The 125,284-nt window shown below is 41.8% G+C and overlaps 2 protein-coding genes and 1 pseudogene across 8 annotated transcripts; all 3 read left to right on the top strand.

Annotated features, from left to right (window-relative positions):
- Positions 1-10,967: 10,967 nt before the first annotated feature.
- On the top strand, positions 10,968-54,353 carry C2CD2 (C2 calcium dependent domain containing 2). Of its 3 annotated transcripts, none has more exons than XR_011740104.1 (15): positions 10,968-11,576; positions 13,573-13,671; positions 23,637-23,756; positions 24,115-24,216; positions 28,263-28,385; positions 28,677-28,797; positions 31,874-31,982; positions 35,347-35,408; positions 37,805-37,944; positions 38,233-38,404; positions 39,173-39,286; positions 41,649-41,776; positions 42,923-43,232; positions 49,392-50,119; positions 51,541-54,353. XR_011740104.1 is itself a non-coding variant. In XM_071811466.1 (15 exons), exons 1-14 carry the CDS (start codon positions 10,983-10,985, stop codon positions 45,962-45,964), a joined length of 2,220 nt encoding a protein of 739 aa, XP_071667567.1. In that variant the 5' UTR covers positions 10,968-10,982; the 3' UTR covers positions 45,965-45,975; positions 49,392-49,433. The 3 variants fall into 3 exon arrangements, 2 of the variants coding, with proteins under 2 accessions (XP_071667567.1, XP_065717495.2); XM_071811466.1 differs by lacking the exon at positions 51,541-54,353 and adding an exon at positions 45,939-45,975 and having other exon boundaries at positions 49,392-49,433; XM_065861423.2 differs by having other exon boundaries at positions 49,392-54,353.
- A 2,547-nt stretch (positions 54,354-56,900) lies between these two features.
- Positions 56,901-97,173, top strand: PRDM15 (PR/SET domain 15). Of its 5 annotated transcripts, none has more exons than XM_071811433.1 (25): positions 56,901-56,973; positions 62,492-62,537; positions 66,509-66,602; positions 70,348-70,501; positions 71,366-71,618; positions 72,693-72,815; positions 75,333-75,431; positions 76,211-76,435; positions 77,118-77,253; positions 78,322-78,497; positions 79,139-79,233; positions 80,165-80,252; positions 81,658-81,825; positions 83,077-83,171; positions 84,210-84,341; positions 85,234-85,368; positions 87,325-87,488; positions 87,950-88,029; positions 88,623-88,742; positions 89,444-89,575; positions 90,077-90,160; positions 90,361-90,533; positions 91,698-91,778; positions 92,150-92,362; positions 92,869-97,173. In XM_071811433.1, the coding sequence occupies exons 2-25, from the start codon at positions 62,501-62,503 to the stop codon at positions 93,343-93,345; spliced, it is 3,534 nt and encodes a 1,177-aa protein (XP_071667534.1). In that variant the 5' UTR covers positions 56,901-56,973; positions 62,492-62,500; the 3' UTR covers positions 93,346-97,173. The 5 variants fall into 5 exon arrangements, with proteins under 5 accessions (XP_071667534.1, XP_065717523.1, XP_071667527.1 ...); XM_065861451.2 differs by having other exon boundaries at positions 90,358-90,533; XM_071811426.1 differs by having other exon boundaries at positions 56,902-56,969; positions 90,358-90,533.
- A 6,626-nt stretch (positions 97,174-103,799) lies between these two features.
- On the top strand, positions 103,800-120,476 carry LOC136110731 (histone H4 transcription factor-like; annotated as a pseudogene).
- The last annotated feature ends 4,808 nt before the right edge of the window (positions 120,477-125,284 follow it).

The raw sequence follows: 125,284 nt of genomic DNA, 5'->3' as shown, positions 1-125,284 counted from the left end.
CAAAACAAAATGGTAAAAAGTTAGTGATAATGCTGTTAACATCATGCCTGTTGTCATGTCTGTTATTTTTATTCTAATTCCAGCTATCCACTTCTAAGACAGTTGCTTAGCAAACAAATCCAGTAACTGTTCCTTACTTTTCCACTCAAATGTTGTTTCAAGTTATCACTCTTCTTTTAAATACGTGAACACTAACAGGGTAATTTTTACATGAGAGCTACATGGATAATATTTCTGTTTCCAGTCCTGAAACCTGGCAATAGAAATTTTCAAGGTGTTGGCTGCAATGAAGCAACACACACAACTTTTATTTCCCCTTAATTTTACGTGAGTTGAAAGAAAACATCATATGCAAAGCCAGTTTATGTTAACAAAGAATTTGTTTTAAATTTTCTCTGCACTTTTGATACAATCTTTAACAATTTCTTCATGTCTTGTCAGTCCAGGACCCAGGGTGGATACCGTTCTTTGATGTCATGATGTCACAGAGCCCTGGTTGTAATCATTAGCTTAAGCTGATATTTTAGGGCACAGGCTCTCATCCAGCAACTCCAATGAAGTGCACTGGTGTTAAAAATTAGGTGGTGATGAAGCAGCATGACCTGCTGGGATTAAGAGCATCCAGGGATGCTTCTGCTGGAAGGAAGAGACCATACTGAGATTAGCAGGCTTGGCAGGCAGGAACAAAGGACAACGAGCCAGAAGAAGAGGTGGGAGTAGGATGACAACAGTAGAAGAACAGAAGATATAGAGGAGAGCACACTGTGGCTCTGCCAAAAAAAAAAAAAAAAAAGAAAAGAAAAAAAAGAAATCAGCCTCTGTTTTAAGGTGTCATTTGTGAAGAATACAGCTCTTTGGTTCCCACTTTCACCTTTCTTCCCTAATGAACAGCTAGGAGTCCCTGGGGTTTGAAACCTTCTAGCCCTTTTTGACTGACAAAGAACTGTATCCGTTCCTCTATGCTATAAAGGCTATACAAGAGTTTAAGGGAACAAAAACTTCCCAAAAGATTGTTTAATAATATTTCCCCTACATTATTGCACTGGAAGAAGTTTGGGTTCGTGTGGAACAGGCTTTGAAAACTGCACATCCTGAGGGGTTTGCCAGGTGTGGAAACTATACCTGTGGAGATATATTTGCAGTTTCTCCACCTCACCACCTGCACCTCTCGGTCCTATAAAGAGGGGGCTATAAAACCAGAGGAAAACCTACAGAATAGTAAAGATAGATCTGTTGACCACCATCCTACTTATTCCTTCCTCAGCTGGTTAGTCCTTGGCTTCATGCACATCTGTTGCTCTGCAGGGCACCCTGTGTGGAGCCCAGTTAATGTCACAAAAGACACAGCTGTTGCCCCCCATAGGAGGAAAGGTAAAGACTTCCTCACTGCATGATAGCCCAGGGCTGTGATTAACAAGGCTGCTGCCTCTTCTTCACTCATCAATCAGGTGAGCAGCCAAATGCCACAAGGAGGAAATTCAGCTTTGTTAGCTTGCATTCAGATTACTTGTTTCAGGAGAAATTTGACTGAGGCATGTAAATGCATTATTTAAGAGCATGAGAAAAAAACCTGTAAAAATATCAAACTGTCACTCTGAATAAGTCTGGAGGAGAATCACTGATATTTAAAATAAGATTTGAAATTGGGTAGTTCTTTAGCAAGTTCTTTAGCAAGTTCTTTAGCAAATACTACAAAGCTCAAGAGGGGAAGAACCACGTAGAACCTTCATTTTATGGAGATGATCCTACTATCTATTATGTGCCTCTAGCACTGTGTACAGGCACTAGGAGAAGCCAGAAATAAAAGACTGCAACATCGCATCTGTCTGAAGAGCCACACTGGAAAGCACCACACAGAAGGTGAACACCTATATATACATATATATGTATGTGTATAAAAATGTATGTGAGTGTGTTTAAATATGGCTCTGTTACACAGCAATTGCTGAGTTTGGAGAAAATTCCCTGTTAGGTCAAAGGCATGTTATAATACACTTTTGTCTAAAAGCTGTCTCTCCAGTATTTCTTTAAGCGGCATGGTTTCTGCCTAACTGATAGCTGGGAGTGGAGAGATCTCCAGACTCTTCAGTCCTTGGCTCCCTCTTGAGACTGCCAAGGAGGAGGCCAGTCCATCTCAATTGTTTCTGCACCACAGAGAATTGTTTAAGGAAATGCAAGAGGATCCGTTGTAGCTTAACACCTATTACGGTTACATATAGTCAGCACACTTGAACATAACGTGAACTCGTGACTGAGCAGTCAAAAGCTTTTTACCTTCTGCCCGTGCCATAACACGTTGCATTTTTCTTCAAGTATCTGGCAGGATTTGCATAACCATGAGTGAGCCTGTACCCACACGCTCCAGATTCTTAAGTGTTTTAGCATTAGCACAGTACCCATGGGGGTGTGCTCTGAGATGACATGCAACACAAAACTGGGACATGCCCTTGGATCTTAGCCGTCTAGCTGAGTTGGAGCATTTTCACTGTACTTCTAGAGGAAAGCGTGAGTTCTAAGATTTTTCACAAGCCTTTTGGTTTTTTTTCATACTCTTACCATTAATTTCCTGCAACATTGCTTGAAATGCTTTTGCTCTCACTCTAAAACTTGAAGATCTCTTTTACTAGTTATTAAGTCCTTTCTTTCTGATGCCCGACAGTCCCAAAGCCAGTTGATCTAAGTGTCCTCACGCATGTGTCTGGGGAGCATATGAGTGTACTGTATGGGAGAAGCACATGTCCCTGGGAAGTCAGCATATCCTGGGCTAGAGCCCAGGATTCGGAAGGAGAGGAATGTCTCCAGTGGTTCCTTGTCAGGAAATTCTTCAGCTCTGTCTTGGACATGGGAAGCCTTAACCATCTAAAAGTCTAAAAGGCATTTAGACGAGGTTCTTAAGGATATGGTTTAGTGCTAGAGTTAGGTTATGGTTGGACTCGATGATCCTGAGGGTCTCTTCCAACCTAAATGATTCTATGATTTGGGCACAGCTCTGAGCCTAAATTAACCCAGAGGCATTAACCTTCATGTAGCTGAAATCTCCGATCTGAAATCTCACGTCTGGAGTGCCATACTTGAGGAAGACAGCTCACAATACTGCTTAGAGTACAGCAGTCGCTCCATCCCAGCATCATGACCTCTGGTGACACTTGCGCTCTCTGGTGGAGAGAACATAACGGGCTCCAGCAGGTGAAAATAAAGAAGAAAATAAAAGCAGCTTGTTTGGCATGTTTTAGTCTCTAATAACTCCTGGTATTTTACTGTAGTAAATATATTTTTGAAGATTCAACATAATAGAAAAAATGATACTCTCAAAAATATTTTTCCTTCTTCCATTGCAATGCCAGCTACAAGTAGTAAAAGAAACCATCAGCAATTCCAGACAAAATCTCTGGTTTAAGCCTTTGTTCCTTTTGCAAAGTTGGAACCACTTAGAAACAGGTTATTTATGCAGATATTGGAGAGTTGGAAAAGTGTAATCCTACAGAGAAAAGCAAAGTAGTTATAATATGACAAAATTATAAGACACTTCTAAAATTAATGGGTGAAATATTGATGGGCTATGATGAATACAAACGCCATAGTGATGTTATTTGTGTGCTTTCTCATGATGGTTTTTTGTTTATTTTTGGGGGGGGTTATGTGGTTTTGTTTTTTTCTCTGCTAGGCTGTATTTTTGGTGCATGAATGGCTACAAAAGAAACTACAAATATCCATGGTGTACCAAGTTGTGTCCATGGTTGTTCTAATGGGATTGAAGCATGGCTATGCAATTTTGTTTTATATCTGAATACATAATTTGAAATGAAGTTGGGTCAAAATAAAACATTGTGATCCATTTGCTTTGAAACTTGGCCAATTTGTGAACACATATTTATGGGGAACAGTTGTTTTTTCAAGATTTTTTTTAGGACCATGCCTACAGATTAATAACATATCTAATAACAAAGCCACAAGAGAGGTTTTCTGATCTAATGAAAAACTCAGCTTCTGGCAGAATGCCTCCTTAAGCACTTAGGAGATGTAGGCATTCAGGCAAAGAAGAACTAAGTGACATAAATGAATTTAAGATACTCTACTGTGAGGTCATGGTGGACACATTTTTTTCAATAGAGATTTGTGCTTGGATAGATCAGATATCTCCTGATTTTGCACAAGTACCAAAAATAAGAGTAATTAGTCAAAGTGAAGGTCTGCTGGTATTGTCATCTCAGAGCCTTTTTTTGTATGGAGTAAGACTCCACTAAGAAGAGGATGGTGTCTGGAAGATATGAGGCAGGGTCAGTTATTCCAGATCAAGAGCCAGCCCAGTGCTAGCCTCCTTGTCCTCACATTAGCTCCGAGTTTCGAAAGCTTGCTTAATGGCACCTCCTTAATGCCAGACTGCCGACCATCTTCCAAGGAGGCTTCTTGGGCCATCCTACCTGGCCCTCGTTCTAGGTCGTTGCACAGTCATTGCTGTCTCTGACGGCTGTTGCAAAGTGGAGAACATAATCTCTGGTATGTTGTGTCATGGGTCACACATACTGAATCTCACCTAGAAAGCGTCTGCAGAAAACAGACTGGAGAGTACACTTAAGGGCAGGAACAAGTGGAGGAGCTCACCTTCTGGCTTTAGCATTGTGCCCCTCCTTGCCTCACAACCCCTGAGCAGACTTGCCAGGGTCAGCAGGTAGGACAAGGCTGTTACCTACCCCTGGCACAGCAGGTAAAAGAGAGGGAGAGAGGCTGAAGTGCTACCATGTGACAGGAGAAACGCTCCCCTTTTCCACAGGAAGTAAGATGCCAAAGGGTCACCTTTCAGCTGTGAAGACTGACAGGTCTGCTTCTGACAGCAGAGCTGTCAATGAAGAGTATACAGTGATAACATCTCAGTCTGACTGTTACGCCAGCAAAATCTGATAATGAAGACATGGTAATGGCCGTCTCACAGTTAAAGGTGGCATCACACAGAGTCCTGGGACACTGGTAAAAGCTCTCCCAGCCAAAGTGCAATTTGGCCAAAATAAGCACCTCTTACACTTTTGTAGTCTCCTGACAAAGCCCTTGTTTCAGACTTCATGTTAGACTGTATGTATGGTCTCTTACAAACCTTCTATTTCTTTCATGTGTGTAGAAAAAAATATGCTGGTGCTTAGAGGCAGAGAATTAGTGAGAAAGGTTTGGATTGATTTTATCTCTGTGCATTGTAATTGTGTAAGTGATCATTAAATTGCAGTGATTGAACCTACTGCTTTGTTGCTGTTGTTGTTCTGCCTTCAGCTTTAAAAACGAAATTGATTAAATAATTATGATCTCATCCTCCTCCCTTTGCCTATCTATACCATGAGACTCGGGGTAGTCTCAGATCTAGCACTTTCCAGGTGCTAGGTCTGAGTGCATACCCTGATGGGTGCCACCCTAAGGCAAGACAGGACCTTGGCATACACTGTTCCCACATTTGCCTGCGCCAAGTCCAAGCCACCATTCCACCAGCCTCCAACAAATCTAGAAATTTAAGAAATAGTTAAGGTTCTCAAATTCTGCCCACATTCTGTCTGGGAAGTGGAAAAGAGCATCTCTGGAAACTCAGATGTATGATGAACCCGGCAGTGCTAATTAACAGGTGAGATATTGTTGTTCGTGTGCCTTGGGTAGCTCTACCAGCAAAACATTCTACTGTACACTGTATCAGAGTAAGCTACAGGTTCACAGTTTTCTTCTTGCCTTTCCAATACAGAGAGTGAAATAGTTAACAGAATTCATACTTCAGAGGACCAAAACAGGACACGTGAGGTAACCATGATGAGTAATATATTTATAATTTTCTTGTTCCAGGACCCTTGTAAAATCAACTCTGTATCAATCTCACTCACTTTACATTTTTTAAACTTGCTTTGCAACCATCACTGACAGAGATATATAATTGCTGATTAAAAGAAAAGCTGGGATCTGGGAAATACAGAAGTTACTTAATAGAGGTACAGCACATATCAGAACCTAGGTGCAAGTCAGAGTCACAGTTCCCAGCTTCAAAGTACATGGAATTATGAAAAACTAATTACTTTACTAATCACATCCCCAGAGCTATTCTTTGATGGGTAAGATCCTGAATGATCAGAGAGGGCTATTCCAAATTGACAGGTGCACAAAAAAGGAAAATAATTGAATATTAGCTGACACATATTTTTGCTATACTTCAAAAATAAAAATGTAAAATATTTCTAGTAACAAGACAGGTGATAAAGTTCTGCAAAGGAAAACTATTCTTAATATCTCAGTATAAACTTTTACTCTTTCTTGTCATTTTGTGTTCACTGATTAGATTCACAAAATTCCTTCCAGTTAAAGACAATTGTCTGCATGGCATATGTGGGGACCTGGAACCTGAGACAAACTAAGGGCGGGTTTGTCTGCCACAGTGCAGTGCTGTATTAGAAATCCCTGAACCATCTGCAGACAACCTGGTACAGCACCATGCAACACTGAGCAAAGATACTGGTTCAGATCTTAAAATGAAAGGGCCTGACTAATAAATCTGGTCTCTCAGCAGGGTCAATTAACCTATGTACGGTGCTGTGCTAACCAAGCAATATGGCTCTGGCTGTGGATCTCTGGAGATCTCAGCAGCTTGCTCCATGGTACCATGTAGGTGTACCCTAAATCACTCTAAATCACCTGCCTGCAGCCAGGCAGGGATTTCCCTGTGGCCCTGGCAAGTACTTTGAGCTCTGAGTAGCCCTTTCTTCATATGCCCACACAGTAAACCAACTATAGCAGATAAAACCATGTTCTGCCCCTTTCAAGTTTGCAGCTTATAGGTGCAAATGTGGACAATTTATTTCCAAAACAAAATGATCAAATAGCTTCTCAGGCAACAGCCTGTTTCTTCTCCCAGAGGCCTAGCCCCTGTATTCATAAATACTGTATTAAATGTTGATGTAACAGCCCTTCGGGAATCCCAGGACCCAGAGATGAAGGTGAAAGTCCACAATAAAGAAGATATACCCTTTGTGGAAGAGAATCAGATCACGGAATACTTATACAAGCTGGACATATATATGTCCATGAGCCCTGATCAGATGCCCCCACAAGTGCTGAGGAATCTGAGGGATGTCATTACAAGGCCACTCTCAATCATCTTCGAATGATCATGGTGATTGGTAGAAGTGCCTGAGGATTGAAGGAAAGCAAACACCACTCCTAACTTCAGGAAAGACAGGATGGAGGACCATGGGACCTACAGGCCAGTCAGATTCACCTGAATCCCCAGGAAGGTTATGGAGCAAGTAATCCTGGACACCACTTCTAGACACATGAAGAACAAGAAAGTTATCAGGAATAGCCAGCATGGATTCACCAAGAGAAAGTCATGTTTGACCAACCTGATAAACTCCTACAATGAAACTACTGGCTTGGTAGATGAGGGGAGAGCTGTGGACATTGTCTACCCAGACTTTTGACACAGTCTCCCACAAGATCCTTGTAGAGAAGCTGAAGGAGTATGGGCTGGATGAGCAGACAATGAGGTGGACTGAAATCTGGCTGAACAATTGCACCCAGAGTAGTGATCAGGGGCACAAAGTCTAGTTGGAGGCCAGTAACTAGTGGTGTACCCCAGGGGTCAACACTGGGTCTGGTCCTGTTCAACACCTTCATCGATGATCTGGATGGTGGAGCTAAGCATACTCTCTGCAAGTCTACAGATGACACAAACCTGGGAGGGGTGGCTGATACATCAGAGGGTTGTGCTGCCATCCAGAGGGACCTTGACAGGCTGGAGAAATGGGCTGACAGGAACCTCGAGAAGTTCAGCAAGGCTAAGTGTAAAGTCCTGCACATGGGAGGAACAACCAGTACATGTTAGAAGGCAACCAGCTGGAAAGCAGCTTTGCAGAAAGTACCCGGGGGTCCTGGTGGACAGCAAATCGAACATGAGCCAAAACCATCCCCTTATAGCAAAGGCCACTAATGGTATCCTGGGCTGAGTTACGAGGAATGTTGCCAGTGGGCTGAGGGAAGTGATCCTTCCCCTCAGCACTGGTGAGGCGATACCTGGAATGCTGGGTCTCTACCAGAGAGAGTCCAGTGAAAGGCCACTGAGATGATTAAGGCACTGGAGAATCTCTCATATGAGGAAAGGCTGAGAGAAGTGTGGGGGAGGAAGGCTAGAGAAGGCTCAGGAGGATCTTACCAGTGTATATAAATGTCTGAAGGAAGGGTGCAAAGAGGATGGAGCCAGGCTCTTTTCACTGGTTCTCAGTGACAGGACCAGCAGCAATGTGCACAGACCAGAACACAGAAGGTTCCCTCTGAACATAAGGAAACCCACTTTTCCACTGTGAGGGTGACCAAGCGCTGGAACAGGTTGTCCAGGGAAGTTGTAGAGTCCTTGGAGATATTCAAAAGCTGTCTGCCTGGGCATGGTCCTAGGCAACTGGCTCTGGGCAGCCGTGATTCAGCAGAGTGTTGGACCAGATGACCTCTAGAGGTCACTTCCATCCTTGACTCTCTCACACACTCACTTCCTCTTCCTTTTTACCTCTGCTTCTAGCTGTGAATTTGCTTGAAATGCCCAGCAAACAAGCTTTTGCCATCTGGTCTGTGAGCCCGCATGACTTCTGCACCCTGGCACCTGCCGTGTGCACAGCTCCCTTGGGAGGCACACTGCAGCCAGGCACCAGGGGATCCCTGGTAACTCCCCTCTCTGATCCATGGCATGCACTCCAATGGTCTGGAATTCCAGTTCCCAGCAAGGAAAAGATGTTTTTGCCCTTTAAGGCTACAGTGGCAATAGTCTAAACCTGACTGGAGCAAGAATTTACAGTGACATTTCACTACCAACCTCAATGACTTAATTGCTGGTTGTTTTAGCGTGTGGACTGGGCAAAAAATACAAGTGAGATTCATCAGCTGGGAGCTGCCATGTCTGACGAAAGTCACTATGAAAGAAACTGAGCAAAGACGAGTAGAAGAAAAATGAGGGCACAAATAGAGATGAGCTGATAAAGTAGCACTCTGAAAACCAAACAGCAACTTCCTAAACATGAATGTGACAGAAATAAATAATTATGAAACTTTTATTTTCCTATCAAACAACAATTTCCTCCCCCTTATCACAAACCTCCTACTGATAAAAACAGTCATCCAGCATGGTCTGCAGAAAGTACTTAGTTCTGAACTTATACTCCAGGTCGCAGATCACAGAATTGTTTTTCCTCCTTCCAGTGAGTTTGACATCCTCAGCAAAGGAGATGCTGAGGCACCAGGAAAAATGGGAAGCTTGCGTTCACCTTTTGATAGGAAGCAGAGGGAAAAATACAATGTCTCATAGTCTCTTTAGCTGTGCCCACAGTGCTGTGAAGGGGTGAGCAGGAAGGCTGAACACAGACAGACCTGTAAGTGTAACCTTGTTACATGAAGGTGTCCTTCCATTAAATGCTCAGTTTCTACTGAGGAGCAGCATGGAAATTTTGTCATAGAATCACAGAACAGTTTGGGTCAGAAGGGACCTTCAAAGGTCACCTAGTCCAAACCCCTGCCATGAGCAGGGACATCTTCAACTAGATGAGATTGCTCAGAGCCCCGTCCAGCCTGACCTGGAATGTCTCCAGGGATGGGGCATCTGCCACCTCTCTGGGCAACCTGGGACTGTGTTTCACCATCCTCGGTGTAAAAAATTTCTTCCTCATGTCTGGCCTGAATCTCCCATCCTTTAGTTTAAAACCATTACCCCTTGCCTTCTCATAACAGGCCCTGCTAAAAAGTCTGTCCACATCTCTTGTAGGCCCCTTTAAATAATGAAAGGCCACAATAAGGTCTCCCCGGAGCCTTCTCTTCTCCAGGCTGAACAACCCCAACTCTCTCAGCCTGTCCTCACAGCAGAGCTGTTCCAGCCCTCTGATCATTTTTGTGGCCTCCTCTGGCCCCTCTCCAACAGGTCCGTGTCTTTCCTGTACCTGGGGCTCCAGAGCTGGAGACAGGACTCCAGTTGGGGTCTCACCAGAGTGGAGCAAAGGGGCAGAATCACCTCCCTCGACCTGCTGGCCACATTCCCTTTGATGCAGCCCAGGATACAATTTGCTTTCTGGGCTGCAAATGCGCACTGCTGGCTCATGTCAAATCTTTCATCCACCAGTACCCCCAAATCCTTCTCTGCAGGCTTGCTGTCAATCCCTTCATCCGTCAGCCTGTACTGATACCGGGGCTGCCCCAAAACAGGTGCAGGACCTTGCACTTGGCCTTATTGCCCCTCACGAGGCTCACTTCTCCAGCTTGTCCAGGTCACTCTGGATGGCATCCTGTCCTTCAGGCATGTCAACTGCAGCACTCAGCTCGGTGTCATCCTTAAACTTGCACTCGATTCCATACATTGTGCCATTATTCACTGGGCTTTGTAATTCTGACATAAACCAGGAGAGTATGCCTCAGCCCCTTGAACACAAAGATGATATGATCTTTCTTTTTTGGGGGAAAAAGTCGTAACTGACTCCCACTCTACCCACAGGCTGGCATTAACACATTTATCTATTGTGTGCAAAGATGAGAGGGTCTGTTCACATCATTTTTCATTTGCAGTTGTTTCTTAGTGTGCAAACGACATCATTAAATAACACTGATGTAAAGGGAAACCTGTTTGGTATATGAAAAACAACGAAGAACTAGTTTGACACCTGTGTCCCTCCTGGCCCTCTGAATGCCTCTTCTGCCTCGCTGTCTGTGTTGAAACTCCCTGGTTTTGCCCAACCTTGAATGCGCTCTTCTCGCCCCTATCTGCCCGCAGCACCGCCCGAAACAGCAAATGGTTTCTTCGAGAAGCGGCGGCCCCGGGCGCACACGATCCCGCCCGGCAGCAGCTGTCCCGGCCGCAGCCTGTGCCCCAGCCGCCCCTCCCGAACCCCACTGCCTCCGCTCCAGCTGCTCCCCGAAGCACCGGGCGCCTTCTCACGCGCTTTGCTGCTGGACCCCGTGGGAGCCGCGGGCGGAGCGCCCCCCGCCGCCGGGCGATGTGCGGCCCGGCCACGCCACGCTGTGTGCCGCCTCGCCACCGCCCACTGCAGCAACGCTGGGCAGAGGCCGGGGCTGGGGCCGCGGTTGGGGCCGGGGCCGGGCCTCCCCTCGCGGCCCCGCCGGCAGGGGCGGGCCGGGCGGTGACTGCGCCGTGGGCGGGCGGTTTGGGGCGTTCTCGGGCGGGCGGCCGGACAGCGTGCCGCCGTTCCCGGCTCGGACCCTGCGCGGGCTGCCGCCGCCCGGCTCCGCCGCCGAGCGCGTCTTGGTGGGGGCCGGTAGCGCGGCTCCCATTATGGTCAGCCATGGCGTGGCCGGCGGGCGGGCTGGCCGAGCTGCGCTGGTGCGCGCTGGTCGTCCTCTTCGTGGCGGCGCTGGCCACTCTGGCCGTCTACCTGGTGCAGTACGCGCTGCTGGCCCTGCGGCGCCGCCGGCCGCCGTCTCCGCCGCCGCTACTGCCGCCGCCGCGGCGGGACGAGCTATTGGAGGAGGGCAGCTCGGTGCTGGCCTGGGCGCTGTCGCTGGGTAGTTGGCGGCGGCAGTGGCGGCGGGCCTGGCTGGCGGCGCTCAACGCCGAGGCGGCGGCTCGGGCGGTGAGTGCCGGGGACGCAGGTGAGGGGCGGCGGGCGGGCGGGATGGGAGACGGGAGCCACCCCGCTTGAGAAGCCCCAGGCGGCGCCGCTGGCCGCTCTCCCGCGTCCGCCGGGCTGGGGCCGGGGCTTCCCGGGCCATGGCGGGGCGGGCGAGGGCGGCATGTGCTCCTGTGCCAGCGGGGGCACTCCCCACCCGGGGCGAGGAGCGGCTGTAGGGGTAGCGGGACTTGCTCCAAAGATACACGGGAGTTCCATCAGCAGGCTGCTGACAGCGCCTACCGCCGTGTTGCTGCCCGTGCACGTGTGTGTGTATATACGTGTGTCTGTATATACACGTTAGGTTGCCGCTCGGCAGGAATTTGCAGGAAGGAGCCGGCCAAAGGTGCAGTGTGGGCGCACACACGGGAGCAGGGTAGAACCCCCGCGTCCGATAGCATTGTTCGGGCGCCGGGAGGAGGAAACAATGGAAACTTCCTGGCCTGGTTGCAGGCACGGGGCCTGCGGCCGGTCCTTTGGCAAATAACTCCCCGGGGCTGGGCTTACTTCGCGTTGTCTTTGGCCATGCAGTGCGTGTCAGAGTAGCGCTGAGGGCTGGTGTCCTCCGGACGGCCATGGGTTGGTGGGATTCACAGGTTTTGGTCAGTTTGCTTTTAACCCAGGTCAGGTAAGATGCATAAAATGTAGCACCCCTTCCCATCCTACTCTTACGCCAAGGGCACAGCATGACATCTTGCTGGGTGGTTTGTAATGGTATACCCAGGTCTAAGAGGCAAGGAGGTTAGGTGAGGCTGTAGCAACCTAATTCTCTGGTCCTGAGGACTGAACCTTTGCAGTGTCAGTGGAAAATGCTGAGGCATGTACCCGAGGCTCCAAATTTGTGCGCAGCCTTCTCCTCAGGTTTAGGAGGTTCATTTCCTGGCAGCCCCAGCGTGCTTGCTTCTTGCATGTTGGGGGGGAGAAGGAAGAGCAGGGCAATGTGTGTGTGGAAGATAAGCAAAGCAGTTTAACACTTTCCGGGCATCACTATATGTTAGGGCAGCTTAAAAAACCAAATGCTGAATCTACCCTCTCAAATTGCACGGTGCGGTTCAGAAAAGTGTGAGTTGTGCCAAGAACTGAAGGTTTGCCCCGCACTTGTGGAAGAGGAGAGCCCAGACAGCTTGGGCAGAGGTGCTGGGAACTGAACTAACTAGAACCAAGCAGCTTCCCATCCCCGGCCAGAGACCAAAACCGCTTGGACAGGGACACACGCACCCTCCCTCCCCGGGAAACCATCTGAGGCCGTCCCTTGCCATGAGTTCACTGCCTGGCACTGCAGCATGGCATAGCTCCTGCTGTCAGCATCCCAAAAAAATGTCAACAGTGCACTGCTAATGAAATTCCTGCATACAAAACAACCTTGGGTGATGAGGAAAGCAGCGCTGACTGCTCAGTGTGGGCAGCAGGTGGAGAATGCAAGTACTGATGTCTCTGAAAGTATGACCTCATTGCCAAAACTGGTATACGCTGTCTTTTCCTTGCTGTCTACGTGAAGATTGAGTAGCTGTCATCACTGCTTGCCGTCACACAAGGGAAGACTGGGGAGGAAAAAGCTTCTTTCCTCACCTCTGTAGGATGATATTTGGGTTTTCTTAGTTTCAACATATCCTAGTGCAGCCGTATTATTAGGCCAAACCAAACCCACCTTTTAAAACTATAGCACTGACTAATCCTTTTTCAAGTAGAGTGGTTTCACTGAACTCTGTCCCCGCTCGTGGACTTCACTTTGTGCTGTGCCGTGTACCTTGATATTCTGCTACAGAGAAAGATAAGTTATGATTAGGCCCATAGTTATATCCTAAGTATAGGTTTTCAGGCTCTACCCTGTATTATGTAGTGAGGTGTCATGCAATTAATACATACAAGTTTTGACATACATTTGCAATTCCGTCTCCAGTTCCTCCAGGAACTTCACTGGCAGTGCACTAATGATGTTTCCTTTTTTCTTCTTTCTTAGGATTCCCAGTTGCTTACGTTTGAGGAAGATGACCCTTCAGAGCCGCTTGAGTTAGCAGTTAAACAAGTTGTTAGTGTTGTAAAGTCAGCTGAAGAGAAGGTAAATTTCAGTTTTGTTTTGTCTCAGTGCACTTTAGGGCTGGAAATGTTAACTTTTCTTATTAGCATCAGTGAGAATTTTATCTGTTATTACTTCTGTACACTTGACCTAAGTTTGTTGAGGCTGGTAGGAGGCTGCCTTTGTAATGAACCTATGCAAACTCTTGACATTGATTCACTTCTTCTATAACTCAGGAGCAGAATGTGCCCTAGGGCTTCTACCAAATGAACAACAACCAAGTTTATAGGTATGCCTTAAGTGAACAGCCCTCTCCCGCACCATCGGTACAATGGTTCCCCATCCTATTGTTGAATTGTGGGGTGGGGACTTCATGAAGAAGGAAAGGGACACTTCTCCTCTGGGACAGGAAAACATCTTTGTCTGCCACTTGCTGTTTGTGTGGCTGATCACAGGTTTGCTTCCTAAGTCAAAGCCAGGTAGTGACCAGTGGAACAGCCGCAAAGTCCTGAGGATGAAGTCTTTACTGAATCTTGTATTCAGTGAGGAGTGAATGGTCTCTCTCTTACACTCCCACCCCCACTTCACATACTGGGAAGTGGTTTTCTCTGTGCTTAGTGCATATACAATTATAATAAGGCAGAATGTGGCTCTTAGAAGAAGGTAAGAATGTATATATGCTTATTAGCAGTGCTAGCTTCTGCATTTTCATCCTAGTGACTGGAACTACTAGTCACATCTGAACTGGTGCTCAGCTTTAGGCACCTGCATCAAATTATCCTGATGCTTTTCTTCTTATTTTGCTTTGTTATTTTGGTTTGTTTGTCTGATTTAGCTCTACTATGATTCCTTTGAAAACTATGCATGCTTATCTGCCTCATATACAACTTATAGGCACGCCCAGATAAGTGGGAGCTGGTGGTTGCCAACATGTAAAGTTTGTGTACTTGTCCTCTCTCTTTTTTTTCCCTCCCTTTTTTCATTTTTTTTTTGTCTTCCCCTCCAACCAGTGGTCCCTGCCCCAGCAGTGGGGCTGGAGAAACTGGAGTTGTAGGACTTGTAGAGTTGGCACCAGTGTTACTCTGTGTTGCTGGAAGACACCACAATGGGAAATTGTATAGCAGAGGGGACTGTGAAGTCTTATGTGCTGTATAGTGTGTGAAGCCAGCAGCCGAGGGAGATGTACTGCAAATAAAAACTAGAGACTAACAGCGCAAAAAACACATGTGTTGCAGCATCTAAAATATTGCTGGAAGGTGGGCAGAGCTGCAAATATGTTTGCATGAAAGATGGCTAGGAGGTTTGAGTCTGCTGGTTGCTCTTGGCTAGCATCAAAGTTGAGCAGGGGTGCACGAGGCCAGCTCTGTACTCAGAGTACTTGTGCCTGTGGCTGGACCACAATGAGAGTGGCATCTCAGGCCTAAAATCCACTGCTTTTGGTCTTGCCTGTGTGCCAGAATCAAAACATGCTGCTGCAGTCCTGGAGTTCCCTGAAGTCGCATTGTACCACTGGGAACATCTCTGCTGCAGTCTTCAGTTAACTTCTGTGTTGTTTAAATGTAGATGCTGACTGCTATAGCAGCTAGGTAAGGCAACACCCAGGGTGCCCCATGGCCACCTTAATCTGTTGTGGTTAAGCTTGGACAGGAGGAGGCAGTGAGGGGAACTTCTTCCTGCTGTAGGGCTGTTTGCTTGCTTTCCTCTACCTGTGGCTTTGCAATCCTGCACCCTCCCTTGTGCAGCCTCTGGTCTTTGTCTGACCTTGGGTTGAGCCACTTCAGTATGTTAATCGAGCTGTTATACTGCAGCTAGCAATCTGATGTGTTTAGCAGCAGCTTAAACCAATATAAACACATTTTAAAAGATATTGGATTAAAACAGGTTTGCTTACGTAAACTGGGTTGTTCTGAATTGTCCCAAAACCCAATGCCATAATCTTCTGCACAGCTGCTGGAAAAATTTCTCTGAATTAATCTTACTCCTTCAGTTAAGCTACAACCTGAAAATTTGGATTTCAGTGTATAACCTTGGAGTGGCACTCTAGTAGGTAGTTGTCTCTTTTCGTACTCATTAGGTAATACGTGTCCAAGTGTCCAAAGGACTTTTTTTGTGGTGTTTTCTTCCCCTCCTCCCTTGGTCTTCAGACTTTTAGTCTTTGCATATGAAATCTTTCTCTGCAGCTTGCCCAAACTCAAACTTCTGATATGTGTTTGTAACTCACTACCGGCATGACTGGCTCTGAGTGTAGTTTGTGAGCATATGCTGCATGTTTGTCAGTGTTGTATCATCCCACTGAGCTCTGCACTTGCCTGAGGCATCAGCTGGCACAAGACTGTTTTCCTGCAACTGGTTCAACATGCTGCTTTACTCGTGAACTGTATGGCGAGAGCATACAGGTGTCTTGGTTCAGCAGCCAGGGCTTGATTCATTGCATGTCATTTCAAATATGTATTTGACCTTGCAACAAAGAGGTTGTGGTCATCAGAGGAAGTGGAGGATTGAGGCTGAGAGATGAAAATAGCAGTAAACATGGGGTGTGTAATGTTTTAATGAAGCTGTACGCTCATAGAGCCCTGTGGTATGTCTTTTCTGGTGAGTGGTCCTCTGTCCTCTTGAATGCTGCACCTTGGCGCACACCCAGGTGATGGGCCTGCCTGGTGCTGGCAGCAAGTCCCCTGCCTGGGAAGGCTCTCATGCAGGCTTCCTCTGAAACAATACAGGATTGTCAATTGTCAGCCAGCCTGTAATTATTATATTACTACTGACAGCTCTATTTATGTCCAGGACACATGCTGACACCTGCAGTCTGTAGATATACACGTACTGTCCTTGTCTTGAAGATGTAAAACTGGTGTAAGTTCCACAGTGCAGAGTTGCAGACATGATTGGGGAAGCTGCTGGTTATGAGCTTGGCCAAAGCCATTGTGATGGGGACAGAGCTGCTCTTGTGGCTGAAGGTTACACCACACTGCTTCTTGACAAAGCCTCTATTTACACTTTGCCTTCACTCCAGTTTTGGGCCAGAGCCTAAATATATAGAATGAAGTGGCCTGTTTTTGTTGTGTGGTATTGGTTGTTTTGTTTTAACAAAGTAAACATTAGCATTATTCTTAGCTAATTCCACCAACCTTTCCATTGCTGCGTTCTGTTTCCAGAGCCTTTGAACTTCACAACCACAACAACAAAAAAGGCAACAAAAAAGGTGATTTTGTTGTTGGGAAATTGTTCCATCCAAAGCCTCTGTGCCAGGCTACAGCAGAAGTCTGCCTTATCTTCCTGCTTCAAGCTTAAATAGAAAGGGGTAAAACACCCTTAGAGTGCCATTCCTTGAATGAGTGATAATAACTCGCTATTCAAGGAATTACTGTCTCGGCTCGCAACAGGCAATGGCAAATGTGGACGCTTCATGTTAATTTTTATGTGATGAATCTTGCTGGGTGAAATAGTGGACAGAAGAGAGAACTGTTTTCCCATGAGCTGTGCAACATGCCTGGAAAGGTCTTATTCACCCACAATGCTGTTGTAGCTTCGTTTTGGTATCATTTTGTTTGCAGCCACCCTGCTGCATGCTGGTAGCCTGTGTTCATGCCCCACTGGGATGTTGGGGCTTCTGGTTCCGCTTACTTCTAAAGCAGATAGAAACATCGTGTAGCAAAGGCTGTTTTCTGCTCCAGGAAAGACTGGTTTCTCATTGTCACTACTACAGTACTAGCTGGGACTCCTTCCTAGTTACATATGTGTGTTTATTTCTGATTATTTTTGGTGGAGTGAACTGCTCTGACCATCACATGCAGTTCCTATTGTCCTTTAACTCCCTGTTTTGCTTGAAAAGCTTTCCTGGAGCTTTGCTGCTTTCATGACTGCGTTTTTTTTACAAGCCTAAGAGGAATCATGGCCCATGCAGCTTTTAATTCTTTTTTTCTTAGTTTATGTATAAAGATAGCCTTTATCCTTTATGCATTTGTTTTTCCTCCATGCTGCTTGCTGTCAGTAAATACATTATGAAGGAATTATATTTTCTTTCATCCTTTGTTTACCTTGGTTAAATAAGCTGTTACTTAAGTCTCCTTTTACAATCTTGTCCTGCCTCATAAGTCACTCCTGTGCACTCATTCTCTGCAGAAGCTCCACTTAAATTAATTTTCTTGAACTTGGAGGCTGAAGAGACACACAACACTTACAGGTGAGGTCTCACCATGCAAGGAGATTACTGCTTGTGTCTCTGAAAGTACTTTCTTGATGCATTTTGGGCTTCCAATCTGCCGCTCCTGTAGCTGCTGACTTGATGTGTCCGGGTCTCTCTTCCTTTGGTGTTCTCCCAGTGTTAAACTGCCCTTTGTAGGAGTAATATTTGTTAATTCTCATACACACATGCTCCGTGTTCTGAATTGTATTTTCCTTCTAGTCTTCAAGATTTTTCAGCTTTCATGTGTGATGTCATGATCTTCCTTTATATTGCTGCTACCCAGCTTGCCTTCCTCAGCATCACACTTCCTTTCAGACTTCTCCTGAGGAATTTTGGATGTTAAATGTGCAATAGGGTCGGTGCTTGACAGGCTCGTTTGTAACTTGCTTCCAGTTTTCACCTCCTTGCTCACTGTACTGTCCTCTCCCTTTCAGGTATATCACCCTTCACCTTAACACAGGAATGATGGAGTACAAGCTTAATTGTCCGTGGGGTGACCCTACTAAAATAGATAACATAATTGATCTAACCTGTGCAAGAACTGAGTACCTTGTCAAAGGAGGACATCAGGGTTGGGATTTGTTTGTGTCAGTGGAGATAATACTGGTTTTGGCACTGTTTGGTAGCCTGCCTGTCTTCCAGCTGCTACTGCAGATGTGTGTGGGCCTCCTCTAGTCTTGTGCCCCACCTTCTAGCCTGGCACAGGGGTCAGGGATGCCTTAGCACCTTGATGGCACAATGTGCCTCCATCTCTGCAACTGGATCTCTCTTCAAGGTGCTCTAGCATGAAGTGGCAAACCCCTCCTGAATTTTGTTGCTTTCTGTTTATGTCTTCAGCTGTGCTGTCTTCCAAATGGTTTGTAAGGTTTGCGTGTTAGTGAGGCCAAACTATCAAGTCTATTTCTGGTATTTATTTTCCCCCTTCTTAAATAGAAGTACTGCTTCCTGTCCTTGCACGGTTTGGTATTTACTTGGTGACCAGTTGAAAAATTATTCCTGCTCTGTCTCCTTGTATTCCCTGCTTGTTTGTTTTATTCCTGTCTCCCCTTTTTTTCTACTTTTTTGCATTTGTATGCTGGTCTCAAAGGAATAGATAAATTCATGTGTTCCATCAGTTTCTTCTTTGTTTCTGTTGCTGATGTGATAACTCTCTCTTGTGTACTCATTCCATCACTCACCCTGTCTTTCCCCTGTTTTTTATCATAATTTTGGAAAACTGGTCCAGGGTTGTCTCAGTATATTTGCAGGCAAACTTACTTTGATACTGGCTTCTAAAAACTGACCTCTAGCTGTGCCTGGATCAGACATTGAATTTGTCGTCTCTCCTTCAGTTTGTCTGTGTCATTCAGTAAACCTCTTGGGTAAAGAGGGAATGGTAAAGAGCTACAGAAACTTGCTCCAGAAGTTAATGCATAGGCTCTGGTAACCAAGGAAAATGATGTAATTCTTGTGAACAGCTGAGTGTTGTGACTGTGAAAAGGCAGAAGTTTCTGACTGGAAATTTTCTTACTGTGAGGTTTTAAGCTGAGTACACAAACTGCCTGTTTGGCCATGGACAAGATTTCCATGCCAAAGAGCCTTCTCCTCAGTGTAGTACTCCAAAACAAATGTGGGAAGTGGGAGAGGATCCTAAATCTAATAGCACACTGGTACCTACAGCTGAGGTCAAGGCAGTTTTTGCTTTGTGGCTACCTCATGGTATATACTCATTTTCTTGTGAAAATGCTAAAGACCTGCTCTTTCTGGAAATAAATACCAAACACAGTAAAACCAATTCATTTCCAGGAAAAAAAAAAAAAAAAAAAGAGAAGAGGCCTGTAATGCTGAGGGCTTTACACGCACAGATGATGCGGTTGGGGCCTGAGGAAGGTGAAGACTTCTGCAGAGCTGTCAGAACTTCCCCATGAAGTCATGGCCCTTCACCCTCCCTGGGCCATGGGAAGGAACCTGCTGCTACACATGGAGAGGGGAGGGAGGAGGAACAAAGAGGCCCCGTGCAAAGCACAAATCAGTGGGGTGCCAGTGCCAAAACTGAAACCTCTCAAGGTGAGAAGACACCATGTGTGAGGAGCACAAACACTCTGGTGCTCCCTGAGATGATGCAGCTGCTTCTGCTACTTCAGGAAGGAAAGAAACTGAAATTTTGCAGCTCTTCTCAGAGGAACCACAAAAATAAAAAGTCAGTATATAGAAGGGGAGAGCAAAGCAAGGGGAAGGACTTTAATAGCTGTGAGTACACAAGTTTGGGCACTTTAGTTTCTCGGAAAAATACCTGTTTTACTCCAACTGTAGTGCTTGTTCAGCCTTCTTTATTCCTGCAGTTGTTTATCTAAAAGATGATTTTTTTTTTTAAGGATAATTTTGCTAACCGTTTTAGATACATATAAGCAAGGTGTGTTACAGCATCCACAGCTCATTTGTAGCTGGGTGCCAGCATCAGGCAGATGGGGAACAGAACCCAGCCAGGTCAAGGGGTTTTGCCACAGCAGCTCACCCACATCGTGGGCAAGTGTGGTGAGGGATGGAGGCAGGTGAGAGGGGAGGCTGGAGGATGTTGAGGAGATGGCAAGAATAGCCCTTGCATGGGGGTGATCCAGTGCCAGGAGTCAGCTGAGCATCAGAAGGGATGGCAGAGGGCTGAGGAGGAGCGGGGAAGCCTTGCCTGTGAAGGCACCTGAGAAGGGGCTGGGAAGCCCTTCCATGGCAGATCCCCGAAGTGCAGAGAGAGACCTTGGCTGGTGATGGGGTGTTTGTGCTGGGGGAGGCTAGAGCTATGGAGGTGATGAAGAGAGAAAATACCTTGGTTCTGCTGGTAGCAGAGTCCTGGTTTCTTTGTGCTGCTACTTCACCTCGCCCTGTTTCTACTAATTTAGGAGGTCTTGCTTGTCCAGATGTAAGACAACAAAAGTGAGCTGGGATGTGACCCCTCCAGGCATCCACAGCTGCTGTGCAGTGGTGCAAGGGCTTAATTTTTAAGGAGCGGTTTGTTATAAAAATGACAGGATTTCCAGCCTCTAAAACGCAAAGTCTAAAACACAAAATGTCCCTGGTAAGGAGGGGTGGGCAAGAGAGATGAGGAAGATAAATGGAAGTTGAAGAGCAACTCCCTTCATATTGGTCCAGGTGCTACTGTTTTCTTGTGGACATCTGTCCTACCTCTTTCTCTACCCTTTTGACCAGAAAGGGGTGCTTTGCCTGACCCTCCCTTCTCCTTCTTCATTGGTGCAGAGAAAATCACTTTGAAGAACAGGTTGGATGGGAGAATGGCTGAAGAGGAGCATAGCACAGGAAGCTTCAGTATTTTTCTTCATGTGACTGTTCTGGGGAAAATGTCCTACATATTTCTGCTCTGGTCTGCCAAAATAATCTGCTACACTTCTTTAGAAGTGTCACTTAAAAAGGGAAGCAGCAGTTGCAGTCTCTTTAATCAACTTTTTACCACTTGTAGCAGCATCTTGGATGAAAACAGAATAGCTTTCTCTTCAAATTCTAGCCCAGAATTCTGCTCCTCTCAGTATTCTGACTCCATAATCCATCCTGCTCCCAGAACAAAGGGATTCATTAATATTCATGAAACCACTCCTTTTTCTGATTGGATTAAATATTAACAGACTTCTGGACCTGAGGACCAGTTATTTTATTAAAAGTGAGGGGAGAAGAGGAATAGGACTTGGTAGATGTTTTTGGCAGAAAATAAATTAATCAAGGAGACTAAAAGCCCACTTAGGAGACTAAACCCTACTGGTTTGGGCTTTTAGTCTCCTTGATTAATTTATTTACCTCCTAAAATAAAGGTATAAATATTTTCAAAAATTGCTTTAACATCTCTTGACAAGGTGTAGAAAGAAGAGTGAAAGTTCCACCACCTGCAGTGCCTGTTTCCATCATTTATTTTAAAGTAAACATGAGTAAGAAAAAACTGGCACGTGAGCTTATCTACCAACTCTCCTACCACTCTTTTTTTTTTTTTTTTTTAAAGCAGTAATCAACCACGTACCTGGCAACCTTGGCTCCTAGGCATCCAGAAATTCCAGACAAATGGCTTCACATCTCATGTGCAGCAAGTCCAACTTGTTCTCAATGCACTGAACTTCCTATGCATATCTCATGAAATGTTCGCAGATGATAAACCACTGCATTTAGGACATGCAAGTGTCAGCAGCTTTTGCATCAGACTTGTCATTTTCTCTCCTCCACTCTCAAAAAAAAAGGGAAGAACATACTCATTTTTGAAGTCTTTAAAGAGCCATCATGCCAATCTATCCTCACAAATCAAAGGATTTGGTCTTGTTAGCTATTAAAAATTCTTAAAAATCTTTTATGTTATAACATAGTAATGGGTGTTCATGTTGATTATGTGGGATTAAGGATCAGAAATCACTTTTGAAGGAATTTAGACTTTAGAGAGAGGTGAAGGAAACTGATTTGTCCACTTCTAAACTATAATTCATAGAAGACGAACCTGAAAAGGCAAATCTTGTTGCTTGTGGGTGTGGTTGGGATTGTTGTCATGTCCACCCCTTCCTCCCACTCCTTTGTAATTAAGTCTCTGCCTTAATGGATGTGCTCTGGAGCCCCAGATAATGCTCTAGTCCTTCTTAAAATGTATGCTATAGAGCCCAGGGAGATGAAATGTATTTAAGGAGAGACTGATAAAGATCTTCCAGAAGGTACATTATTCATTTTTAAGCCTTCATCTTCAATTCCAGTGCCCATAAGTGAAGCAGTAAGTGCACAAATATAACTTAATAGCACACATGCAGAGTTTCCATCAAACAAATCTTGCAGTGAATTATTTGTCTGCACATTGCGTTAACACGGTTAACTTTGCCTGAGTCAGTTGAAGGAGGGCTCAGGTGTCCTTTCCAAGGTGGAGCTCTGGGGACAGTGACCAGCAGCTGTCTTCAACCAGCAGAGCTGTTTGCAAAGGGAGCTTCTCTCTGGTGTAATAAGTGATTTCTGACTTGTGTCCCTGGGGCATTCCTGTGCCACCAGGTGCCTTCTGCACACTCTGGGAATTTTGCATAGCAGCTCTGGCACCTCAGTCTGTTTGCAGAGGAGAAGGACGAAAAATCATTTTGGTGTTTGTAAACTCAGTGTGATAACAAGTTAAATTACTGCTCATGAAAGTGAGGGAGTGTATTCAATGAAGTCTGTTGCCTTCAAGTGACATACGAACTTTTCCCAGACATAGGAGTTCGTCACCAAATTTCAGGGCCTTTCTTAGTTTAGTCAGAGACTTGAATAAACTTTTAAAGCCTCCTGCCCCTCCCCACCCCACTCGGAACTGGAATTACTCAGGCAAAATCCTCTTCTGCAGCAGCAGAGATATACCAAAGTTTCACATTTGTAGGATACCTCTAAACCAAATACTGTTTGGTGAAACCAGCTGTCCTAAGGTAGACTACTTAGTTCAGAGCAGAGGAGGAAGAAGAGCAAACTTCTTTGTCTCCCTTATGCAAAATTGTGATCTTTGAGCTTTTAGTATATAGAAACGTGAAACACAAAGGAGTCCTTGTCAGGTATTAGTTTTGTATTGGATAACAATACAAAATAAGCTTTGAAAAATACGAGAATTTCTAGTTATTAAATTCCATGTCCAGAAGCAAACACTTGAACTACAGTTTTTAGAAGTGAATGTACAGAAGGAGGTAGGGATGTTCAAGAAACTGCTTAGAAATCTCTTTCCTGCAGAATTTAGCATAATTCTGGTAGCTTAAAGTCCTTTCTTAGTTCATTTCTTACCTTCACCCAACCTTCTTCTGAAGACTAATTTTTTTTTCCTTTCTTTTGTCTCCCCCCACTCCTTTGATTTCTTTAGGTGGTTTCTTGCAATGTTGTGGGAGATTCTGTCAAATTTGTTGTCACTGTCTCAGATACTTCACCTGTGGCTGCGAAAGATCAGTCGTACAGCATTAAACTGTCTCCACTTCACCTGCAGGTAAACAGCTGTTCTCTCTCTTCTTCCTTTAGTTAATGTCTCATCGGAAATGTTTAATAATATTACAGTTTCCCTCTGGGGCAAGTGATAAATTCATAAATTAAGCTGCCTCTTTAGAAGACTGTGAATAAATAACATGTTGGGTAAACTACCTGTATGTATAGAACAACAATACCCTTTTTTTGACTGGCGTGCACTCAAAGCTTAAGTAACTTCTGCCTTCTTAGACTGTCACTTTGAATTTACTTACTTAGAAACTGGTATCATTCTTCCTTTGGTGAGCCTTAGTATGGAGCTTGAACTACAGTTCTTTATAGGACACAAGAACACTCTCCAATAACTGCTTTCCTATCCACAGCTTCAGCTCTACGTGAAAGACAAAGGAGAAGATGTCAAAGTTGAGTGGTTCCTCATTAACGCCAATGAAACCAACTTTGAAATCCAACCAACAGTGCAGGAGGTCAGTCGGTAACTTTTATCGTAGAGAAGAAAGGTCTCCACCCCTTCAGTGCAAAACCAGTGTAATGCTTTAGGTCAGCAGTAGCAGTGTCTAGAGCTAAAGTGTCCGGTGAGGCTGGAAGAGCTGAAACAAAAATACCCGTTCTGTTCTACTGGCTGCTTTTGGTAGAAGCATGGGACTGTCACAAGTGGCTTCGCAAAAAATTTTCATCCAAATTCGAAGATGTGAAAAATATCTGTTCCTAAAAACGTTCTCTCAGAGCACTTCTAAACTAATAATCAAAAGAAAACAGTTGCAGTGGTATTTCCATCAAAGGAATTACAAAGTTGCCCCATCCTTAACTTAGATAAATTTTGAAATCTGGCAGTAGTTCAGAAACAGCTCTAAAAAAATACAATTATTTCAGGAAATGGTGGATGATCTAAAAATATCTTGATGCTTTTGGAATTGCACCTTATCTTACTATTAACACTGATTCATTGGAGGACTTTATTTGGGACATCCCCTGAAATGATTTCATGACAGAGATTCTTTTCTGCCTTTGACCCTTCACAATTTTGTTTGGCACAAACTTGGTGACTTAAGCCTTTCTTACAACAGTGAGCAAAGACTTGCTTTTGTTTTGTGAAGTTGATTTTCTGACTGAAGGCCTCATTAAAAAATAGGTTTATTGTATAGTAGAGCTCCTTCTAAAGACCTGTGGTGAGTGACCCAGAATCTTAATAATTTATTACCACAATTTTTGTACATAAAAATATGAAATTCATAACTAAAGACAGACGAGTCTTTTGAAGTGGGTTTTTATATAGATTTTACTGTGTATGCGTAGCAGTGTAAATGAGCTTCACATGTTGGGGGTGGCATGCTGATCATCCACATATTGAACAGTGATTAAGTACTTACTAACAAATGCAGGTGACTCTGTTACAGTCACTGGACTTCACAACCTGCTTTTTGAGAGATGCCCACATCCAGGGTTGCAAAGGAGTTGCAACTTCTTGTGCTTAGTCTGTGGTTTTAAAATGAGCCTGTTAAGTTCTTAATAGCTAAGGGCTTTGTTTTCACTTTGAAGTTTCTATTAGCGTTTAGGGAACAGGGAAGGCAATAAACAAAGAGCTAAAATTGGTGAGCAACCTACACCTTGGAAATTGCTTCAGCTCTTAAATGTCAGCTTTTGCGTCTTGTTTTTACCTCTTTTGGAAGCAATATTGTGTCTACAAATAAATACCTTTAATTGCTTGTGATTATCTACACAGTGCTTTTGTCATCAGTCAGACAAGGTGGGTATAATAACCTGCTTTCTCTTGATAATAACTGGGTGAACCTGAGTTGCATTTGGCAATCTGGATGACTAGCAGGGCTTGGGTTGGCATGCAGTGACTTCATGTGCCCCAAGGGGCTGTGGTCTCTGGCTGCACGCCCCTAACCCATGTCAAACCCAGAGTAAAACGCATTGTCTTAAACCTTTTTAGTTGACAGTTAAACCATTATAGGTTTCTTTGTAGAGGGCGTTGAGATGCAGCAGTACTTTGCAAATAAGGATGGCTAGAAATGAGGTTGGGCTGACAGGAGGGTCTTGAACCAAACTGCTTTTCAAATATTAATAACTATGGAAACACTGGAAAATACCTACGAGTGGAAGTCCAGTGGCGATTGTTGCCATTCTTACTGTTAAATAACAAATGTTAGATTAGGTTGACAGCAAAGTGAAAGGCAGGTAGGATTTTGCAATTTGACAGTGTTCTTCATCAAGCAGTGTTTAGGTAAGGACAGGGGAGGGGAATTACCTCTAAAACAGTGAAAACTAACCACAATTTATCTGCTTATTTAAATAACATGGGTAATGAAATTACTGAAACTGAAGCTTGTGGCAGCTTAATTTACTTTAATATTTTTTTAAAGTAAAAGAGCATTATCTGCAAGTTGCAGAGATGTGCTGCTGCCTCTTGTTTTGGCGGATTTTTGAGGGATCACAGTGTGAACAAAGCAGAGATTCTCTGGGACTGGTCAATGCTGTTGTGTGTTTTGAACCATAGCGACCTGTCTTGAAGGGGCGGTTAGGTAAGCAGGCTGTGAAACAGGATTTCTGTACACAACATTCCTGGGATTTTTATGAAACACCCTAAATGTTTCTGTAACACTTGGGTAGTTGGGAAAGGGATGTTACTCCAAATCTATTTGACCTGTTGAGCAAGCTGCAAGCAAATGTTTAGGAGTGCGGAAGTCATTGCACCATCTTCTCCTGCACCTAAGAAAGGACCAAGTCTTTTGAAATTACAGATTGCTTTTAATGCTGAGAGCTGTCTGTAATGGAGGAGTGTGGTGCCGGATGTCCAGGGTGGCAGAGCAAAGTCCGTGTTCTGCCACGTTCACAGAGATGCGGCTGTGGGAGACTCTGTTCCTGCCTCGTGCCTTCCTTGTGCTGCATGGCTGCAGCAGCCTGGGGCAGAGAAAGGCTCCAGGGACACCTTATTGTGACCTTTTGGTATGTAAAAGGGGCCTATAAGAAGGATGGGCCAGACTTTCTAGAAGGGCCTGTTATGACAGGACAAGGGGCAATGGTCTAAAACTAGAAGAGGGGAGTTTCAGGCCAAACGTGAGGAAGAAACTTTTTATGATGAGGGTGGTGAAACACTGGCCCAGGTTGCCCAGAGAGGTGTTGGATGCCCCATCCCTGGAGACATTCCAGGCCAGGCTGGACGGGGGTCTGAGCAACCTGATCTATGGCAGGGGGGTTGGACTAGATGACCTTTAAAAGTCCCTTCCAGCCCAAACCACTCTATAATTCTATGATGGGTAGTGCTGACTGCTGGTGATGCATGGCTGCAATGTTACCAAGGGAATCTACCAGGATTAGGCTTGATCTCTCTGCTGGTGCAAATTGGGTGTCCTTGTCACGAGTCTGCCTTCTCTTTGCAGCAAGGCCGTGTTTGTTGGCCATGGTACACTGATTTTAGGCATTCTCCTGTCAGACAGCAGCATGCAGAATGGTACCTTTCTCTGCTTTCTGTGATTATTGGATTCTCCAGTTGTTCTGTATCTGCATCTGTAAATCAGTTCCCTTTCCTTTAAAACCTAGTTCTGTAATAGCAAAGTCTCTCAGGTGCAGTATCAGATCAGAAAAGGTGGATGAGCCCTCTGTTATTTAGGTTTGATCTTTGTCTCTTACTTCAGTCCTTTCTTTAGAAAAGAAACCTGTCAGATTTCTCCTGTCCCACCTTTAGAGCAATTGATTATCAGACTGCACTTTCTGAGATAGTTTAATTTAAAAATCCACTCCCTGTAGATAACTGAGCGTAAGAGACTATCTGAAGAGCGTGACACAGGAAGCAGGCTTCTCCAGAAGCGCAGGAAGGTCAGAGGCGGTTCGCAGTCTTCATACACCTTGCAATTAATCATGTGAAGCTACATATATAAGCAAAATCTGTGTTCTGTTCTCATCTGTCAGAGACATTGGTGCTAAGCACAGATTGCCATGAGATTTTTGAATGGACAAACGTACAAGTCAGTCCCACAGAGCAGCATGACTGTCTGTCCATACAGGGCGCTTTACAGCAAGGTTGAAGGCCTCCAGGAGATACTGTAATATTTTTTTCAGTGCAGCACAGGATTAGCTCCTTCTCAGCTGTTGCAAGATGGCATAACTCCCATTAAATCACTGGAACAGTGCCGATCTGCTTATCTGATGACCTGATCTGCTCTCTCGGTGGAGTGCAAAGCAGTACAAAAACTTTAAAAACACCATCATAAGATGTAAACTGTTAATGAAACTTCTGTTTTTGTGGCTAATAGCTGTGGCTTTGTAACTCTCAGAATAGCATGTGGCATTTTCAGTGTAAATTTCTAGTTTTCCTTTAGTGCACAACATAGAAATTCGAGTAATTATTTGCATGATCTCTTGTTATATTTTGTTGTTGGCAACAGAAACCATGTCTGTCTCTGACAAAGTTAATGTTCAATGGCTTTGCTAGTTTAGATATACCAAATTAAATTTTACCTTCTTTCTTCGGAGTTTTGAGAAGCATTGATTGTTTCTTTCCTCTTAGGGACAGACAGCAGGGGCACGTGCAATAACTGAAACACTCAGAGATGTTTTGAAGAACCTCTTTAGCTCAGTTTCTCCATCTGTAGTGTTGAGTACAAGGCCTACAGATATAAAGGAGGTTCAGGTAAGTCTTATTCCTACCTAAATCTTTTGAGAAATGTCCTTCTGCTTAGTGTTTTTCTTATATGTTCATGACCCACAAATATAAGTTTAACACCGTTCAGTGATCAGAAACAACTAGAACACATTATTGAAAACAACATAGCCTTTGGCTTTGTGAATGTAACTCTCGTGTGGCTGTCTGTTGATGTTACACCCCATCACACGTCTTCTTCCCTATATCAATGTGACAGAAGTTAAAAGTGTTTGGTATTTGTGTATGTGTGATCCCTCTTGTTCTGCTTGCTTTTCACAGAATGTACAGAACACAAGCCTTCTCCCTCAGGGCACTAGTCCCCCTAAACCTCCAAGGGCTCATGAACTCAAGCTGCTGGTGAAGAACATCGCGGTGAACCTAACTGATCACAGTGCTGCAGGTAATGTAGCCCATGCGATGCTGCTCCTTTTCAAGCAAGATTGTGGTTTTTATTCCTTTCAGATGAAATAAATTGAAAGTTCTGGGTTACAGCTTTCTCTCAAAAGAAGATGTAAGAAATTGATGTACTCTGAAAAAGAGACTTAGTCATTCTTTTACAAAACTGTGTGTGTTTTGGTTTGAGTATTTGAACGTCTTGATCTTCTTGTAAACAAATACATCATTGTTGAAAACAAATTGAAGTGAGTGTGTTTATAAAGTTGGCTGATTATTTTTTGGATTTTAGTTTCAATTTCTAAAACTTACCACTTTGGGTATACCTAAGATGAGACACTCAAATCCAACTCTCCATTAACTGTTAGCAGTGGCATTGGTTTGGTTCAGTATTACCTTGTTTTTACAGCTGCTTTTCTTTACTTTTGAATGATTTGCTGATTTATGTAATATCTAATTATCAATGTAAATTCTTCTCAAAGGTGGTGATTTGTTGTCAGGGATTTCTTCCCCCTCATAAAGTACCTCTGTAGGTAGGCGAGGGAGTGCAAGTAGAGAATGAAACCACAAAGGAGGTCACTGCCTAGTGAAGTTGCAGTGTTGGTTTTGGAAAGAAGCACCAAGCCTGTCTAGCAAGTGTTCAGACTTACTCAAGTGCAAGCATGCCTCCATCACTGTTTGAGGCACAAGCAAGCAGATTTCAGATAGTGTCAGTGGAAATGCAAATTTGAGGCTCTGTTATTTATGGTCACTAACAATTCTGTAGCGGTCTTTTTATTGGAAGCTTGTGGCTGCTAAGTTGGGCAAGGCATTAGTTTTGGATAAATATATCCTACTTGCTATACTCGTTTTTTCAGTTAGATGTAATAGGTTTCTGCCCTAGACTCTTGCATAATGCTGCTTTGCTTGTCCTGGTTGGAAGTGGTTCCCTTAAAACTTTCCTGCAGACTGTTTTTTTTTTTAAAACAGATTATTTTTAAAACATTTCTGGAACTCTTTGCAGTGAAATGTCCTATATAAATAAAACTGTGCTGGAAACTGTAGATTGCAGGAAAACTCATTCAGAATTTGCAACTACTACTCTACAATTTTGCAGAGTAAACTAAACTTTTCAAGAGCGGATCATTTTGGCTGCCTTTAAAAGGCAACATGAGATGAGATGAGATACCTTTATGTGTATGCAACATAAGATTCATCTTATGGAAAGCGTCTCTGCCTCCTCCCTGAAAATGAGAGGAAGAGGTTACAATTAGTGTGCTCTACTTTGGGAACCCAGATATTGAGAGGCAAAATCACCATTTGCTTTCCTAAAAGGAGATGGAAGGAATTTTGCTGATTCCCTAGCAGATCTGGGAGTGTAAACGCTTTGGAACTGAGTGTGAGAAATAAAGCTTCATAGTGGGGTTTAGCTGGTACACTCAAAATTTAGTGGAAATACCGCACAGCTGGGAAGATGCTAGCTTCTGGACATAGCTTGCTGCCTTTTAATTATTGTTCTCTTCCCTTTTCCTGGCCTTGTCTTGCAGCAATAATTAATTTATCCTTTTGCAATTCTGAGACTGGATAATTACTGAGTGTGCAATATTGCAAGCTCATGTGCATTGATACAGAGAAGGCTGAGGAGGAGCAGTTTGTCTGTCTTGATCATTATCATCCTATAAACCATGGATGCTGACATGGTCTATAGGAGCTTGTGGCTTTCCTATAGATACGTTCAACTGCTGCGTAACCAGTAGCAGAACTGGTCTCTGTTTCTGAGCTGTGCTCATTTTTGTCTCCTTTGGGTATGTAAACAAAGATTATCCTAGATTTAGTACCGTGTGGTCCACAGTGTATCATACAGGGCAAAAGTGATTTCTGCTGTTAAGGAAAAAATTGTTAGTTGTGTACACCAGGGTGTGGGGTGCAGAAATGCTGAAATAACCTGTTCAGTATCAGTCGGTCAGTGGCTGCGGTGTCATTTCAGGCAGAGCTGTGCAGGCGTTCCTGCCCAGGGCTGCTGAGCGCTGCTGGCAGCAAGAGCAGGCTGCAGAGACATATGGCTGGGTTAACAGAAAACCACACCAGCTTCATTAACTCGGGCTCAGCTCGCTGTGAAAGCAGCTAAACTACTTACTCCAGGGTTAGCTGGGATCCCAAATAAGCTGTGTGTACACAGTGCTTGGTCTCCTCTAATAACCTTGCCAGGCCCAGGCTGCTTCTGTGCCTGAGGTGGGGCTCATCCACAGCCCTGATGCACCACCAGAGGACAACTGAGAATTGATGGTAGTAAATATAAACCTAGATCCTTCTGGAGAACTGGAGGGCAACATATCTTTTGTTTGCTTTTCACACAGTCAGTGCTGAGCGTTTTGTTGCTTTCCTTGATATTTTGGAATGCTGGGACTGAAATGATTTCTGATGGTGTGAAAGCCATCCAAAATAAATTGTTTCAAGAAGACCACATTGTTTCCCCTTAGAGCAGCAATATATTAGTAACTACTCTAATATGCCAATTTGCCATGCTATTAAATTTCAAGATCAAGGTAGAGATAATTCTGTATCAGTACTCTGAAATGTCATGAACTTGTTAAAAGCTGCAGTCTAGAAAGCCATTGTTAATTAATGCTTCTGTCATAATTCACTTGCTAGCAGAAAAAGCTTATTTTGATGTCCAATGAAACCACTGTGACTGTGGCCAGTAGGAACTTCGAAAACTTCTGTTCTTTTTAAAGCAGCTGAAAGCAACTTTACTCCCACACTGCCACCTCCTTGCTGTTGATTCTCTCTCCCCATCCTGTTTGATCTTTGCATGCCTGCCCTTTTTTACTTCATGCCAGAATTTTGATTGGGTTGTCATGTTTCATACTACATAAAACAGTGTGTAAGGCAATGATGATGCAATCTGGACCATCACTATTAATGTAGATGGTATGCAAACAGAGGAAAGCAATTTATCCTGTGGGAGAGTGGGGAAGTGTTTGCAATAGTCTATTCAAAAGTGCGGTATGTATGGAAGGGGGTTCTTTGCTTTCTTTTGAGTAAGTGTGCCTCTTGGTAATGGAGTATTAATAACTGGATATTGATTTTTCTCATCCTTACAGGCAGCACAAACCTTGTGTGTATAGTTCAGTTGAATGACCCTATGCAGAAGTTTTCCAGCTCTGTAGCCAAAAATGCTGCAAATCCCTTTTGGAAGGAAGAGTTTATCTTGTAAGTAACTTACCTACTGAGAATACTTCTATAGTAAGGCATCTTTTTTTACTTAAACTATGTGAGGTCTCTGAGGGAAGAATGGCATTTTGAAATACGTCCGGTTGTGTGGCCTCAAAGAAATCTGCAGCTGGCAGGGACTTCAGGGTATCTAATTACCCTCTGCATGGATATGAGATCAAATAGGTCTCTAGATCTTTCATGGCAGATACGTGTTTCTGGTAAACAACAGCAGTGACAAGCATAATAAATCACCCTGTCATTTCATACGGTGCCAAAAAAAAAAGAGTGTTGACAAGGTTTTAAAGTCACTTTACCTTGAAAACTGCATTTGAGGAAATCTGATGTCTTCTCTGTTCCCTCCCCTGAGTAGAAAATGTACACGTGTAAAAAAATGACCATCTAAAAGAATGGTGGCTATGGTTAAAAAGGGACTGTAAAACTAACTAGGGTGTTTTGTTGTTGTTGTTGTTGTTGTTTTTTCTGTAGAACAAAAATGAGACTTTTGGGCAGCCTACATGGTATTCTGTGATTCATACAGCTTCTGTTAAATAAGGTCAAGAGTGACCAGTTGTGAAACTATTTTCATTTCCACTTTCTATCAGCAGAGCAGAAATATCTGGTAGCTTCTGTATTGTACAGGTTAAGGAAGGGGGAGTCACTGATGGCAGGGTGGGTCAGAGGGGTGTTTCTCTAGGGGCTTTAAACAGCCGCACAGACAGGCAGAAGCAGCTTCCCAGGGGAACGGCATAGAGATGCTGCCGTGCAACATACACCAAATACTGCTTGTTTGTTTGGTTTTATTTCCTAGCAGATTATTAAGGTGAGAGGCACTTCACACACAGTGGAGTCTCTCTGGTTCTTTCTGTAGCTTTCTTCTCCCATGTCAATTCATTTTCTCTCTCTACATATATGTATAGAAATATATATTTTAGAGAGCAAGGCGGTTTGTTTTTGTGTGACATTTTTCTTTGCTGCCTAGTCAAAGGCTGGCATCCACTGTACCCATTCCTTCTCTTGCAAAGCAAGAGTCTTCGTTTATAAGGAACTGAGTGTGTATGCAGACCTGTGCCTGTCTGTGCTGAATGCTCGCTTCCTTAGGGAGCGGTGTGTGCTTCTGTGTGCTCCTCCACAGCTTGAAGGGGGAGTGAGCGTGCAGTGCAGAGACCTTTTTCTGCCTCCTTGTCGCAGTCTGCTGGACTGCAGCTGTGAACGCTATGAAGCATGTGCTGCAGAAACAGGGAGAGCTGAGGGGAAGTGCAACAGGGGCCGCTTGATTTGAAGGAAGGCACCAGGATCGGTCATCACAGGTTGTACAGGACTTGGAGAACACTGGATACCTCTGCATGTGTTGCAGGGGTTGGAGTTGATTAAATGTCACTATAGTTAGTAAAGAAAAAGTGACCTTGTAGAGCAACACTGAAAGGCCTCACATTTTTTTGTAGTCTAATGGTGGTGTGTGGAACTGCTTCTCATCCTGCTGTCAAGTGGAAAACCAGATAGGAAGCTCTCTTCCTCCAGACACGCACAGTCCGACAGCTTTTAAAGTCTGATTTTAGTTATGAGGCCCTATTGCTTTTGTGGAAGGCCACAGATCAGACAACGTTCTTCTGTGACAGTGTGCTGCGTTGCCATCAAGAGTTAAGGATTAATGTGATGCAATTTCTTCTCCCCAATAAGAGGGGGGGAAAATGCACTTCTGTAACAGGTTTCCATTCTAGAGTATCTCAAAGTGCTTCAGCCACTGGGTCTGTGAATCACTTCAGCCATCTGTTGGTAGAACAGCAGCCATGCTCTGTGTTGCAGAGCAGACATGTTCCTGGCGATTTTGGACAGGAAGTTTGTCAGAGTAATACCCTTTCTAACTGAAAATGCAGAGGGAGGGCAGGCAGGATATGATTAAGTTGACTGGAATTTGCCCTTGATGCTAGGGATAATGCTGGGTTTTCCACAGCATTGGCTGCTTTTCAAAAGTGCATGAGGTAAGCTTGGGTACTTCTACAGATGACTGATCAGGATTTAGCTGCATACCTTCTTTCAAGCTCACATTCCCCCACCATTCCCTTTTCTTTCTTAAAAAACGAAAATACCCACCAGTCTGAAGACCAGTGCATTGACCACCATGTCACACTCTGCTTTAGCTTCATGGGAAGAGTGTCAATAGTACCATAAGGTGCTTCCTTTCAAGGTTTGGAGGTGCAGGAGTGGATGGGAGTGGCAGGGAAAGGCTTAAAACCTGCTGCATAGGTTATGTTCCACAGCAGCTAACAGAGATGGGATGCCTGTAACGAAGATCACACTGTCCTGAAATGAAGGCGTAAAAATAAAATACATACATATACGCCTTTAAGGTTTTTGGCAGAGCACCTACTGAGAAGGTTATAAAATCAAGTTTTACTGGAAGGTTCTTCAGTAGTTACTCAGTTTTCTTCACTGTTTCAATTAGAGGAAAGGTTTTCTATCAAATCATAGAATAATAGAACCAGGTTGGAAGGGACCACAAGGACCATCTGATCCAACCTTTCTTGGCAAAAGCACAGTCTAGACAGGGTGACCCAGCACCCTGTTCAGCTGAATCTTAAATTGTCCAATGTTGGGGAATTCACCGCTTCCCTGGGGAGACTATTCTGATGGCTGATTGTTCTCGTCCTGAAAAATTTCCCTCTTTTGTCTAGCTGGAATCTCCCTGTGTTGTATCTATTGTCTAGACTATCTTATGAGGCACTGCATATGCCAGTAATTCTGCTGATAGTTCATGTTGGTTCTGTCAAAAAGAAACTAGTTCTTGTTATCTTGCAACATCCTTGAGTCTTACTTACTCTTCTCACCTTAGACTGTAACTACTTTTGTTTACTTGCACATATCCTGCTTTTGCAGGACACTTTCCTGCTTTGACAGGATATCCCACAGCTTTGAATAGGTTGTTGATTGGACCTGTTCTGGGATCTTGACTTAGAAATTTGATCCTGCCAGGAAAAAGTAGCTTCTTAGCGCTGTGGTGTAGCAGTCAGATGAGGGACCAACATCAGCTTGAAGGGCAGTGTTTGTCAGCTACTGAGGAGAAGAAAAGCCTCAGAATTTTTAGGAAATTGACCATGTGCAGCAGTCCTGGAGGGAACCAGGCTGTGGTTTTCTGACTTACGATCCCTTCAGTCAGTCTTACCTGAGGTGAAAAAGATGCTACGCATGCAGCATACCCAGCGGTGCTGCCGCCCAGCTTGGTCAGCAAGCGGTGCTGGCTGGCTTGGTGCGGGCCAGGAAACGTTTGGGTATTGGCAACCAGAATGGGAAAGAGGAAAACCTAAGTGAGAAGGAAAATCTGCTTACCTGCAAAGACCTAACATAAGTTTCATTTACTTCACAGGGAACTAAGTGCCAAATCAAAAGCATTGCAACTGCAGATAGTGGAAGATGGGAAGTTGGATAGTAAGTATTAAAACTGAATTGTTTCGCATGATCAGCATGAGCATTGCTAAATGTTGACGTGAGTCCTTAAGTCCTACCTGGCTGCGCAGTCAAAAAAGCAACTGACAGATTTCTGAACCTGCATTAAGACATAGATGTCTTCTGCTGGCATGTCCTGGCAGTGAAATCTGGTATGCCTTAAGCCTGACTCTAGGGAGCCTGGGGGGAGAACGAACAGCTGTGGAGTGGAGATCAGCTGAAAACAGCCAGCCAAACTTGTACAAAACTGGCAGCTTGGGGAAAATTTATGGCTTAAGTTTGTGTTTTTAAATTCTCTGAGCTTGTCCTCAAATGTAGGTCCCGGAGTTGGAATCCATGGAAAGTTGCAGAGTTCTTGGGCAACACTGATTGACCTGGGTTAAGTGCTGTCTATGTGTACAGTCTTGCTTCCATCAGTAATCATGGACAGAAGAGAGAATCTACTGTTCACATGTCTCTCTCCTCCTCTGAGTTAAGGTTATAGAGAAACCTTGAGTTTCTTTCTAGACTGTCAACATACTGAGTCTTCCATTGGCTGATATCCTGATTTTTCAGGTTTCTAAACTTCTAACAGATCCACTGTTAGTTAAGCTTTCTAAACCTTTCTGTGACTGAAGGGGAGTCATGGGTGTTAATCCTAAATCGTTCCTTTTCAAGCCCCAGACGTTGCCTAGCGATTACCAGGTATAAAATACGCTAATTCTGATTATATTGGATTAGGTATAAAACATGGGGGCTGAAAAATTTTTACTATTTGATTCTGTTGTTGTAGCTTACAATTAGCCTTTAGTGGCAAGAAAACTCCACTACTCTATTGCATTTGGTTTATTTGGAGAAGCACTACCTTCCTAGTGGGGGTAAAGGGTAGGTGGGTGCTGAGACCAAAGAGCATGTTTAGGTGTTTGCATGAGCTTTGTAAACTTGCTCCAAGTACTTCATTACTTGAGCTTTATTGAAGTGGTGACAAAACTGCATAAATTCTCATATACACTGCATGTTATTTTACTGACACAGAATTTTGCTGTAGCTAGAAATATAGTAACTGCATTTCAGATCTTGGATCTGTTTGCTTTTTCCTTCTTATGTGAGGTTTCAAGTTAAAACAAACAAAAGAAATATTACTTTTTGACAGTTACCTATTTCTCTGTGGTTTAGTACTATCAGTTATATTCAGCTTAGTTCAGGAAAATGTTGGCTGAAGGTCTTCATACCCGATGATTAAAAAAATAACCATACTTATGGTGTCTTGTGATAGTAGATGAAGGCTTGGCCAATAGTTTATTAGGTCATAATATTTTATCTAAGCCACAGTTAAAAAGTAATATATACAAATGGACTCTGTTTAATTTTGGGTTACTGTATTTATTTTTATTTTGAATAATCTAGATGCACAAAGTTGTGCAATACCTTGCATATCTGTGATTATTGGAGGGATTGGGAAGTCAAATGTAGACAAATACTTAAAATTTCTCTGGTTTGGATACTATTTTTTTATTTTTAGCAAAAAAAATGGCATCTGTATACAGTCAGCAAATTTATATTGTTTGCTGCATAAAGTTTAATCTTACCTGTACCTGAGCATCTTTAGTAGTGGGTCTTTGAAACAAAACCAGTAATGTTCTACATCCTACCAAGAGTGTAACTACCAGCCTGGTTTCTTGAAGAAAAAGGTTGCAATTGGTTGCAGTGACAATTGTCTTCCTCCCCTCCCTGCCACCCCCAAACCATCTTAGGTATTCTTCTCCCAAAAATTTGAGTAGAAAACTCAAAGTAGAATCACATTAATGAGAGCTGAGTAATGTGAATATAATGTAGATCTCTACTTGTCTTTGAATTAAACAGAAAAGTAGAATTTCATCTCTGAAATCATGCAGTAGTTTTGCTAACAGTTTGCTCCAGTCTAGTGTAGCAAATAAAGTAGGGGGAGCAACAGGAGAAATGCTGAACTTGCTCTAAAGTTGAAATTAAGAAAGAATATTGTTAATGATGCACCAGTTTACCAGGAATCCAGAGGGCTCTCTGAAATTAAAGATGCAGGTAGCTGGTTATGGAGATTGTTCCAGAACCTAATTGTAGTATTTCTAGATGTTTTCTTTTACCCTAAACATTCAGTATATGCAGGGGAAAATACTGGGGAAAAATAGTGGCAAATAAGTAATGTCTCCATTCTTTCCTGTTGCACAGTACTAGGCCAGGCTGAGGCCTGGTGTTAAAACAGAAAGCACACTGTGAAAACTGCCGTGTTTCTGCCCTGCAGTGCAGAGCCAGTTCTTGCGATGAGCCGCCTCTGTTCTTCCTTTTCCTCTCCTGTCTTCTCACCCTTTAGACATACCAACAGCTCAGATGTGAGCCGATTTTGTCGATTTTATTTCTTCCAGGTCCTTTGTCCGCAACGGCGACTGTACCTCTAGACTTGTTCAGGAAACAACCTTCTGGCCAGCAGAGCTTTGCACTGAGCAGCGGGGCCAGTGAGAGCAGCCCAGAGCCGGGGCCCGTGCTGGGATCCATTAGCGCAGAGGTACTGCCGTGTCCGGGTGGTTTTGTGGTGGATTTTTTACATCAGGAAGTACTTGTGAATACTCATCTTGTGCTTTGGACTGTCACTCGCAGTGCCTTGTGGTTTGTAGCTGAGTAATAGTGCATTCAGATTGCATGGTAACACTTCATATGGTACTTGTGTCTATCAAAAGAATTAGCTGTTTGGCTCTTGAACGTTAATAAAAATATTAAAGGAGTACTAGCTAGAAATGTTAGTGTCCTTCTTGCTTGGCTGTGGTTCCAAGGTGACACTTTCTTGTCTTCCTAGTTCTTTTTCATAGAACCCAATGAGTTAAAGACGTGGCAGGTGTCTTCTCCAGTGCCAGCCACTAAGGTAGAGAAGGATCGCACTGTGATGCCCTGTGGGACTGTGGTCACTACTGTAACTGCTGTGAAAACCAAACCTCGTCTGGAAGGGAGATCATCTCCACTGAGCACAGGTGAGGAAATCCACTTCTCCCTGTGTTCACTCTTAGGGTTATCTGTGGGGACCAAGAGAAGTTGGAGAGGTGGGATATAAGGAAAGGTGCTGTTGTCCAGAGTTCTCTGATGTGTTCAGGGCCAAGGCTGGGCATTATTTGTATTATTCAGAATAAGGTTTTTAATTTTCATGAAACTTTGTTCTTAAAAGAGAGGTGGTTAATGCTCCTTTTAATACACACTGTATATCTTCATGGTAGGGTGATAATGCAGAACAGCTTGGTTTTGGTGGTTGATTTTCCACATGACAAAAGTATCAGACTCTTAGAGTGTTTGCTGATCACAGACCATCCTGTGCCTTCTAACCTTGATCAGTATTGTAATCTCTAATGAGGATTGGTATCATCTTGTGACAAAGTTTTTTTTTTTTTTTTATTAGAATGTCTTTCGGGAGTAGATTCTTCTTCTTTGGATATGTGTGAAAGCAAAACCCCTAAACAGTCTATGAAGTCTCACCAAGAACTGCATTCTTTTAAGTTGAAATCAAGATCTTTTACTTAAGTGGGTGTTGTCTAGCATATTACAGTAGAATGTTTAAAAATAAGAAATTCCTACACTTGACAGGTCTTTTGGGGTCAGGTTACCACAGAGCGTGCATTAAGAATTTGTATTAAACAACTTTCTCAAACATGATTTGAACAGGCTTTAACAATGGTATAATACATTCTTATTAATTTCAGTAATTCAGTGTCTTGAATAATTTCAGTAACCAAAACCTTGGTCCTTAGATTCTCCTGTGAAAACTCCAGTTAAAGTAAAGATGATTGAAAAGGATTTCTCTATTCAAGCTATCCATTCTCATGGTGCTCCAGTCAGCAAAACTTTATCGTCTTCAGATACAGGTAATAGAAGTGTTCAAAGGTGCTAATGAGAATGTATCTCTCTCTGCTGCACATGGGATTAATGTAATCCTGTTAAAATTACAGCAAACCCACATAGCCACTGCCTTTCAACAGGCACTGAAATGTTTATGTTAGCAAGTACTGTGGTTAGACATATGGCAGTCTTGTAACAGAGTTCTGTTTTTAGTTGGTGATTTAAATTGCTAATTTTGAATAAATAACAGTGAGCTGTGGTTTGGAGAGGTGAGGTGACTGCAGAAAAGCCAGACTTTTTTTTCTCTTACTTTTGAATGAAAAATTCCTGCTTTATAAAAACATGGGGGACACAACACAAGATGAAAGCCCTGTGAAACTTATTTCTAAGGCCATTGTGATTCCTCTCTATCTGAAGAGAGGCTGGACTGATGTAAGGAAGACTGAACTCTCTTCCCAGTCCTGCCACTGGGCTTTTTCATGATAATGCAAATACACAAACTTGCTGTGTCTGTCTGTCTGCCTTCCTAACTCACCTGGCACACAGTTGAAAAGCCTTCAGAGTGACAGGTGGCATTGATAATAACTTTAATTATAAATTCACTTTTGACTGTATTAAACCTGAGTTTTAGTTTGAGCATTTTACCTTTTGAGTTGCAATGCTGAATCTTCAGCATGTTTTTCACTCCTGTGTGTGGACACCATTCGATCTTTCTGTTGCTCTGTATGGAACAGTAATGAAAGATGTGACCCAGTCTAGCTGCAAATGGCACATGGTGCCATTGCATAGATTTGAGTGCGGATGTGACAGTCTGGAAATTATTTAGACTGCTTCTGGCTCAGTCAGAAGGCTTGCTGAGAGAGAGAAATAGACTGGCCAAAAGGCAGAAATCTGGGGATGAACATGAACCAGTGACTATGAATAGCTGTAATAGCACTTAAATCTTTCGCTACCTCTGGACTGAGAAATACTCTGATACCATGAAGCAGCATGGTATTACTAAGCCAATTTGGGAAACGTTAAGATAGTCATAGACTTCTGAGTTCACTCTCATAACTGTTGATGACATTAAAGATATGAAGCATTTACTGGAAAACTCACCTTCAGAGAACTTCGTGCATGTTGATATGGACAGTGTTTTTATGGGAGTGCAGGGGAATTTCTGTGAAATGTTTATACAATACACCAGGAAGAATCACTCATTAGAATGAAAGTTTAAGCCAAATAAAACAAATACAAAGGAGCATTTGGTATGTCAGTAACTTAGGTAGTAGTTATTACAAACATTGTGTCAAAATAGCAGCAAGCACTATAGAAAAGGTGCCATGGCTGTGGCATAGTTCTAAGCGATGGCAACAATAAGACTTAGCAGGTGCCACTGATGTCCTGGATGCCCTCAGCTGTTCCTAGGGGCTTTGCAGTGACGAGGGAGATGGAAAAACAGAGGTTTATGATGAGTGTGCAGGCATGCATGGGCGTGCATACCCCTTGTGCACACATACTCTTAAATTTCAAAACTATCCAAGATTCTTAGGGCAGTGTAATTATTCAGGCCTCGTCTTTTATTGCATTAATGTCACAGTAACGAAAGACACTGCTCAGTTTAAAACTCCTAACAGAAGAGCCAACTCAGACAATTAAATACAGGGATTTTTTGTCTTGTTAACTTTCTTAGCCTTTTTTGTTCCTAAGCTTGACGAATTTGATTAGTGTGTATTTGCTGTGCCCAAAGTACTTGCGTACTAGATGCCAAAAAATGGCCATGCTTAAAAATAAACTTGTGTTTGTCACTAAAGAGCATTTTATAAAGAATGTTTTATATTCCTCTACAAAAGTTGGAGGGGGAAAGGAGGTCCACTTTACAGGCTCTGGAGGCAGCTGATAAAGAGCAGAGCAACTGCCACTTTGCCTTCTCCATCCTGTCACAGTGCCATAGCAAATCTGGAAATGCTGAGCAAGGATGTCTGGAAAAAGAGCAAATTAGCTACCTGAAGAAGTAGTAGCACATATCAGCTTTGTACCCTGTTAGAACTGTGGCTCTTTATGACATACCTCTCCACTGCTTCTGGATTATAGTCACCACAGTGTAGCAATGCAGTGAAATAGTTGGATGTTTTGTGTAGGCTTCCATAACCTCCTGTGTGCTCAGAGCAAGGGTTTGTAAGTGCAACTTAGGTATCTTTTCTCAAAAGAATGAGTAACAGAAGGGAAATACAAGATCCAATATTTGAGTAGTGAATTGCAAGATGTTTTGGTATGCCTGGTGTTTATACCATTTCAACTAATTTCTCTGAATTTTTGAGTCAAGAACAAACTCTGCCTCTCTTTGCTCTGTTTTTTTTTCCTTTTTTGTTCTTTCTTCCCTCTGAAATAATGCTTGCCTTTCAGAACTGCTGGTACTGAATGGCACCGATCCTGTTGCAGAAGCAGCCATTCGGCAGTTAAGTGAGTCTGCAAAGCAGAAGCTGAAGTCTCCTAGAAAGAAAAGCACCATTATCATATCAGGGGTGTCCAAGGTAGGGCAGAAAACAACACTTACATTTAATGCTTAGTACTCTAAAGACCTAGCTCCACTGATTGTGACATTTACATGTGTTATGCTGCTTCCCATTCAGCAGCCTCTGCAGGATCTAGGTCTGTGTGCCAGTTTGTTTCAGTAACTGTTTCAAGTTAAGCCAAATCGGGATGGGTTTGTTGGGGAGGGTGTTGGTTTTTGTTAGATTTGACAGCCTAACTAAAAAGGAACAGTATCCTTGAATGGGAGTGGCATGATTAGGAATTTGGGAAGGCCATTTTAGGTAAGAACAGAGGATAATTAGTCCTCTGTGTTTTGCCTGTGGAGGGAAGATGAACAGAAAAAGCAAAAAAGATTTTTCTATTTTTTCAAAAGTTGTTAAAACCCTCCAAAAAGCCTCCTAGTCCCCCGGACTCTGTTCCAGGGGGAGGGCAAACAGAAGACTGTTTCTCACTTAGTACATTGCATTCTTGCAGATTTTCTTCATCCACAGCCTCAGTCTCCCATCTGATGGGACACCATCTTGGTGTCTGTCTGTAGTCCTTTCCCTGCAGGCTGCTGTATGGATGTTTGCTATCAAGTCTTGCTGTTATGCACAGGAACCCTAAAGATCCCTGAGTGAAAATGGAGCCATTGGGCATGGATCCCCTCATCATCACTGTGCTGTGATGGGAGGCAGGAAATGAGGATCAGCTGCCACAGTGCCAGCTGTATCTACTTGGGACATGGAGGCAGTGGAACTGCATGGGTTTTTGTTTACCTTATACAGCTGACAAAAAGTCCCTCTACAAATTAAATGCTTTGATGTTTATTTTCTCAAAAGGACCAAAAAATTGTCTATGCATGCTGATAACTTAATTACAGCAGCACATGTAGGAGAGAATCCCATTATTTGCAGTGGGGCTGGAGATAGGTGGGAGGCATGTACTTTTTTTTCCAGTCATGTGTCTTTAACTACATGATTAAAACTTGGCTATACACTCCTCTCCTTTAGTAGAGCTAAAGAAACTTCAAGTGGCTTTCTGATAGCCCTGAGCAACACAAATAAAAGGGTAAAGAAAAGCAAAGAATAGAACTTTTACAGAGAGGCTTGTTTTTTCCAGCAGACCAGCCCGTGTCAGTGTTGTGTTTTTTTTTCACGGGGCAGACCTCTTTATCTCAGGACAGTGAAGCTGCGCTGATGATGGACTATGCTGCAGCCATGGATAGCTCCTGTAAAGAAGTACCACCCACTGTGGAGGAAGCTGTTGCAGAAGTCACCTCTGATGAAAAGCTATCATTAGGTGCTTCAGAAGCAGTACCTGATACTGACCCACAGCAAAGTGCCCACAGGGCTTGGGTTTTGGAGAATGGCAGCCAACAGTGGGACACCAACACGCTCTTAGACCAGACCTGTGAAGAAATATCTGGGAGCTCATTAAGTGTTTCAGAAACTGGGAGCATTAAAAAATCTAAAGGTATGTGATCTTTACCGCTGCTTGAGTGAATGACTGCTTTCTCTATGTAATTAGCAGTGTCATGCGACGCTGTAGTAGTTCATCCTTTCTTACTGATTTAAACTCCGTGTGATAGTGATGTTGGTTGAATCTGTCTTACTATCAGCCATAGAGAGTGCAGTCAGGCTCTCTTACATTCCACTCCATCAGGAAACAGAAAGGCTCACGAATAGAATAGAATAGAATAGAATAGAAATAGAATAGAAATAGAATAGAATAGAATAGAATAGAATAGAATAGAATAGAATAGAATAGAATAGAATAGAATAGAATAGAATAGAATAGAATAGAATATTTTAGTTGGAAGGAACCTACAACAGTTGTCTAATCTGACTGCCTGATCACTTCAGGGCTGACCAAAAGTTAAAGCCTGTTATTAAGGGCATTGTCTAAGAGCCTCTTAAACACTGACAGGTTTGGCACATTGACCAGCAATCTAGGGAGCCTGTTCCAGTGTTTGATTACCCTTCTGGTAAATAAATGCTTCCCAATGTCCAGTCTAGACCTTCCCTGATGCAGCTTTGAACCGTTCCCACACATCTTATCAGTGGATCCCAGGGAGAAGAGATCAGCACCTCCCTCTCCCCTTTTCCTCTTCAGGAAGCTGTAGACAGCAATGAGGTCGCCCCTCAGCCTCTTTTTCTCTGAACTAGACAAACCCAGATTCCTCAGCCTCTCCTCACAGGACATGCCTTGCTGCCCTTTGACCAGTTTTGTTACCCTCCTCTGGACAAATTCAAGAACCTTCACATCCTTCTTAAATCCGAGGCCCCAGAACTGCACACTCAACTCAAGGTGAGGCTGCACCAACACTGAATACCGTGGCATAATCACCTCTTTTGACCAGCTGGTTATGCTGTGTTTGGTGTACCCCAGGATGCAGTTTTTGTGCCCTTGCCTGCCAGGGCTTACACTGCTGACTCATATTGACTCTGCTGTTGACCGGCAGCTCCAGATCTCTTTCTGCAGGGCTGCTCTGCAGCCACTCCTCTCCCAGATTTTATTTGTGCCCAGCATTACTCCGTCCTAGGTGCAGAATCTGCCATTTGGACTTGTTAAATTTCATCCCATTAATCATTACCCAGTGTTCAGGGGCAGCTCATTAAGCCCAACCCAGTTATCTGGGACAGAAATAACTACCAACATCGTCAGTTCCTCCATGAAATCTGTGTTCTTGTAAACAAGGACTTGTGCTATATTAGCAGCCTCATTACTAACATGAAAATGGTAGGGTTCCACAGTTGCTTTCTGGTAGGTTCCTTCTCTTCTCCTCCTTCACATCTCTGAGCACAAGACTTCCCTGCCCTCACTGAAGCGCGTGTTCAGGAAGCATCACAGCTAAAGCAGAAGTACACTCTCTCTTAGCTGCCTTGTGAACAGTTTCTCCCATTTCACTGATTTCATTTATATGTAGTTCACTAAAGAAAACAGAATAAAGGGTATTCTAATAAGTTAATAAGGGGTCTGATCATTTCGCTATTGTAGTTACACACCTGCATAGGTGCAGTTTGAAAATGTCTTACATTTCTTTGTGTTTCCTTTACAAATCCATTGACCTCTGAGGTTGTAGCACTGGTTTGTGGCTAAGTCATAAACACAGGGGCTGTCAGGAAGGCTGACACAAGAGCCAGTGCAGTGGACTGTGCCCTGAACAGCAGAACGGCACACCAGTCTCATGGCTGGATGTTCAAGTTGCAAAAATTGTTGTGTTTCTCACCCATATCCATCCCTCTTTCACTTTATTATTTTATTTTCTTTCCTTACACAGAGATACTGTAAAATGATTTACTACAAAACTTCAGTATATTACTAGATTATCATAATCCGCCCTCACGTAAGGCCTACACTGGACGTCTTCGGCAAGGCTTTCCCTTAGAGCATTGAAGTTTTCTGGCCTTCTTACAGTTGTATTGCTTCACTTGATAGATCAGGATGGTACAGCAGCCATCAGTTTGACATAGATGGTCAGGCATTGGAAAGTTTTGGGTGTGTTTGGAGTGAGGGTAGGGGGTTAATTGTGAAGAGATTTGTCTCCTTTGGAGCCTGGAAAAGTTTAGGAAGCTGAATGAGACTTTGCAAAACTTTTGGACTCTTCTTTAATCTGTTATTCTAAAACTAACAAGTAGAAGTTTGTATGTCAGTTGTTGTCTAGTTTTGTTTTTCCTGTGCAGTACGTTGCAAGGAGATCAGGCTTCTGCAGGTCCTGTTAACACAATGTAGTAGAAAACTGCTAAAAAGCGCAAAGTATCTCTAATGTTTGAGACAGTTGTCTCATCTTGAAAAAATATTTTTTAAAACTGTCTGAAATCCCTTTCTTTACATATAGGTCTCTTTGTGAAAGTCTTGAATCTCTGCTTTGTCACAGCTGAGTATCTTTTATGGAGCGAGATAGGAAAACATTTCAACCCTCCTGCCTTCTGTTAGCTTTGAATAGTTCAAGGTTTCTGTTTTGTGAAATGCTTTCCCTCTACAAAGAAACAAACAAAATCCCACCAAACACAAAAACACAACAAAAAATCCAAACAAAACCCAAACACAACAAACCCCTTCTGCTTTAAAAAGCCTTATGTATGTATTGTCTTATAGTTAGCACTGTCTTTTTTTTTAACTCTTGCATGTTTTTTTTCTGACTTCCTCTTTCTTACCCATTCCCTTTTAAAAACTAAGAGGACTACTGTGCCAACCAGAGTTAATTACCTACACAGTAAGTTATTTTTGTCTTATTTTTTTAAGTAAATGTAGCTTTACAATGGTACACTCATTGTAAAAACAGAAGCAAAACATAGTTTGGCACCCGTTTTCTTCTTTCCCCATCCATTTCTTTCCTCCCTCCAAAATAACCTTCCCATCTCCAGGTGTCTTAGCAGACTCATCTGCTGTGACAAGTCATTCTGCTGGTGGTCGTGCTGTCCAGGTGGGTCACACAATGGACAACAAGGAAGGCTTGGAGGGGTGATGTACCCTCCTGATCTCTCTCCGTCATGCCCGTTCCTGTAGCATCTAGTTATCAGCAAATATCTGCTCATGCAAACCATGTGTGACCCCATAACTGGATATGCATATGCAGAAAGCTTATTTTACAACCCGCTGCTTACAGTTTTCTAGACCTCTTTTCTAGTCTAACCTGTAGAGCTACCAGGACCTCAGCAGGTATTACAAAACCACCTGCATAAAAACTGTTTTGGAAGTTGGGAAGGAATGGAAAGAAGCTATCTCTATGTGTATCCTTGTAGATGTGGAAGGAAGTCTTCCTTCATTAACAAAAATGAGATTCAGAAGTGATCCTAGCGCCACAAGCATTTTCAGAACACCCTAAACTAGTGCAGAGGAGCCTGTGAAAGACCAGTCAGTCTGTACAGCACTCTTGACATGCTCTCTGCTAATATCCTGGTGTTACGGGCAGAGTTGGCATATGGATCCTGTCGAACTCAAGAACTAAGCATGCAAACAGCACGAGCATTGCCAAGCTTGTGATTTGCCCTGCCTTGCCTTCTTGGCAGGGGATGCATGTTTCCACAGCAGCTGGAGCCACTGCCAGGCAGCACTTACCAAACTGATGGGTGTCAGTGGAGATGTGGCAAGCTTCCAGGTAGCAACAACCTCAGTACCTCTGAGAACACAGGGAGCTTTTGTGTCAGGGGGGCTGCTGCTCGTGCTGAGCCTGTTCTGCTCTCAGGGAAGCGCTGCCTGCGTTTTTTCAGCTGCAGTGGGCTGTCCCAGGCCGCCGGGATGATTTTTCCAGCATTCTTGATTCGGTTCTGTTTCCTAGCATGGAAAATCAGTTGGAATGGATAAACCCTTCTGTCCTACTTCTTCTGCTGGCACAGGTTCAGCTGCAGCTGCCAGGACTGCTGGGTGGAACAGCTGACTGCTAAAACAAAAGCCACCCAGCAGCAAGAACTCATCCCCCCCAGTCTTTGCATATTAACAACTGTCAGTATCATGGGGTTGAACACTGTTTCTTTTATGCTGTTGACAGCGGCTTGAAGTGGTACTGCCTTGCCAAAAATGTCAATCAGAGGGTGATAGGGGAGCGGTCAAGATTCAAATCCGTGAGTTCCAGTTTCCAGTTGCTTTTAGCTGACTTCTGCCTCCATCCTGTCGTGCCCCATGAGAAGAGTCTCAGCAGCAGCAAGACAAAACATGCTAGAACATCTTCTCAAGTGCTGAGTGCTTAGTCCTTAAAATACAAAGTAATAATCCCAAGCATGTGTTCTTAAGTGCTGTGGTCTGCACAAAGAAGAATCTGGGTGCATGCAACAGAGCTGCCACAAAATACCTATTCTGCAGCTGTTGCTGTGCAAAATGACATGCAGCCTGTGTCAAGTCCTTAGGGAACAAATATGGAATTCTATATATTGCACAGAATCATATGAAAGAATCGGTCTGTGTGTTGCCTTTGTATCCATTTGCAACGGAGGGAAAAGCAGAATCAAGACCATGCGGTGACAAGAATTAACAGCTGAACTGAGAAAGAATTGGGAAACCTCATAGGGAAACCTGTAGGAACAAGATGTGGAAGCTTTGCCAGTGAGATGACTGTCCTCACGTACTAGTCTGACTGCCAGAAGGCTCCTGTGTTGGCTTGCTACCTGGGTCCTCCTGTGTTCAAATTGGCTGGTGCTGCTTAGACAATGACACTACCCAATTCTGCACAAAACTGTTGCTCTTTTAACATTGGGCTGATGTGTGGCTAGTAGCCTGGAGTGTTGTCCTTGCCAGCTGCCACTGAGCTGCCTTGCACATCAGGCACATGGAAGGGGAAGGTGAAATTTGGCAGAACAGTGGCTGTAAAAACAACCCAAGCTTGCAAAGAGAGAAGCATACTGGTGCCTGATGTTGGCAACATGAGTCCTGAGTCCCTGGTGAGATGACAGCTGTAATTACCTTGACTGCATCATAGGTTTGACATGGGATCAAGGGAAGGAATACAACAAAATAAAGCAACCTAATTTATCACAGAAGGGATTTCAGCAAACTTCTGAAGTGAATTGCTGTTCTTAACAGGATTTTAAAATAGCAAATGCTTAGTGATTTTTTTTCTAGGTGGTGCTACCAGATTTGTATAGAATATGTGTTGTCTGGCTTGGCTGGGCCTACTGCATGCAGGTTGACTGCCAGGTAACTGTTCTCTGGCACTAACAGTGTCCTTCACCTCAAAATGCCACCGTCATGTTCTGCATCACAGGCTAATCTCTTCAGTTCCCTTGATCTCTGAAATCACAAAGAACAACATTACTTCTTCTATTTCATTCTTTTTATAAAATACTCTGTACTTCTGTTGTATTGGAAAGATTGGATATGCCTGTTTGACATGTGAGAACCCAGTGTACAACCCACACCACACGCTGTGCATGTGTATGTCTGAACAGTACCATAGCTTTCAGATGAGCTTTAGAAACTAGTGAAATGTAAGGAAGGAGACTGCCACAAGATGTGTGGATTGACTTGAGAAGCTGAAATCAGAGGATTAATATTTGATGGCTCAGAGGCATGTTTCACAGTAGCTTTCCTTCCTTATCAGCACTATCATTTCTTAAAGAACTGAAGGAAAATTCCTTTTTTCTTTAGTGCTCCTCTAGCAATATATGTGAGCTCTCCTGAACATTTCTGCTAACTGTACAAGTGTGTCAATATGTGTAGATCTAGAGCTGCCACTGTCATGATTCAGTTTGCATGGTACTTGCATGGAACAAGGAGAAGCAGAGAAATACATACTTCCGTGGAGTCTAAATTTCTCAGTGGTGTTCACTTGGGAGAGAGCTGGAGTAACAGTGGGGCAGGGGAAGATTCAGAGGCACGTATTGTATGTATGTGGGCCTCTGGCTGAAAGCATGATGATTGCTCGCGTTTGCCAGTATTTGAAAGCACTTGTTCCAAGGTGGAATTCATATAATTATGGGCTCTAAGTTACAAACCATACATATTCTCACTTTAGATTCACCACGCTCTTAGATTTCTAACATCATTTGAATAGTTACCAGGGTGATGCTTAAACTGGAAAAGTTAAGACCAAAGGTTTTTTCAGTCATGCTACAGTTACAGTTAAAGCTGAGCTCCAAGAGGAAAGCAGCCTCTTCTGTCTAAAGTGTCCTGTGCCTCTACTCTTTGTTTCTGCAGGTGGGATATTGAAAAAAAGCGCAAAGCTCTTTTTCCGCCGGCGACATCATCAGAAGGACCCAGGAATGAGTCAATCACATAACGATCTTGTCTACCTGCAACAGCCACTGTCAGAGGAAACGCGCAAGAAGGGAGGCACACTTTCACGTATTCTGAACAGAAAGCTCCTTTCCAAAAACAAAAGCAAGAACAAACTGAATGGTGCTTCGGCAGAACCATACATACAAGACTGAACACTCTCTGCTGGGATGCTTGCACATCACTTGACCATTTGTTTACAGAGCAGTGCTAGAGAATACAAATACGGCTGATGACCTGCAGAAGAGGATATTTATTAATACAGTGGTCCAGGAATAAACAAAAAGCTTGATTTTTTTGTTTATTTTTCCAGAATGCTTTTTCTCTCTGATTATAAAGTTGCTTTTCCAAATACAAGCAGTGCTAGTTGTATCATGATGGCTTTTGGGGGACTGCGTGGTTTATTGTAGAAGATGATGGAGGATGGGGAATGGTGCAGATGGGGAAGACCTGTGCGTGAGCACCTAGTTTACATTAACTGAAACATCATACCTGCTATATATGAGGAAACCACTATAATGAGAGAAGATTCCACTGTGCTTCCTTACTGCAGCCTGGAATTGTAGCAACGCAAGTCTTAACTTGTTTTTCTAGTCAGCCTGAAAGGGAAAAGAGACCCAGATCCAGTTTGTATTGTAATTTGGAAATGGGTAAGTTTTCAGAAGCAGAACTGAAATGCTGATTAAGATAGCCTACTGTAATAACTGTAGCCTGCTGTAATAACTCTTCAGTCCATGTAGGTGGAGAGATGCCTTTGATATTAGCCATAAATCAATAAATTATGCAGATACTTAGCATATTGTTTAATGTTCTGTGCATAAGTTATGCTTAAAAAACCAGAACTTTCTTTGAGTCAGCTTGCAAACAAAACATTTACAAATTCTTATATGTAGCTTTTCTTCCCTGTGTGAGAAGATGCATTGCTAATGCAAAAACCTATCCTAGGGGCTCTAATTCCTTCTAAGTACTGGTTAGACAAGTATATTAACCATCATATCAAATGCAAGGCTAGGAGCAGTAAATGATAAATAGGGCATATTTAACCCTATACTGCTTTTCATTAGACAGCTTCTTTTACTTACCAAACACATACTGAGAAAAAGCAATAACAATTCCCTTAGTTGGTTTCTAGATCTAGCAGTGCTGTCACGTGGTGAGCGGTTGGTTGAGTGAGGTTTTTTACTTTTTACCTTACTAAATATTGCAGCTGGCTCCTTTAAATTAAAAGGAAAAACTGATGAAAGTAAAGGCGTAGTTCTTGTTAGGGCTTTTAAGAAGAGTGAAATGTCAGTATTTCACAGGTACCATCTTTCATGCATACCTGTACTTTTCCATCGTATACATTCCTGCTGAGGACAAAGGACCAAGCCTGTTCTCTTTAGCCAAGAAAAACGTTCGTTCCATCTAAATTACCAACATGAATGGATGATAGATTTGTGCCTGCTTTGCTAGCAGTGATTTCCCCCCCGCCTTTCCTTCCCATAAGACATCCAACACTTTGGCAGATACTTGGACTTTCAACTTAAACCATTCTTCAAAAATAGAAAGTCATTGAAGAACAGAAACATGTTTCAAAACTTCTTATGAACTCTAGATTCTTTGATAAATGCTTTTACAAAGAATATAAAAGTAGAGGGGATTTGAGTTCTTTTTTACCAACAAAGAGATTAGAAGAAATTAACTGCCAGAATCTTTTAACTGAGCCTGCTGCTTAAAAATAACTTTTATGTGAAACCTCATAAAATCACTGTGGTAGTACAGCAGTCCAGACTGTCAAATAGTTGTACATTTAAGCATGCTACTTATTATGAAAACACTTGAAGGCATTTTTAAATTCTCTGTTTTGAAAATTGGTTACAAATGAGTCTTCTAGAGCTGAAATGTGCTCAGAAATCCCAGTTCAGTAATACAGCTTTGTCCAGCTTGAATGTGCTTGAACGTTTTTGTTTATTGTTAATTACAAAGTAGAGGTTCAGTTTCTTCATTTGTTTTACAGTGGTTCATGATATGAACATTAAAAAACCTGATGTTACCTTCTCTCAACATACACTTTTTCTCTTGACTTTGCTAGGAGCTCTTTGCATGATGGGGCAGGGTAGGGCATCAGATCCCTGCCATGTTTTAAATGCTCCATCTTGTTCACTGAAGGAGAAAACCACAACTGGTCTCGAGTTGAAGAAATCAAAGTGAGACTGAGCTCCATGGGCAGCACCCCCTTACACTGAAAATGGAGTTGTGGAATTGGGAATATAAACAGAGCATGTAACACTACTTGAAGTCTGCTTAAATTACTGAACTGCAATTTTAATTTACAGAAGCTTTATAATGTACCGTATTAATAGAATGGGGTGGAAATAACACTGAATAACTTGCAGAATGCAGGAGTAGGGTTTGCTTGCAGCTTATCCCAAAGAACAGATAGACACTGAAGTGGTTTTTGGTTCCTTTTTCTTAAGGTCTTGGTGATTGCCTAAATGCATGTCTTGATGGTGGGAACAGAGAACATTCTATACTGCAAACTGTGTGAATGGACTTAAGATGAGGAAAGCAAGGCATTTGGGGTAAAAAGGGAATCTTGGTTTTTAATTGCCTTTACTCCTCAGGAAAATAAACATCATTTGGTTTGATGTTTGACCTCCACATCTGCCTGGTGTGTTCCTCACCTCTTCCTACTCCTCTACAAATAGTTTATGTCCTATTGTAAAAACAAGCTGAAGTGCTAAACACAAAGGGAGAATTGAGTTGCTGGGTTGTGACAACCCCAAAGGCCCATAATGTTCAATCCCATTCCTCCCTTCTGAGATGATTAGGTTGTTACTTAAGATCAAGAGATCTGAGTACATACATTTTTTGTGTACTAGTATTTAGGTCAGCCTGAGCTGGGTCCTGACAACCAGTGGAAGCTACACTACAGGTTTGTGTAGGGATGACTGGATTTGTAGACTGTCGTACCTAATACTGCAATGTACCCTGTCAGTGCTAAATATTTCCTGTGCAGTTGCATGAAGGATAGTGGAAGGAATAATTTTGTTCTTTTATGTTTTGCAGTCTTCATAATGTTAATAACTACACATTTGAACAGCAGAACAAATCTCTGCATGATATTACACTGAAGGCTTCTTGTTTTCTGTCTTCCAGTTTAATTACTTTAGAACAATAGCTTGGAAATAACCTGTGAAATCTGTCTTTGTTTTTGCCCCTTTTCTTACACTTTTGTGTTTCTGGATGTTCTCTACAGCAAAGAAGGTGGGGTATTTATTTTATGAGTACTAAGAGATGAAGGCTTGCTTTTCCTTTCTAAAGAATTTTCCTGCCCATAACTGAACCTTCTTATTCTGTGTTTGTGGTTTGTTTTGCTTCATGGCATTTTAGCTTTTCATTTGCCTTGATGGAGACAACCTGCATCCTTACCTCACCAATATTTGCCTTAGCTTTAGTACGAATTTTGACCAAGTAAGTAGTGCAAGAATTCATTTTGTCTTTGTAGATGAAAGCAATAAAACTACCTAATCTCAAGTGTGAATACAACTTAGGTAACTTTCTTAAAGTGTCTGAGATCACTTTAAAAGTCACTTTAAAGAGGAGGGTGTCCTAGGTCACCACTACTCCATATCCAATTCACCCCAGAAATAAATGACAAGTCATTTCATTCCTAACTATATATTAAACTTGTGAACCTTAGGCAGTAGAAAGGAAAAGGAATGCTGTCATAGAAAAAAGTTCATATTCTTTTAAAAAGTAAAATACCTTTGGCAGTCTTCTTCGGCTTGATGGTCAGGTCATGATCTGTGCAGGCATAAATACTAGGCTTTATTCTTACGCTTTCTGATAGATTTTCTTTTTTTCCCCTGCTCTTTGCTTGGGAGAGAGGTTGGGGCTGCAGGTCATACAGACCTGTAGTTACTGTCCGGCTCTTGAGAGGACTTGTCTTCCAGTGCTGCTTGTTTCAGGCAGGGAGTTCTATTGCCCAGCAATGATAGCAGCTTTGAGCATCAGTGAAATTTTGCAGCATTTCATGTACTGCATCTCCTTCTGGTTCTAAGTGGTTTTCAAGGAAAAGCTTTCTGCTGTGTATTTCTTGTAAAGCTTTGGTGTTCTTGATATGCAAAATATCATAGGAAAAAGCTAAGTCAACGACATAAAATGCTACCAAATGTGTACGTGGAAGCAAAAGAAGAGTCTTGCTCTTGTTTTAACACCTTTTTCAGTTCCAGGTGTTACCAGCAGCAAGAGCTCTATACAAGGTGGGAGCCACCTGTCTTTTTCATTTTAGTTTATTGCAGTTTAATTGTAGAGGGGAAGGTTGAGATAAGTGCTTATCCTGGTACAGAATTAAGTATACTGTAGTTCTGGGCTAAGACATTCCCAGTCTGAGTGGGAACAGCTGACCTCATGGCTTTGACCTCCACAGAACCTAAGTGGATTTACTATTGTGTTTAAAGTCAGCATATGCTTCTGTACGTTGCTAAGCCACAGCCTTGTTGACAAACAACTCTAACTATATAGCAAGATAATTACTTTAAGATAAGGGTGAATAATATAATTTCACTCAGGATATCCAAACTGCTACTATGCAAGGTGATGTCATGGTGTGAAAATAGCTGGGAAGGATGGATCTGAGGTCTTTCCGATACTATAACTCTGTATTTCCCAGTAATGTATTATATTCTTATATTCAAGGTGGGGTAAAACATTTTTTTTCTAGCATTCAACTGTGATAGTCACTTCTTCTGTGGTATTTTTTTCTTTGTGTGTACACAAAATTAAGTTGGTGCAATTAAGAAGTCTGTGTTGTACAGATTTATTATATCACTAAAAAGCCTGAGGATTTTTAAAGAAATAACTACTGCTGTACATACAATAAAAGCCAGTTGTCTCTGTGTAGTGTGCTGTCCTGCATACTTAGTCAAGTGTAATAGATGGTTTTCTACTCTCCTCCATTAATTTTACCAGTTGCTTAACATAGTCCATTTACATGTTTATTCAGGAGCAGAATTCTCCACCTATGCTGTGCTGACACTGGGTTGTTCCTGATAACCTCGGCCATACCAGGTAGCCCCTTCTTGTTCTTTGAGAAACACAGACGGGGTGGGAATCTCGTGGAAGAAAGCACTGTGGTTACTCCTTATTTCTGTTGTCAGTAATGATGTATTATCCTGAAAACATTTGTTATTTGGGAGACAAAGGAGCAGGAGTGTTAGGGCCTAGAGCCTTTATAGAAAACACCAGTACTAAAATGAGTACAGCCTGGAAATAAGGTTATCTTGTGATCATTTTACTGAAAAAGATTTGTTCTAAATTAATGCTGCCACAAAGCCCCACCAGACTGAGGGAAAAAAACAAAACAAAACAACAAAGCCCAACACCACCAAAAATAGGCATTCACATGAAAGTAGCAACAATAGTGGTTTTATTTTCCTTCCCAAAGTGAGAGTTACACCTTCTTTTACAAGGAAATGGTATGTTTCCTTACTGGGAGTTAGTGCCCACTTTTCTACACCTTGTCATTTCATATTCTTGAAGTGCTTAGCTGAAATTTCTTAATAGTCTTCCCAACAATCCTTCTTACTTTTCCTTTCTGCTCTAAACTGGGGTGAGGTTTATCAACTTGCGTGATGCCATTCGTGTACACTAGCAAAAGTGACAAGGCCTATCAGAGTGAGAGCAGCAATAGATGTAGCGCTAAGTCTGGCACCATATTCTTTCCTACAGTTCATCATCCTTAACAATGAATGGAAGGGATCTTCATTTTTTTCCCATCTCTCTACCCCAGCAAGCTTGATATAAGTTCACAGTCTGTTAGCTCTGCAGAAAGGTAGAAATACTGACCAAAAATATACAAAAATGATTTTGGAGCTGCAGAATCCAGAGTCACATGCATTGTAAATCCAGGCTGCTTCATCTAGGAAACGTACAGATAACTTTTCTGAGTTAGTTAACAGTTATTCTGACAAAGTGAATACACTGCAAGCAGGATAGCCACCCTTGTGCACCAGATGCTGGAGAAACCTGTGTGAAGGCCCTAAGAAAACATTGTGAATGTGCATATGCACTGAGACATACAGGGAAAATAAGTAAAAGCGAACTACACAAAACTAAAGGCCAGCTGGCTTCCGTCTTTGAAAAAGTAAATGACCTGTACATGCAGTGAGATCTTTTAAAAATTGCTCTATTGAAAACTTCTGGTGAGTCATTGTTAAAGAATAAACTGTTCCCCCTCCTTAAATTAACATTGTTTTGCCAAGCAGCATCATTTTCAAAATTCAAAAGCTGCACTCTTTCCGGTTACCCAAGCACTTAAAAGAGAATCACTATAGTCTCTACACTTTTCTCTTGCAATTGAGTACCTTGTGCAGAAGGGGACATGGGATGGGTGAGAAACACAAAAGGGTCTGGCCTTTGCCAGCAGTTCAAGATGTGGCCATGAGAGGCGCACATACCCTGGAGAGCACCTTTCAGTTTTCAGGGGTGCTCTTACTGTGGGGACTGGCCAGTCACACCACAGTGGCAGGGAGCACTGCACAAGGTGTTGGGGGGAACTAACTGTAGGTGACAATTCTTACCAGAGTTTTCCTTTTGCCAGACTTGGGGCATCTTTCTTGAATACAAAAAGCACGTGTACTTCTTGGCCCTGGCCTCTTCTTCCCTGGAGGGGAGTTCTTTGCTGTGTAGCGCACGTTTCAACTGGCAGAGGGGCAAGCACCACAACGCAAACTGGGGGTTTAAATCCCCTTGAGCTGTGGGCACTGAGTCCACATCCTTTGTTTCCTGGGTGCCAAGTCCCAGTGAGATCCTGTTCCTGAGTGCTACATGTGGCCGTGCTGTTTGCTACGAACAAAGCAGGGCTTGGCCCTGATACCATACAGGTAAGGCCAGACTGAGGAGCGCTGAACATGTTTGCCTCAGCAGAGCGTGGGTACGGAGGACACAGGTGCTCAGGTGCTCTTTCAGGAATTAACTGAGGAAAACCCACTGGGCCTGCAGCCAGCCCTGTGCCTGACGTGGCATGTCCGTGATCCCTCAGCGCCCTCTGACAGGCGCCTTGCGTCCCTTGGGGGACTCTCGCCCTGCGGCTGGCACTGCCCAGCACAGAAAAGGAAAAAACAGCTTGTGCAACCTGGGTCGCCAAGTCAAGTTCAACGGCAGCCACCCTCCTCCTTCTCCTCCTCTTTCTCCAGCCCAGGGCCGAAGCGCCGTGCCGGCGGTTCGAAGAAACCGCCCGGGTGGGGGCGGCCGCCCCTCGCACAGGTTTTGTACCCGCCCGGGGGATCCGCCGCAGCCCTGACAGCGGCGAGCCAGCGCGATGAAGTCGCCGGGAGACGGGCAGAGCCGCCACGGACCCCCGCCCCTCCACCGTCCGCTCCCCAACCGCCGCCGCCCGGGGACTACACTTCCCACCGTGCTTTGCGGCCAGTCGCGCCCGGCTTCCGGTGGCGCGTGGTTTCCGGAGCGGATCGGAACCCGGAGTCCGGATCCGATCCGGGTCTGGCCATTCCCCAGGCAGGTAACGCCGGTTCCCCGCGCTCCCACCCGCCGTGCTCCCCTCTCCCCCGTCTCCCGGCCCACGCGCGGCACCCTCCACGCGGGATCCCCGCCCCGCGCCCGGCCCGGCCCGCCGCGCCTCCGCTCGCCGCCCCGCCGTTCCCCAGGGCGCACGGGGCCGAGGCGGGGGCGGCGGCGAGGGCTCCCGGGGCGGCGGCGACTGGCGGCCCCGCGGCCGCCGCCGCCTCCTCCGCCGCCTCCTCCATGCCGCTTGTTCTTTGTTACAGCGGCCGCGGCGCCCGGAGGGAGGGCGGTAGGGAGGGGGGCGAGGCGGGTCCGAGGCAAAACCCGGCGGAGCCGCTCCCGGATCCCGGGCCAGGCCCTGCTGCTCGCCGGGCTCCTGGCGGCTGCAGCGCGGTCCCACCGCTCAGCGCCGGCTGTGCCCGCGGCGGGCGCGCGGCCGCGCCCGGGCCTCACACACCCCCCCGCACACACTCGCATGCACGCCCCGCGGCGCTGGGAGGCTCCGGGGGTCTTGGACAGTCCCCGTGGCGGCTGCGGGACGAGCCGCTGGGGCTGTGTCACGGCGAGGGCGGGGCGTGCCCGGTGAAGCCGTTGGTCCAGGGAGGGCGCGTGGCCTGTGAGGGAAACGGCCGTGTTAGGACTCGCGACCCGTTTCTCTCCCAGGCCCCGTGGCGGCCGTTCCCGAGGCGCTGGCTGCGGGAGCTCCGGGCCCCCCGTCGGAGCACGGATCCGCCTCTGAAGGGGGGGAGGAAGGATGCAGAGATGGGAGGAGGAGGGTGCAGGTCGGTCACCGAGGATGGGAACCGGCTCTTCGGAAAGAAGGTGGGGTGTGTTGAGTGCAAGACGAAAGGAAGAGAAGCCCCAGTCTGCTTTGCTTCATACACACAGATTTTTTTCTGCAATACGCTCGTTTTCTGCTCACGTTTGTTAAACTTGGCATGTGCGTAAGTTCGCCCTAGGCTGGGTGAACATGATGGCAGCAAGTGTTGGAAAGGGCAAGTGGCATGAATTCAACACCCACTCTGCCCCCCCTAACTATACAGAAATTGTTCCCCTTCTCTATAATAACAGACAGAGTGGTCGTAATTTCTTAGAAATACAAGACCTCGCTGTAGTTTACCAGGTATTGTGACAGATAGTTTCCAAAGACTTTGAGCAGTAGTGTGAACAAATCAGACTTACACCATGAAGAAATAACAAGGGGTAGTTTTAAGTGCATTCTGCTTGCACACATGTATTTCCAGTACCCATCCACTTGTGTTCTCAAGTTACTTATTCACATTAGTAGAACCCTATTGTAGAATTTTAATGGAAAACTGAAGAAAGGGAAACTTACTTTGGTTATTAAATTCAAGTACAGCTTGGGTTTATTTTTTCATTATCCTTTCCTATTTTTTTAAATAATTTGCGAGATCAAACACAACTTGCCACAGGAGCCTATTTTTTTTTTTTTGTCAGCAGTTTGTAAGAGGAAAGTATGTTTTTATACCAGGTCTTACATTTTTTGATAGCTTATGGCTATGACAGTAATGCTGCATGTCATGCTCTGCAAGCAGATACCTGTGAAGCTGCAGCCCCTCAGTGTCTGCATTTGGGTTCCCTTGAGTTTGAAAAGTATTCGGAGGCCTGTGTTGCCACTGGAGTTTGTGTGCTTAGTTGTGTGCTCTACTCTCAGGTACAAAAATCATTCAGCTAACTATACGAGCAGAAATTTCTGGTTTTCTTCTCTTCCTCTGCAGTCAGAATTAGGCTCTGTGCTTGTGATCTAATTTGTTCTGTGTAGGTTTTTGCCTAATTGTTCACTGCTTAGATCTTTCAGGCAACTAGTGACAGAACCCGAGGGAATGTCAGGAAGATGTGCCAGGGGAGGTTTAGGTTGGACACGAGGAAAAGGTTCTTCCCCCAGAGGGTGGTGGAGCACTGGAACAGGCTCCCCAGGGAGGTGTCATGGCCTCAAGCCTGGCAGTGTTCAAGAAGAGACTGGACAATGCCCTCAGAGACATGGTGTGAACTGTGGGGTTGTCATGTGCAGGGACAAGAGCTGGACTCCATGATCCTTGTGGGTCCCTTCCAACTCAGGACATTCTATGATTCTGTGATTGATCTCTATTTTATATAAAAATATCTGGAATTCCCAGAAGCTTTGATGATCTTTGCAAGAGAAGGACCTAAGTGTGTGTGGTAGGAATATCTGTCTCATACAAGTGCTTGAAGAAAAAAGAAAAAGAGAAAAATCAGACATGGCCCAGAACAGCAGCAGATGAGGGCAAAAGACTCTGAAGTCTGTGTTCAGTGCCATCATGTCAGCTAGCATGGCACTTCTCGCTTCTTGACTCTGTTTACCAACTGGAGTGGGTGGTATAATGTCATTTATTTGAAAAATTCTTGGGAAATACAGTTGAGATTTGTGCAGAGTTTTGAAGTCTAAGGGTGAGAAGAGTTACATGTCTGCAAATCAGAATTGTTAAACCCATTTTGATGCAGTTCTTCCTTTCCTAGACTTTCTGTGAAGTAGGAAGGGAGAAAAAAAGACTACGCAGGAATTTGTAACAAGGTGCAAATACTAATGCAAGGTCGTCCTCTTTTTGGCACCTGTATGTTAAGGTGTGAGCGTATTTGATACATAATATGCTACTCATTCCTGTTTATTTTTGAGGATAGCAGGTTATTCTGCTCAGCATAGGAAAGATGGATGAAGAATGAGGAGAGTTGTGGGAAATGGAAAGTATTTGCTACAAAAATGAGAGTTACACTAATACAGATAAGTGAGATGCAGTATTCTTATCAACTATGTGAGGTGGGTTTGAGGGACCTTCCCAGTTTCTCCTGCCACCTTGAACATTTATGCCACTATGGTTTCTCCGCCCCTTTGTTGCTATTCTCATCTGATGGCCCCTAAAACAAGACTGATGCGACTGCTTCTGTAACGCCGCGTGTCATTGGTTTGCTGTCTGTGCAGAATGTGACACAGGAAGGTCATAGAAGGCGAATGCCTTTGAGGAGTAGGTCACACAGCAATATAGCTGGTCTTACTGCGCTGTGTCCTTCACGTATTGGAACATGCAGGTGTTGACCAAGAAGAGTATTTGTTAATTCCACCATATTTAGGATTAAAGTCTTGTCAGGAGAAACTGTCTAAAAATAACTGGATGTAGACCTCTTAGAATAGCACAGAACATCCCCAAAAGGAAAACCATTTTTGACATCAACCTATGATGCACTTTCTCTGGCTTGTTTTACATGGTTATATTCAGGTATGCCCTGAATACCTGTCGCATTGTTTACAGTGTTTTCAGGACATTGCCTGAACTCATGCTCAGCATTGGGCCTTTGTGTAAAAGTTTAACTGTTTTGTTATATAGGTTTAGTCCCCAAAAGCCATAGCAGAGGAAGGCCCAGCTTGTGCCACAGATGGGCAGTGCTGGCCCCTCGCTGGGGCAGTGGGCGTTAGGAGGGATTGTGCTGTTCACATTCAGTGGAGTCAGGGAGGGCAGTGCTTGGGACAGGCTGTGGAGGAATGCCAGGGTGCCCAGACTCGGTGACCAAAATCCTCCTGAAGCTGTTGCCCAGATAACTGAGCAGCAGGATCCCTCCTACCATGACCAAGAGCCCCAGCAACCAGGTGTACCTTTTTATTCCCATCAGCTGGATGTGCTGGCTTTCCACACAGCACATATCCGTGTGGGGACAGACTGTCCTTTGCTAATTGGGAGTAGCCTATGGATTGGTGAAGGAACCTGTTGGCAGGTTCTAGTGAAAGCTTGGGGTGGAGCAGAGCATGGGTGCAGCTGGCAGCTGCGTATCAGACATTGCTCCTTGGCAGACAGGTGCCATAGTGATGTTAGGAGCAGACTTGGCACAAGTACGGAGTCCTTTCTGAGCCAGTGATAAGGGTTGTGTGGGACAGGAGCTTCACTTGTGCTGAGAGGTTGGTAGAGCCTGTATCTGTGCAGAAGTAGCTGCTGCTCTGGGCTCCAGCCTGAGACATATTTCCACTGCCCAACCAGGCAGAGCTTGTGAAACATCGGTGCTCAGAGTGAACTCATAACAGGGACTTCTGCTTCTGCGCTGATTCTGAGTAATGGCTGTGCTTGTGTGTATCTTTTTATTGGGTTGGCTTTTGTTATTGCAGTAGCAAATGCTTTATCTTTTTTCAAACAGAGCTGTGCTAGCTTAGTGTGTTTTCATTTGTGTTTCCTCCTGTCCTACTCCCTCTCACAGGTTTAGTCTCCTAATCCTCTCTGTTTTCTTCTTGACCAATGTGCTTGCTGTTTCTGCAGCCTAATTCTCTCTTTGTCTTGGGTCACGATCTTTGTGTTGCTTTGCCTCTCACTGAGGCATTGGAAAAATTGAAGGGAGGAGAGCTTTTTCATGGTTAGAAAAGGGAAGACTATCTTCTAGATTCTGCTTGTGTCATGATCTTAGCCATACATAATTACAGATTGCTTGCCAACCATAATTCAGATTGTCTAGTCCAAGGGTGTCAAACTCATTTTCACCAGGGGCCGCATCAGCCTCGCGATTGCCTTCAAAGGGTCGAATGTGATTTTAGGCCTGTATGAATGTATTTTTATATATTTATATATATTTTTATATTTCATATATATATATACACATTGATTTATTTTAATGTGCATATACACAATATAAATGTATTTTTATGTATATTTATATATATATTAAAATAAATTGATTTATACAGCCCTAGAGTCACGTTCGGCCCTTTGAAGGCAACCATGAGGCTGATGCGGCCCCGGGTGAAAATGAGTTTGACACCCCCAGTCTAGGCGTCATTGGAGAGCAATAGTGTTTATGCAAGTTTTTAATATATACTGCCAAAACTGATCTATAAAAGTGAATATAGATTATCCTTATTTTATGGGTAAAAGCAAATTGGTTACTGTTTTATGGAAGATCAGTGACAGAGATGGTATTTGTTTTTCCAGGTTTTCTGATGCTCATTACTAGAGTACACTTTGGAGCAAATCTTTGATTGTGTCTGTAGTTTTTATGCTCTTAAGATTATTGTGTTAATTAAATAAGTAATCCACCCTTCAGAGATATTTTTTTAACCTGTTCTTCAACAAAATGTTGCACCGAATCAGATGGACTTTGTTTTTGCAGTGGTTGTTGCTGACCTAGGTCAGTCATCTGTCCCTGAGCCTTCTGAGGCTCCAGAGGAGCTTATAGCAGGGGTTGAGGGGCACACAGGAATGGCTAGAGGTGATGAGAGGAAGGAAGGGGAATGGTCTGAAAGAGCATTGCCTCAGGGTGAAAAGCCTGTGAACATGCAGACCTTTGGGCTTCTCGGTAGTGACTTCGGCAACACATGATACAGCAGTCACCGGGGGATTTTTAGCAACTTTAATGTCTTTAACTTTCCACTGTTACTTGTGCTGGGGCAATGTTTGGGTATGCTTTGGGTCAGTCAGCATCCTTACTCCGTAAAGTGATGTTTCAATAATATGGAAAGTGAAAGTCATTCAGAACTAACTTCATCTTTTGTATTTTGGCAGGTTTAAAAAATGGCTGAAGACAGCAGTGATGAGCTTGTGTTTATTTGTAAGTATTAGAAATGAAAATGACCTGCTTCTCATGATGTGACTGTCTACTCAGAATGTTTGCAATTAAAGAGTAAAACAGTTTTTTTTTAGAAAAGTATTTATGTAGAGGGACTTCAAACATCTTATGGAGGAGTAGAGAGAAGGTTCCTCATTTTAAGCATACACATTCTCCTGGTTTTGTTGGCAAACATACAAAGAGACCTCTGAATGTGAGTTAGCAGAACAGCTTTTAAATGGGAAAAGTGAAGCTGAAGGCCTAACATGAATCTAAGCTCTTTGTTTACACAGCCAGCTTTAGCAATCAGGGGTGTCTCTGGAGAACTCTGACCTCTAGCCTAAGTTGAAGATCCATGAGCCAGCACTGTGCCCTTGTGGCCAGGAAGGCCAATGGCATCCTGAGGTGTATTAGAAGGGGGGTGGTTAGTAGGTTGAGAGAGGTTCTTGTTCCCCTCTACTCTGCCCTGGTGAGACCACACCTGAAATATTGTGTCCAGTTCTGGGCCCCTCAGTTCAAGAAGGACAGGGAACTGCTGGAGAGAGTCCAGCACAGGGCAACAAAGATGATTAAGGGAGTGGAGCATCTCCCTTATGAGGAAAGGCTGAGGGAGCTGGGTCTCTTTAGCTTGGAGAAGAGGAGACTGAGGGGTCACCTCATTAGTGTTTACAGGTATATAAAGGGTGAGTGTCATGAGGATGGAGTCAGGCTCTTCTCGGTGACAACCAATGATAGGACAAGGGGTAATGGGTACAAACTGGAACACAAAAGCTTCCACTTAAATTTGAGAAGAAGCTTCTTCTCAGTGAGGGTGACAGAACACTGGAACAGGCTGCCCAGGGGGGTTGTGGAGTCTTCTACTCTGGAGGCATTCAAGACCTGCCTGGACACCTTCCTGTGTAACCTCATCTAGGTGTTCCTGTTCTGGCAGGGGGATTGGACTAGTTGATGTTTTGAGGTCCCTTCCAATCCCTAACATTGTGTGATTCTGTGCATTTCCACAGGGGAAGGGTGCAGCCTCGTTATTCTTTCTGGACAAGCCCCGTTTGAGATGCACCGACTGCCCTGACAAGTCTCACTTGTGACTTGTGTTCTTGTGCCCTTGCTGCTGGGCCTGTGCCTCATGCAGCTTGTCTTGTGTTCCGCGTTCTGCTGTGTAACCCCGTGTGCTAGACTGGGCTCCATGACCTGGGATCTGGACTCATGAGGTCATGGTGTGTGAAGAGAGGCTGCAGCGGTGGTGTACCCAGGGAGTTTGATGGGCAGCATCCCATGCTTGATGTAGCTTGGCTAGTAGGCTTTTTTCTCAGTGGCATACTAGCCCTGCAGCCTCCCCTTTGTCACCAGCCTGGACGTGCAGGATCTGGTGTTACAGTGGAAAAAAAAAAGATGTAAGGGAGATGTAGAGTCAGCTTATCTACTTGTATGAGCAGAGGGAGCCTAGATATTGTGGATCTGATCTGGGAAGAGCAGAGTGGAGCATATGTCTTCAGTGGTATGGATCCGCAGTGTTTTACCCTTGCTGGCTCCACGGCTGCACATTAACCTTATGACAACTACATCAGAAAGAAAGTTGCACTTTTCCTTCCACCACAGATTCACCAGGTTTCCTTAAAAAATAGTATTGACTCAATAGGCATTTTTATTGAGTTGCAGATATTTTCTTCCCCTTCATAAAAAGACCCTGTTGAATAGCAACAAGGACTGAGATGTGACACCATTCCCTAATTGCACAGATAGCATTGTGCAACACCTACTATCTTCCCCCTTCCAGTGGAGGCTGTCTTGTGCTCTCTTTAAGTTTTTACCATGGGATATGCGGATGGCTTATTTTCTGAAAAAGTGAGGTTTTTATAAGGGATACTGTGTGCTTCCATGGTAAACATAATTGACTACGGATTTTGTAGACAGAGAGTTTTGGAAGAATTTTTATAGAAGTCTCTGCATATACTCCCCCCAGGGTATTTTACCATTTATCCTCATGAGTAATTTTATATTTCTCCTGTGGCTGAAGTCTCTTGGAAGTGTCACATATGGTGAGTGTAACAGGCTTGGGGAATGTCTGCTGTAAGGCATCCCTTAGATTTTGGGAGACATGCTACGCAATGTCAGTGTCGTATTCTCCCTGCTTTGGTCATTCATCTTCAAAGGAGTGAGAGAAATGTGTAGCTTGTTCCTGCATGCAGTTTTGGACAATGCTGTCTGCATCTTGTTGAACCTGTGCAGTGGCTGAAGTGGGGAGTGCCGAGGTACAGTTGAAAGATAAGGGGAATGACTAAGGGCTTTATTTTCTTTGACAGCAAAGCCTATTTAAGAAGCTGTCACTCTGGCTATTCGTTACTGTCCCTGTTGATTATGACAACCCTTTGTGGATGATAATCCAGTTCTTTTCAGCAGTATGGTTTACACATTCCTCTGTGGCTCCTCCACTCTCTGTGCTTTTAGAAATTTGTATTTAGCCCAGATTATTTCAGTAATACTAAGCACAGTGTGAGCTACGGGCACACCTAAGGGGGGTGGTGTGGTAAACAGCACGAGATGGGGGAGGCCATTTGCATATAGGCTTAGATTTGATGGTGGTGCTATGTGGATAGCATTTGCCCGCTGATCCTTTCCTCTGATACAGCTGTCTGGTGATTTACAGCAAAGTGGACTGGGAAATTCATTCAGCTGAAAAATAAACTGGTGGGAAAAGCTGGTGGTTTTGTTCTTTGGTTCACCAGGAGGCAGCACAAGCAGCTGTACAGGAAGCAGGGCCAGGCTTGGGGGCTGCACGAGCTGATACTGCCATTTGTCAGATGTATGGATTTTCACTGCTAAGCTGGTTTTGTTACCAGAAGAAAAAACAACGTGGAGCTCTGTTACTGTATTTTGGGTTCCCTTTTCCACATCTTAGAAGAAATCCTTTTGTTCGTTCACTGGGGCAAATACTGAGAGGGAGAGTTTTCCAGTTAGGAGTACAGAGTAGCTTTACTAGGGGGACATACACTGGAATGACATGGGGTTTGTCTTGTTCTCTTGCTAGACAAGGTGTAACCATCCTCTACTTTGCATCCTTACTGGGGTTACCTGAGTTGTCCTTGTAAGCACAGTGCTCAGATGGAAATCACACTATAGGAATATAACACCTGTGCAATGATATCTTCTTGAGCTGCGTCAGCAACTGACCAGGCAGGGCAGTTTGGCAGCTGTTTTTCACAGTGAGACAATGTATGTGCATTTGAAATCCTGTTAAGTTGGCTTATTTTAAATAGCCTCAAATTATCCTGGTCTGAAAATTGTTTCTTAGGAACCACGCAGTTATGGGTAATTTACAGCCACTTAAACTAGAAGTTAATTTAGGTAAGCTGGCAGTGAATTAAGAAGTGGCCAGAGTATATTACACAGCCAGCTGACTTGTTTGGAAAGGCACCAGAAGGTATCTTGAAGGCGTCTCTCCAGCGCAGTGGGTGAGGAGCATGAGCAGGCCAGTTGCTGCTCCAGGCAGAGCTTGGCTCCTACTGCCTGCTTGTGCCCTGTGGAGGCCCCATGCCAGTTCTGGTACTGGGTTTATGCCTCCTGTTGCTAAAAAGACCACGCTAGCCAAGCTGTTTCTAAAAACCTGGGTTCTGCTGAAGGTAGTAATGTTTTGTTTAGCTGCTACATGTTATGACACTTTATCTGGAGATTAATGCCATCTTAAGCAAAATACATACTGTGGATGTAAGGCAATTATTTTTATTTGAGAGAAAATGTAAGCAATTGTCTTCTGATTCTACTGATCATAGTGTGTTATCTCACCTACACAGGTGCCAGCTATCAACTTGATGTTCAATTACACATGTTTTTGTAAGCAGTATAGATAAACCTCTGCCTTCATATGCATGTCTTTTGCCTGGTGCTAAGTTTTGTATTTGGCTCTTGAAAGAAGGAGGCAGCTGTCTTACGAAAGTGTTTTTCATCAGCCTTTCTGTATGCTGTCTGCTTCCTTGCAGGGTGCGAGGACTGTGGGCAGTACCATGACTCAGAGTGTCCTGAACTGGGCCCAGTGGTGACAGTCAAAGATTCCTTTGTATTGAGCAGGGCAAGGTAAGGAACATTAGTGTTACTTCTGACTAACACAACACTCATGTTAGTTCTTTAAGGTATGTTTGGTGTTTAATGGGTGTCAAACTGACAGCTGAAAAGTGAAGTCCCAATCTATGGAAGACACATGGCCTTGATTAAATAGAAAAATTGATGCACGCACTTAAGTGCTCTACTGAGTCGAAGCCAAAAGATAACTTGCTGCTCATCAGGACTTCTTCGCTGAGATTTCTGGAAAAAAGTCAGATAATGCCAAGTGGGGTGATGACTTCTGTCTTGGTTGAGTACCTGCAACGTTTTCCCTGCCTCAGGTGTACCATATTAGTTTCAGAGAAGTGTATGTGGATTTCTCATTTGTATGAATCACTGTGTCCTCCTACTTTGTATAACCTCTGAAGTTCTTCCACGGAGAAGCAAAACAAGTTGTTCTCATTACTGTGAATCTTTATGAATGATTACGGATAATGCTCCTGTTGGAAGATCTGTGACAGCACAGCAGAAACATTCATGCTTGCCAAAAGAAACTAATAGAATAAATCTAGTTAGGAGAAAACAACACCGAATACTGATTTTTACAGATAAAGGCAACTGGGCATTGTCAGCAAAATTCATATTAAGATGTGAAATATAAGGCTAAGCAACAGAAACAACTATTGTGAAGATAAAATACAAATCCAGAAAGAGGATTCAAATGGCTTCATGTATTATATAATGTGCTTAGGGCTTCTGTATTTCTTGGGAAGTCATGGACAGAAAACACGGGCATGTGGGGAGCAAGTCTGACACATGCTGGCTATGTAGGCCACACTTCATTTTCCCAGGATCATTTTGTAATAAATATTGAATGTGCAGGGTCTGTTGCGCAGTGCTGTGACCCCTCTGTGCCTGGCAGGATGCTCTTGATGTCCCATGGTGCACGTTGACTGCACGTGTGCACAGCCCCTGGCTGTTCTTCTTGGCCTTCCCTGCAGCTCCTGCCAGGCACTGCCATCCTGTGCCTGGAAACCCACTGTGGGTGATCTTCTGCAGCCAGTGCTAGTGTGAACTGCATTCTTAACAGTCCTGACACTAGGGGCGCTTTGTTCTTGAGGGTCATTTCAAAATGCCTGTAGGAGTAATAGAAAATGGTGATGGAGGTGCCTTACTTATACATGGAAACTGTGCAGTGCAAAGTCTCTAGCCTGCACTAAGCAGATTCAATGACAAGTTAAACTATATTTCTTACCTTTTTTCTTTTTTTTTTTTTTGCCTTGCAATTTAATGCTTTTAATTATTTGTATGGTGGACAGTTACCATAGTGTCCAGATGTTCCAGCTGTGAACATTGGCAAATATGGTGCATGCACTGGTTTCCAGCCTGTTTTGGCATGCAGATGCTAAGTGTTCCCTAGTGGAAATGTTAGCTGCCAATAGTGGATTTGAAAGCAGAGTTTAAAAATGGCCGTGTTATAGAAAACTGTATTTATTTTCCTGAAGAGTTTACAGCTGAAAACAAGTAAGATAAGAAAGAGAAAGAAGAAATATGATTGTGGCCTTTATTTTACATCTGGGGAACAGTAGCTGAGAGAGTGAGTTGCCTGAGGTTGTGAGCAAGTTCAACCACAAACTGGATATGAATCTCTGAAAATCAACCTAGTTGCTTGACCACATGATCATTGTTTCCTCAGTCCTACTGAAAAGATAAACTGGATGCCTTATGGTTAGAAAAGAAGCATTAAGAAACATTTGCTGAATTTCACTGCCTCTAACATTGCATATTCTGTTATTAAAACTGAAAGTTTCTGGTTTTTGCTTATCGCTAAGATTTCAATCTTTTTGTATTTTTCTTCATCTAAACAGGAAAATGGATCTGCCAGTGTCAACTTCTATAAAGTAGTCAGTAGCCTGTCTGATGATTTTTAGCTTTTCATCTGTTAGCACGGAGCTGAAAACACAGAGTTGCATTTGGTGTCTGCAAAACCAATATGGTGGTTGCAATTGTTTTGGAAGATGTTCTCTGTGTATTATATGTAGTAACAATATTTACTATATGTAGTTCTTCTCAGAAGCTTGTTTGGTAAATGAGAGAGGTAGGGAGCACAAAAGCACTTATGATTAATGTTTGCAATAAGGGGGCTAGAAGACAGAAGAGGCTTTCCTCTTACGGGCTGTGTTCTGCATTAAGTATGTAAGGTTTTAAAATTTGAGGAGGAATATAGCTTATTTTTTAAAATAAGCATGACTAAAACCAAAGTTCTAGAAAGTTATAGGGTAATTCATTTTGGAAGAGGTCTCAGGATATTCCAGTCAGAACTAATATCCAGGCTGAACTGTTTGTTTTTCATTTTTATGTGTATTGTCTCTTCTGCACTTGCCATGTGCCCCTCAGAAAAGCCTGACTTCTTGGTCTCAGTGATGTCCCCATAGGTGTGCAGGAGTGGCTGTTTAGAACCCCACAGCCATCTCTTCCCCAAGCTGATCAGGCCCCTGTTTCCCCAGCCACTCCTCACAGGGTGACTTCTCTCAGACCCCTGACCATCCTGGTGGTCCTCCCCTAAGCTTGCTCCAGTTTGTATTTTTTTCCTGTATCGGGGGCCCAAAACAGGAGGTAACAGGTAGATAGGATCTAGCAAGTGCAGAGCAGAGGGGGACAGTCGCTTGCCTCAGTCTGGCTGCTCCCATTCATACCATTCGGGATGCGTTTGGCCCTCTGCTGCTGGGACAAGCTATGGCCTCATGTCTAGCCTGCTACCTACCACCACTCCTAGGGTCTTTCCCTCAGCCAGTAACATCACCAGGGCTTCTTCCTTCTCAGGTGCAGATCTTTGCATTTATCCTTGGAATTTCATATGATCTCTGTTGGTGTACCTCTCCAGGCTATCCAGGCCCCTCTGGATGGCAGTCCTGCCCTCAGATGTATTGACTGTGCTTTGTCAGTTAGTGTAATCTGCAAACTCGATGAGAGTGCACTCCATTATCCTTTCTAGATTGTTGATAAAGGTGTTAAACAGGACAGGTACCAGCACAGACTTCTGCTGTACCCCAGTTGTTACTGACATCCAGGTAGGGGTTATTTACTTTACTAGTTGTGTACCCATCCAGACCATAACATCCCAACTTGGATACAAGAATGTCATCAGACTGTATTGAGGACCTTGCTAAAGTCAAGGGAAATTACATCCACTGCTCTTCTGTCATCCACAAACCTGGTCATTTTATCCTGGAAGGCAAACATTTGTCAGACATGAGTTGCTCTTAGTCAGTCCGTGGTGGTTATCTCCAGTAGCCTTCTCCTAGTATGCTCTTAAAGGCTTCCCAAAAGGTCTTGTTCCATGGCTTTCCCAGGGACTGAAGTAAGGCTGACCAGCCTGTAGTTCCTTGTATCATCCTTTTGAGCTTTTTTGAAGGTGGGTGCAATATTTGTCTTTCTTCAGTCATCAGACACCTCCCCCAATGCCCATGATCTTTCGAAGATGATAGAGAATAGTCTCATTGTGGTATTGGAATACTCTGTCAGCACCCTCAGGTGCAGCCTCTTGGGTCCTTGGACTTATAAGGGTTCAGCTCTCAAGTAATCCCTGACTCTGCTCTCCTCCACTGCTAGTAGTTGTTCTCTGTTTATTTATAAATCCTCATAGAAGTCAGAAAAAAAAAAGTTTGCTATCTCTGGAGGTAGAAGAAAGAAGTCAGCATTTATTTCTCCAATGGATTTCTGCAGTTTTGTCCCATGTGTAGTTGTTTTTTTTCTAAATTCTCTCTTCAATTCTTAGATCATCTCTGCCTTCTAATTTGGAGATAAGGCAACTGGAAGATGGGACTGAAGGAGTGTTTGCTCTGACTCAGCTAGTGAAACGTACCCAGTTTGGCCCGTTTGAATCCAAGAGGGTTGCCAAGCTGGAAAAAGAATCATTTTTTCCCCTGAAGGTAAGACATGCCACATGAAAAGCAATAATGGAGTTAGTTTTACCCATGATGGTTTCATGCTGTCTACCGCTATGGAAAAAAATATGATTTGGGGGGGTTATTTGGGACGTCTTTGAGGCAAGCCCTATAACTGACTACCTAAACAAGCATTCTCTGGGCAAGATACAGAAGAACCAAACTAAAGGCTCGTTCTATATGTTTGAAGTCAACATCGTTATAGGAGATAGGGCTGGGATGCAATGGGCAAAACTGCTCGCCTTTCATCTTCTGTGTATGATGATACGAGAGGGGCTGTGACTATAGCAGTTCCTTTCAGTTGTTTTAATGAGTCTTTTCAATTTGATTGTATTTGCTTAATGAATGACATATGCATTAGGTTTATGGAACATGCAGAATAAATGTTTGGCGCTTTTTTTTCTGTCTTGCATTTGTTTTATTCTTCTCTCGACAAGTTTTGGTAGGAAAAATGCTACACTAATAAGTGAGTTCAGTCTTGTATTTTCAGTAATACCTCACTCAGAGATTTAGAAATGTGGCTTGGGCTGATGAGTGTTTCACAGTGTGCTGTTGGGATTCCCCTCCATTCTCCTGTATTCAGTCATTCAAATTTTGTGAGTAACTGGTGGCTATAGCAGGAATCCTTAGGATGGAAGTTCATTTTGTTTTGATCCTGCCCCTGGTTGTCAAAGACTTATTCATCTGAAGATGTGACTGATAACAAGAAACATGCTTAATGTGGGTGTTGAGGTTTGCTTTGTCTCTGCTGTGCACTGCATGAAACCATTGCAAAAGCAGAAAGTAAAAATTCTTCTTAACTTTTAATATTTTCTTAGGGTTTTATTATATGCATATTTTGCTTGGCAGGTGTTCCAGAAAGATGGGCCTCTGGTGTATTTTGACACCTCAAATGAAGATGATTGCAACTGGATGATGATGGTGCGACCAGCCACTGAATATGAGCATCAAAACTTAACTGCCTTCCAGCAGGACAATGATATTTACTTCACCACCTCCCGGGACATCCCACCAGGAACTGAGCTGCGAGTGTGGTATGCAGCTTTTTACGCCAAAAAAATGGAAAAGCCAATGCTGAAGCAGGTCACTAGTGTTGCCAATGGTATGTGTGGGGGCCTTTTTTCCTTCCTAAGGGCCCAGTCCTGATAGGGACTGATAGTCCCTTACCATATAGTTGACAGTGCTGTTTATCAAATAGGCTCTGAACCTGAATTTGTTAGCCTTTAGAGTCAGGCTAAGCTGCACACATGGTTGCCCTGCAAGAAGAAAGTATAGATTCTTCACCGTGATAGATCTGAGTTTTTGGAAATGGATGGCCTAGTTGATTCATCCTCTTCAGAGTGAACAAACTGGATAAATGGTTCTTAACTAAAGAACTGGTGGTTGCATCAAAAACGTTTCTTGGTAGAAGAGCCAAGGAACACAAGTATCCGTGTAAGTCTAAATGTATATGCAGGTTTGCTAAAGAAGCCGTTCTATTTCAGTTGAAGTGAAAATGTTTCCATTTGGCTCAGAACTATTACACAGTTCTGAAAAATTACTTTTATCTTATGCAGGTCCCCTTACATGGGACCTACTAGAATAAGATAAGCTCAAGAATGAACTGCCATTCCACGTATTTGCTTGTGCATTGGCGAAGCTAGGCAGCAGATTTTTTAGAATCTGAATTAGAATTGCCAGAAGTCTTTAGTTTCTCTGCCCCTCCATTTTTTTTTCTACTTTTGCATTTCTGCAGTGAAAAGGCGTCATCATTTAGCATTGCAAGGGCACTTTATTTCTGCTCTTAAGTTTGGAGTAGTCCCTGAATGGTATTGCTGTTATGCTGTGTATAATTTGGGGTGACAAATGGCTTGGGGAGAGGCCATTGCCATCAGCATGCTTTGTGGCTGATCTTGATGGTAAACAGAGTCTTAAGTGCTGCAGCTGAATCGTTGTGGTTAACAGGTTTCTGAATTCTGAGATGTTACCATTTGGTATTAACTGAGAGGTTTCATCTTTTTAATCTTTAGTTTTACCTGTTGATGTATTTTTGTGTGCATATGAGTATTTAAGCATATTGTTTAGATATGTCCTGCTTTCTCTTTTCAGCACATTCACTGTACACTCAGGCATAAGAATGTCCTGCAAGAGAATGAAAGGGTCTGGGAAGTTAAAGAACTGTTTTTACTCTTCACAGATGTGTGCTTGGTAGTAATGGAATCTGATAAAGAGGGGAACAAAATCTCTTCAAAACCTTCGTCTGCTGTCTTCCCCCATAAAAAAATGAAGAAATCCAGCATACCAGCAGCTGATCCAGCAAGTATGCAAAATTACAGTATTTTTAAGGGGGATAGAGAACGGATATGGATCTGAAGAGCTGTTAGGTTTACCACTCCTATGTGGATACTATAGTTATATAACTTTCAGCAAATACTGACTTAGAGAGGATTTGAAAGTCTGGATTTTTATTTTTGTGAGCATGGTGCTTAAAATACATATGCAGTTTGAAAAAAGACATCGAGTGGCCGATAAATGTTTAGGCAGATGATTTTCATGAAAAGCCCAACTGTTCCTGACTTTGGACATGATTAGGGTTGGGGTGGGGGCAATTTTGAAGAAAATATTTGGACTCTTTGCAAAATGTAATGGTTCAAATTATCAGGTTCTAGAAGAAAATCTCAGTCTGTGAGTGAGCAGAAGAACAGTGCTGTTTGGAAATGACAAGAACATTGGCAGTCTCCAAATTACAATAATACCAGCAGCCTATTAGAGTTCAGACTGTACTTGATTACAGGAACTCAAATTTAGATAATAAGCAATACAGGTGATCTTGACAAGGAATGTATGACTCAGGAAATAACTAGTGGTGTCATAGGAGCTTTGTCCCCAAGGTCATTTATGAAGCAGTGCCCCCCACCCTGTAATTTCTGATAAGTGTAACAGTGAAATCAAGAGCCCACTGAATAATAATTGCCATATCTAAAAGGAAACTTGGAATATGTAGTATGAAGATCAGGATCAAGAGAAAACCATTTTGGGTCTGTTCTTTGAAAAAGTTACTTTGCTGAATTTTGCTTACTAATACTAAAAGGAGTCAGGAGGAGGAGAGTAGTTGCAGATGTTTGCAGAGCAATTAATCAGAAGATCCATTTGTTTAACTTGGATATTGCCACAGCTAAAGTGTCACGTTGACTGGGGAGTTGTCTTGCAGTTTGAGATCTTTGATTTTTCCAGGGGGAAAAAAATATGAAGAATTTGAACAACCCCTCCTATGTCCTTCATCCTACTGTGTGAAAGTCCAACTTCAACAGAAACAAAATGCTGCCTATTATACTTTGGGAACCCTAAAGTGTTCCCGCTAATGTATTGGTTTGGTGTTCCCAAAACCAGATATGCCTCTTTTGATTATGGCTGTTTGCCTCAAATTATACAGCGCTCTTGCCAATTGACAGATCTGTACTTCCAAGTAAACTGGATTGCCCTGCAGCCACCCTGGAAGCCTGAAGGATTGAGAAGCTAAACAGGGCCTAACTCTTGGCAGACCAGTGCACAACCAGGGTTTCTAGGTTTACTGCTTGAGGTAGCTCAGGAACAAGGGAAGTGCAGAATGAGGGGCAGTTTTGCAAGACAAACTTCAGTTTTGTACATAGTGCTTTTTCAGTTTTACTAGTCTGGAACTTCATGAGACATGTACAGTAGCTTATGTGTTGCTTACCAGTCTGACTGTTTCTTTAACGTTATGCAGAATCTTGGGGTTTAGGTTTGCTGGTTTTGGCCTCCCGGATAGAGCTCTCAAAATAAGAACTTCTTTATGTAGCCTGTGAAGAAGGAATTTCTGTTGCTGGATTGTCTAGGCATTTATTTACCACACACCTCTGTAGTACCGAACACAACGTAAGTTGTAGCAGGGAACAACCTCTGCCTCAGAGAATCTTTCAGTTTGGTTGAAGAGATAACAATGAAAAGGAGGAAGTAAGTTTATCGTCCCGTTACAGATAGGATCCTCAGGCAGAGAGAGATTAAATGGCTTGCTAACAATTGTACAGGCAGTCTGTGGCAGAAGCTGCAGTACAGTTTGGATCTCCTGTGCTGCCATTCACTTAACCTAGTTTCAGTGTCATCTTCCTCCTCTGAGTGGTCTTGTAGGCTGTGGAGTATTGAGCTTTGTGTATACCAAAAAAAATCTGTGAACCAGTCCAGATTGATCAGGTCCTCTTGACAAATTCAGACATGTCATCCAAGGACTTAAAGACACTAACCATTTTCCTATTTTCATTTTTCCATTTCCCCCTAGTTTCTTCCTTATTTTCTTTACCTAGCATGAGCTGATATGTTAATTAAAACATTAATATGGTGGTTTCATAGAGCGTCTAATTAATGAAACTGCTCAAAACCAGGTTTTCATTGTCCTCAGCCTGATTTCCAATGATCCAAATGTTCTTACTCTGCTACGCTCTTCACAGAGAATAAGGAGGCTTCTCCTGCTTCTGTCCTCAGCTGACCCAGAAGAGGACTGGTAACCCTGGTCTTAAAGGTGCTAAAAACTGCTTTATATTGTGCCTTTGATAATCACAGTTCTTTAGAAAGTGATAAAAGGGCCCTCAAGACTTTTACACGAGCACTCATATTCTTTCCTGGCATCACTTAGTATCTGTTCTGATGTTTCGAGTGTTCATGTTTAGAAAATCCTCAAGTGGTCCCAGCTGGCACTGTCAGCCTCTTGCTGCTTAAATTATAACTTGTGATACCTGGGGAGTTATTGCAAGATAAATGAAGCTACAGAGATTTACCACCTTCTCATTTTCAGAGCTTTTCAGTATTTCTTCTTGTGTTTTAGTGAACACTCCAGAAGGCAGTGGAGCCACAGAAGCAGAGTCCAGCCAGTGGACATGTAAAGTATGTTCATCTGCTTTCCCGGAGCCTCAGCTGCTGACAGGTAAGAAGTGCTAGAAATTCATGAGAGAGTACTCAAAAGCACCAGGAGAATTCTGGTCTTCCAGAGCAGGACACCATGAAACCTTGCCCCATCCATGATGCAGTGAGATAAAGGTTTTAATTTTTTTGTTCCTTTGAGAAACAAGTGTAGTGGGGAAGCTAAATCAGGAAGTATTTTTAATATGACTGTGGTCAGTCTCTGGGCAAACAACTGTGATGTTGAATCTAGAAGAAATAAAACTGTTGTCCAGAAGATAACGTGAATGTTGGGAGTACTGGGGATGGGGAGCTGCATGAGCAGTGTATAAAATCAGTGATGCCAGCTTTTATTTAGTGGTATTGTCTGTCTGGTATTTGTGGCACTGATTTAGTATAGGTAATGAAATAAATTTTTTTCTGCATTTCATTTGCAGCTATTTCATGCGTTTTTCAAAGGAACTTAAAATATTTAAGAGTTCTGACTGAATCATTTTTGAAAAGGGGATTCAGTCTGCTAAATAGCTTGGGCATTTGGAAAAATGTAGCCGTTATCGGGAGCACAACCTTTTTCCAGTGATATGTAACAGATCTCTTAGAATTTCAGTCTCTGTGAGTAATCATTTCCATCTTCAATAGACTGCACGCTTCTATTTAGGAAGGTATTGTGACTGCTTTTGAAATAACTTGAAGTGAGTCTCTGCTAAGTCAGGTTAACCTGATAGATAGGCTTCAGCTGGATCTTTGAGTATTTCATGACAGTTTCTTTCTTCCTTACTCTCTTGTTTTTTCCCATCCACTCAGAGCATTTGCTGAGTCACCTGGAGCAAGCTAAGGGTGCCCCCCAAACCAGCCAAAATGAGGCTGTTCCAGAAAAAGCAGCAGAGGTTCTCCCTTTGGATCAGCCAGTGATTTGTGATGCAGCCAGTGCCGGTACAGACTCAAGGAAGAAGGCCAGGCGGGGAAGAAAGCCCAAAACAACTAAAGTAGAAACACCTGTTGTCATTATTGAAGAGAAAGATTCTGAAGGTAAAACAAAATTTAAGAAAATGCTAAGCATGTATCCCCTCATATGTCTGTATTGATGCCTTCTCAGAAAGGCCTAAAAAACAGTACAGAGGCAGGATGGAGATTTTTAGTTAGATCACTAAAGCAGATGATTTACAAACTTTGTTAATTATCTCTGAGGTCCTTGTCTACACTAAACCCTGCAGCACCTACACTTGGATTACCTGCGTTATCCTGTGACAGTTTTAGTAACAGAGAAGCCCAGAGAAACACAGGATACTGGTTATGAGAGACCTGCCTAACTTTCAGCAAGAAGGAACAGGAGAGGAAGCATCTTCCCTCTCAAAAGGAGATACCTTCCTCTCTCTACCTTAAAGCTTATTCTTGAAAGGGGCCTTTTTCAGGGCCTTACCTTCCTTTAGGGGAAGTTCTAGTAGGAAATTTCAGGATGCATATTCAACTGATCCCTTAGTAGTACGTTGGAAAGGTAAGAAATTACATTTCTATAAGAGATGTTGGCTACATGTTACTCATCATTCAGCAGCCACTTTATCTTGCGAGTGCTACCTACTTATTTGCAATCTGTTATTTGTCATGGACAAATAGTACATTCAGTGCCACATCTCATTACAAAAGCAAATTCCTGCATTTGAGGTTTTCTAGCTATCCAGATTAACACTGTATTTTTGTGGCATGTTTGCAGCGGAAAATGTAGCTGAAATTGTAACTGAGGTTCCCCCAGAAGAGACAGCCCTGCCTTCAGATGCAGAAGAGAGGATTATGGACCTGGTTTTAGGAAAGATGCCAAGCACCACAAATAGCATCAGTTCAGTGACAAAGTAAGTGCTCTGGGATGCAGAATTTCCTCGTAGGCTTTATTAAGATTATGCAGCATGTAACAGCTCTGCTCGACTTCTGAGCCCACAGATGCTCTTTTTTGTTAGCATAAAATTGTGTGATGCTGCTGCTGTAAAATCTGACTTTGAGTGCCACAAAGATGGCTTGTGCACTGGAGGATGGTGCACAGATGGTGAGATATTTATGGTAGAATTTAGGAGGATACCATGAGAATTTCATTTTCCATCATGTTACTGCTGCTATTCAGTGTGATTCCAAAAGCCTCCTGCAGCTACAAGGTGAGATATTACTCCTGTTGAATACTGGTGGTAAAACAGGCAAAGAGATTTTTGCTAAAAAAATTATGCAAACCGTTATTATTCAGTCTTGCTTGTCATCTTAACTCTGAATGACTTCATGTTGATTTGTGCATATGATGCTTCAGATTTAGAGCAGTGAGAGGGACAACTTTAGTGTAACAGAACCTCAGGGAGACTCTTACATGTAATTTGATTAATTTAGACTCTTTTATATCTTTTTGTCTTGGTAAAATTGGCTTTTTGAATTCTTTTTTGTATAATAAAGCACTTGATTTCTCAAAATTAGCTGGTAAGGCTATATATTGAAATCCTTAGTCAACACAGAGTCATTAAAAATGAATTCCAAGAGGTGGTTGTGCTGGGAAATAGAACAGTACCACTTCTTGGCACCCTGCTGCTCTCTTATATACACCTTTTGCATGCGAACTGCTAAGCTTTCTGAGCTGAAATAGTGCTAATGTTTTCAGAGGATAAGCAGAACACATCCTTTATATTCCTCTGAGGGGCCTGCAAAGAGAATCTCTGAGGTTGGTGGCTGCTGCTTCTTTTCTTGTTGTGCTGGGCAAAGATAATTTGGAGTTAGCCACGCGTTCTGAATCTGCTGTTTCCAGGGGGTGGCCGGGAGGGTGCCTGGGCAATGAGGAAACTCCAGCCCCCCTTTCCTGCCAGAAGCTGAGCATAACACTCCTCTAGCTTTTGCCAGCTGTGGGATACCTTTCAGTCCCTGCCTTTCTTTCTCTAATCCATTAGGTTTGCTCATCAAGCCGCCATGTCCATCAAAAGAAGTATAATTCTCTCCGGCAGACATGGTATACGGCGCAAGCTGATAAAACAACTTGGGGAGCACAAGCGAGTCTATCAATGCAGTATCTGCAGTAAGATTTTCCAGAACAGCAGCAACCTCAGCAGGCACATCCGTTCTCATGGTAGGTTTGTTTTTGCCTCATGTGCATATTGATTTTTGTCTCTTGGTGGTTCCCCATTTGAGAAAAGAAGCTAGGCTATCCTTAGATAATGGGATACATAATTTTAATAGAACTCTTTTTTCTTTTGTGCTTTTTTTTAAACTCTCTCTAGGGAACTCTTTTAGTTTTGCAGACCAGAGCATGAGAAGATAATACTTGAAAGTTGAAATTAGAGTATTTGTAAGTTTAATTTAGATACCTGTTTTAAATGGGAGTGAGAATGTGATGTTTTTTTCCAAAACTGTTCTTCTCTTTAAATATATGTATTGTCCCTCACCTTCACAGGCACATGGGTAACATTGCTGTGTAAATGTCAGCCGAGTGCTTTTTAGCTTGTGAGATGCAATTCCAGGGGTCTGTGACCTACTTCTAAGGATTCTGTGAAAAATAAGCACTAAAAAAGGGTGGGGGAAGCAAGCAAAATTGTTGTCAAAATTGTTGGAAAAGGTTAAAGTCCACTAGTTAGTTCTCCTGAATTACTAGAGCTTCTCATCACTAGCCTGTTTGTTTGCAGTTGCTTGTGCTTTGTTTCCCCTATGTGCATGGAGTTGATTATTATCAATTGCTGACTTCTTTTTTTTTATCTTGATTGATCCCCTCAGGTGACAAACTATTTAAATGTGAGGAATGTGCAAAGCTGTTCAGCCGTAAAGAGAGCTTGAAGCAGCACGTTTCATACAAGCACAGCAGGAACGAAGTGAGTGGAAATGACTAGCGGGCTCTTTCTGAGATTAGGTGAAAATGTACCATGAGCGTCCAGCTGCTGGCTGGGGAGCTTGGGTCCATTATATTTGAGCGCATATCCATGTGAATAAGTGAGACAAGACTGGCAGGGAGAGGTAATATGTTCTGTTAGAACAGTTGATGAATTTGCAAATTGTGGACACGCTTTTGAGCACACAAGTCCTCTTTCGTGTCTGAATTTCTATAGAAAGTTGTTTTCAGGCATCAGTTACAGCAAGGCAAGCTGGAGTTAGCTGGAGCTGCACGATCTAGAGGTGAGATCTGACTTCAGTTTATGGTGCTGAATAGGATTGTTCCAGTCTTGTCTGCTTGTCCTGTTTCATTTATTCCCACCTGTAGTGTCATTTAATGTGTGAACTCTTTGGGTAAAGGCTGTGTCATTAAGGACTATGTATACCTGTGTAAACCTACAGTGCTTACAGTAGCAGCAACATTCCTGTTCCTGAGGGCCTTCCAAATGTGGCTGCCATATAAACATTAAGCATGCCTGTGGTGGGGCCTTATCAGTGAATATTTCCCTTGCTACTTGACATCAAGGTGCTGAGCTCTCAGATTGCTGTCATCCGTTCTGGAGCTGGAGAATGAGAAAGATTATATCTTGCTTCTCAAAAATTCTGTCTCTGTGTTAGATCAGAGGTTGTCAGAAAAGACTGTTACATGCACACAGGTGCATGCTCTACTTTTTTGTATAGAGAGCGAGCTTAGATGTAGGAACATGGCAGGATGATATAGCATCAGAATTTTGCATCAGTGAGTATTTAAATGTCCTGTTGAAGGAAAAAAAAATGGAAAAGACAGCAAAAATGTAGTTGAGATTTAGAATTTCTCTGTCAGACGTGACTTGGCTTTTCCCTGCTTAAACACTTACTGTTCACAATCCTCAGGTTGACGGTGAGTACAGATACAAGTGCACCACATGTGAAAAAGCCTTCCGGATAGAGAGTGCGCTGGAATTCCATAACTGCAGGACAGGTGAGACTGGCTAACTGTTCAGATTCCTCTGGCACCTGGACTCCACTTTGAGGGATGTCCACAAATCCATCTCAGCATAGGAATGACAGAAGGGAAGCAGGAATTTAGATTGTTGTCATCATCACAACAAGCAGCCTGCTTCTTTTCCCTCAATAAAACTTTTTGTGATAAGAAAAGTGTAACAAATAATCTGCAGAGCAACACGTCTACTATGTACTGGTTTTTTTTTAGTATCTCCTGCGCACCTGTCTAATATCCTCACTGCTATTTCATTTGTATGTTCACAGATACCCTGTCACCTTCTCTGTTTAGTTTTCTTTCCTGAAACTAGGTTTCACTTCATTTCTCTGAAACAGAGGAACTGGAAAGGGAGCCAGAACTATCAATAGTTTGTAGTTTTCTGGGATTACAGTTTTCTTCTGCTTTCTCATGCTTTCTGTGTACTTCCAGTAGTCTCTACAGATTTTTTTCTTAGTATCACTAGACCCTGTCTTTTTCTCTCATAGCCACCCCTTGTGGTTACTTAATATTTATGCCGAGTCTTATGCTTAGCGAATGACATCCTGGTTATTTTTATGGATCCATGAGAACTCTTAGTCCAGAATCACCTGGGTGATTCTGCCCCTTACAGCACCATTCAAGGTAGGTTTTCTCATTTCCTTTCAGAAGGTAGAGCGTGTATAAAACTTCAGCCTTTTGACAAGTGGCAAGTAATGCCAAGTAACCCCTCAGTATTCTGTTTATTCAAGGGCAGCAGCTCATTTTCTCTCACAGTTGACCAAAAGGAGCAGCAGTTTTTGCTCTGCTCTTCAAGGCATCAAACTGTTCATTCTTTGTGACTGCTTCAGCACTGGCAGATTCCATCTACAGGACCATGCTTTCGTGCTCTTAAGAGAAGTCTCAACTACTGAATACAAAGCGAATTCCCCATAGGCTGCTTGTCATGTAACTGTGTCTTTTTAAGATTTTATACTTTCTTCTGGAGTATTCTATACTGGCTGGTATTAGGAGCCAGTGCTAGCAGAAGTTTTCTGGTGCTTAGACGTAGCAGTTCATGTGATGCTGTGTTGCTGGATGTTTAGTGGTTTCACCAACATTAAAAACTGGAAATAACTGTAACAGAATCTACTCCAAACATAATTTCAGTGTATGCTAGATCACAATGGAAACAGCCCATGTGAGGAAGTTACAATGCTAGATGCTGTGTTCAGGTTAGAGTCACATATATTTATTGCCTTTGAAAAAAATTTTAAAGTAAAACAGGTGCTTTTGCATTTCCCTCCTCAATTCATGTCATGACAGTTTATATGTTAAAATTCAGTTCTAACAAAAGAACTACCTGTCTCACAAACATAAAAAATGTGCTTTCATCTGTAAAGAGCTGTATGGTTTCTCTTGCTTACAGATGACAAGACATTCCAGTGTGAGATGTGTTTCAGATTCTTTTCTACGAACAGTAATCTTTCAAAACACAAGAAAAAGCACGGGGATAAGAAGTTTGCATGTGAAATCTGCAATAAGATGTTTTACCGGAAGGACGTCATGCTAGACCATCAAAGACGACACTTGGAAGGTAAGCATACTGTGGATCAACTTAATTACTGCTACTAAAACAGCAGTAGAGGTGAGAAGGTTAAGCAAATGATTGCGCATTACTTCTTCTGGATGGTAGCTGTCATTTTTTTGTCAGTTACTTGCTTTAGAGTAGCAAGTTTCAGCAAAATTTGACATGTGAAAAAAAATAACAGTAATAGATCCTGGAAGGGAGTTGTGTAATTCTAAGAAAAACTTCCTAGGAAGTGCACATACCTTTTTCTTTCAGCCTCACTTGATTGCATCCAGTGCTATTAACAGTCATGTGAAAGTTACTTGGCTTATTATGCAGTAGATTAGACTAGATCATTAAATTATATCTTTTTCTTTCTTTGAATTTTGTTCTTCGGGTGGTTTTTTTTTTTTTTTTTTTTAAGTGGTAACTTGAAAAGTTGAAGGCAGAGAATTAACTTGCAATGTACAACAGAAAGTGACTGCTGTATAAATATAGTATAAATGGGATGCTATATGAAATTGTTTTTCAAAGTCTTGAGCATATATGAAAATAAGAGTTTACTGTTCAAAATCTCAAACATCTAAGGGCACTATAGCTGCTCAAAGACTCTGGAAAAACTTGGGTGATGGCAGATGGCTGAAATATATATGAAAATGCCTCTGGTGATCTAGATAATAAAACCCAAGGCAATTTTAAAAAAGCAGCCAGATTGTCTGATTTGATGCTTTGGGAGTAGCCGGTTGACACTGGCCACTCTTGAGGTTCGGGGCTTTGTGTCGTGAACTGGAGGACAAGGGGTTGAATGACAATGGCAAGGTGGCTCATGTTTAGCTGTCACAGAACAGCAGCAGCTGTCTGCCCTCCTGAAGGTAGCAGATAAAGAGGGTGGAAATCCTCTTTGAGCATAAAAGGTGATGCTTGGTGGTTGCTTGTCTCGTTAGAGACTGCAAGGGGGAATTTCTGGCCCAGATACCTGATCCAAGTGCCAAGGCAGTTTCCAGGTGTTGACAATAAATGTCTGTTTTCAGACACTTTACAATTGGTGTAATAACCAGTAAATCATAATACATCCGTTTGGCAGACTGTTTTTGTATGCTTCAGACACCATTTTAATTTAGAAATTATTCTTTTGTTAGCAATTAAATTCTGCATTGAGGCTCTTCCCAGTATTTCACTCTTCTTTACAGTATTCACCTGAAAGGGCATACAGATTGGAGTGGAAAACCATTGTTTATTTTTTTGTTTTGTTTTTTTGATGGGGACTATTCTGATAAGGGGTGAGACGTGTGAAAAGAGAAGACTTTGAGCACAGCACAGAAAACATGGTTCGCTACAAGAAGGAGCCTTCGGGATGCCCTGTGTGTGGGAAGGTAGGTGGCTTTGCCAGCGTGTGAAGCTCCAAGGACAGAGAGGAGGTATGGTGCACCTCAGCCCAGCACCTCCAAACGAGCTACTATGGCATAACAAGTTACCACCTGTGTAATAAAACACAGTAGCAACCTGTGTGAGTAGGCACACAGCCTGCCAAAAGGTTGAGGTAAATGACATACACTGAGGTACGTGCCAAGTCGGATTACCTGGCAACTTGGCCAGGCCAGTGTTCAGTTACCAGTGAACCCTGTCGTCCAGCCAAGACTTTACTCTGCAAACTGCCATAGCTCCATTTCATATCCAAGCCCAGGGATGGTGGGAGCTGTTAAGCCAAAAATAAGAACAAAAGTGAAGTTCAGACTAGACTCTTTTTCATGACGCATAGCACGACGTAGAGTGTAACATGGCCACTCTGTCTGTCTGTCTGTGAAATCTCATGGCTTATGCTATTTAGAGTGAAATTTTTCTACCAGAATGTAAACAACCGGAATTGACTGTGTGAATTGGGAATCAGTTTCTATTAGAAATCAAAGTGAATTCATGGTGTAGTCACGGCACTACTGTGTTTGGGTGTTAAATGCTTACGATCTGAAGTTGCTGTTATCATGAGTATGAAGATTGTGGGTTTAACTAGTGGTTTTATAAATGTTTAATGGTTCATGGCACAAGATGTACTCATGCAGCTCTTAAGTTGGTATATAGACCTTTGTTTTTAATACTTTGAATATGTTACTTATCAGTGGAGGTAGATTTTGTGGATATGTCCTTTTGCAGATAGATGCAACATTCGTGATTCAGAAGATTTAAGTATTTCTAAATCTAGCCTATATAATTTTGCTGTAGCTTTTTTGGAAGTCTACCTCTGATGAACAGCCAATTTCAGTCAGCTCTTTGCAACCGTGTACCTATATTTTGCTGTGCTTGCAGTTTCTGAGGTAGTCTGCTGGCTGCTTAACAGAAGCTTCTACATGTTTCTGACCAGAATGAATAAAATAGGACAGTAAATATGTTCTGTACCTTCCTTCCTTTTCTTTTAGGTATTTTCATGTAGGAGCAATATGAACAAACACCTCCTAACACACGGAGATAAGAAATACACCTGTGAAATCTGTGGACGGAAATTTTTCAGGGTGGATGTGTTGAGAGATCATATTCATGTCCATTTTAAGGTATTGTGTTAATAATTTGTTAGAAAAGGTGTGTTACATAGCAGCCATTAATAAGCAGTGATGTTCCTAGAGCAGACTGACATGGGTTGTGCTCTGATTTGCCCATGGCTCTGTTTTTCCATAGCTGGATTGCTACAGAGTATGTGAACTAGCGTATGTGAAGTTATTTCAGCTACCTCTGCAGAGCACTGTTCCCAGCATTATGGAAAGAACACCTCAGTGACTTTGGGTGAATCGCAGTGGTTGCTCAGTTTAACGGAGAGAGAATAATTTAACAGGAAGGCTGCAGACAGATGTATTGTTCCAGCGACACTTTGGCTGGGCTGAGGGTTTACTGTCTTACCCTCTCTTTGCATGAAAAAAAAATTCAAACAAGAAAACTAATTATTTCTGCCTTTCCCACTCCAGTGATTGTAATTCTCTTGTGTATGCCAGCATAACTGCCTGTGTGTTGAGTGCCCCACCTGGCTTAATCAAAATGTTCCAAATGACAAAAAAAAAAAACCTATTAATAGCACTGAATTAGACACAGATTATTTTGATGCAATTAGGTTAACAGTGAATTTATTGAAAAGGAGTTGTTTAACTCAGTGATGCTTACATGGATGTAATACTGCACCAGTGAAGTGTGTGTTTGCATTAAAGTTCCATTTATACACAAAAAAATGAGTATTACCTGTTTAGATAAACAGTTGCTCCTTGTTTTGTCATGGACAGAGGAACTTTGTTTACCTGAACTGAATGGAGCAGGAGGATATTCCAAATAAAAAATGTTACAGCAATTCTTAATGCAAGGCCGTCTACACGTCAACAAAAGCTGACAACTAGGTTTTACCTTTTGAAATAAACGTTTAATTTATTAAAACAGAATATTCTTTTGCACCCTACACAGGACATAGCACTGATGGATGATCACCAGAGGGAAGAGTTCATTGGAAAAATTGGAATCTCATCGGAGGAAAATGATGACAACTCCGATGAAAGTGCAGATTCTGAGCCTCACAAGTATAGCTGCAAAAGGTGCCAGGTAGCTTTAAATACTTCCAAATTAACTTGTTTTGGGATGGGGGGGTCTGGGATCGAGTGGAGATGTCGATAAATTATTCAGAATTTTAAATAACATTAAGGGTTCGCAAAGAGAAGGCTAGTCAGTAGGTCTGCTCTCTTCTGCAGTGCTTGCTACTGCTAATCTATGAAGTGATGCTATTCCATAGGATGTTAGGTGGTCTGTAAGGTGAATGCTAATACTTATAAAGAGACCTACACATACATACGCTTATCTGTGTGCAAGGAAGCAAGCAAGCAAAATTGGAGGACAAAAACAATAAAGGAGTATTCAGAAACTTATACTAACTTTTAATTATGTGCAAATTAAATTTGTTATAGCACTTCTGAATGATACGGTCCACAAATTTATTAATTTTTATGAGATCAGATGGTTCTCTAGTGGATATTAAGTTTGGGAGATTAAGATTGCTGCTTATGTTCAGTGTGACTGCTTATTCTTGGCCTACTCTACATACTAACAGAATGGCATTGGAACTACTACTGGAACATACGTAGTTGTCAGCTGAGAGAGGAATACTTTAAATCTCTTACTGCTTGTCTTTTGCCACTTTGTAAAGAAGTGATGGGGAAGAATGCCATCTTTAAGGCCTGTCTGGATTCTGTACCCTTACTGGGCAAGAATGCTCTGCTGGGCTGGGTGGGATGCAGAAGGAATCAGTGAGAAGAGCAAAACTGGCCAAACTGATGTATAGACAAGGGAATGTTGGTAGTTGAGGCACTGGCTTGGCCCCTGGAAATCGGAGCTTATTTCAGTCTACACTTAATGTGGTGAAAGTGCTTCATTTTAAAGACATGGCAATAATAGTATTTCAGTTTTCTGTTCTTATCTCTGAGCTGGTTTTAAGTGCAAACCGATTTTAAGCTTGTGGCAGTAAGCATAAGAAGATGTGGTATCACAGCAGTTAATCACGTTTGCTTTCAGTGTGGTAATTTTAGCTTCTGACACTTAACGGGTACATGAACTATGTAAAATTGTGTGCTTCCAAATGAGGCCAATTGTGCCATTCAAAGTAGAAAGCTCTTTTTGGAAGCTGTTTTTGGGGGGTTTTTTTAGTGCTTTTTTTAAGTGTTTGTGAAGTAAACAGTTGTGTAAGGCAACAGCTGTGGAAAATGAGTGTTAACTGTAATGAAATGGAGGGGCTCTTTTTGCCCGAAAATAGCTGTTCACACATTCCTAAGGGAGAACAACATACAAATGAGTCTTAGTGAATTATCCCTTCTGATCTCTTGAGAATTTATCTTTTTTTTTCTTTTTTTTTTTCCCCCATCCCAAAGTCCACTTTCACCAAGCTATGCAGTGCTGTCAGAAACGCTCTGACTAGTTCCAAAATTGGAGCAAAAGATCATGTCATTACGGCACTTTGCAGGGTTTCTTCGCCCAGGGAGCAAAGTAGTGGAGCACCTCTCTGTCATAGTTGTAGCACTTTGAGGAGCTGAGCTAGAATCACTGCCCTGCAACACCTGGAAATACCAACTCTTCTGGAGCTAGTGCCAGAGCTTATTATGCAGACTAGGGCTTACTGTGTCCCTAGAGCCCAGAAGACATTTTTTCCAGAAGACATTTTCTCTGTGGCATCCTTACTTTGACAGCTAGCAGAGGTTAGATGTTGTTCTCTTCAAGGCTGTTCCTCAGTGCACAAACAGTTGGAGGTCTTCAACATGTGCAGTGTCAGAAGCAGAGGTACCATCTCAAGCTAGTTTTCCAAATGAAGTTAACTGATGTCCCGCAGCAATGCGCTTATAATAGCCAAAGAGCTTCAGACCTAAAACCAACTTTCACAGATTTTTGATCTAGTGATATGCAGGCTATTTATATCTCCTAGCTCTGACTCAAGATCCTGGTAATGTGTTACTAGATCATTGCTGTTCCCAAGGACTTTCTTCCCTTTTCATTCACTATTGGTTCCTTCCACAGTTGACTTTCGGCAGAGGGAAGGAGTACCTGAAGCACATCATGGACGTGCACAAGGAGAAAGGCTATGGCTGTAGCATTTGTAATCGACGTTTTGCCTTGAAGGCTACTTACCATGCCCACATGGTCATTCATCGGGAGAACCTGCCCGATCCTAATGTACAGAAGTAAGAGGATACGTTGGACTGATAAAAGGAGCTATCTTTTTTGAAGATACAGTGGCTCTGCCACCTGATGCTTTTGGAGAATTGGGCTGTACTAAAATATCTGAAACTGTATGATGGGTGTTAATATGTTTATTAAAATCTTGAAATATATATCACTAACGATTAACTTCACACAGGTGATTAGTGAACGGCCTCCCAGTTTGGGCTTTGTAAAGTAGAAGTCTATGATTTTGGTAAATGTTTTCTAAAAACTATGATTTGAGGATATAGCAATGCCAGAGCACTCCAAGCTTCCAGTGAACTTATGGGTTTCTTAAGGCTCATTTTAAAAATGCGTTTATGTTTCAAAGAACTTTTATAGTAATCAGTTTTATCAAATGAAATACAGTTACTGACAGAAATGCCTGAAAGGCACCTCTGTCTCAAGAAAAGAATGTCAGTTTTTGTCTCTTTGGTTTCAGATACATCCATCCATGTGAAATCTGTGGAAGGATTTTTAACAGTATAGGAAATCTGGAAAGACATAAGCTTATACATACAGGTAAAAATGTTCTCTTTATTATTATCAATATTAGAAAGGAATTTGTTTTGCCATTGGTTGCCTTATTTTTTTCAGGAGGAAATAAGTTACGGGGTTTTACTGTAAGTTACAATAAGATAAATGTAATATTTATGCCTCTAGGGTAAACCGAGTTTCTAAAGCAAGTGGGCATTAGTGAAAATACTTGGTCTAGGCACACAGTCCAGATTCCAAGTTAATATGATGCAGGATTCACCTGCTAAAAATCCTAATTCTGTATTCTGTTCTTCCCCAAATTTTTATCCATGCTGCCTTCTCACCATTACACAGGCTGAAAACTGCTATTGCAAAATCATTTTTAACAGCTCATTATTATTTCACGCTATTCAGTATTTTCCTACCTCAGGCTTTATCTTCTTTTTCAGATTTCACATTAAAGGTGAGCTTTTCTCTCTCTCTAAATTAATTTGGGCTACAATATGCATGAAAAGTGTGGTTGACAACACAGGTGGACTGTTGCCCTCTGATTCACCAGTTTAGTCAGTTTTTAGGAGATGCACATTTTTCATTAACTTTTTTTTTTGTTTGTGTTATCTTTTACATTTATTTTTAAGGTGTAAAAAGTCATGCTTGTGAGCAATGTGGCAAATCATTTGCTAGAAAAGACATGTTAAAAGAACATATGCGAGTCCATGATAATATCCGAGAATACTTGTGTGCAGAATGTGGCAAAGGTATGTCTAATGCCTTGTTTTCCATTAATTGTGATACTGAATAGCAGGTGAATATCTAAATTAAAACTACTTCCGTTCTTAGAATGATGGGAAGATCCTTGGAGTGCTGTAGATTCTGCAGTTTTGCAAGACAGAAATAGTATTAATCAGGACCCTTATGAGTAAATAAACTACCCCTAATTTTATACAATTTAGTTTCATGGCCTGTAAGACAAAACTGATTTTAATAAAATTTGCTTCTGTCAGATTGAGGAGTGCTTGCCTGAGTTCCAATGCATTTCCAGCACAAAAGTGAATACAAGTTAATTTTTTCATTTTAGGCTACTTTCAGGCTTAAGAAATAATTTCTCTCTGAAAGAGCCTCGAGTCAATGTGGCTTTGACTTTTTGAATTGTTCATGTCATAATTTGAATAAATCTGAACTGGTATTTTAGTGGAAGGCAGCAACTCTGACATCCATAGGGATGTTTTGTCTTTGCTTGTCCCTGCTGTTTGCTTCTTCCTCAGTGGTTATTTAGATGTTTTCCAGAGCTTTTGGCTGGAATTAAAATAACTGCTACCTAAACAATTAAAAATATGCAATTGTGGACATGCAACAATTATAATCTTAGAGCACTTGGTTGACAACATGATCATCCTGAGTTCTCTTCCAAAGGTGGGAGCAATGGACTAATTGTCATGCTGTACCTTTTGTCTCACAGGAATGAAGACAAAACATGCACTTCGTCACCACATGAAACTTCACAAAGGAATTAAAGAATATGAATGCAAGGAATGTCACCGAAAATTTGCACAGAAAGTCAACATGCTGAAGCATTACAAAAGACACACGGGTGAGGTCTCTAAAGGTGTACAAAAGGTGCACTGAATCAGTTAAAGGCTTCCTGAGAGAACTCCTAGTTACAACAGTCAGAGAGTATGAAGAAAGCTAATTAAAACAATATGCATATTCTGCTTTTTGTAAAGGGAGGTTTTGTCCTCTCATCAGCCAAGACCACCTGTTCCACAACCAAAATATATAGTTTAGTTGGTTTCATGTTTTGCTTCTTTAAGAGAGGTTGTTTTGGCCTAGGGTAGGTCTAGAGTGTTGGTTTTGTTTTAAGTCAGTCTTCAGATTCTCATTTCATGAAACAGCCTCTTACCTCCCACATCAATTTCTCTTGGATTTTCTGCTGGATATAGTAGGATAGCTTAGATAAAAGTAGCTGGTGAACTTGGGTTGCTTCTACTTGTTTGGCTATGATTTTATATTTTTTTTAATAATATGAGACTCAGAATTGTTGCAGATACCTTAGGCTGTTTTCAGTCTGATAGTAAATGTGCTTTTCATGCAGGAATCAAAGATTTCATGTGTGAGCTCTGTGGCAAGACATTTAGTGAGAGAAATACAATGGAAACTCATAAGCTGATTCATACAGGTAAATCCTCTAAAAAACAGTATCCAAAGACAGTATCTTAATTCTGTTCCTAGGCTTGCTTTAGACCTGGAAGTCTTGGAACTAGTATCACACATCATGTTACCAACATAAATTTGTTCCTCTTGTTGAGATGCTGACAACACAATACTCATTGCTGAGGGCTGTTGCTAACAGCATTTCCTTCCATCTGCCACCAGTAGGAAAACAGTGGACTTGCTCAGTCTGTGATAAGAAGTATGTCACGGATTACATGCTACAGAAGCACATCCAGCTCACTCATGATAAGGTGGAAGCCCAGAGCTGTCAGCTGTGTGGGACAAAGGTTTCTACCAGAGCATCCATGAGTCGACACATGAGGCGTAAACACCCAGAGGTGAGTTAGTTTGGCAGGTAGATTGTTGGGTGGTAGGTTTTGGTTTGTTTTTGTTTTTTCTTTTTCAAGGAAGTTTATGGTCTTGAGTGACTTTAAAGAAATTACTTTTTTTTTTCTTTCCTCCCTCTTTTTTTCTGTTCTTTTGGGGCCAGTTTTTGTTAGTGTCTGTTAAGCATGCACTTAACTGAATCAGCCCTTTCATTATGTTATGTTTCAGTGGCAAACATATCTGATTGTCAGTCCTTAAAAATGAAGTCCTGATTATTTAAATCCCTCTTCTTTTTCTGCCTCAGCTTAAATCTATATTTTTTTCATGTTCTGTTTTTATCCATTAGTGAGTATAATTGATTCTTTTTTTCCCATTGTGTTTCTCTATATTCAGAAGTGATCTGAAAGAAGTGGTGAATAGAGAGGTGATGGCAGCATCTGCTGATGATAGAAAATTATTCTTACTATTAAAGATGAATGCTGACTGCAGACAATCTGGATTAAAGGGATGTTTTGTCTGACCCCAGTGGGGCTTTTTCTCTGTTCTAAATTTCTGAATAGCTATTGTGTTTCTCCTCAGCATTTGTTGTTTAGGTTGATGAAGGCTTCTCCGTTCCCTTTGAGGCTTTTTTTTTTTCACTATCAATTTGTCATTAGTATTGCTTTGCTGTGAACATTTTTTTTTATCATGATGACTGGGAAGGAAGTCAACAAAAAGCTTTATTTATTGATTTTTTTGGATTAGAAATGCAGCTACACATCTGCAATCCAGGGGGCAACTTGTCTCTGTTCTTCCATAAGATGAGATGTATAGATTCAGCTGAAAATAACAGAATAGGACACAGTTGATAGGTTTATAAATAGAAATGCCAAAATCAATAATATTGTTTTGCAAACACATTATTTCTTTTCTGTAGAATTCATCACTTCCCAGTAAGTTGTGTTCTGCCTAGAATATGAAAATAAACATTTTGTTCTATTGTTTTCTTTAAACTTTGCTGATTTTCAGTGAAAAGGAAAAGATTATATGCCAAAAGGCCTTGTATTAAATGATATGTGTAAAATGTTAGATGACATCATTTTTACTTTGTGGCAGGATTTGTAAGGGCAATACTGTATTGTCTGACGGCGGTATGCACTGCTGCATTTCACCAGCTGATACCTCTTTGTCCACAGATTGTTTCGGTGAGGATTGGTGATTTAGAGCAGCTGCCAGAGACAACTACCATTGATGCCTCCTCCATTGGGATTGTCCAGGTAAATTAGCTATTGCAGAATTCTGGTGGCAGCTAGGTTCCAGGCCTACAGGAGGGTGAGGTGGGGATGTCACTTTTTTGGTACATACCGTAGCTGAGTGTAGGCTGATGGGCAAGGAATGTGCTTTTTTAAGAGAGTCACCATCAGCTTAATGCGATAAGCAAATGCAAGCTGTTGATCTGTGTTCTTGTATAACATGGGTGCTGGTAAAACCAAGGTAATTACAGGGTGAGGTCTCATTCCCTGAAATCAGGTTTTTGCTAAAGTTTGTTTCTTCACTTGAGAATTGACAGTAAACCAACTTCAGGTGATAGTCTCTTATTTAAAACTCCACTAAGCAAAGTGTTTTCTTTGGAAATGTGTTGCTCCAGCCGGAATTAGCCTTGGAACAGGGAGAATTGCCAGAAGGGAAGCAGCATATCAAAACTCCTAAACGCGGCCAGAAACGAAAACAAAAGTTAAGTGAGGAGGAGGAAACTCAAGTGCCTGAGGACCCTGCGTTCAGTGAATACACAGAGAAGGAAAGTGAATTCACAGGGAATGTTGGAGATGAGACTAATTCAGCTGTTCAGAGCATCCAGCAGGTGAGCTCCAGTAGCGGGGTGATGAGTAGCAGGCATTGCTTGGAGGGAGAACCCTTCTTTTTTCCTAATAGCAAACACAAGAGAGTGATCAGAACATTTAGAGCTAATCTGATAAATTGTGGCAAAACGAAGATGAATAGAGACTTCAAAAAAATAAGGAGTTGGACCAGTAAGCTCCTCATGTTTGTTTTAATTTTCTTTGATGCTACCACCTCCTTGTTTGCCAGATACCACTGACTGGCTCAAGCTGCGATTAGAAGTGTGCAGGTTGATTTGGCTGCTTATTTTGAATGCCGCAGATGCCTCCCTCCCATTACCTTCCTATTTCTATGCTTTGAAGTTGTTATATTCCAAGCTTTCCGTGTTCCCCTCTGTGTGTATGACTTCTCTTGCTTGCAGTAGCAACACATCAGTGGTGTGCTGATGGGCTCATCTTTCTTAATGCTTGATATTTGGTAGTCAGCTGCAAGATATAAGGTTGAGGTTACCTTTATCTTTTTCTTCAGGTGGTGGTGACTCTTGGTGACCCAAATGTCACCGCCCCTTCCAGTTCTGTCGGGCTGACAAATATCACTGTTACCCCCATTACAACGCCAGCTGGAACCCAATTCACAAACCTCCAGCCCGTGGCCGTGGGCCACCTGACTGCACCTGATCGCCAGTTACAGCTGGACAACTCAATTCTCACCGTGACGTTTGACACCGTCAGTGGTTCAGCCATGCTGCACAACCGCCAAAATGACATTCACATACAGCCGCCACCAGAGGCAGCCAATCCTCAGTCTGTGGCCCATTTTATAAACCTGACCACCTTGGTGAACTCCATTGCTCCTCTAGGGAACCAGATAACGGAACAGCATCCTCTGACGTGGAGGTCAGTGCCTCAGACTGATGTCTTGCAGCCCCAGGCACAGCCAACGCAACAGCAGTCAGGACAGCAACAGGTTCAAACAGAGCAACAACAACAGATGTACAGCTACTAATTTATACTTGGAAAAGTTTTGAAATGGACAGTACGTAGAGACAAAAACACAGAGATGTTTGGAAAATTTGTAATAACATTGTTTGCTGGATACCAAACAGAGATAGGAACATGTTTATACAATTAAATGTAAGCTAAAATTGGCATAGCACCCTGCAACACCCTAACCTTGGGATTCTTTCACTGTTTCTAGACCTTACACTGTCTTAAAAAAAAAAAAAAAACCCACAAAGAAGAGAAAGAAGAAGGAAAAAAAAAATCTTGCCATAAATCTAGCACCCTCTTGCACTGTGCATTTTGTGCAGTAAGATTGAGAACTGACAGGAGCATCATAATACATCTTAACCAAAGCAGGGAAATCCTAAATGTGATGGCACTGGTGATTTACGAAACCCATTCAGCCATACCATGTCATTTCTTTCCATGGAAATCACATATGAAGACCTTGTTCCCAGTGAAGTGGAATGTACTGGTGGTCAGCTGGTAGAGACTGAAATGTAAAGACACAAACCGGCAAAACAATAACTGTCATGGTTTTTAACTTCTTTAGGTCTTGTATTTAACAACATTGGTAAAGTAGGTGGAGGTTGGGGATTTGGGGTGGGGATGAGTGTGGTGTGGAAGAAATACTTATTTCATGAATGATTTCCATTTTAGTCATGGGAAAAACTGTGTACCCACAACACAGTGTTAGTGCTACTTGAGTCAGAAAGCCGGTCTAATGCTAAAGCAACTTTTATGGTCTTCTAGTCAAGTTTGGATCAAAGCAGTTATGAACTGAAAAAAAAAATGTGATACAGTTTTATGTAATTTTTCAAAACTGCTCTTTCAATCTTGCTTTTAACTAATAGGTCTGAAGAGCAATCAGTCCCCTTTGATCAAGTTCAGGATGTAAATTTTTTTTAAACTAGTTTTCTTTCATTGTGTAATAAATATTTGAGAAAGCGTTCTTTATATATATATATATATATACACACACATATATATATATAGCCCTTGTACTTTACTGTGTGTTCCTGGTGAATATTTGTGTGGAAAACACTGTTACCAATATGATACATTAATTTTTACATCCTCATGTTGCCCTTTCTCACAGAATTAATGTATGGGTTCTCTTCCAAAACTATATCAAAATTTATAGCCACACACGAAACAGTGTGAAACATAAGAAAAAAGAATGTCTGAAGCATATGCTGCCACATGGAGGCAGTATGCCCTAGTGTATAATAGGCAAGGTTTGTGTGACTGTTGGGGATATAAATAGTGGGTTGGGTCAAATACATCATTGCTGATACTACACTTTCAGTCCATTCTCCATACATTGATGTGCATTCTGGACTTTTGCATGTCAAAAAGATAGTATCTATCCCACCAAGAAAAAGCAGCTGATATCAAAAAGGAATGAACAAACAAAGTTGCTGCATGTAATCCTGAAGGCAAATCTGTCCTTCCAGCTATGGCTGAAGAACAAGGTCCTTTGGGTCAGCAGACTGAGCCACAGAACCATGCTAAAGGTTTTTGCTGAGGATAAAGCAGCTGCTGTGTTTGACAGTGAAGATAGATTGATGGTTGTAAAAATCCTGTCTGTGCCTATCGTATTTATGGAAATGTTTAATGTATTAGCAAAAATATGAATAGGAATGACTTCAGCTTTGAAAGTCTGTATTAACATGGACTACATAACCCCGAAAGGATGCCTTATAATCCCTACAACAAATCTTCCAAAGTATAAATGTCTGAATATTAAAGTTAACCTCCAGTGGTTTTCTTGGTGCTGTAGCAGTGTCCTGAGGCTCACTGTGCTAGCTTTGTGTAAACCTTAGTTGCAACAGGACATGAATGAGAAAGAGATTTCTGGTGACAGATATTATGTGTCAGAGGAGCAGAACTACTTTTCTGTAAATGTCAACAAGCCTATAAAATGTCTGCATGGGGAGGACCTGTATTTGATGGGACAAGGATGCATATCAGAAAGAGAAAGTATCTTTTACCGGTGTGGGAAAGAGAATTTTTCATTCCTAAGCTCCTTCTGTCTTCCTTTTCACACAATACCATGAGATCCTGTAATTTTATTAGCCTCCTGATATCCCAAGAAGTACAATTTTATGCTCCTCTATCACCTGGATTATTTCACCATTCTCTTGTGCCAGTGAAGTTTCTCCTCAGCTTTTCTGTCCACAAATGCTTCCCTTTCACACCCACTGGCCAAGAAAAATCTAGGCTTTACTTATGAAATATGTTGTTTATGTACTTGAAACTTCTGTTTTTTTCTTCCTGTATTTGGTGCCTGATTGGTAAAGGCATGTTATATTTTGGCAGGGTACTTCAGAGGGGGGAAAAAACAACAACAACAACAACAACAACAAACCACGAAAGCAAGCAAATGCAGAGGTCCTAGGTTAAGCTGTTATGATAAATAAAATATGGATAATATCTAAAAAAATACATATATATATGCACATGGAGGGTTACAGTGCTGCATATGGAGTTTTTAGAAGGTCAGGGTTTTGTTTAGACATATATGGTGATTAAGCTTTTAAATGGGGAACGAGGTTTTTTGCCTTAGCTGCAGAGTGAGTACATGTGCTCTACATTAATACTACTGATAGTAGCATTCACAATGCATTGCATCAACCTGAGTCATTGTAACATGTAATTGCTTATTTGATAAGAATTGCACATAGAGGTAATCAGCCATTACAGAGACCTCTCTGACTTTACAAAACCTCTTTGTCCTAATGTGATCCTCTGGTATTCTGTACTCCGGTGCTGCTGAGCATCCCTCCCACGCTAACTAGCCCACGTAATCCCATCCAGGCAAGTTAGCACCTTAGTTTTCTGTTCATGAGTAATTCTAGCTGATTTAAAAAGGAATGGTCACACAACAAATGCCTGCATGTTGGTGGTCACATATCTCAGTCTCTCAGTATCCCCCAAATCACAGAACAGCCCAGGTTGGAAGGGACCTCAAAAGATCATCTGGTCCAGCTCTTTTCTGGAAGGGTAGCCTAGATGAAATTATCAAGCAACCTGTACAATTGCATCTTTAAAACCTCCAGTGACAGGGATGCTACCCTGTCCCTGGGGAGGCTGTTCCAGTGAATGATTGTTCTTATTGTAAAAATTAGCTTAAATAATATTCTGCTTCAGGAGGCAAAAATATAACCACTGGAAGGGCTTTGACTAGGCTAGGCAATAGGAAGGTCTCTAAAAGCAAACCTGCCTAGAGCATTCCATTTAGAAGTAATCCTGACTGTCCCTGCAACCATCACTATGGTATCTCATAATCGCTCAGCGTGATTTTGTTATTACTACTGTTCTTAACATCCCTATGAGAACACAACTGTATCTTGGGTGTGCTGCAACATGAAACATTTCAAAACAAATTATTTTGTTTGTTTTTGTTTCAAACAAATTAATTTCTTTGGAGACATTGGACATTGATGTCTTTTCAGACAGAGCTTACCTTGGACAAATAGCGACTGCCAGCTGCTCTCCCAATTAAGCCTTTTTTTAGATGGATACCAAAGTTATGCTGTTTCAAACTGCACAAGAAATAAAACTACATAAGGGATGTGCAATCTAAATTTCCTTTGCCAATTTGTTACGAGCCTTTTAAGCTGTAGGATGTGAAAGTTATTATTTTCAGCCATGTGGTAGAGATTTTGCATAACAACTGTTCAGTAACAAACTGGAATTACTTTGAGCCAAAGGAGTGATGTTGTGTAGTGTTCTGTGTATTGTCATTGTTTATTGCTAAGACTATTATTTAATTGAATGCTGTCTATGGCACACGGGCTCTGAAGTAAAAGAGCATCAAGGTACAGAACCCTTTCTCTACCAGTGTTATTATTTTCTGTTCCTTAATTAACGCATCAAACATTTTTTTCTTCAAATCACATAGACTTGCTTCAAAGTAAGCTTAATCATTATCTCACAGAACTTTGTACGTCCTGCAATATCTATAAACATGGGGTAGCATTCTGAAATATCTATTCTATAGCTTGTTACTGGGTAATAACAGAAAGCAGAGGAGATTGAATCTTTCTTGGCTTACGGTCTGTCGTGAGTTCTCTCAGGAAAACCTACTGTATCAAGTGCTATTACACTCTCTAAAATTAAAATATTCTTTTTAGATGTGTCGGTATAAAAACTGAGTGTTTTTGCAGAAACTTACCAGTCAGTCTTCTATCAGTCTAACCAGCTACATTTCTGTACCTCTTTATTCTTCCAGAAGTTGTTTGAAGTTAACAGCTAGGTAACAGCTGAACTTATTTCTAGAACTGAATTTTCTGTCAGTTTGCCAGAGTGATGTGCTAGTGTTCTGCATACATAAAGATGCCTGAATTTCTCATCTTGAAAACCAGGGATGGAAAAAATACCAGACATCCAAATGACAATCCTATAAACACTATAGGTACTACATGAAAATGGATAGGATAAATAGCTTAGTTAGTACTGCTTTGTCAATTCTTGTTCCATGAGATTTCCTCAGTGCTTTTTAAAGTAATAATGTCATTTTTGACCTTACATTTATTATTGATGTAGGCACACTTGTTGGAATATGTTTACCCCTTTGTATTTTTGTTATGCCTTTTCGTGGTGGTTGTGTGTTGGCCTCACCTGGTGTAAAGGGAAAAGGAGATACACTGGAGGAGAATGCTGCTGATCCACACCACGATTTACAGCCAAGCTCTGCTTGAAGTAGTTTTGGAGACAGACTGTGCAGCCAAGTGACATCCATTAGTTAATGAGATTTGTTTTCATATAAGGGCTTTTGCCCTGCAGCAAACCTGAAGTGTCATGTTGGCAACAGGAGAAAGGAAAAAAGTGTTTGCCTCCTGTTTGTCATCATCTCATCTTATTATGTTCAGTACTGAGATGCTACCATGATATTTGCACTGGATATGACAAGAAGCCATTTTCTTGATTAAAAATGTTGGAACACTGTAGAAAAGCACAGGTACTTTACTGCACACTGTAACATGGTTGGAAAACATGTTTCTTGCCCTGCAATGCTTTGAGAAAGCTGTTCTAGATTTCTTTTCCTTGCCGAGTGCTGAAGTGCTGTTCTGCACATGTACTGCTGCCAGCAACAAAGCATACCAGTCAGTTCAGGCTGGGATTCGGCCCCTGCAGTACAGCTAATGATGGCTGACACCTTTGGTCATTTCTCTAGAAAGTCCACATTCACTGTAGCAAAACATGAACTCCCAACAGCCGAGCTGAGAGGGGCAGAGTGGATGGATTCTGAGTGCAGCAGGGAAGGTAAGACTTGTCCAGGAGACTTCAGTCTCGTCCCTGGAGTTAGGATTTCATCAACATTTGTAGCGTAATGTTCTTGTCTTTCTGCCTCTTCCATGAGCTGTTTCAACCAGTTACAGTGCCTAGTTAATTGCTAAAACTGTCAAAAAGCTGCTTAGTAGTTACAGTGGCTGTGGAGCAGCCAATGTTAAAAGCAATTACTGAGTTTAGGGATTTATTTAAAGCAAAATGCTTAAGTTCTAATGTCTTTGTGCTGTCAGTTGAGTGCTTTCCCTTATTTTTCCGTTTATTTATAGATTTTTACTCTAAAAACTTTTTAAGACGTTCAGCAAATGTAGCAAAAATGTGAATGGCTATGAGAAAGGAAGTATAGTAATGGCAGAATGAGGAGTTAAAATTAGGAGAAACCAATGATGCCAATTTTCTATAGATTTCTGCCATTTTCCTACCAGCGTGAGTCTGAGGTTCTTGCTGTGATACTCGCTTAAGGAAGGAGACAGCACGTGCTCTGGCTTGTTTGCCAGAACGGCTTGTGTAGGGATTGACGCACTGGGCGCTGTTAGCACGAGCAGATACTGGTGGAGTTCTGCCAGCCTTCCTGCAAGCCACTGGCTCATTTATGTGTCTCTTCCCAACACAGCTGGCTCTTTTCAGCAAGCTCACGTGAATGTGTCCCCGAGAGTTGCACCTCTCACATGTAGCAAACATCAAGAAACAGATTCGTAACTGTGGGGAAAGAGGGACCTGAGGGCTGAGAAGGAAGGAAATACAATGGAAGCTCAGCTAAAAACTGTGTGGGAGAATACATGAGCAGCCTGCTGTACTGAGCAGTTGTGGATGCAGTGCTGTTAACGAAATATTAGTGATTATTGCATTCAGATGCTTTTTTCTAGTAGAGCCTATATTCTGTTACTTGTATAGAGGGAGGCATTAGTGTGTGTTCAGTTTACCATAAATTACATTCAAAGGTAAAACACACTCTGTTATATGCAGATAGAAAAGAATGGCTCTCAATCTGTAATGCTGGCTGCGTTGTTGGTAGGTAAAAAATAAACCAACCGCATGTGTGAGCTCCTCTTCCCATCTCTCCACACCCGTGCCTCTGCTAACACCCTAGTCTGAGCTTTCACAGGAATAAATACCTTTCCCTGACTGACGTTCAGATGGCACTTTTGCCCAAGGGCCCTAGTTATCTAGAATTCAGGATTGATTTTCAAAGTAAATAAAGGTGCATAGGTTGGGGTTATTTGGGCAGGTGCGGGTTAATTTGGGGGCTGTGTGTGTCTTAAAAAGTACAGAACAGTTGCTTTATTGTTCTCCTGTGTAGTCCGTGCTGACGCAAACAGATTTTTGCTGAAGAGACAGTGGAATCAGTGACAAAGCACCATTTTTAAAGGTGCAAAAGAGAAGAGCTTAAATTGCATAACTGAAGAGAAAAATGAGAAACTTTGTCCTGAAGGCAGATGAACTTCTCATTCGCTCTCCTCCCTTTTCGACTACTTTTTTTTCCCATGAAATACATGCAAATCCCAACATGCTCAAAGGTTTCCTCCAGGCATGATACACTTGTGTGGCTGTTGAAGTAAGAAGTGGGTTGAATAGAGATATGAGCTGTTCCTGGCAGAAGGGTCTTAGAAAAGAGCACTGTGTTTACTGCTGTTGTTTTAAAGTAATCCAGTCACCCCAAGAGCATTTCTCATTAGTAAAGGGATAGCTGTCATTCTAATTGTACAACATACACATTTCCTCCTTAATTTACTTTTGTCTTCTCGCAGTATAGCCAGTGTTTCTGAGTCTACCTACTTTTAAAAATGTCTAGAAATTAAGTGTAAGTACTTCATCAAAATGAAGAGTGGTTTAAGAAGTAGTTCAAGTAGAGCAAGAACTTGCTGTAATCAATTAATACTTGCAAGAGATCACAAATTCTTGTTGCACAAGATACTTGCCGGAGTCTGGGAGGAGTAACCGAATGTGTGTGGTCTCCTATACGTGGCTACAATGACTTCCAGCTCTCACCAGCATGCACTGTCAGCTAATACAGTCTTACCTTTAAAGTTGCCTGTGTTTGGTGTGAAAGATACTGAAAATGGTGGGGTTTAGTCTAAACTAACAGCACTATAAAAAGAAAAAATCAGAGGGCAGGCAGTGGCAAGTGGAATTGTTCAGTGGTAGCTACAACGGTAGTCATAGAAAGATGTGTTTTTACCACCTATAAAAGCCTTCAGAGCACGTTGCCTGCTTCTCTTCTGACATTTCACCTCCCACCAGCTGCTCTCCCACTCCTGCTCATGAGCTGGCAGTGCAGCCTCAGCTCCAGCACCAGAAATGGGGGCCTGTGCCACAGCTGCAGGCTGACAGCTCTCCCAGGGATCCTGCAAGACAAGCTACTTTCAACTGCTGAGCCTCCTTGAAACTGGGGGACTCCATGAACTGTGAGGCCTTGATAACCTGCACCATAAAGGAAGCAAAAGGGATCAGGTCTGGCGCAGGTACGTCCCCACCACCTGCATCTACACACCTACATACACAACTGCCCGCATCAGCCAAGGTGTGCTGATACCTTTATTTCTAATTATTAGACTGTATTTTAAGGGTTTGTAGAACTCATAGTTTAGGAGGATATTAAGATAGCAACCTTTAAAGATTAACCAACCTTGTAACCATAGAACCTTTGTACTTAGCAATCATACCCCATTCTTAAAATTGACACAGATTTATGACATATTATTTTAAAACAGGTAACTGAGAAGTAAGTGAGAAACCTGTGAATGTTACTTAACATTGCTTAAACAGATAGCTTGTGTTAGAATAGGCATGGAATATTTTAATGGTTGTCAAGAGTTGTAATGAATATGTAATTTTTCTGTCAATATAAGCCATGTCAGCGGCAGACCTATGGAGGGCCACGACTGGTCCAGCCCCAGCGCTGAATAAGAAATGATACTTTTAAAACCTTAAAACGTGTTTTTTAAGAGTTTATTTATTTGCCGATTTTACGGCATAGTGCTGCCCTGCCTGCACCACCCCCGGCCGACCACCGCCCGCGGCCCCACACCGGGCACCCTCAGGTTTGGGAAACATCTCGACACAGGAAGAGTTTGAAAACAGAAATAAACGTTTTGGGCTGCCGCCGAACAGCAGCGGGGGTGGAAACAGGTCACCACCGCGGCCGTTAACGGTCGGCGGGCCGCGCGCGTGCGCTGACTCTAGCCTCAGGTAAAGTCACGGGCTGTAGCACCGCGGGGCAAACCGCAGCTCCTCCGGCGGAATGGGAGCGCGGCGGAAATGCGGCGCTCAGCAGCGGAGCTGAGAGGCGCCCAAGGCCTGGCTCTCGGCCACCGCCCACGCCTTCGCCGTGACAAGGATGGTGGAGGCCGCAGCTCGCCCGTTCCCCCGGGCTGTGAGGGGAGCGCCCCAACGCCGCTGCCCCTGTGCTGGGTGCAGCTTCTGCGCATGCGCAACTCGCCGCAGGTGCACGTTCGTACCTGTCTCGCTCTGCAACGTCCCCCTGCCTCGTCCTCCCAGTCCGGGGTCGGTTAGTGCCGTTGGTCAGGCGTGTGGAGAGCCTCCCTGCCCGGGGGAGGGCTGGATCCCCCGGCCGTGAGCAGCTCAGGGCGGCTCGGGTGGGGTGTAGAGGCAGCAGGGGGAGGGGGAGCCTCTGGGGGTCCTTGTTGTTATGGACGGGAGGATTTCAAGGTTGCTTGCAGAGTTTTGCTCTCGGGTCGTTTTTGCCTTTGGCTAATCTGCCTGTTAGGTCACTGTGAAGACCGGCATCGGTTAGAATACTGATAACTTTTAATATTTAATTAATTTAATATTTTGTTCCAGTAGTATTAATACTGTGTCTGGAATAGCTTTATTAAACCCCCTGACAATTGGTTATGTAACACGGAGCATAAATGGCAGTCTTCTCACCTTTCAGTCTACCCTCAGGGATGCTAGCATTTCCTGCTTCAGGTTGGTAAAATGGGGCACTGGTGAAATAAAAGGGTTGGCTGTAGCAGTTCAGATTAAACTGTTACCATGTGAGAAGAGTCCCACTTGTAATTTAAGACTGGTCATAAATTCTCAGAAGCTTTCTGGTAATCAACTTACTGGTGGGGCAATGTTTCCAAATTGGTGGTTTTGGTAGCAGAAAGTACAAAGATAATGACAGTAATGTTGACAATGTCTGCTTAACACCATTTAGTTGGCATACTGATTCCCTGCATGCTTTTTCTGCTTGCACACTGGTTTTTTTAACCCAGTATTATGTCAGGGCCTGGCTTTTTTAATCAATAGAATCAGTAAGAGCATCAGGGAAGACACAGTCATACTTTTATGGTGATGCTTTAGGCTATTGGACAGAGTTTGTCTTCCAGATTTGTATGTGTTGATGAGAAAATGAAGAACCTCCTCCCAGCTGCTTGTTACCATCCTCTTTCCAAAGTCTGCTGTTGGCTGAGATCCAACAGCTGATCTGCTTGGAGGCTATTTAAACTCTTAAAACTAATTCAGATTGCTGGGAATAATGCAAGTCAGGGAGTGGTGCTCTGAGCAGCTGAACGGGCAGATCTTTGAAGCTGGTAAAACAGGGAAGAGCAGGGGGCTAGAAAACCACTTATAATGGGCCAGTAGTTTTTAATGAAGTTTGCTGTTGCTATATCTGTTCAGTCATGAAAAAACAGTTGACATGTTTCTCCTAGGTGTATATTCCTGTTGCTTTCTTTATACTGATACGAACATGTATCAAGTTGACCAGAAAAGTGATCTAGCTGTCTGTCTATCATTCACCCCAAAAAATTAGCTTTCAGTTGGATCAGTTTTCTCATTCATTTAGTGCCTGGCTGTGCCAATTCTGGAGCTGGATCTTCAGAAGAACAAGAATAGGTGGGTGGAACCAGCCTTATTCAGTGGGAGGCCCTACTGATGTCAGGCTAAAGTAACTGTCGAAATTACGCTTTTGGTAATCGTTACTTTGGCTTTCCACGTGGAAAGAGGTTTTGCAGTAGTGCTGTGAAGTTAAATTGCAATGAAGGCATCTTCAGCAAATGTTTGAGATGGTGATCATAAGACTCTTACTGTATGGTTGTCATGAAAATGTTACAACTTGTGGCTGCTGGCAAGGTGTAAGTGTTTGCAAATTATGGCCTTAAATTCTTAAAATAACACATCCAGTGATGGGAAAAAAAAAAAACAAAAAAAAAACAAAAAAAAACCACTACAAACCAAAACCAACCAAAAAACACTCATGTCATCTAGGGTCATGTAATCTTAACTGCTGTTTTTACAAGAGAAATTTACAGAAATGTAACATGATAACTAAAAGTTCTCTGTACATCTAATGATCTTAGGCGAAGGTCCCCCTGGGAGCAAATTTAAGAACACTGAACTGATCTTACTATGTGAATGGAAAGAATGTTCCTTTGTAGGGAAATGCATGGAGGAATTTTGTAATCGTATTGCAGAACACTTGGAAGAGTACCTACAGCACCCCCTGGAAACAGCAGGTCAGTTATGTCTCATTTATCACAGAGATTACATTGTATTTTGGAAAATTATTCCTAGCCTAGAAAATAAAATTGCCTTCACTTTACCTGCACTGCAGATGTTCATAGCTTTTCTGAGACCCAGCTGCATGAAGCCCTTAGACAAGGGCTTATACCTGCTTTTTACTTCATATCTGAGTGTCCTGGTTTTTTGTTTGTATTGATAGCTGTTACTATATTACTATTATAATATGGAAAGAGACCGGAGAGGTGATATCATGAGAACTTCTGCTGAGGATTTTTTTTTTTCTAAGATTAGGGCCTCAGCAGATGCAATTGTTTAAAACAGAATTTAGCAAATTGTTTTTGAATGTCAGAATTCTTCCCTTTCAGGGAACTAGCCTGCTGCCTAAGAATTTAAAGTTCAAAGTAGCACATGTATGAATCTTTATAGAAAAATTGAAACTTTTATTGTTTGTATGGTATTTGCCTCACTGTAATGCATACACCGGTGTTATTTTATGATGGGTATTGTATTTTACATCTTTTTAATAGTATTAAGTGTACTTAAAAGGAAAACCAAAAAATCCGATTCTGCAGAAAATGATAGGCAGTCTCTATGGATGTAACAGCAATAATATACTAGACTTTTTAATATAGCTATTTTGGCTCTTGTGCATCCTGTTCTTTATTCTTAAGACTGTAATCAAGTATAATTACAGGTGTAGACATTTTAATTAAAGGTGAATGAGTTTTAATTAAAGGTGAAAAAAGTAGCATTAGACCAACATTAACAATGTCTCCATGACCTAAGCTGAGAAGTGTTATACTATATACCTAAGAAAATACTTATTTTGACAAAATTTTCCTAATGAATCTATGAAGTGCCTTTCTGTAAAAAGTTGTGTTTTAAGGTACAAAACACTCTAGTATTGCTGCAGTTGTGAGACAGTGGAAAACCTATTTGCCACTGAAATTTGCAAGTTTTATAGAGTGCATTATCTGTAGATAGCAATTACCAGCTTCTCTGCTGAGCTTACTTGCAGATTGTGAAGTTACTACTGGCATTCTCACTGTTGTGGCACATGGTTGCAGATTTCATGCACTGTTCTGTAAAATGTTGCTTCTTTATTGTGTTGAGAGCAGTACCAGTGTTGGTGGAGAAGTTGTGAATTTGGGGCGAAAGATCCCAGAGCGCTGATAACGCATGTCAGTTTTCACAGTTACCACACCAAACTGAAATTCATAGGTTCTCAGTTACGGGCACTGCACCACGCTTTGCTGGCATAACAGCCATAACTGGCATCAGTTACCAAAGACTTCAGAGGAGTTTGTTTGCCATTGAGAGAACTGTGATGTAAGTGAAACATGTTGGGATATTGCTATATTTTCCTTTCTTAACTTTACCTTCGCGTTCTTAGGATTTGACTCACTATTGGGAATTTTTGCTAATCTCACCTCTGAATAATGTTTGCCACTCTTTTTGTAAGTAATAATGGTAATTATTACAATAGCATTCACAAAAATGTAAACAACATATTTGCATTGTATCTGTGACCTCCAATTCAAATTTTCTTTCTTTTTGTGGTGACTAAAATAATCTTTTTGACAAAGATGCAACTTCTCTTGTGTTTTAAAAGCATATATTCAAAACTTTAATATAATTTAATGATAAATTAATGGACTTGGTAGTTTGTAGACAGGTCCAGAGCATTTATTGTATGTCTGAAGAAAGGCAACAGAACATATGACGTTTCCATAGTCAGCAGGAATTTTTTTGAGGGGGAACGAAAATAAGACATTTGCAATGGGCTGTTCATGTAAGTCTGATGTTCAAATGTGGCAAAGATTGGTTTCAATTAAAAATAGTTTGTATCTTGACCATTTTTTGGCGTCTTGTATGAAATAAAATCATTATCCATTCAGTTTTGACTGTGCTGTTTCTGAATCAAGTAAACAAAAATGGTTAGCAGTTACTACCTTTATTAACAATGTTAACATAAATAGTGCTGCCTATATACATTTTTTTCCTTCTTTTTGGAAGTGTTCATTCCTGATCAGGAGTGATGTCATATTGATATAACATTATAGCGAAGCACTTTCTCTGTCACTGTTGACCTCAGAACCTCAACTGTTATTTATGGCTAGTGAGCATTATCTTTGCATCCACAAGTGTGATGCCTTGCAGATGACATTTTCTTACCATCTCCTTCTGTGTAACTGTTGAGCAAGATAGTTTTTAGAGAAAGTAATAGTTCAGGAAAATTGTCTATCTGGTCTGGATTACCTTTTTTCATGTTAGATGAGGTTTTTGTTTCATTTGAGTTAAATGATATAACTGAAAACATAAAATATCGGTGAGGAAGAAACAACTGAAATGCGTTGTACTGGCAAAACCAGAAAAACTGTAAAACTAAACAATTTTACAAACCACATATGGGCAAATCTGATGTAGATTTAGTAATGTTGAACAACAAATTGAAACAAAGGCCTTTGATACTTTTTTCTTTATGTCTCTCTAGGCCTTTCAGTGATTCATGTGTTATCATCCTTAAATCCTAGTTCTCTATTATCTATGACTTCTTCATATCAAAGTTGTGATAAAAACAATTTATGACATAAACTGTGCTTTTTGAGGTTATAAACAAACACTAATGAGGCTGAAAATATTTCCGTTGAAGGGAATGTCAGACTGGTGATGATTTACATAGGTCTTGTATCCCTCACGTGCATCACATTGTTGAATTAGAATCAGTGTGATGTTTGAGTAAATATACTGCAGTGATGGAGTGAGATTACTTTTGTTTTCTGATGGCGGTGATAGCCCATTCTTTGCTTTGCTAACCTTCTCCTTACTAGATCTGAAGTTATTTCCAATTTCCTCTTAAGGTTTCAGCTCACAAATTATTAGTGCCATAGCATATATAGAAGGTGAATGCCTCCTCACCTCTATGTTATTACTGAACAGGATGTCTAGAAATATCCATTTGGCTCTTTTGGCTTTGAATTTAGAATATCTATACTTATATAATGCTTTGATACCTCTCTTTTAATTAGTTTTCCTTACATGTAATAAGGAACAACATAAAAATCTGAGACTGAATTTTATATGGAGAGGTAATTCTGTTGTTGAGTCAATCTGTGAGAAACTACAGCTCTGTAAATGAAGGCTTTTATATACTAGTGAATTAAGCATGGAAGTACCCCATTCTCTTATTTTTAAAACTGGAAGCATAAACATATAGTACAGAGCTTTATTTATGATAACTTTTGTGTTGTTTGCATCGTTTGATTACAAACTATTGTTACAAATAAATCTTATTGTCATTATGGCTCATAGCTTATAGGAATCGTATTTTTTACAGTAGTTATTTTTGTTATTAATGCTCTTTAATACATAGCAATCAGTCTTTACTCACATACTGCTGTGACTGGTCTATTTATTTTAAAAATAAAGAGGTTCAGAAAAACTTCAAAGCCCTCAGAATTTGATTTCGCTATATGTCAGTAAGCACAGTATTTTCGAAAACATGCTTTAAAAAAAAAAAAAATGAAATCAACAGGAAGATTTTTCTTCTGCTTCATTTTCCATTTATGTAACTGGGCAGGTTTGGCCAATAGAATCCTTTAGTCCGTAGCATTTTCTTAAATCTTTTTATACATGTTTTTTCAAGTTCAAACCATGTTGTGAATTTTATTAATTAAAAGAATGTTTCCCAACTTAGTAGGCAGGCTAGACTAGACCCAGGAGGTGGGGTAGGGCACACTGCGAAAGAACTTTGAGGGCAGGGAAAACTACTTGCCTTTCCCACCCTCCTGCAAATATGTTCCCACAGTTATGAATATAATTCTCTTTGAGAATCACCCATACAGCTTCCCTTGACTCTTGTGGTGCCTCCTACTGTGTCAGATTCAGTTTCCCCAAAGGTAAAGCTTCTGACTCAGGCAACAGCCCGAAAAAATTCTCTCCTATTTACATATAAAAAAATGTTTAAGAAAGTTCCAACAGAACACTTACAGAGAAGGTGCCAACAAATTAAAATGGGATTAACACCCATATGGTTACTCTGATTAAGAAGTGAAGAGGCTTTCGATCACAGTCTAGCTCAATACTTATAGTTGATTCACCTTAATATGCCTATATGCTTTCATATACACAGGACCTTGGTTTTCTCAGATCATGTTTCAAGCCCTTCAGAGGAAATAAGGGCTTGTCTCCCTAAGGGAGCTCTTGTGAAATGCATTCGAGTATGAATTTAAAATGCAGTAGTTTGCCTGCATTAACTCCTTGTGTGAATGCTCTGTTCCGTACACAGGATGCCTAGCAGTTTAGTTTAATCCACTCTACTGAGATTAGGATGATTAAAACCAGATAATTCTAAATCTATTTTTTTATTTATATATTTTTTTCTTTAAAAATAAAAGCGCTGTTTAAACAAGAATCATAGAATCATTTTGGTTGGAAAAGACCTTTAAGATCCTTGAGTCCAACCATTAACCTAATGCTGCCAAGTGCACCTCTAAACCATGTCCCTAGGAACCTCATATATGGGTCTTTTAAACGCCTCCAGGGAGGGTGACTCAGCCGCTTCCCTGGGCAGCCTGTTTCAAAGCCTGACAACCCTTTCTGTGAAGAAATTTATCCTAATATCCAATCTAAACCTCCCTTGGCACAACTTGAGGTCATTTCCTCTTGTCCTATCACTTGCTACTTGGGAGAAGAGACCAACACCCTCCATGCTACAACCTCCTTTCAGGTAGCTGTAGACAGCAATAAGGTCTCCCCTCAGCCTCCTTTTCTCCAGGATAAACAGCCCCAGTTCCCTCAGCCGCTCCTCATAAGACTTGTCCTCCAAACTCCTCACCAGCTTCATTGCCTCTCTCCAGCACCTCAATGTCTTTCTTGTAGTGAGGGACCCAAAACTGAACACAGGATTCGAGGTATGGCCTCACCAGTGCTGAGTACAGGAGGACAATCATTTCTCTAGTCCTGCTGGCCATACTAGTTCTGATACAAGCCAGGATGCTGTTGGCCTTTTTGGCCACCTGGGAACACTGCTGACTCATGTTCAGCCAGCTGTCAACCAGCACCCCCAGGTCCTTTTTCGTTTGGCAGCTATCAGGGGTGGCAATATCAGCCTAAGGAATTTCACCTGTTTCCCATTTCCTCTCCCCATTGTTTTGATCTGGATGAAAGCCAGATCAATTCCTTGTCCCAGTTCAATGTGTAGCCTTACAAAATGGTGCCAGCACAGCAGAGAGGTTAAGGGGTTAAGTTATTTTGAACCAAGAGGAAAACTTTGAATTGTGGCTAATGATAGTATGTGGCTGAATGACACCCTGTGTTACTTGAGGAAAATGCAATATGCAGTTGATTTTCACTCTACAGGTGTGGATTTTTTTGGAGTGAGGCAGAGGCTAATTAAGGTTTAGTCCCCCTTGTCACTTAAGTACTGACTCGTGGAGTGCTGTGTCCATAACACCTAATTCACTTTAATTGTTGTGCAGTCTTGCCATTTCTGTTGGAATTACTTGCACTGCCCTCATAGCCTTCTTATGAGTAGGAGCAGGTAAAAGTGAAGGGAGGAGGTAAAAATATACCAAAGAAATAAATCAACAGAAATACATTAACAGAAAGATCCCTGCCCCAAAGAATGGGTAGTATTCACTCAACTAGTCTAGACAGACTTTTCGACTACTAGATGGTAGGTGAAAATTCTGTACATGTTTTTTGTGGTGGATACTGTAGAATGTTCTACATTTTTGTAGTTGATGTAATTGTCTCTGTGTTGGGGTGAGTTAATTAAAAGTTACTGCAATATTTGCTTGTGTCTGTTTGGTTTCTAAAAACACTTAATTCGAAGTTCCTGTCTGCTGATTTCTTGCCAAAAATATTGTGTCTTCTCCTTGCTTCTATTTTGTTTTTAGGTTACCTTCAATAACCCAGTGTGGTTTTATCAACATGTTGCTGTTCATGCTTATGCTACTGAGGAAGAAACTGTTGCAGATCAGAAGAAAGCTGTTTGCTGTCACTGGAAAGATAGTTCATATTAAAAAATTGTTTCAAAAAGTATTTCAATCCAGCTTTTGTTATAAAATTCAGTTAGTGGTACATATTGCATAGGAACTTGTGAGAGATCTTCAGATATTTTTTCATCTATCTTAAATAGTTGCAGAAACATTTCTATTTTATAGGCACCATGAATCAAGTGGAATAGTTCTTGTCATCCATGGGGTTGAATGACCTCAACTCCCAATTTGTCTAAGTTGAGAATTGCCAGTATTGACCAGGGTTGGGTTTCCTCATAATTCTGCCTGTGGTTGATAGTTCACATACTATTCAAACAGACTTTTCACTTATATTCTACTGCTCAGGATCAGGATTGTTTTCCTCATGCTAATCTTTAAATGGTAAGCTTACTCTTTGCTTTCCTTTATCTGTTCCCATTAAACAAGGGAAGCACACACAATTACCATCCTAGTGTTTCTCAACTCTGTGATAAGAATGAGCATTTTTAATGCATTCTCTATATTGCTAGCTACCTCTTGTGTTAAATCATTGTCATGGTTTCAAAGCTGATGTTCTGCCCTTGGCTGTATTGTAGAAGCCACATTCCATTGACAGTCTTTCATAGCAGATGCCTTGATTGTTTGAGTAAGGGCTAAACTATGAACTGCTTTTTGATTTGCATGCCATTCAGCTTCAGAGCTACACAGTGTATTAGCAGAACCTTTCCAGAAGAAAAGACTTTCTGCTGAAGAATGATGAGACAACTTGTGGGACTCAGGTCCTGGAATAGATTGTTCTGTGCTAGCTTAAACCAATCAGTGTGGCTATGTCTTGTAAAATGTGTCAGCAAAGTCCAGGCTTGGTTGGAATTCCCTTGGTGAACCTCCCTAGGTGTCTTTTCAGTTTATGGGTTAAAGTTACTTCTGGGGTTAGCTGTTCACTGCAATGGTGACAAAATCCCATCAACGGGTACAAGGCAACATCATTTTGTTCCTTTTCCCTCTTGAGATTAGCAATTTTTAGATTTGAGATTAGCACCATTTTTTTTTTGGCTGCGGAACTCACTCCTGTATCTTGATAGTGTAGAATTTGTAGTCCTGAGAGGAACAAAAAATCACACATCACTGTGATTATAGCTGTTGAAAATAACAGCCCATTATGACATGTGAAGGGACTTCTCTGACTGCACAGGCTAAATAACAGAATGGGGAAAAGGGAAATGTGGAAGAAAAGGTACATGGTATGTCTTCTGATATGTTTAAGAAATGCCTTGCTGCTAGGAAGAGTTAAATCATCTGTTCTCCATGTCTGTGCTAGAAAAAATGAGAAGTGATGAGCTTCAGTTGTAACAAGAGAGGTACAAGTTATAAGTTAGGAAAGCCATTTTAATAGGGTATTTTAAAATACTGTAGCGGTTGCCTGTTGAAATTATGGAGATTGTCTATCACTGAGGAAGTGAGAAGACCTCTTTTGAGTCCAAGGTATAATTGATCCTGCCTTGGAACAAAAGAATAGGTCCCAAGTCTTACAGGGTATGTTGTAGTCTGAGATCTTGACATTCAGGGTGGTGTTATGCACTTGAAAGTGAATCATAATGTCCAGGCAGTGAAAGACAGCTTTCAACTTTTTCAACAAGCAAGCACAGGCCAGTAAGGTCTCAGTGAGGTCTTCCATGAGGAAGCAGTTGTCATGGAACTGGGACAACAGGTGGGAAGTGATCAGTCTTTTCCAGGGACCCTCAGTATACCAGCTGGTGGTGTGGTCTGAGTTGTTTGAATTTCTAAGTGTACAGCGAGAGTGGGCTGCTCTGCAAGGGAAATAGCTTTCTGCATAGCTGTTTTCTTTGTTAGGTAGATGAGAGAGACTCATGGCTGCTTTTCCTTATGTGACAGGGTACACAATTCCTTCACATCTGTCTGAAGTTACTCCCGAAAGTAGTTTTTTAGCTCCGTTTACACCAATAAGTTCACATACTAGGTATTTTCCCCACAAAGTGCCATATGTCAATAGCCCCGGCTTTCTACTTCTACTGTTAAAACTTACACTGTGTCCACAGTACCAAACTGTTCCTGATCTCAAGAGATCTGAGCACATAGCTACTTTGATGCAAGGATTGTTCGGTTGATAGCAGATTGCTTGCTGTTAACTACTGTGTGAACGTGTATGTTAAGACAGAAAATGTAAAGATAAAAAAAAGAGAGGTCAGAGAGCAGAGTTCATGGAGATGTACAGTTGACATGTACTCACTGCTTCATCTTGTTCTCCTGAGACCATGCAGGTTGCTGGAGTTCTGTGATGGGGAGGGGCAACAGAAGTACTAAAGAATGTTATCTCTGTTCTACTGTATGAGCACACATGTGGAGGCAAAAACTTTGATACATGAGAGTGGAAAGTATAGTAGCATGCTCTCTGCTGATTCAAAACTGAAATTTACATAAGAGGGACACATGACCAACATGTCTTGAAGAATTCCGATTAGTAACAAATAATCTGGCTTTGGCATGGACATTTGTGGGCTTAATGTCATGTGATGTTTGTAATAGTACCAGTCTGATTTTTTTTTCTTCCCCTAGAAGCAGCTTTTTTGTGTGTGTTTCTTGAAATATAACAGTAAGACATAAGTATGCAATAGCCTTTTCTGTTTCTACATAAGAAAGACTACAGTACTTGTGCAGATTTTTTTTGTTGTTGTTTGTTTGTTTTAGATTGTTTAGGTGTATTTAAAGGAAAGCATAAATTATGGGAACATTTAAGAACCCCCACACAAGAAAGAGTTGTAGCATGTCCTACTTGTGGAGGAATGTTCTCGAATAACACTAAGTTTTTTGATCATGCGAAGAAACAAGTTTCAGAAGATAGTAAGTGGATATACTAATTTCTGTTTATATCTAGAAGAAATTTTCCTTTAAGGTGCTTTGTGATAACGTGGACATGTAATTTCATAAATATTTATATTTTTTGTATAAGTCAGGTACATGAAAACATGGTTTGCTCCAGGAAGACGGTTGTTTTCATAAAGCATAGAAGTTCTCTTGACTCTGCATTTCTGATGAATTAGGGTAAAAAAAGTGAGCAACAGCAGAAAAGCTACTTGTTTGGCAGCTATGACACCTCACTGCCTCTCTTCCTTTGGTGCCCATGGCACCAGTATGACGTTCCCCTGACACTGGGAAACTGCCTGTGAATGGGAAAGGCTTTTGACTGTCAAAGAGAGAAAGTCCACAGACACCAGGCTTGGATTACAAAATCTATGCGAGTGATCCCTATGAGCATCTAACTACTTTCAAATCAAAACACAATTTTTTCTCTTTAGTTTTGCTTTTCCAGTAAGTATTTTCTTTACCAGAACACTCCCTACCTTGATCAACTCTGTACTAGTTGGCAAACTTTCCTGCATGCTAAAGAGGAAGGGAGAGGTGGTTGTTTTTTCCTGGTTTTAAGTGTTTGAAATATATTTAAGAATTGTGGATGTTTTGGTGATGGAAAGTAGCTCCATTCTAGGTAATTGACAGAAGAGCTCAAATTTCAGACTGTTAGTGTTTTGAACAGATTGTTGTTCTATTTAGGATACAATTAACTCACTGATAAAAAATCATTTTCATTAAGCCTAAACTAAATTTTCATCTGAAGAGTTTGGTAATGAAGAAGAATATTTAAACTGTCTCAATGCTTTGTTAGTTTATTCATGACACTGACAGCTATAGGTTATTAATTAATAAATCTTTCGTAAGTTATTTGTATTGCCACTAAATAGTTTGTATTTAAATTCAGAATGAATATTTGGTTGCCAGAACTGTCAGAAACATTTTGCCAATGAAAAGCTTCTACAAGATCACATGAGGGGACATGGTAAGTCAGAGCTCTGAAAAATAAAAAGTACTTTTCTAAAGGTCACCTTGTACAGAACAGATTTGTTAAACTGCAGAGTTATTATAAGTATCATTATATCAACTAAGAAAATTAATATATGGAACCAGGGCAACTATGTTACGAATACTGGACAGTAGGAATTTCATTGGCGGTCTCTCTGAAACATGGCAATTACCTTCTTCATGCCTTCTGATAAGAAAGTTTAAGAGGCTTTCCTATTTTGCAGTAGCTCCCATGCAAATGCTTGTTCTTCACTTGCATCCCTGTTTACTTGCTTTCACAAACAGGGGCATGGTTAAAGCCAAAGCTGTGTTTTAGCCTGGCCTGCGACTCTGCTCACCTTGCTGTACATAGTTGGCCTCACTCAAATGGTGTAGTCCTTCCTTGACCTAACCACAATCTCCCTCAGGTCCCCACATTATTCCCACAAGTTATACTACAACAGCTATGACTTGCTGGGAAAGAATCCTACAGCATCCAAGCACAAGGAAACATGTGATATTGCTGTTGGACGTACAGGAAATGCGGAAGCGGAGAGGCGGGTGGGTCTGTGCTTTGGGAACAGGAATATTTGAACCATGTAGCCAGACCTGGGCACCAGTCATTTAGTTTGTATAAACATACAAGTAGCTTTGTGCAGGCTTGCTCAGTCAGGGTAGATTCTACTTTCTAGTTGCATTCTTAAGGAAACGTGACTTTTTATGGTCTGCAAGTCAACACATTGATGCTCAAACAACTATGCATTTGATTTATGCTTACTGTGAACTACCAGAACTGACAATGTTTGTATTTTAATGGTTTTATAGTTGGCACACATCTAACTAAAATATCTTAATTTTTATATTTTATATTGGAAAACAGAGGATTATTTTTATTTTGTTAACTAGAATATTTCTATTCCTTTTCCTCAAGGCTATTTTAGATAGAAACTGGAAATAAATACAAATTAATTTTTTGTTTTGTTTTTATTAGCCAGCTTAAATATGCTGTTGGTTTTCTTAAAACATAATACACATTAAGATAGATTTGATATATTAAATAAAGCAAGTGGCTAACTGACGTATTTGTTTCTGGTGACTCTGGCTGTACCTAAACCATTGTAAATTGTACAATGTGCCTGGCTGTCCTTGTCCCCTGATAATTCAGACCATGTTCTATTTGCACAGCCAGGGAAAATCACAAAGTGGCTGAACATAGGTGATATGAACCTGTGTCAGGTCCCAGTAAGCCACAGCAAACCAGCTGCAATGTGAACTTGGCTGAGGGAGCTGGGAGGCATTCCTGGGTCTGACTGTTTAGGCGCAAGCTAAATCCCTTCAGTTATTAGAGACATTCACTTCCCTGATTCATGATTCAGCTTTCTTTAAAAATTCTGGCAGCATACATGTCTGCATGTTAATTCAGACTGCCAGTGCAGACATGACATATCCAGAATCTTACCCCAGCATATTTCATAATAGCTGGTATAGATAAATATTGAAATTGTCTTCTAAATAACTTGCCTACCTATAAGAAATTATTCTGAAATAAGCTATGATGTGAAGGCAAATGGTCTAGGTATTCTGAAATCATTCCCTACGTGGACACATTTACATGCCAGACAACTAGCTTAACTGTTGGATACTCCCATTTCAAGAGATTGCTGAATTTTGCTGATGCAGCTTTGCAGATTAAGTTATTCCAGATTCGTTTTCCATATGAAGCTAATTATTTTAGGGAGAGAAAAAAAAAAATAATCTTGTGGTTTAAAACAAACTATGAGGAAAAAGTGCTTGTGCAGGGAGTGATTCCAGAATTGTTACAATACATGAGATGTACTTCCTTCTTTGAGAAAACATGAGCACTTTAAATGCATGTAACAGATTTTGTCTAAATCCAAAACTTCTTTACTAAGGCTCTTCCTACTGCATTCATTAGGTCGCTGATTCGTATGTTCAGCTAAGGTGTTACAGTCCTGCCTGCCAATCAGCCAGAGGTTCTCCTCGGTTCCAGAGTTGTCAGAGTAAACCTGCGTCTCAGCCATTGTAGTTTGTAGTCTGGCAGCGTAGCTGGCACCAAGCATTATTTTGCCTTAAGCAAATATACCTGAATGTGAAACGGGGAGGCGGAGGACAGGCACATATTCTTTCTGCCACCTTTTTGAAGAGTGGTAATACCTTAAACACTAAAAGTAGATTTGCCAGTGCTTGTCTGTCAGAAGGCCTCCAGACAACACACACCTTTTAGAAATGCTCCCAAAATGCCAAGGGCAAGATGATAATAATCCTTTTTGTAAGTGCCTAGAGAGTGAAACGTGATCCTCTACACTTTTTCCCTTACCATCTATTTTTTGAATGTAGTTCGAAACATTGTAAGGTTGACCATTATTACACTACTCACTTCATTGTATCTCCATTCCATTTTTATATTTTTTTTTCCTCTGTACATTTTATTCCTAGATATATTACAAGCTGTTAATTTTAATATGATATTTTAATGCACTTTTTGTCATCTATCATAGCAGACAATGTTCTGGTGAAGCTGTGATACAGAACTTCAAGTATTGTTCTTTCTGCTATCTTTTCTAGTTAATCATGCCTTTTGTCATATGGTATGCACAAGTGTCTCCTCACTGAAGGCACACATCAGATTCCAACACTGTGATGAACGTCCTTTCCATTGTCACCTCTGTGACAGCAGGTAAGAAAATTTGAGGCTCATAGCTATGTGAGCAAAACTGTAGAATCGAGTTAGTATTTTACATAGAAGTTAGTAAAGAAACAAAAGTTTTCAACCACAAAAATAATCAACTGCTAAATGCAGAAATCTAATAGATTCATATGCTGTTCATCTGTGTTCAGCTGCCAAGACGTAGTTCATGAACTTCTGGTGCAAGTAGTGTTAAAAGGTGAATTTTTTTGGCAAGACACTGTGTACTATGAAATGGTCATCACGGCAAGTTGAAATGTGTAGCAGTAGTGCCTTAAACTGTGGGGTTTGCCATGATTGCTTGCTGTTTGCTGGGAGAGTCAGAGTCTTCTCCTTTGAGTGATTTTTCTGCCGCAGGCTTACTATACCTTCTGCTGTATTCACTTATATTTTTCTGTTGTGGTTTCTTTTCTGCTTTCACCATAGGATGCCACATAGCCATGAAATAATGTAAAAAGAAAAAAAAAAAAAGTGGCATTGTGATGTGATATGATAGACCAAGTTGAATATATAATCATCGACAAATTATGTTTAACTTTGCCAGAGAGGATGAGAGGCCTAGCATTTGTATACTGGAAGTGAACAAATATTTAAGTAGTTTTGTGTTCACACTGTGGGCGGACAGAAGGAAATAATCTGAATTTCTAGACCAGGGAGGATTAAGTGCCTGATGGATAATGGGCGAGAATTTTCTCTGTGTGAACAGAAAGAGAGGGTGATGCCTTGCAACATGGTTGTAGAAAAATTACCAAGATTTGGGCATGGCGTGGATGTGTGGGAAGAAACAGGGAATGGAAAATGAAATCTAGAGTACATCAAAGAGATGTCTGTACTATACCCCTTACACAGGTGGAAAAACTGAGGTAGAGATTTACACATTTCCGCTTTCACTTGCCATTCTCAGAGCCAAAAATTACTACCTCCCAGTCTTAAACACTAACCACAAGACTACTTCTCTGTACTATTATATCTGTTATTTGTTTTACCTTGTTTTCAGTTTTGAGAATGCGTATGATCTGCATAAACATGTTGAAACACACAATGATTCAGATGCCTACAGCTGTGATGTTGAAGGATGTGGTTTTACTTCACAGACTTCACAAACTTTGGGAAGGCCTTACAAGAGAGTGCATGTGGTGAGTATATTAAATAGCAGAATAGAATATATTGCTATAAATGAGACTAAAGTTACAAATTTATGTGTGTTTAGTTTCTTGTGAATTAATGAAATGTTTCATTTTTCTGTCGAATCAATTTGCACACATTTCTTGGACTCTTGCAAGTATTATGCAAATACCTGACTCATCCTTTCCTATAGATTTTGTGTGCTTACCTTAGGTGCATGCAGTTGCTTATTGACAGTCTTGAACTCTAGCCAACCCCATCCCCTTTCAAGGCTTAAAATCCAGTGTCACCTTTCTCCTCATGCTGGTACTCCATCCTTAGAACTAGTATGTTACCTGAAAATAGAGAGACTATGAAGTGTGTAAAGCTTACATAACTTTTAATCAGGTGAGTCTGGCCACAATATTAAAATGCAGTTTTGACCACTCTAGTGCTTAAGCACACTTGTTGCCTGTTTCTTCATCTTTCTGAGTTAGGCTCACTGTTGCATTGTAAAATGTATATATTTTAGTGAAAGCTGTGTGTCATACTGCTGTTGGAGATATCTGCAGCACTGATGGCCAACGCAGAGAATTTCCAAGTTCACTGGAGTGCCTTAAATCAGACAAGTTCTAAAACCCATAAATTTTAAACATTTTAGGAGATTAACTTCAAAAAGGTTTCCAGCTAGTTAGTGTGGTTTTCCCCTTTTCAACGAAGGATTATTTTTTGTTATCTATACATGCAAACCTTCAATGACTCCAACAGCCTTTCTTTCCAAGAGTAATGGTGTTCTGAAATACAAATGCCACATCTGTCAGAAATGTTTCTCCTGGAGTTATACATTGACCCTACATCTTCAAAAACCTCATGAAGTCAGCAGTCATTCTCATTTCAGGTATGTTACCAGTTGATTCTTGTTCAGATCATAAGCTATTTTTTTCATGTTTTGTTTAAGACATCCAGGTGTTTAGTTAAATGCTATCTGAAGTTTAGTTCAGTGTTAAACATTCTGAGAGTACAACAACTACTTAGGTTTCACTATCATGATGGAAAACCTTGTGTAAAGGTGGTAAAACCAAGGGAAAAAAAAAAAAAAAAAGTCTTTTTGCTTTTCTAGCTTTTACCAGTGTTAAAATCTTGTAACCTAGATTGTCGAAAGGAATATTTTGAGCCTGCAAGTTGTATCCACCAAAGAGAGTACATAAATATATCAACAGCTTCTGTAGTACAAACAAGCCATACTCTCCATTTTGGGACAAGAAAATCCAGCAAATGAAATATAATTATGAATAAGTATCTCTTATTTTCTGTTAAGTGATGTATTTTTGATAAAAACTACTTTTTGGAACCGTTTTGCAGGTGTTCCTTCACATAGAGTGTATTTTGTTTGAGTGCCACGTGGAAAATAGCATTTTAATTTTTCTTTTAATTGCTGACATTCTTAGTTTTAGCAATCTAATTACATGTTATTCTTATGTTCTGCTGTAAATGCTGTGTTTGTAGCTTGAATTTTCAGTATTTTTAATTTTATTCCTTTAGATTTAAAGATGATGATGAGGGTCATTTGAGTTTGAATTTAGCAGTACATAATGCTGTCACAGATTTACGTCAGGCTCCTAATAACAAGATGGTAACAAATAAGTCTTCACCAAGTCCGAACAATGTTGGAAGAGAAGGAGGAGACTCTTGCAAAGGAGGCGCTTCAACAGCAGAAGTACATTTCACACAGCTTCAGCCATGGTCACAAGCTACTGGACAAAATGTTCTGGTAGAAACAGAGACTTCTACGCCAGAGCCTGTGTATTCTTAACTTCAAACTGCAGTACAGCTGTTTGAATGCTGTTGTACTTCTGCTAAAACTGATGAAGCAAGACCAGTGAATGTAAAGGAAAAACAAGGAGAAATGGAGCTGGGCGTGGGAATTCAGACAGCTTTCTAGAAAAACAACCTTTTTTGTGGATTTTTTATTGTGAAAAGTATGCTCTTCAGAAGAAGTTTATTTTTTTAAACAAAATGTGTTTTAAAGTCTTCATTTTTATCCTAGTCAAATCTTGTATATAATATTGTGTTTTCTCAGCTTTCACATTAAATGATTCTAATGTCCTTAGAGAATATATGCAAGATACAGACAATATATGCTACTTTCATATATAGCCTTTTGGAGAAGAAGCTTGTAAGTTCTGTATATTCATATAGAATATATATATGTGTGTGTATATATATGTTTATTAAAAAATATAGCCCGTGAGTAAAGCGTTGAGTCAATGTACGAGACAGTTTGAACTGGTAGGTAAAACATCAAATTTTTCAGTAGCCCACTATGTTATTTATTAGAGACAACAGCTTGTCAGATGTATATAAAAATTTACAATTTTGGCAGGTTTCTTAGCTTTACTTAGTGTCTTTAAAATTATTTCAAGAGTATTAGAGACACATTATTATAAGGGAATTATGAGCTACAATGTATCATTAAATGAATACATTTAGATAAAAAAGAGGTTTATGTCTAAATAAAACAGCTAAAGATGTTCATAGAACTGAATTCAGGATTTATGTACCATTTGCTATAAGGGAAATTTTACAGTCATTTGTTGGGTGCTGCAGGTACAATGATGAGAAGGTAAATTAATAATATTGGCAGCATAGCTAACTGTACCTAATTGTATTTTCATAAATAATTCCACATAGCCGTAGTTATGCTAAACTGTTAGGAAAAGTACTTGGCAAAGACTTCTATTTGATTCTTGTATGAAGGGCATAGACAAAAAGCCAGGTGTCTTTCATCACAGTTAAAGTGACTTATAATTTTTGAAACATTTTTGTGGTGTGTTTTTTTTTTTTTTTTAAAACAAGAACTGATTGAGCCCTCCAACCAAAATACCAAAGATTTACACACATGAGAAGTCAGCTAAATGTCTAATTTAGCATAGATTAGCTACTACAAGCCAGCGTCCCATGAGGACCCAAAGGTCTTCCCTGAGAAGAAAGCTGCACCGCTTTACAAGCACCTTTCAGCACGTCAGCAAAGCAGTATTGCATCACCACTGCTTCCTGGATGTTCATTCTTTTATGTATACAAATTGATACTGAGAGCCCAGGACAAGCAATTGGCCTGCACACGGTTGAGTCCCCAATCAAGCAGAATGGGGTATCAGATTGGGAATAGTTTGAGCAAAACTAGGCTACCTGAAATGGAAGTGAGCTCCTGGTGTAATCCCAAGGATTCTGGGGCACCTCTGTTTGGGAGGATTTATACTGTTTCTGTAGAAAAGTGTCTCCCAGGAACTGGCCCCTCATCACCTAACTGGTGACCACTGCTGCTCTGTGAGGACAAGGAGGATGTGCTAGAGCAGTGCATGGGGCCAGGGGAAGGAAAAGGGCAGGGAAAGTGAAAAGAAAGGGAAGGAAAGGGGAAAAAAAAGGGAAAAGAAAGGGAAAGGACTCCTTTCCTCTCATCCCCACAGCTGGAAGATCATCATGCTCTGCCTGGGGCCCTCACAAAGGCTAGCAGGAGTGGGTGAGGAGGTGGCATCAGCATCAGAGCTGTTACACTTTTACGTGAACTGTTCCTTCTGCCCTCACAAAAAGCTGTCACGAAGAGCACAGGGACAGTGGGCCAAGTGAAGGGTCTGTGCTATGGCTGCATTAGGAATGGGAGTGGAGTTTCCTGGATGGAGCTCTAAGTAACACCTCTGCACCATGCTCAGACAGCAGTGTTTGCTGCTGCTTCAGCCTAGCAACCAGGTTGTCTACAATGCTTAGCAATCTTGGCCGGAGAGAGGAAAGGAATTTAAGGCCCCTGTCACGAAAACAGGCAGATTAAAAGTGATGGCAGTACAAATCCCCTCCTACAGCTGTCTACCTTGTTGCTGCCTTGAAAGTTCCTGCTTTGCAGACACCTGATATCTTTGTGCTCAAGTTTTAGTATTATTAAATATGCTGGACTGGAATTTGTGACAATTCAGCCACTGTTTCAAGAGCAGCTGAGCCATCAGTGCAGTGGGGGCAGGTGAGAGAGATGTGGGTGGCAACCTGATTTTATCTGCCTGTGTGTATGAATCAGAGAGACAGCACTTTTAATACTTTACAATAGGGGTAAAACTGACTCACGTTTCTCTGGGCAATGCATAGGTACCACTATAGCCTCTGGGATTTCTCCTGCTAAATATCAAAGGCCTGCAACAAACAACAGAGGTGTTAATGCTTCTCAGAGAAAGAGTCCTTTATAATGGAAAGTATTAGTCAACCAGAATAGAGAGGAGCCTCTTCCAGATCTTTTTCAATAGTTTACCAGAATCTTCTAATCCAATATCCAACAATTTACTCCTTTGGGCAGATCTCCAGCCCATGCCTGCTGGATCAGATCTGCAGGTTGCTGCCTTCGGTACAAGTTGCGTTGCAGGTACCAAGATTAATTTACATAAAGCCCGTTAAAAGCTTCACATGACAGATTTAAACATGGCATTATATATTTGTACTTGAGCTGTGGAACCACACTGGCAGGGCAAGGGTATGACCTGTAAGTTCTAAATGTCTACAACTTCCTGTGAGCCTATTAAATACATTTTTGAAGACAAAATCAATTGTGGGGACAGATACAACGGGATGATAATTTGTTAAGGGAGACCTATTTTTTTAACTGATATTTTAAAATAATTTCCCTTTTTGTGCTGCCTAATGACACTCCAGAGTTTTATTCTACTGCTGCTTAGGTACCTGTTCCTTATTATTATTCAGTGTTTGCATTCACAAAAGGGCCTTACTGCTAATCTAAAAAGTAACATCCTTGTTCTCATCGGGCATCTAGTTTAGAATTTACATTCATATATAGGTTTCTATACAGAGGCTTTGTTAACACTTGTGTATTTACTAGGCAATATAAGTTAGCAAGAATGGATTTCAAAGTTGTTTCTTCAGAGTTTTTCAAATTTTATATTAAGATTTCAGTGTTACAGTAGCACTCCAAGATGCTGGTATGCATGTATAAAGCAAACCAAAATATCTATCTGAATGGAAGCACTTTGGTGCAAAGAGGCTTTTTCCCTCTTATTTTGATACCAAACTATACATTTTTAATGCTAGTTATTTGTACTAAAATAACTATGTAAATCTATTCAGTTTTGAAAACTAGATTTTTGTTTCTGCTGATTTTTTTCAGCATGATTCTGAAGTCGCTTTCTCTCCAGCAAATGCTGTCCCACAGAAGTGCCTGTGGAGCATGCTTGCTGACCCAATGCCATGGCACACTCTGCCTTTTTGTCCCACCGCATAGTGTGACACGGGGTATGTGTTAAGCAAGTATCTTCATTGAACACATACTTTATCCAGTGCCTCCTAGAAGACAGAAGCTCTATGAGAAATGAGACATTATTTGCTGGGATTTGTGGGACCCAGCTTGAAAAACAACTTCTTCCCATGAACACCAGGTGTGAGGTGGACGTGAGTCATTGGGGACTTGTTCTCATGGAGCCAGATCATCCGATAAGGTAAACTGGCACAGGTCCACTGGAGTCTGTAGAACCAGTGTAATGTCTCACTGCGGCTCTGGCACCATGGACCTTTGTGGATTTCGGTGTGACCAAACTAGCCCTTGGCTTTGTGGAGGCAAGAGGAGACAGCTGCCAGGCCGACAAAAGAAACCCTTTGATAATGACCTCGGAGATGGTGCCCTGCAGCACAGCTAACAGCGGAAAAAATGTGCCTTAAAATGTACTTAAAAATGATGGTGCCTGCCAGGAAGCAGAGCAAGACGGAGCTTGAGGAACTCATGCAGAACACTGTTTTTGTTTTCAGGGCTTTGAGAAAGAAAATTTAAAACTAGGCATTCTTTTCATTAATACCACAGAAACAGCTGTGTTAGTCATTCACTGCTTATATGAATTTCATATTTAGAAAAAAAAAAAATTATTATTTGTATTTTTTCACTTTGCACAGGCTCTATACCATCATAAACAGAACTGCTAATGAGATATATGTAATATTTGGATTGTTTAATACTTGTCAAATAAGGTCCTGAAAGCAGAGCTTTTTATTATCCTTATGGAGGAAGAATGTCAGCAAAAATAGTTCAGTAGTTTCTAAGAAAGCAGCTATGAAAAAGCACAATATTTGTCTTCTGGAAAAAAAATATCTCAAAACCGGATCATTAAGCAGTGCTGTTATTTCGCATGGGCTTTAAAGTGTAGCGTCTGAGATAGAAGTGGTTGCTCTCATTTGTTTTTTGGCATATCAGTCCATGAAGTAAGATGTATTAACAGTAATATCTGAAAAACCTTCCTAAAGCCCCCAAACAGTTGTTTCCTTACTAGATTACATCAAATACAGAGAATGTTCTGTGACTGTCTCTACAGGAAGGAGTTTATTTCTTCTCCAGCAAATTATTATGTGCCTTAGTCTTCTGCCTCTAAAGAAGAGTTCTCAGCCTTACAAGGAAGCCACATGATTTTTATTACCTTGTGTTCTGATTTGTTCAGCTACCACAGTCACAAGCACTAGAAACATGCTAATGAAGACCCAAGTATGGTTCCCAGCCTGCCTTTTAATTCGTGGCTTGTTTTTGTCCATTCAAATCAATTTATGAAGGAACTGACTCTTGGGGTGCTGAGCAGGCAGAGCTACCAGTAACTTAAGCTCTGAACAAGCGGAAATTGATGCATATGCCTGACTCTGGACACTAGGAGCAGTCCAGCTGGAGTATGTAGTTGACTTCAGTAGGGTTACCTGCACTGTATTTTTTTTTTTTTCAGTCAGTGAAAAGGTTGGTTAAAGAATTCCTACCCTCTTCCTACTGCTCATTTCTACCTCCACACCACACTTCTAGTTGTTTGCGAGGGTGTGCTTTAAACAAGATTAGCAAGGAACTCCAGCATCTGCTATGATGTGCAACCATGCCCCTTTCATCACCTTCATCGGAAGCAGTTTGCTTCCAGCCTGCTCGCCTCCTTTTCTGTTGACATGAACAAGCATCTGGTAAGTCAAGCCAGTTTTCTGATCTGTCTGAAAACTGAGGGAGGTTTTTTTAAGTGAGATCACTGAGCTGATTCAGTTACTGTTCAACCACGTGAGTGCGAGTAAAACTGACACAAAGGTGGGACGACAGCCTTCTGCAGAGGCAATCTGCAGTATTGCACTGTTTGTGTATAAAAACCTAAACATAACTTAAATGTTTGCAGAGTGGGCGAATAGACAGATATTTGTTTTATCTTTTGGAAAGTTGCAAGTTAGTGCTCTTTTGTATCAGTGTTATTGTTATTACATAGTAGCCATCTGCTGTCTGTTCACAGAACAGAGAGGTAGAACATTTTAGGTCTAACATGCAGAACAAAGGTGCCTTACAATCTGTTAAAGCTCCAGGTTGGTTGACTGCATGCACTCCAAGCAGCCCTTTATAAGGCTTTCATTCTAAAAAGAAAAGGCTAAAGCACTGGATTAAATCCCGTTCTCTGTAAGGACTGAGAAATGCTGCCAGACAATGAAACAGAGTAAGAAGAGTTTTCTTTGTGATGACCATGCTCAGATGCATGCATGGGATA

Source organism: Patagioenas fasciata, chromosome 1 (genome assembly GCF_037038585.1).
Source record: "Patagioenas fasciata isolate bPatFas1 chromosome 1, bPatFas1.hap1, whole genome shotgun sequence".
Taxonomy (NCBI): Eukaryota; Metazoa; Chordata; class Aves; order Columbiformes; family Columbidae; genus Patagioenas; species Patagioenas fasciata.
This window is presented reverse-complemented; position numbering and strand designations above follow the sequence as displayed.

Excerpts from the sequence above, each read along its gene's own strand:
- C2CD2 (XM_065861423.2), top strand. The coding sequence starts at position 10,983 with ATGTGCGGCCCGGCCACGCCACGCTGTGTGCCGCCTCGCCACCGCCCA. Across the intron at positions 35,409-37,804 it reads GGAAGATGGGAAGTTGGATA|GTCCTTTGTCCGCAACGGCG; the intron begins GTAAGTATTAAA and ends TATTTCTTCCAG. Across the intron at positions 37,945-38,232 it reads TGGGATCCATTAGCGCAGAG|TTCTTTTTCATAGAACCCAA; the intron begins GTACTGCCGTGT and ends TTGTCTTCCTAG.
- PRDM15 (XM_065861451.2), top strand. The coding sequence starts at position 62,501 with ATGGCTGAAGACAGCAGTGATGAGCTTGTGTTTATTT. Across the intron at positions 88,743-89,443 it reads GTGTGCAGAATGTGGCAAAG|GAATGAAGACAAAACATGCA; the intron begins GTATGTCTAATG and ends TTTGTCTCACAG. Across the intron at positions 90,161-90,357 it reads TCATAAGCTGATTCATACAG|TAGGAAAACAGTGGACTTGC; the intron begins GTAAATCCTCTA and ends ATCTGCCACCAG.